The sequence below is a fragment of the Lontra canadensis genome, unplaced genomic scaffold (genome assembly GCF_010015895.1).
Source record: "Lontra canadensis isolate GAN:19392208 unplaced genomic scaffold, GSC_riverotter_1.0 scaffold324, whole genome shotgun sequence".
Classification (NCBI taxonomy): Eukaryota; Metazoa; Chordata; class Mammalia; order Carnivora; family Mustelidae; genus Lontra; species Lontra canadensis.
The window spans coordinates 21-144,199 of NW_022631318.1; the positions used below are offsets into that span (position 1 = coordinate 21).

Here is a 144,179-nt window from a genome sequence, read left to right on the forward strand (position 1 = left end):
TTCCTTCCTTCCTTCCTTCCTTCCTTCCTTCCTTCCTTTCTTTCTTTTTTTCATCTGTATGCCTGGAAGTGATGCTAGAACCACTTAAGATCCCATTCACCTAAGCATTTATTAAGCTGGGCTTTGAAGGTACAAGTAACCCTTGGCAACAAATATACTTTCTTCACTTAACACAGGGGAAAGTACTTAGTGCATGAATTTTCTGAGTCTCTGGCAGCGTGTAGTACTTGGATATGTTTTAATTTCATACAGCTTGAACTTGGCCTGCCAGAGACTACACAGAAGGATAAAAGTGGCAAATGAGAAAGCAAGGAGCCCTTAAATTAATTTGTTGGCTTTGACAGAAACAGCATGAGGTTTATGAGAAACATAGTTTGATAGGTAAATAGAACCATGTGCTGGTGGCCAAGGAAGCAAATATTACATGTAACATCAGTTGCAGTCATTTAAATCATGTTATTTTATAACAGCCCTATTTTTCTCTGCTTGCTGTTGCAGTATAGTTTATTAAAAAATTTTAGAAGGAAGCAAACTCATTCTGTTGCCTTTTTGTTTTCAGAGCCCAGAGATCTACTTATGAATAGTGGCAGTCCATAAATACGTGATTGGGTTGAGTGCCTTTTCACTCTCTGGAATGAATTCCTTTTAAATACAAACCAAGACTTCATGCACATGGTTTAAAAATCATTTTATCTTTTTGTTCAGGCTTAAAGAATTTCCTTATCTTTCTTTATTGCTATATTTTTTTTTGTCAAGCTTTTTTTTTTTTAAAGGAAATATGACTACAGCAGAGCTTATATATGAACTAACAGTAGACTTAAGTTCGTAGGTTCCTAATTAATGGTGTTTCATGATAACGCCTTGAAAAGTATAAAAGGGATTAGCTTTGAGGTATGATTGAAGTAGTGTGGTTTATCTGACCCAAGTGTCTTCTGTTCCTCTTTACAGGTAATGTTGAAATCAGGCACCAACATACTTTACTGGAGAACTACTGGCATCCTTATGGGTTCTAAGGCAGTCAAGCCGGTTTTGGTAAAAAATATCACAATTGAAGGTATTGCACAGCAATTTTTTTTAGTAGTCACATATCAGAATTTGGAGCTTGTTAAAACATTTATTAAATTGTTGGTTTGGGTGGCTCAGGGTTTATGGGGCAGGAATTAATACGTTAGGCATTGTACATGTCTAGAGATCCTGGTTTTAATTTTGGCAAGTTGACTGGCTTTTTTTTTTTTTTTTTGTACACTTAAACTAAATTAATTGAATCTGTGTGAAAAAGAAAGCATGATACAATTTCAGTGTCTCTACATAAAATAAAAGGATCCTTGTTAATAAAACACTATTCCTCATTCAAGAAATGTCTATTGTACCAGACATTGAGCCCGCCCAGGTCACTGTAAAAGCCACAGAAATAGAAATAAAATAAACTCTTTCTGTCTCCTGAACCTCTTTTGCCTCTCTGAACCAGCCAGGCATTTGCTGGCCCAGGAGAGCCGGCAATAAACCCTGGCAAGGTTCATTCTCAATTAGGGCTACTTTTAATTAAACCAGTCATTCTCCTTTATTAATGGCTTATATTTTACTACGTTCATACTGGTTCCTGTGACACTAACTCATTAGTCATAGGGACATCTGCTGGCAAAGGCTGGAATTACAAGCCAGAGGAAAAGGCCATTTGTGCCAGGGTCGGCTAGGTCAGAGGGAGCCGAGTTGTCTTTTGACTATTCAGTTTATAATTTTGTATACCTCTGTCACATCTCACCCTCTTGTTAAAGTGTTTGCTCTCCTTAGGATGTTTAATCTATCCCAGTGTTTTGCACACAGTAAATGCTTCCTTGGTGTTGCGTGGATGGGATAAAGGATCCTGGCTGACTACTACTGTTTCTCTCACTTCTGATAGAAGCAGCAAGAAGGCGCTGATGTGCGTGTTGTTGGTGGGTCCTCCCTCCCATGTTCTGTTTTTCATTACCACACAGGGGTGGCATACACGTCAGAATGCTTCCCGTGCAAGCCGGGCACATTTAGCAACAAACCAGGTTCGTTCAACTGCCAAGTCTGTCCCAGAAACACCTACTCTGAGAAAGGAGCCAAAGAATGCATAAAGTGTGATGAGCACTCCCAGTTTTCGGGTAAGACCAGGCTTTGCCAGCTTATGCTCTTTGTTCTTCTCTCTCTAAATTTATGTTTGTTGAGAGTGTAGTGTCTTTAGCCAGAAGTCACACACCAAATGGGGTGGGAAGAGTGTGTCAGAAACCAAGTGTTGAAGGGAATCAGTATTGAATGGAGAAAATACGACTTCTTCTTACCCCTTAGTGCGTGACTTTTCCATTTATCACTTTTTCTGTTCCACACTCCACAGGGATCTATTTCTCCCCGTGCTTTGGTTATATGTACATTAATCTAAAAAAAAAAATCATAGTGTAATTTTACATGATTGGTTGGCATAGACATGTGCTTGGAAAATTTCCATTTATTTCAAATTTACAATGTTCAGTGATAATGGAAAAAATCAATGTCTTATTGGAAAAAATTATGGTATGTTTCTTGTGTATTATGGGAACATTTGTTGCTCTAGGGTAAATAAAAATGCAGGCTTTTATTTTCCTGAGGCCTAGCTAGTTCTTCCTAAATTCATCTGGTGTAAGGTTATTTTAAATTTTTAGTTGTCTGGGTTTTTTTGTTTGTTCTGATTTTTTGCCTTTTTCGAGAGTCACAACATAAATGATTCATTTCTGAAATGCGTTTTTGTGTTGCAGAGGAAGGATCCAGCCAGTGTGTGGAGCGACCTCCCTGCACCACAAAAGACTATTTCCAGATCCATACTCCGTGTGATGAGGCAGGAAAGGTACAGGCTGTGTTCAGTCCACTGCATTCCCTGGTAATCCAACCTTCTTCCCAATTGGAGCAGCCTCCAGTTGGTTCCTGAGACACTTAAATGAGTTGATTTATAATGCATGTCTGTAAGTAGGACGGAGGAAGTCTAAGAATGTAGATTCTCAAGCTTGCTGCCCTGCTTTGATTTTACACTAGTACTTATTAGTGCTGTGGGCCTTTTATTTGCTCTAAGTCTGCTTTTTCATCTGTAAAATGGGGCTAATATCACGTCTTACTTCACAAAGCTGTACTGAGAACGTAAGACACCCTCCGGCTGCGGGTCCTGGTGTTGTGTCTGTCCTAGAGCGAGTGCCCCTAAAGGACTGCTATTTTAACACTAAATTTTTTAAAAGATTTTATTTATTTATTTGACACAGAGAGAGAGAGACACAGTGAGAGAGGGAACACAAACAGGGAGAGGGAGAAGCAGGCTTCCCACTGAGCAGGGTGTGGGGCTTGATCCCAGGACCCTGGGATCAGGCACGATCTGAGCCAAAAGCAGATGCTTAATGACTGAGCCACCCAGGCGCCTCGACACCTAATATATTTTTTTTTTTTTCAAAAATAATTGGATCAGGAGGAGCGCAGCCCTAAAATGTGTACTGTGACTCACAGGATGGAAATATCCTGAAACTTCTCTTTAATTATTTGTTTCCTCAGTCGGTTTGATCAGTAAGAGCCATGCAGCCATAGGCAAATTCAGTTATGGCCGATGACGTTGTAATTGCGTTTAGAAAATGCAGAGTAATTACCATACAGATGGCACTTTGCCAGAGGAAAAATGCACACACGAACCCTGCGGTTGATGTGGCATTTTCTGTCTTACAGTGAGCCTGTAAAGTGTATGTCAGTAGAGAAACTGAGATTCAAGTGGCTGCCAGGGCATCCGAGGTGCCCAGCCGGTTAAGCCCTGCACTCGGGTTTCTCCTCAGGTCATGATCTCAGGGTTGTGATCGAGCCCCAGCGCCCGACTCTGTGCTCCGAGCAGTTTGCTTCAGGTTCTTTCCCCCCTCCCCCTTTCCCTCTCTGCTCACGCTCTTCCTTTCTGTCTCTTTCTCTCAAAGGAATAAATAAAATCTTTAAAAAAGTAGCTGGAATGCAGCACTCCCTCCTTGCGTTTACATCTTTTATATCATGGCATTTAATTTCTTGACCTAGTTTGGAGATATATGTACATGTCAGTATTGCTTTTCTTTTCTTAATTTTGTATCCTTAAGTTCTAAGCTGTACTTTTTATATTTGTGTGATTATTAATCTCATCTTTAGTCCTCAAATTATTTTTAGGAATTGTCTTTTGAGTACTTAAGACCAAGCTCATTCTAGTATTTGCAGGAGAGCCATTACTTACTCAGAATAATTCTACTTAGAATAATTCAGAGGAAGGACAGTTTAAATTAGTGGAAAATTTTAATAATTAGAAGTATATGTATTATTTTTAATAAGAACAGTAACTCAAACAGTCATTAAATTAGAAGGAGTTTTGAAGTAAGATCTCAATGGTCCTATAATAATGGCCAAGGAAGGATTATTTCCATTTAGAAAATACATGTGGAGAGCCACTAAGATGAGTTACAGTTCTTTACCTAAACGTTTTTTAGTTAAACTTGTCTTATTAATAAGTAGGGCAAATTGAATTTGTTTTATTCTCTATACTAATCACTAATTGAGCATCACTGAAGCTTAAATCAATGAGATCTAATATACAAATGGTTCTTGTCTTTGCTGTGGTGAAAATATTCAAAAGTCCTATTTTTATTTTGTCCGTAAGTAGTTTATTACATCAGTGAGTAGTGTGATAAAATGTAGTTGACCTGGGCCTAAAGGGAGTAAAACCATGCATTAAATGTAGAATGTACAGAATACACACACAGGCGCACGCGTGTGCGCGCACACACACACACACACACCTGTGTACACGTAAGCACCCACAGGCATTTTGTGTTCACATGTACACACAAACTACATTTTCCTATTGAGTCTAGGTGAACTCTGAACACGTTCTCAGTATAGAACACATTGCACTTGATCTCCATCAACTCAGTGATTCTTTAAAAAGTGATTTAAGACTTTTTTCAAGAGAGATGTGTCTAGCTTCAGGAGTTAAAAAAAAAAACAATAGAAGCTTAATTAACTGATACAGTAGAGAAATGTAGATTATAGATGGGAATTTTAATCTTTTTTCTATTTCTGTTGGTTTCAACCTTTTCATGTGTTCTGGTTTCCTCTTTTAAAAAGATATTTTATTCTTGCTTGGCCCAGCCTGATGATTTGCTGGTGGCTTAGTGATGTTTTCAGGTCATTCTATGACTGTGGCTCCTTTTGTCCTGTCATTCTCTCTTTGATGTTATTTTCCCCTTGCTTGGACAGCATCCTCAAGGGAAGCAACTACTGAGGTTGACAGACTTTGAACATAATCATGTATATGCCACAGGACTGGTACAGGTTTCTCTGTTCATTTGAAGCTCAGGTATTTGATTGCTTCCCCTCCTATAGGGAACATTTTTCAGAAGTATTTTAATTAGTAACGGAAACCCTTCTAATCCTGGTTGAGAGACTTTCATTAACATCATGAAAATTGCGGTGTTTCTGCTCACTCATTCATTTATTCAGTGAGTCTTCCTTGAGCACTGGTTATGTTACAGAGTGCTGGGTGATGAGGGCAGAACCAAGGAGAGGCAGAAGAAGGCAACTGTCTTCATGGAGGGTAGAGCGGTAGTTGCCAATTTTTTGTTTGCAGCAGACGCCCCTGGTGGTTCCTGTCCTCAGTTTTCTGTTTCAGTAGATCTGGGGCAGGGCCTGAAAATTGATATTGCTCAGAAGTTCCCAGGTAATTCTGATTCTGCTGCTCTAGGATCTCACCAATTTGAGAACAAGTGGTCTGGATTTCAGAGGAAGAGATGGTCTGTCAAAAGAAAAGAAATTATTTCCAGCTCTAGATTAGTGCCACAGCAGAGAAGTCTCAAGTTTTATGGGGATTGGACCCAGTCTGGGAAGGCTTCAGAACTGTATGAACTCTTGGCCAAGGTGTGGAAGAAGAGCTTTTCTGGGAAAGGAGCAGGATGGTGATGATCTGATGTGGGAAGGAGCATGGTAGAGCTGAAGAGCTAGTAGGGTCTGAGTGTGACTGGACTGTGGGGGGGTCGAGGGGGTGGCATTAGCTGCATCTAATGACACAGACTCATGCTAGAATGGGGAGGTTTTGTAGTGGTGAGTCACCTTGAAATTTTTGAGTATGTTTTCAAAATGTTCAGAGCCCACTTTCTACATAAAATGAGATACACTCATATGGATGCATACACATGCACAGATTCAGTGCTTGACATTTGAGCTAAAAATATCTTGACCTCGGGGAGCCTGGGTGGCTCAGTCAGTTAAGCATCTGCCTTTAGCTGAAGTCATGATGCCACAGTCCTGGGATTGAGCTCTGCATTGGGCTCCTTGTTCAGCGAGGGAGTCTGCTTCTCCCTCTGCCTGTCGTTCCCCCTGCTTTTAAAATCTTAAACTTTTAAATTTTAATTTATGCTCTTAAAATCTTTAAAAAATTTTGACCTCGTTAATGGCCACGTAGTCATCAAGAGAAGGCATCTTTTGATGTTAGCACCATATTTGATAGAGCCTCTCATGATCTCCGTACAGCTAAGATAGAGAACTGTGGACTAAATGATATGGTTAAGAGGATATATGTCTAATTGAGAAACTATATGTAAAATATTTGACTTAATAAATGGATATATCAGTGAGGAATGTAGTTGATATTAACTAGTAGTATAGTTGGTATCATGTATTTGTTACAAGAATATAAATTCAATAACATAATTATGCATATCCTAAGTCATACCATGAAGAATATGAGGACACATGAGTACAATCAATATTTGATTTAAAAATCCTCACCTTGCTTGAGGATATTGGGAATAAGTATGTTAAATTGTACAGCAATAATGCTGGGGAGAATGACAGAAGTAAAATTTAGAGACCCCAATGTGCTAGCACATTGAGCTCAAATTAGGGAAGTCAACATTTATTTTCGTCAAAGTGTCAGGTATAGAAGAATTCAGAAAAGAGAAAACATTAACTTGACAAAAACATTTTGAAGAGAATCTAAGCTTTAGAACCTGGCTTACCAAGTAAAACAATACAACAGAGATTTATTTATTTATTTATTTATTTTAAAAGATTTTATTTATTTGACAGAGAGAGATCACAAGTAGGCAGAGAGAGAGAGAGAGAGAGAGAGAGAGAGAAGCAGGCTCCCTACTGAGCAGAGAGCCCAATGTGGGGCTCGATCCCAGGACCCCCAAGATCATGACCTGAGCCGAAAGCAGAGGCTTTAACCCACTGAGCCACCAAGGCGCCCCAATGCAACAGACATTTAAAGAGGGAAAAAACCTCCCAAGAGTACAAAGGATACTTATCTTTAATTAAGAGGGTTCAAGGCTAAAAAACAAGTTGCTCATTTGTTTATCATATCCACAAAGGTTGTCTTAGATCTGCTTGCGGAAGTTAGAGGGATAAGGCAGTTTTGTCAGGGCATCTGCCACGTATAGACAAGGCTTAAGCTTTTATTTATTTTGGGTACAAGAACTCCATAGAAGTAGTAACATTCATACATACATACATACATACATTTATCTATCTATCTATCTGTCTTTTATCTCAGGGAGAAAAGTAATTCCCTCTCCTGCCCTGACTGTGGACAAATAAAAATTATTATTTTTATTATTATGTTCAATTAGCCAGCATATAGTACATCATTAGTTTTTGATGCAGTGTTCATCGATTCATTAGTTGCATATAACACCCAGTGCTCATCCCAACACGCGCCCTCCTTAATACCCATCGCCTTGTTACCCGTCTCCCCAGCCCCCAACCATTCTTCCAGGGGTGTGGGATACTCTGGTCCAACAGCTTCATTCACCAGCTGAGCCCTACGGCTGGGCTGCCAGACTCTGTTAACTCCTTATTCCTGTCAGTGTCACACAAATCAGTTCCTAAAGGGGAAAAGATGGTGTCGGTTACCACAGTAAAAAGAGACTGATTCTGTGCTGGTTCACAGAACTTGCCTACTCTTAAAAAACATGAATAGATCTGCCAAAGTTGTCTTGATGCTGGGAATTCCCACAGAATTTTTGGCACGCCTCTCCTGATATTTTCAGAGTGGTCATAGGTTTGCTAGTGTTTTGGTATCAGATCACTGTTGCAGATACAGTTCTTGTAAAGATGACCAGGATCTCAGCTTCCTGTAGACAGAAACACATTCTTAATCACTTAAAAAAAAAAAAAAATCTGTAAGCTTAATAGAGTACCCGGAACACAGAAGGTAATGAAGCATCTTTTGAATAAATTAATGAATGAGAAAGTTAGTGAGTGAATGTAAACATATTTAGAGAATTGTGTTTTGTCCTTCGCAGAAGGCTTGAGAAAATTTTGACAAACTGGGCAGAATTTAGAGAAGAGAGACCAGGATATTAAACTATTTGATATGAAATATGGTTGAAGTTGCTGGTAATTTGTTTTCAGGTTGGGGAAAAGACCACAGGATGGAAGAATTTGGATCATATTTCTTACATGTTCTACTTGTCCCAAAGAGATTTGATCTCTTCTCTGTGAATATCCATGACATTTCATATTTCTCTTCAAACTGATGATGGTGACCATAATTATGGAAATAGTAGTGACGGTATCAGTAGCAGAATCATCTGTCACTTACGTAATTGTGTGCACCCTCACTGTGTGTGTGCTTGTGTATGCAGACATGGCCTCTAATTCTTTTTTTCAATAGCTGTGCAATTTAGACATTATTATACCCAGTTTTTAGACGAGAGAACTGAGGCTTAATGAGGTTAAGTAATTTCTGGAAGTTTATAGGTAGCCACAGCCAGTAATCTTAAGACTGGAATTCTAACCCTAATTGTGTCTGCTTCCAAATCCAGTGCTTTTGCGTCTTCTTCACATATTTTCTTTTTTTATATTCTAGCACTTTGTGAACCCATCTTGTCACTATTAGACTGGAACCTCCTCAGAGCAAATTGTCTTGTTAATATTTAAATTCCCCACAGTGTTTTCTTCTATACAAAATAGGTGCTTAATAAGAACTTCCTAAGTAGTAAGCTGAAGCATTTGATAGGAAATCACAGAAAAGAGGAAGCAGACTTTTCTGTATTATTCCATAAGGGAGAATTTGGGTGAAATTTTAGAAGGTAAATTCCATTGGTGCATAATGATGTTCAAACAAGCAGAGCTGCCCACTTCTGGAACAGAATGTTTTGTCAAAGAGCAAACTTGCAGCCAAGGCTAGAAGGGTGCCTGCCAGGGCAGGATGTTCTAGAAGGAAGCCTGGAGAGGGGACATTTGACTATACAACTTAGTCATCCCTGAGGCTAGGAAATTGATGGAATATGTCTAGTACTTTCTTTGTCCTTTAATGAACTTCACTATTACAAGTTATTCCAAATGTTCAATGTCTCTTATGCAGTACTTGTGAATTACATAGCAAAGTTAAGGTGTAGGGGACATTAAAAAGTCGGGTATAGGGGCACACTGGGTATAGTGGGTTAAGCCTCTGCCTTTTGCTCAGGTCATGATCTCAGGGTCCTGGGATCGAGTCCCACATCGGGCTCTCTGCTCAGTAGGGAGCCTGCTTCTCTCTCTCTCTCTCTCTCTCTCTCTCTCTCTCTGCCTACTTGTGATCTCTCTCTCTCTGTGTCAAATAAATAAAATCTTAAAAAGAAAAAAGTCAGGTATAAAGGGATACAGCTCTTAGAACTGCCTTTCTTGATACGCAGTTTAAGTAAGTCAAATATAATTGGGAACTGTTTCTGAATTAGGATGATGGGGAAAGACCATCGCATTTCTCAGTGATTAGGGAGTTCAAATTTGTAGAAATTAAAATTTCATGATAGTCTTCTTTAAATTATTTTTAAAAACAGCTTTATTGAGATTGAATTGTCATATTAGACACTGTATCCTTTTAAAGCCTCTGTTCAGTGTTTTCAATATTTTTGCCTCCATCTAATGTTAGAATATTTCCTTGCCTAAGGCCCTGGCTACAGTCTCCAGGATAATGTTCCATCCCCACACTGTCTTCCACATAGAGGAAGAAGAGGGGCTTTGATGCATTTAGAGAGGGAACAAGGATGTAACCACAAGGGAAAAGAGAAAACAGTAGAACCTTCATAGAAAAGGAATTCAAGTAGATGCTGATACATAGACGGCTGAGCAGAGGAGAGTCTTAGAGCGCATTGGACGTTGAGCATCAGTTTGAAGGAGGCAATGGATGCAACTTGGCAGAATGGTGTGGGCCGTCAAAGAGACAGATCATGAGGGCCCAGTGTCTCGTTTCTGGAAAAGATCAAGGATTGGAAAAGGCAGGAAGGCAAGCAATAGCCCACCTGGTTGGGAACATACAAGTCAGAACATTATAGAGTGCAAGGTGGCAGGCTGGAGTGGCAGTTGGTAGACTTGTAAAGCACATGTCATTTGACTCTGATTAATTCAGCCAGTCTACAAATGTGTAGGGACATTTCAAGGAAGAAAGCTGGCAGCCATGGACAGATATATTCTCAAAATTTGTCTAAATTTTAGTCTTCTCAGTCCTGTATTTTTTTTTTGACATGAGAATTGATACCTACATGTGTTTCTTTAAAATATATTTTATTCATGCTTAATATAAAATACTCGGATACTATAGGTTTTCTCTAATCTTACTCGCAATCTGATAGATTTTGCTATATTAGGGCTTTTTGGTTTCATAAAATATTTCATTATTTTATCTCGACTTGCCAAAGAATGAGTTGATTGTCGGTTTTTCACCTGCACTATGAGCCATCTGGTGTTAAGTATCATTTATATTATTATCTTTCCCCAGCCAGCTCCACCTGATAGCATCTGTCCCCAGTAGAAAGAGAGGCATAGACTCAACCTTCCATGTGAAGCAAGAAGTCACGTAAATGCAACTTTTACTCTAGAGCTTTGAAATTTGGCTTCTCACTGTTTAAATATTTAAAGGTGGTGCACATTTTCTAATTTTTAAACATTTACTGTGCTTGGATTCAGAATCATGTGATCAGCTGACTTGTCAAAAATATATTTCCTTATTTTACTCTTTTTACCCTAACTGAACTGACCCTTCTTGAGTGTTACGTCACTCTTTATGAGTTTTGCCTAATTCTTGGGCAAGTTGTTCAACAACTCTCAGCCACAACTTCCTCATTTATAAACTTGAGGACAATAGTAACGACTTCCCACAGTGGTGGAGAGGCACGCAAGGCGTGCCCCCAGGATCAGTGCGTGTGCTCAGCCTCAACGCCACCCCCACTCCCATGCGGGAACTGCCTATTTTCAACAGTGCAATAGCTCACACCTAATACAATGTGATTTTAATTCGTGTCAAAATAAATCAACAAATTTGTGACTTCAGTGGGTCGGAAACTTGTTCTTTCTACTTGCTAAACTGGATTTTTAGAAAGACAATCCCCCAGATATAATAATGTTTTATTTGCTTAGATTCTCTGAGTTTTGTACACCCTTTTTCAGAGGAATTGAGAACCCCTTATGGATACAGGCTCTAGGTAATTTTTTTTTTTTTAAGCTGTTGAGGAAGCCTCAGCAGGAGTGGCATCATTTTACAGATGGGTAGAGAGGCAGTTGGGTGCAGTGACTGGTTGAACTGTATCATGATGTGGGCCATAAAATGAATGTAGATAGAGAGTTATAAAAGGAAAAATATGTTATTTATAATTGTTGAGACATCTACCTTTTAAGCCATTTCCTTAATCATCCTTCTTCAGATAAGGTAATTTGCTCTTCCATAAGAGAATACTTGAGAATAAAATTGAGTGGTCTAAAGGGTGTGCTATATTTAATTTCCTATTAACTGAAAATAGCTATAAAGAACTGCCTTTAATTTTGTTTCTCCATCTTCAGTATTAGACTTATTATTGCAAGTTGTTTTAAAGGAGAAAACATTCTTTCATTAGATTATACGCCTAGTGAAGGAACTGGAGTCTTGTTTTAAAAACTATAGTTATGAAGTTGTTTTTCCCTTTGCATTTAAAATAACTTCTTATTTTTACTGAGCATATTGATTTTGTTTGTGAAATGGCTAAACCATTTAATTTTTCTGTTTTCACAAAGAGAGTAATTTTATAATTGCAACTTTCTGGATTTGGCTGAGTTATAGTGATCTTGTGTATTTTGTGTCACATAGGGGTGTGTGTATGTGTGAGAGAGAATGAGAAGATAAGGTTTAAAAGACTTCTGTCTTTTAAAGTAGAGGTTGTCTTAATTCTGATGGTAGAAGCATCTGCAACAGGGCCCAGAATTAGAAGTACTTTAGCTATGGTTCTTGTGATTTAACATCAGGTTATTGGAAAAGATTCAGAGAGCAACCACATGTATTTGTGAAATGCAGGATTGAAATGTGAAGCTAGACATTGTCTTTTTAAAAACGTACACCTTTTCTTTTGCGATCAGATTGTGCTAGGCATGGTGATAGGTGCTGAGGGTGAGGGAGAGGAAGAGAGTACTGAAGGTCTCCAAACGGAAAAGGCAGTCTGCCCAGAAGCCTATGTCATTAAGGAATAAAGTGCGTGGGTGGCTGTGAGAATGAGGGTTATAATCCCGTATCTATACTTCGAAGTGGAATTCGATGATGATGAATGTGCTGATAGATGCTGTAAGGCCCACCTGTAGCTCATAGTAAAAACATGTGGACATGTGGAAGTAACGGCCATTCTCCCAACCAAAGCTTTTTTCTTTTTATCTCATTCTGTTACTAATGGTTTAGATTCTTTTCACCTGGCCCTTCTGTTCTTTCACTATTTGACTTTTCCTAGGCTTTCTGTTTAATGTTTTTATTACGGAAAAGTTAAAGCAAATAAAGCATCTTATATGACCTGCAAGCTTTTTTTCCCCCTGCAGACGCAAATTATGTACAAGTGGATAGAGCCCAAAATCTGCCGGGAGGATCTCACAGATGCTATTAGGTTGCCCCCTTCTGGAGAGAAGAAGGACTGTCCCCCTTGCAACCCTGGATTTTATAACAATGGATCATCATCTTGCCATCCCTGCCCTCCTGGAACATTTTCGGATGGAACAAAGGGTAGGATACCAGTTGGACCTTTAGTAAAATAATCTTGCTGGACTATTGTGACATTGTTCTTCATTGCTTTTACATAAGACTTATTTATAAAACATACTTATCTCACAGAGACTGAAGAAGAGTTGAGAAATATAATGAATTGTGAGGTGGCAGTGCCTTCTTTAACATACCACAAGGATGGTTTTTTCTAGGCATTTTGTATAATACGTGTAATACCCTCTTCACTGGATGACTCACTCTGCCTTTGAATGTTGATAAAAAAATTCCACCATAGGGAGGCCTGGGTGGGCTCACTTTGTTAAGCATCTGCCTTTGGCTCAGGTCATGATCTCAAGGTCCTGGGATCGAGTCCAGCATCGGGCTCCTTGCTCAGCAGGGAATCTGCTTCTCCCTCTCCCTCTGCCCAACCTGGCTCCTCCCTCCCCCACTCATGCTCTCCCTCTCTCTCTCAAATAAATAAAATCTTAAAATAAAATCTCAAATAAATAAATAAAATAAAATCTCAAATAAATAAAATCTTAAAATAAAATCTTAAAAAACCATTCCACCATATTAAGTGTTAAGGATAGGCACTCTTTTTCCAGTGAGTGGTATGGATAAGGATAAGCACTCTTTTTCCAGTGATATATTTATACAAGTATAAATTATAACCTCTTCTAATTCAGCTTTGGAATCATAAATTACATTTTGTACTATAGTAATAGCAAAAAATTACTTGTCTTGAACATATGGCAGTGAAGAGAGTCTCTTAATTTTTCAGGGTGTACAGTTGAGAAAATGTTAGTGCTTATCAAATAATATAGAAAGCACTGCAGAGTTTGTTTTAATTTTGATAGACAAAAATTACAATGTATTTCAGTTGTGGTCATCTCTCTTGAATATAGCCAGGCTATCTGCTTACTACCCAGAGCCTTTGGTAGATAGCACAAGAGGGACTTAAGAGTCTGATTAACTTGGTTTTGAATCCACATAAAACAGGCAGCCATTAGTGTGATTAATCCAAGTTCCTTAAATCTTTTGAACCTCAGTTTTCCCACCCTTAAAATTGTGAGTAATAATATTTAGCTCATATTCTTTGAACAGGTTATGTAAAAATGTGTATAAAGTACTCTGGTGTCCAGAAGTGTTTGCTCAGTGAACATTTCTAAGGACATGATTAATGCAAGTGTGTTGGATAAATTCGGAAAGGGTTGGACAGGATCCTTCCATTTCATTGTTGCACATATTAATTTAAATCAGGCTTATTGATAAACATGACTCTCAACTCCCAGTATCATTTTTCAACGTAGCCAATATTTTGTATTTCAAGTAATCAGTCCATAATTAAATGGTACTCTGTTAAGTTTAATAACCAATAGGAAGGCTGAAATAGTTCCTTGTTCATGAGGTAGAGGGAACTGATCTTAAGAGCACATACAAGAGAACTAGTTTCAGGTTACCCTTCTTGTGCAGGGTGATTGATATTAGCAGTTACTCTCAGAAATGAAGGAAAAAAATAATTTTAAAATATTTTATATTGATCCTTTTCCTTTTTCATGTTAATCAAGTGTATATGGGTAAACTATATCCAGAAATATTTTTCTTTCCAGATTATTTTAGAAAAAGTTATTAATTCTTAAGAGAATTGATGCTCTACTATCTCTCCTTCCTGCATTCCTCTCTGCTAATTAAAGTTTAGTAGTATTTAGAACGGAGGAAGAGGAAGATGTCCAAATGCAATTTAACTGTAATTATCTCCTTCACCTGTTTCTCATAGAATGTAGGCCGTGTCCAGCAGGAATGGAGCCTGCGCTTGGGTTTGAATATAAATGGTGGAATGTCCTTCCTGGCAACATGAAAACTTCCTGCTTTAATGTTGGGAATTCAAAGTGCGATGGAATGAATGGTGAGTTCAGAATCGGCCTCCTGGACATATTGGGTCATAGACACTCTTGGGCCCAGCTCTCTGAAAACATACCAAATGTGGGTATGTGGAACTTCATTCTTGTCCATTGGCTTACTTGTCTGCCTTCCAGCCCTCACACGGAAATGGTGAATGGGGTGTCACAACCAGTTGACTTCTCTGTAACAGTATGAACTATTTTGCATTTTTTTGGAGTCAGCTTTGAAGTAGATATTCAGGCTCACCATTGATGGTTATAAATGTATTTAGAGTAGCTCACCAAGGGATGTAATGAAATCCATGTCACTTGCCATTTCGAAGAACAGGATGACAGCATTTCTGCCAGCATTGAGTCTGGCTCAGGACTGAGCTGTGTTGAGAGGTGAGGTCAACTCTAAGTCCCCTTCCCTGTGAAATCTATGATTGTGTGTAAAAAATATATGTAAGCCCCACTTATTGAAAACTTGAAAATGTGACAGAGTTTTATGAGATTGTGGCTGAATTTTATTTGTTCCAATATTTTAAGACCCGAGAGAGGCTAGCACTTAGTTTTCTGCAATATTTTCTGGTTGAATGAATGACAGTATCTATACGTGTATTTTTTTTAAAAGATTTTATTTATTTATTTACAGACAGAGATCATGAGTAGGCACAGAGGCAGGCAGAGAGAGAGAGTGGGGGAAGCAGGCTCCCCACCGAGCAGAGAGCCCGATATGGGGCTCGATCCCAGGACCCTGAGATCATGACCTGAGCTGAAGGCAGAGGCTTAACCCACTGAGCCACCCCGGAGCCCCTATACATGTATTTTTAAACTTAATGCTAGGAGTAGCTATTCACAAATACTAGGGTTTTATACCAAAATGCATCCTTTTACTTTCATCATCTCCTTAGCAATTTTAATGAGCCCACTTTTTCTCCACATTACATTTTGTTGTTTTAAAAAATTCTTTTAAATTGCTTCTGTTTTAAGTCAGTACCTATCTGAAATAAATATACTTGGGATGTAGGAAGTGAGGTGAACACATGAAAACGAAGATTGAAAAAATAGTAGGTCCTTGAATACTTCCACTTCTAGGAAGTTATCCTAAGGGAGAAGAAGAAAAAATACAGTAGTAATTACTTGACCATGAGGGTTTATGTTCCTAAAAGATCCCATGATTGAATTCTAAGTTGAAGAAGTTAAGACTTATGGAGGGAAAATAAGATTGGGAAGGCCAGGGAATTGAAAGAACTCATGAAAGCATCGATTGTTTGTGTGTGTGTGTGTGTGTGTGTGTGTGTGTGTGTTTATTCACTTACTAGTAAAGATTATCTGGAACTTTTACTTGATCTTTTGGAGAACTTGGTCTAACTCTCATGATAATACTCAATGGTAGCCACTTGCTTCCTCCCTTACCTAGAGGCTAAAATGTACATTTTTGATAATTTTCAGAAATGTTTAATTATTAATTTGAAAAATAGACATCTCTTCACTATTAGTATGTGATATTAGAATAACAAATAGTCATGTGAAAAATATAACACAAAAATGAAGATAAAAGGTGATGTGTATTTTTATGCCTGGACAGTTCAGCTTTGAGAGGAATAGCATGACAAGAATGGGGACCAAAGTGAGAGGCCCAGGAACAGCCTGTGTCATGAGGGGATCACCCAGTCATCGGTTCAAGTGGATGTGCTTTGGCTAAATTGACTGTGTGACTTGGAGTACTTGGACATTCATGTCTTCTCAGTCTGAATTGTACATAGTTGCAGACCAGATACACAGAAGTACATCTTCATATATTGCAAGTTTGCCTTAAAGTTACCCATAGTTGGAGAGAAGTTACTGTTTATGCATGAAGATGTTCAGTGAGCATTATCTGTAATCACAGAAATTGAAATAGTCTAAGTATCCAGCAAAAGATTATGTTTATGAAAGTTATGCTGTACTGATAGAAGAAATATTATGCAAACATTTAAAATGGCAGTCACCTGGAAAACAATTTGACAGTGTTTCAAGAATTTTGAATGTTCTTCTTCAACCCATTTATTCCATTTCTGGGAATTTATACCTGGGTAACAATGTAAAGGTGTAAAGAAAGAAATTATGGAAAAATATGTTAACTTTAGTGCTAATTAAGAGGAAATAAACTAGATTTTCAACAATGGGATTTGATTAAATTAAATTATGTAATCATGGAACCTATTGTTAAATCATTAAAATCGGATGTAGTAAGGATTTTTAATGGGAAAATGTTTTCAAAATAATACTAATGAGAAAAATCAGAAGATAGTGCTAAATAAAAAAAACAGAAAATAGAGTATCCGTTAAAATCTAAGGTATGTTAAAGTGTGCACTAAAAAAAGATGGAAAAGAAATACATTGAAATGTTAAGAGGCTCTCACTTGGAAGTGGGAAGTTACAGGGAAGTATGAATTGCTTCATATTTTTTTGTTTAGTTTTGCCATATTTAACAAATATTCCTCCTTGATTCACATTGCTTTCCAAATCACCATAACAGCACCAAACACTGGTTTAAAAATATATCTATTTTACCTAGTAATTCTTTCACCGAGATTCTTTTCTAAAAAAATACAGAAAAACTTTACCAAAAATAAGTTTATTATTACAGTATCATTTATAGCACTTAAAAGGTAAAAACAAACCGAATGGTTAAATTGAGTGTGTGGTCAAAGGAGGTAAGTCCGTTAGTGTGATTGGTAAATTATGGATATTAATTATATCCATCTACATGATAAACTATTAATTCAGTCATGAATATGTTGGTGAAGTATTTATGCATAAAAATGCTTATGCAATAATGTTAACATATAAAACCGTGACACTAAATGTTATCAGCAACACAATCTCAAAGATGTAAAAACCTATGCATCCCAAGGTAATGAAAGGAAACTACTCAAAATATAAGCAGTGGTTTTATTCTGGGTGATGGAGTTAAAAGTAAGTGTAGTCTTCATCTTAAAATTTTTCTGTGGTTTCAAAATTTTATAATTTATAATATGATTTCTGAAAACAAATAAATAATGGTACATGGGAGATATTTCTCCTTTCCTCATTTAATGTGGCCATTTCAGCCTATGGTATGTTGATTATTTCTATGCAGAGGACAGACCTCCCATCACCTTCTACGTGCAGCTCTGTCTCCCCATTCTCTTGTCAATTGTTAGCATAGGTTTCTTCTTAGATGCTACTGACCCTCAGAGAGGGGAGACCCAGCCTTGTCTTCCTAACCCTAGTGCTTCTCATGGCTCTTGGCAGTCCATGAAGGCCTCTCGAGTGAGTAAGTGAATGAATGCAGAATAGTAGTTGTAAATTAGGGACCAGCAATACAGCAAACTATAAGAAAGAACTCTGGACCCCAAATCTTCTTCTTTAAGTAATTTGAAATTTCTAGTTTCTGTTGGTTATCTGAGGACTAAGATTTTCCATTTCAGTTTATTGGAAAAGATAAAGACTATATATTTTCATTTAAAAAAAGCTGAATTTAGAAAACTGCTATTAGTTTTCCCTTAAATAGCTTCTGTGCAAAAATATGCATTACTTGATTCTTCCTGAGGAATTATATGGAATGTCTTTATTGATATTAGGAGTCTGCCTCTGCATGCAATTTACAATTGCAGTGTAAACATAGGGAATTCTTTTGGAGTATTTCTAACTTTGGAGGGGATGAGGCAAGATAGTAGAAGCCTAGGGGATCTCATTTCATCTGATCCCTTGAATTTAGCTAGATATCTATCAAATCATTTTGAAAACCTATGAATTCAATCTGAGATATAAGAAAAGAATTGCTGGAATTCTACAAATAGAAAAGTAACCACTTTTTGCAAGGCAGGAGGAGCAGAGACATGAATCTGAGGTGATGTATTGGAAGATAAACCATGGGTTAGGGTAGGAGGGAGGGAGCCTCTAAAAGCCAGCTCCTGGAAAGTAATATAGCCCCAGTGTGCAAAATTGGAACTTTTATAATTCTGCTCCAGGGAGAGACAGTCCTGCCTGAAAGGTGCTCAGGTCATGAAGCTGGGCAAAGTCCTAGGTGGGACAGTGTGGTCTCAGGGTCCCTGAGGTCACAGAAAGAATGGGGGTGTCTGAGCTGACAAAGTTCCTAAGCACTGGAGCGGGGAAACTGGCTATGGTCAGCAAGCCTGCAAGTGGGCTTTCAGCTCTGTTTTCCATAAACCACAAACCATGGCAACAGGGTGCCCTGCAAAGGACAGAACGTGGCAACCTCCTCCTTCCCCCAGGCAGGGTACAAGGGTGCAGAATGATCCAACAACAGCTCTCCCTGTGGGGCTCTGCTCCCTCCCCTCTCTCCTCCCTCTCTGGTCCCCTGAGGAAAGGTGAAGGTGTGAGATACAGTCTTCTTTGGAGTTTGGCACACACAAGAGTGAAGACTGATATTCCCTGAGGGTTTACTAAAGAAGAGGGGCCCCAATCTTTCAGCTCCAGGGCTGGTGATCAGGACACTGCCATTTTTTTTTTTTCTGACTTTTTTTTTTTTTTCTGACTTGCAATTTATTCAGAAGAAAACAACACAGAAGGTAAGGAATTACCCACTGATAAATGGCATGCCATTATCAAGCACATGGAATTGACCCCCAAATGGATTATTCATTTTATAATATTTTTTTCTTTGCAGATTATTAAAAAAAAAAAAAGGCACTGCCATTTTTATTTTCATTTTCTAAAGCGGGGCAGAAAGCCTTCAGAGAACAAAAGCCACATAGAGCACCCAGAGCAGCTTACACTGACCCTGGCTCCCTGGCAAGGGTCGGTGTAACTTCACTCAGGCAAAGACATCTGAGAATCAGTGCAGTAGGCCCCTCCCCCAGAAGACCAGCTGGAACATCAGGAGAATGCAAAGTTTACCGAGCACAAAGAACTCCAAAACTCCAGTGCTAGGGGAAAATAGTATGTAGAATTTGAGGGGTTTTTTTCTCATGATTCTTTTATCTTTCAGTTTAGAATTTTCCTTTTTGTCTCTTTTTCCTTTTCAGCTAGTTTCTTATTTTATCAACTCTTTGTTTTTCAGTCTTTTTTAAACTTTTGCTTTTACATTTAAAAATATGTTCTTCATTTTTGGCTTCCTTTCACTGTATTCAATTTTATTTTTGTATATATATATATATATATGTTTTGTTTTCTTTACAATTTTAGGATTTAGTGTCTTCTAACAAACAGACCAAAATATACTTACGACCAAGTGGATTACCTGTTTTGTCCACCTGGGAGATTATATTCTCTCCTTTTACCCCCTCCCCTTTTTTTTCCCTTTTCTTTTTTGGTTTCTGATCTCTTCAGATTTGTCTAGTGTGTAGTTTGCTTGGGTCATGGTTGATACTTTTGATTTTATTCTCTTGTTCATCCATTCTTCTCTGAGCAAAATGACTAGAAGGAGGAATTCACAAGAAAAGAAAGAACCAGAGGTAATACTCTCTGCCACAGATCTAATCAATATGGATATAAGTAAAATGCCAGAGCTGGAATTCAGGATAATGATTATAAAGATACTAGGTGGGCTTGAACAAAACAGAAAAGACACTAGAGAATCTCTTAGTGCAGAAATAAAATCTAATCAAGCCAAAATTAAAAATGCTTTAATTGAGATGCCATCTAAAATGGATGCTCTAACAGGTAGGGTAAATGAGGCAGAAGAGAGTCAGTGACATAGAAGACAAGATGATGGAAAGAAAGGAAGCCGAGGAAAAGAGAGAAAAACAACTAATGGACCATGAGGTGAGGATTTGAGAAATCAGTAATACCATAATGCAAAATAATATTAAAATTACTGGTGTCCCAGGGTAAGAAGAAAGAGAGCGGGATAGAAGGTATATTTGAGCAAATCATAGCTGAGAATTTCCCTAATCTGGGGAAGGAAACAGGCATTCAAGTCTGGGAGGTAGAGAGAACCCATTCCTTAAAATCAATAAAAATAGATCAACACCCCAGCATATAATAGAGAAGCTTGCAAATTTCAGAGGTAAAGAGAAAATCCTGAAAGCAGCTCAAGAGAACTCTTTAACCTACAGGGGGAGGAACATTAAACTGACAGCAGATCTATCCACAGAGACCTGGAAGACCAGAAAGGGTTGGCATGTTATATTCAGGTTACTAAATGAGAAAAACATGCAGCCAAGAATACTTTATCCAGCATATCCATTCTGAATGGAAGGAGAGGTAGAGAGTTTCCAGGACAAACAGAAGCTAAAAGACTCTGTGATCACTAAACCAGCCCTGCAAGAAATATTATAGGGGATCCTGTAAGTGAAGAGAGAGTCCATAAGTAATACAGACCAGAAAGAAACAGAGACAACCTACAGAAATGGCGTCTTTACAGGTAATACAATGGCACTAAACTCTTACCTTTCAATAGTTAACTCTGAATGTACTGGGCTAAATGCCCTAATCAAAAGACACAGGGTATCAGGTAGATAAAAAAGCAAGACCCATCCATATGCTGTCTGCAAGAGACTCATTTTAGACCTGAAGACACTTACAGATTGAAAGTGAGGCGGGGAGGGGAAATATTTATCATGCTAATGGACATCAAAGGAAAGCTGGGGTAGCAGTCCTTAAATCATTCAAATTAGATTTCAAACCAAAGACAATAGTAAGGAATGAAGAAGGACACTATATTATACTTAAAGGGTCTATCCAACAAGATCTAACAATTATAAATATTTATGTTCCTAACTTGGGAGCAGCCAATTATATAAACTGATTAATAACAGAATTAAACACATTGATAATAATACAATAATAGGGGACTTCAACACCCTACTCACTATAATGGACAGATCCTCTAAGTAGAAGATCAACACGGAGTTATTTCTAACTTTGAATATAAACACTAATAGTCTTTTTAATTTTTTTACCCTATTTAAAAATATTGTTGGAAATCAATGGGATTTTTACTGATAAAGATACCTTTTCTCATTTCCAGGTTGGGAGGTGGCTGGAGATCATATCCAGAGTGGAGCTGGAGGTTCAGATAATGATTACCTGATCTTAAACTTGCATATCCCAGGATTTAAGTAAGGAAAACCAATTCTGATTCCCTTCTGTAAGAATCCTCATGCCTGTTTCCCTGTAGAAATAGATGCAGTAGGACTGCTTTCATACAATATACTTATGTTTTGATGGACTTAGCAAATATCGAACTGTTGTAGGATAATGTATTACATTTAAGAATATCTGAGAATTGGTGATTGAGAAACTGTAACCATTAGTTGTATGTTTAGATGAAGCTGAAAGTTTTTAACAATAATTCTATCCAAATGTTACAATAACCATGATTATTGGATGCTTAGTGAAGAAGTTTTTGCCCAAGTTGTTGTTTGTGGGAGTATTTTTTGGTTTATAAATTTATTTTTTCTCAGTTTTATCTGTAAAGTAGTATGCTATAACTGTTCAAATCCTTTTTTGCTTTAGTTCTCCATGTTGACATTTCCCAATAGGCATATTTTGCTTGCTTTAGGATGGATGGTAATAGTTAAATCAGGAGATTCAAGCATATTACCATCATTGGTAAGCTCCTTACTGGGATGGTCTGGGGACACAGAGATGGAGCAAGGAAGAAGTGGCTGTGGGAAGCCATTGATTAGGGGAAGAGAAGAGCATTGCTTTCAGCTTAATGAAGAAAGTGACTTAGTTTTGTGTCATACTGTATTTAGATGTCTGTTTTTAATTTGTCTGTCAAATTATAATTTTAATCTGTCAAATAGGCCACCAACGTCTATGACTGGAGCCATGGGTTCTGAACTGGGAAGAATAACATTTGTCTTTGAGACCCTCTGTTCGGCTGACTGTGTTCTATACTTCATGGTGGTAAGTGAAAGAGAGGCTTTCAAAGGCAGGTTTCTAAGCTTGGCATTTTCTTTCAAGTGCCAATTCATTCATGCAAGTTGGGATAAGAATCCCATTTTTCTTCCCATTCTTAGGTCCTTGCAGAAAGTTAAAAAATATCTAAAGAAGTCACTAAGAAATGTCAGTGCAGCCCACAAAGAAAGCTTGTGTTCCTCATGGGGAGGACTGAGCAAGGGGGCTCGGGTGATTGATGCAAGTCAGGGGATAGTAATCTGGTAAAAATTCCTTCATAAAGATATGCCATCATCACAGTGAAAACTGTCCTCTAATAACCATTCTGTAGTTCAAATCACTAGGAAGGAAAAACCTCTATAAGGAAACTATTCACTGTTAAATTAATAAATGTAGACAAAAGACTTACTATGTGCATGTCATACTTCTGCCCAATTTTTTCTAGATGGCCTATACATTTCAACTCTTAGCTTGAGAAAAGTAGCAACAAAAAATTTATTAAGATCTTTTATGGGTATTACAATGTTGTTGGCTAAGATTTTAACACTGTAAGTAGTGACTTCAAAGACATTGTTTTTGCTTTTCTCCCAAGTCTTTTAGTAGCTAGTTAGCAGTCTATTAACAGTTTCCTCTGTGACATACAAATTAGATGAAGATTTTTTTTTTAAAGATTTTATTTATTTATTTGACAGAGAGAGACACAGCGAGAGAGGGAACACAAGCAGGGGGAGTGGGAGACAGAGAGGGAGAAGCAGGCTCCCCGCTGAGCAGAGAGCCCGACGCGGGGCTCGATCCCAGGACCTTGGCATCATGACCTGAGCCAAAGGCAGACGCTTAACCGACTGAGCCACTCAGGCGCCCCATAGATGAAGATTTTAATATCTGTAATTACTGCCAGCTTAAGGGAAGGCAGGCTGTTTTCTTCTAAAAAAAAAAAAAAAAAAAAGGACTTTGTCGTAGTAAAAGAAGATCATGAATAATCTTCAACACATCCATTTACTTTTTTTTTATAAGATTTTATTCATTTATTTGACAGAGATCACAAGTAGGCAGAAAGGCAGGCAGAGAGAGAGAGAGAGAAGGAAGCAGGCTCCCCACTGAGCAGAGAGCCCGACAAGGGGCTCATCCCAGGACCCTGGGACCATGACCTGAGCCGAAGACAGAGGCCTTAACCCACTGAGCCACCCGGACACCCCAAAACATCCATCTGATACACTACAAATAAGCAATAATTCAATTCCCAGCTCTGCCTCCATATTTCTTTAATCTGTTCATTCTTTTTCACCGTCAGTGCCTTTACTGAGGTCCTGACTCCCACTCTTTCTCGGTAGCCATCTGTATTCTTTTTCTCTCCATTCTCTCATATATGCTACTGTCAAAATGTTCTTTATAAGCATCAAAACAGTAATGGAGACCTCTACAACGAATCTGCCTTCTTCCCCTTGCTGGTTGGTTACTGCCTATGGCAGTGGCGATTAAAGTATGGTCTCTGGACCAGCATCACCTGGGAATTTGTTAGAAACATAGATTTCTCAGCCCCCTCCTGGTCTTAATGAGAAGCTCTGGCGATGGGCCCGGATATCTGTGTTCTAGCCAGCCACAAGGGTGGTTCTAACATCAACAAAGGTTTGAGTGCCAATAGCCTCTGAATACACTTAAAATTTCTTAGCATGGCTTGGTTTGGGTTTTTGTCCTCTTTGCCCAGCTTCTTTTTACCAAGTTGACCATTACTACTCACACCTCTTTAGACATCCTGAATTTGTTAGAGGGCCGCTCTGTACTTCAGTTCTCATACTTGGCACTCTGAGCCAGAATGGCTCTCTTCCTTTTGCTCCTTTGTCTGGTAAACTCCCACACATTATTCAAGGGGTGCTCAAACTTCACCTCTTCTGGGAAGCTTTCTCTTAGTCCTTTAAGTGAAATTAGCCGTTCTCTCCAGTGTGCTCCAAAAACTCCTTGAGAAAACTCTGTTTTAACTATGTGACTGTATTGATGTTTTGTCTCTCTCACTTGACCAAACAATCCTGAGGGTAGGAATCATAGCTATTTATTTTTGTAAATCAATCTTAGAGTTTTTAGCTCATTGCAGAATCTGTTTTCTTTCCTCTCTGTTTGATTCGGTTTTCTCACAGGATGTTTTGTGGTGTCAATTAAATAGTGTATAGAAATGCTCTCAAAACCATGCAGGTTTTCAAAACCTTTTACAAAGGTAGGATGGCATTATTTGTGGTAATGCAATAAATTTCATTTATTATTGGAATAAACATGTAGAAAGATGATGTTTTAACAGAGAACTGTCTGTGTATTCTGAGCTCCTTTTAGGAAGCGGCATGTATGGTGGTTTGGTCATTTGGTAACGTGGAGAATTCTGTAATGTATGACAAGCACATTCTGTTATTTCTGTCTGTGGTGTGAACTCAAGACACATCTCTCTACAGCATATTTGATTACTTTATAATGTTTGACTCCTATGTTTATATCATAGAAAGAAACAGACATATCTTGAGCTCATGCCACCATATGGTCAACATCCCAGATAATGTAACAGAAGCCCATCCGAATTTCTAAGTCATCTAGTAGGGTTTCTGTAGGGACCACTAATTAGAAAATTCAAGGCTGGCTTTGATTTTCACTTCAAATTAATTAGTTGTATATTACATTATTTGGTTGACTTACTATATTTGTTTTCTAATCATCTTAATGACAACATATTGGTTAGAATGTTACACATTTGTAGGATATTCTAAATATTGAATTTAGCTAAGGAAATCAGAAATAAAATATTTACACATATTCCTTTGGAATTCAAGTTTAAGCAGCAGAAGATGATTCTTTGGACTTAAAATAACATTCTGGTTAATAAATACTTGGAGAAGCCTAGAAGTTGCAAGTGTAGTTCAAGGGAAACTTAGAACTCCTGTGTAAGAGCTGCCTAGCAGAATCTCTCAAGGAAAAAGGCAAACATGGTAAGCCTTGCTCTTCTGTGAGCAGCTTAGACGTTTACTGTGAGAAATTGGAGGAATTTGTTTTCCCTTTGAAGTGTCTTTCTTTCTTTCTTTTTATATATTTTTTTATAAAGGTTTGTTTTTTTTTTTCTTTTTTTAGATTTTATTTATTTATTTGACAGACAGAGATCACAAGTAGGCAGAGAGGCAGGCAGAGAGAGAGGAAGGGAAGCAGGCTCCCTGCTGAGCAGAGAGCCCGATGATGGGGGCTTAATCCCACGACCCTGGGATCATGACCTGAGCTGAAGGCAGAGGCTTTAACCCACTGAGCCACCCAGGTGCCCCATTTTTCTTTTTATATTTTATTTATTTATTTGACTGAGAGAGAACACAAACAGGGGAAATAGAAAACAGAGAGGCTTCCTCTCTCACCCACAGAGCAGGGAGCCCGATGTGGGACTTGATCTCAGGACCCCAGGATCATGACCTGAGCTGAAGGCAGACACTTTACAGATTGAGCCACCCAGGCGCTCTGGAAGTGTATTTCCTAAGCTAGAGTCACCTGCACACAGACACATGCGCGTGCGCGCATACACACACACCCTTAAATGTACTACAATTTGAGACTTCTTTCAGGTTATATTGACAATGTGTTTGAAAAATTGTAATTACTAAGCTGGTAAGTGCTTGCGTAGACTTGGAGGGAGGTTTTGAGAGTTCTAGGGTGACGTGCTCTGCAGATAAATATTCATTGACCCTCCAGGGGTTTTTGTAAAGACATATTTGTAATGTATACACATGTATATTAATCCTGAGTTTGTGCTTTTTTTTGTTTATATTTTCTACTATATATTAGGATATTAATAGAAAAAGTACCAATGTGGTGGAATCATGGGGTGGAACCAAAGAAAAGCAAGCTTATACCCACATCATATTCAAGAATGCAACATTTACATTTACATGGGCATTCCAGAGAACGAATCAAGGTCAAGATGTAAGTTCCAAGCACTTTTTTTTTTTTTTTTCAATGCAAAGATCATGCTCCCGATGGAAATTTGTACAAAATGATCACCTATCTCTCCTGGAGGAAAAGATTTAGTTTTCTATTGATATGGGATCAATCATTTGGTTATGGAGAGGATTTGTATTAAAATGGTTTGAGAGCAAGAACGTATGAAATTGAATAACACAACGTATCCTTTGAATTGTTCTACACTAAACAGATATATTTGCTGAAAGCTTAAGAGAAAGAAAATCTGACTGCAGTTATTAAAAGGTGTCTTTAAGGCTTTCTAAAACTTTGAGAAGGCTGGTGACTGTCTTCCTCTTTTTCTGAATGGTCTGACATTTGTCCTGGAGCCATTAACTGGTGTTGGTTTATTATTTCATTGTAGTGATGTCGCCTTTTATAGCCTGGAGAGTGTGTATGTACACATGATTGGGTTTACACACAGAATTACTTATTTTCTTTTACTTTCCCTGCTAGAGTAGACCTTAATTCTCCCCTAAGTTCGTTCCATTGTATGTTTTGATAGTAACAAGACTTACTTTTGTGGATCTCCATAGATGTGACCTTCCCAAGGTGAAAACAAGGTAAACCACTTAAAGCTGTGGTGACAAATGCAGAACATTTTCTCTTTTCTCTTTGGGCTTTCCCTGGGGAACCCATTCCCAGATGTTATTTGACTCTGATTGTTGATGGGTGTTTGGGTTACCATCACGTGGGGCATGAACATGCTGTGGAATGTTTCCTCATCTTGTTGTTGTCCCTCCCCCAGACAAAAGACATTAATAGTCTAGGGTAGCTCTGTTCTCTACTGATAGAGTGGTGCCACTGCCTGGTGAGAACTAGATCTTGATTGACCCAATGTTACAAGAAGAAAAAGTATAGTTAGACCCAGGGATTTGTTCTCTACTCTGCAACCCTTCACTAGAAATCCATATATAGGTCAGGGAAAGTAGTGGAGAGAGAGAGAGAAAGTCCCAAAGGTATGGTGTGATGGCATCATGGTCAGTGTTTGGTGAGGACCAGAGTCCTAGTCTTTCAAGGCTAACCCCTCTTCAAAAGCTTTACCACTTGCTACCCTGCAAACATCCTATTGTATCATTACAGTTAGGCTTATCTCTGAATAAACCATCATGGGAGATAAAGTTGTTCCTGTGTTAAACCATACCAGTTCTTCCAGATGTAAAGCCTATAAACATGCCTGATCTTGCGGTGATTGTGGATAACCTCCTGGAACTCCATTACTATGGAGATTAGCTCCTAGTGTTAAGATTTAAGATTTTTTTTTTTTTAAAGAACCAAGAAGAAGTAATTTTAATCCACTATCGATTATAAACTGCTAGTCTGGAACACTCTGCTTAGCTATTTTGGTGATACCCACACAAAACGATCTGGTTGTACAATTAAGCCCCAAGGCAGAAGTCATTACTTTCTGCTCTCTTTTTAGAATAGACGGTTCATCAATGACATGGTGAAGATTTATTCTATCACTGCCACTAACGCAGTTGATGGGGTGGCGTCCTCATGCCGTGCCTGTGCCCTCGGTTCTGAACAGTCGGGCTCATCGTGTGTCCCCTGCCCCCCAGGCCACTACATTGAGAAAGAAACCAACCAGTGCAAGGAGTGTCCACCTGACACCTACCTGTCCATACATCAGGTCTATGGCAAGGAGGCTTGTATCCCATGTGGGCCTGGGAGTAGAAGCACTCAGGTGAGTGTGTGTTTCTCTTATTCCCAGGAAAACTTTAATAGAGATACTCATAAGATCCCCTTAATATTTCTCCAGGAACTATGTTGTAATTCTATTTAGAAATGGCCTTTTCATTCTTCTTGTTTTCTCTCCTCTTAGATTTATGCAGCACGTGAACATGTCTTATGTGCCATGAAAGCCCTAGTTCCTGGGGGCATCAGATATTAAGAAAAGCACTCCAATAATAATGGTCTCCAAAAATATTAAAATTAGATTTTTGTGTATTCTGTTAGGGAAGAGCAAGTAAACTCCCTCTGTGGATTGGCCATAGGATTATGGGGAGAGCAGCAAGTATATCTTAGAGTATTTTAAGGGCAAAGGTTGATGTTATATTATGGGTGAAGGAGAAAGTAGTTTTACTGTCTCTTAAAACTGGCATAACAGGGACTTTTGGCTATTTATTAAAATACCTTTTTCCAAGAAACTGGTCTTAGAATAACTTTGCTCTTACTTTAAAAAATGCTGATTTTTCTGTACTCTGCCTTGGAAAATCTAATTATTTTTTCGAAATTCTCTATATTCATGTGATAAACCATAACTAAGACAAAAAAAAGGAAAATATTTTTAAACATAGAACTGTTTTTGAAACACATTTTTCATAGCAGCTAATATTTTGTTTTCTACTATATATTTTTTTTTGTTTCTTAATCTTTAATCAAAGGACCACTCAGTTTGCTATAGTGACTGCTTTTTCCACCACGATAAAGAAAATCAGAGTTTGCACTATGACTTCAGCAACCTCAGCAGCGTGGGCTCATTGATGAATGGACCCAGCTTTACCTCCAAAGGAACCAAATATTTCCACTTCTTCAATATTAGTTTATGTGGGCATGAGGTGAGTTCTGGCTGTCAAAATGAGATAGAGCTGTATTTCAGCTCTGATTGAGTTGATATTTTCTGTGTGGATGCCTCAATAAAATCTCTACAGAAACTAACAACCAAATGTCAGAAACTGAGCTGTGATTGCTTAAATCCTGCGTTGCCTCTTAGCATGTTGGCAGCTTTCTCCAGCAGGGCCAGCCTTGTCTGCCTCTCTGTCCATCAGAGCACTTATTCCCCAGCCCCTGGAACCCCAGAGATAATGATCTTCATTATGAAATGCTGTGCCAGATTTTATGCAAAGAAAATAAAAAGAGATCTGATGACCACAGATGTTTTCAGGCAAAGGGATCTATAAATTTTACATGGTGTGGTGTTTGTCCTGTTCTGATTTCACAGGGAGTGATCTAAAGCACTCAGCCAGTTAGTTACTCAGTTCATTGAATAAATAAATGCATATTAAATATGTGTTTTGCTAAATATTGAGTGAAGCGGTGAATGAGATTCTTTACATTACATATTACATTTCTTTTTGTCCTTATGCCTCTGTTACCACTGTCTTGCCTTCCCTCTATCCCCTCTTCTTTTCTGTCCTCTTTCTCTTCCTTTCTTTTCTATTCTAATTCCTTTCCTTTTGTTGCTGTTTTCCCCTTTCTTTCCTCAATAGTTTCTCTCTGATCTTTTCCATTGTTTTCCTCTTCTCAGTTTCAACAATTTAAGCTTAGTAACAATATATTGTACCTGTATTGTTGTGAGAAGGCTTAGTGGAGGAAGAAACTTTTAAGTTCAGACTGCTAGCTGCATGAAGAAAGATAAGTCGACATTCCTTTCTTTGGGCCCATGTGTGCTCACCCTACAGCTAAGACTAATAAAATCATCTTCCTTTTTCCCTTTATACTGTCCTACATAGAAATTATAAAGCTATAGTTGTTTGTAGTGGGACTATAGTATATTTAAACAGTCTTCCAATTTTTATAGATTACATATTCCAACTGAGTGAATGATTCAAAAAGTAAACTCCTGTATTCCCTTCACCTTCCTCTGTAGTTGAGTAGTTACATGTCATTGAGTGTGAGTAGCTGAATGAAGGCACTTGTAGTGACCAACTATTAAGAATTTAGATGGTGTCCTAAATTTTGCTGCAATAGGACTTTTAGGCTTTCTTCTTCAGACTTCATATTACCTTTTTGCCACAACAGACCAATAAAGGAGAAGGAAGAGCATGTCTTTTTCTTTGACATTAAAACCTTCACCAAGAGTTATCTGGTCTCTTTGAACACATTGTTATCCTTTGAATTGATGGTTTCATGGGTGACTTTTAGTTGCTTAAGTTAGATGGCTTTCATCCAGCACAAATGATGCTTGTAGTTGGAAGAGCAGTGCAGTCTTGAATTTCTATATTCATTGTAATTTAAATGACTCAACCCTGGTTAAACATTGGAATTCCTCAAGAGCTTTAAAAAAAAAAAAATGCCAGTGCCTGGGCCCCATACCATACCAATTAAAGCAGAATGTCTGCAGTGAGGAGAGAGCCACTGCTCTACGAGGGTCATGAGCTCTCTGAGATCTAATGTAAGGACTGACTCTTCCACACACATACACATACACAAAGAGGTTTCTCTTTATGACTTTATTTTCCTAGGGGAAGAAGATGGCTCTCTGTACCAACAATATAACAGACTTCACAGTAAAGGAAATAGTGGCGGGGTCCGATGATTATACGAATTTGGTAGGAGCCTATGTATGCCAGTCAACTATTATTCCTTCTGAAAGTAAGGGTTTCCGAGCAGCCTTATCATCACAGTCCATCATTCTGGCAGATACATTTCTAGGTAAGCTTCATTTGGTTCCTGTATGTATGCATGCAGTTATTCTAAAATTACAGTACTGGTAATTTGTCATTGTGTTGGTATTTGCCATAGATGATGACGGCCTCAGGTAATTCTAAATCATCACTTTGTAACATGGTTGCAAAGCCCCTGAAGTTGAGATCTATTGGTCAATCTAAGTGAGTGCAAGCATCTCCTGAATTTATGCATAATTTTTTTTGAGAGTCTATGCTTTTCATCAAATTCTCCAGGAGCTTAAGAAGCAGAATAAGATTAGAAACCAAAACTATAAACAAAAGCACAGCAAACAAATATTTTATAAACCTAAATCATAATATCCACCACCAGTTTTCATAAGTAAGTTGGTGACACTTAGTAAAGGTGAATGTGGGGAGCTTTATTCCCCGTCTGTCTTTCCTGTCTTTGTAGACTAGAAGGCATAAGAAAGTTTTAAGAATGACCACTTAGTGATTTTTATGGATCGAGTTCATTAGAACCTCTGGGATGGTGATATAACAGTATAACAATTTAACAAGCTTCTTGTGATTCTAATGTACAGCAGAGTTGAGAACCATTGCTATCAACTCCAGAGGAATTTAGCTTTAATTTTCAGCACCGTGGTCAGTTACCGAGTCAGCTGGAGAGGTTGCTGTTACTGCTTGCATTTTGGCTCTGTGGTCATTTTGTCTCCAAGGGATGGGAGAAGTGCCTGACTTTTAGATTAAACAAAATTTGGAGTTGCTTTCTGGAAGTTATTGGGTACAAAAATTTTTTGTTTTCTCAGGTGTGTCTATACTGAGTGAAAAGCTGTATTAACAAAACAGCCCAGCTCTTACAATACAACTCATTAGAAGCTGAGAATTTTAATAATGTTAGGATGTTGAAGTGTTAGAGCTGGAAGGGGCTTTAGAGATCATCTCAATTATTTCATGCATTTTACAGATTTAGGACATAAGGCCCAGGGATGTGAAGTGACTTGAGCAAAATTACAGAGCTATAGAGTAGATTCTTTTCTTTTTTTTCTTAGAGTTTGGAATGGTACTTTATCTTACTGTGAATGCATAGATTTAATACAATATTTCTGGTCAAATGACAGTATCCAAGTAAAGCTGGTTTCTATTCAGATACACAGAGACTAAATAAATCTCATTCTTCCATATTGCTTAACAGCTTCTTTTTTATTGTCATCTAGGAGTGACCGTTGAAACGACATTGCAAAATATTAATATAAAAGAAGAAATGTTCCCAGTTCCCTCTAGCCAAATACCAGATGTGCATTTCTTTTATAAGTAAGTGAAGATGCTGCTTCCCTTGACTATTTTAATCAAGAGTATCTTGGTACCTAGAATAGTAGCTTATTATACTTAATAGATACTCAATGATTAGTTCTTAAATAGAAGTCTTAGTGTAAAGCAGGAAACATGAACTATTTTGAAAATGTTATATAAGTTCTGATATGTATAATATATATCTTTTTTCTGATTATATTTTTTCTATATTTCTACTTTATATCTATTTCTTGTACATATACTTTATATGTAGATATATTTTTTCTTATAAATTGGGCGATAAAGAGACTCTACTTCCTTGTCCAGGCAGTATTTGTAATTCAGACATTTCAATATTAGCCAAAGTAGACACAACCTCTCTTCCCTTTGAAAAATTTTTGTGATTATGACTTTGATTATAATTATGGTGACTTGCCTAAACACCTTGATGATAGCTTATTACTTTACCTGAGGAAATAGTCAATTTTTCCTAGGCAGTGAAAGCAAATGAGCTCAGTTTGTATTAAAATTTTTAATTAGTGAACTTGGACACATTTTTCTTATTCATTGTTGCACAGAGTGTGGGAGCAGTTACACACAGGTTATTTATGTCTTGGTGATCTGTGTTGTGTCTATTCTGTAAAATGCCGTTTGCCCTGCAATAGGTCTTCTACGACTACGACATCTTGTGTCAATGGCCGGTCAACTGCTGTGAAAATGAGGTGCAATCCTACTAAACCAGGAGCAGGAGTGATTTCAGTCCCCAGGTATTCTTACTTCTATGTGGTCAATTTCACATTTGTATTTATTGTGAGGCAGCAAAACTCTCCAGAATCCTACTATTTTAAGACATATCCTCTAGGAATGCAAAGCAGGAAGAATGGAAGAATATGTAGGTTTTTGTTGTGGGGATATGCTGAGCATCTCTTAAGAGGAATAGGTCTTCACCAATTTCAGTACTTCCCCGTCTCCTCAAGGCCGTATTCTCCTCCTGTTTGCCTAAGTGTCTGTTTGTCTTGAAAATTATTTAACTAATTATATAATTATTGTGTTTGTATCCTCGTATTAATTCATAGTGGTTAGTCCTAATTTCCCTAAGAGCTGCTTTATACATAACCTGTCTGATAGTACTTCATCAGTGAACTACCTGGGTGGTCTAGACGGAAGTAATCTACCCTCCCAATCATAGCTTCTTTCTCCGTAAGGGGTGGGGGGCACAGTAGATAATTTGTATGCTCCATTTCCAGCTCCTTCGTTTTCTGATGAATGGCGGCAGAATGACCGAGGTAGAGTCTCATTTGTAGAATACACAATACAATTCATTTAATTTACTGGCACTGAGAGAACAGCTCTCCACAGTCTCAGTCTGACTAATACAGTTTACCTGGATGGGAGCTCTAGAAGAGAACGAGCAATTTCATAGACTCAGAACTCTCAGCTTACCTAACTGTTTTCATGGCATGAGTGCCATTTAGATGGCTGCTGATTTTCATTCTTTGCACTTATTTATTGTTCCGTATATAGATTATTTCTAATCTCTGTGTGGGATTAAGGTACCTTTGGAGCACAGTTTGACTTGCAGGTTTTTCTCCATCAAGCTAGTGAAAATGTATATTTTAAAAAAGAAAATGGTTGACTTAATTTTGTTTTTGATAGTTTCACCATAACCCATGAGAGATTTGAAGCTCTTCTGCTCATGTCACCGCAGTATTGGAAATCAGTGGTCTTAAGTGTTATGGCAAATGCTTGATATCTTAAAAAGATTAGCAGTGCTAACAATATTGTGGGTTTACTTTGGGACATAAAGGTACACTAGTATTCATCTCGCACCAGCTGTGTTTCTCTGTCTGATGGATCTGGAAATTAATTTTTCTTTTCACCTTTTCAAGGTGAGAGAAGTATATGATGAAAGGAGAACACAATGAAAGGTAATAGGTGTCAAGTGAAAGAGACAGGGGGAGTCTGATGTCCAAGAGCCTCACGTGGCAGAGGGTCCTTGAGACAGCATCCAGGCTGGAGTCAGGGCAGCAAACCACACTTTGTTTAGGAGAAGGTGTGGTTAGAGTGGCTTTAATTATTCGGCAATATCCCACCATAGAGCTTTGAGTTCAGACGCTGCTTTTGTTTATGGTAGTACCTCTAAGGTCCTGTTTTTGGACTTAGCAACTAGCCACCCCGAATCTGGCCTCAGGAAGTCTCTCTGATGGCTTCCAAGCAGATAATATGACTGAAGGTCAGGTCTGTCCTTTATTTTTTTTGTTTAAAAATTTATTTGACAGAGAGAGAGAGAGATCATAAGTAGGCAGAGAGGCGGGCAGAGAGAGAGGAGGAAGCAGGCTCCCTGGTGAGCAGAGACCCCAATTCAGGGCTTGATCCCAGGACCCTGAGACGATGACCTGAGTTGAAGGCAGAGGCTTAACCCACTGAGCCACCCAGATGCCCCCAGGTCTGTCCTTTAAGAAAGTATCTCACTCTCCCAACGTGGGTTCTGATGTTTTAAGGTAATAATAATAATAAAAAAAGTCTCATGTTGTTAAATGATACTATTTAGAAACTTGGGGTTTTTTTGCCTTGTGAGAAGAGGAAAAGTTAAGTTTTTCCTTTGACCTCTAGCAGTTTTTTCTCTTCACAGAATTTAGTTGTCTTTGCCAGGGTTTCTCAAGATACTCTGTGGCAGAATACCTTGGGGTGTCTATTTTAAAAATCAATTTCTAGATCTTTCCTGAAACCAAAACAATCTCTTGAGTGTTGAGCATAGGAATATTTTTTAAAATACAAGGCAATTCTTAGGTGCCTGGCTGGTTCAGTTGGTAGAGCATATGACTCCTGATCTCAGGGTTGTGGGTTCAAGCCCCACGTTGGGGGTAGAGATTACTTTAAAATATTATTTAAAAAACAAGGCAATTCTGTGCAGATAAAAATTTTGGAACTACTGATCTTAATCCACATTTTGGTACTTTGGTGATTAGGCTTGCTTTTTTCTGAGATAAATCCTCAAACTTTGCTCTGCGTTTTAGTTTTCTGAAAAGCTCATTTAAAATGTCTTGGTCTATAGGGTAGTCCTTCACCCATATTTGGTAAAACTTTATATGTAATTATGATGCACATTGAGGTTTGAGGACCACTGCTCTAGGGAACAGCCGGAACCCCACAGCCTAATGAGCTAACCTTCTGTTCTTACTTGAATCAGTTCCCTGTGAAGGCACAAGGGGGAGCCCTGGCATCAGCATATGAAAAACAGCAGCTTGTTCTGAAAGAGAGTTTTTTTAGCTTTGGGGCTGAATAAAGATTTCCTACTAACAGTGAGGAAATGTTAACAGAGCCAGGTTTCTCCGGCTACTTTTGAAGAGGATTTACTTTGCAATTTGGGAGAGCTGGGGGTGGGGAGCTTTAAGATCTCCAGAAGAGGGAGGAAGGTGCTAACCGGGCACTTGGCTTGAAAAAAGTCTCACATGCTGTGACCAAAAAGTCTCAGAAGGCAGACTTTGGCAGTTTGGAAGGGATGCCACCCCCGGGAATTCTCCTGTCTTGGCCAACAATCTTGGCAAAGCAGGCAAAGGAGACTGGAGTAGTAGTGATGTTGGTTGGGGCTCTGAAGCTTGTGACCTAAGAAAATGCCATAAGACCCTTAGTCTTGGGAAAATGAGAAGGTCTTAACAGAGCGTGGGCAGGCAGGAGGAAAGGGACAATGTGTGTTCTCTGTATCTCGTAGGAAATTTAGAGGGAATAGCAAATTATCAGGGCCGCCTACTAACCTGCAGTTGGAAAACTGCATCCTGTCTGTGTTTGGTCTGGCAAATGCAGTTGGTTTCTAATTTCACAAAATGTCTGGGGGGGTGTGTGAGACATTTTAGATAAAAACTTAACAGCATGGTATCTGTGGTGGAAGAAATCTGAGAGCCAGAGTGAGTGGACTTTTGGGGATTTCCTGGTGGAGTTTGCATCTTGGCCAGCGAACAAATTTCTAACATATTAGAGTGCTGATAGCCCTAAATAGGTCGCCCTCCAGCCTCTGCCTAAGAAACTTTTCAAACCTCCAGTCATGATCCTAGGTTGTTAGGAAAATCGAAGATTCACCTTTCAATAGGAAAAATTTAGAACTAAATAAACATTGTGTCCTAAGTGTTCTTTCAAATGCATAAGAAATTTCTGTGAATGGAAAGGTTAAAAAAGCATTATTAGAAAGTGGGCAAAAGGAGTCATCTTCACTCTGATGAGAGACCTGCATCAGACGCATTTGCTTGACGCAGTAGGGAACACTGAGGACCCTGGGTATACAGCTGTGGTGGCACAGTCAAGACAGAAGGATGTCCTGGCTGTGTCGATAATTCTTTTCTTCCCGTCATGTGTTCATCTTGCCATTTTGTCCCTCCAGTTTCTCATAGGTAGAGATTTACAAAGAAGCGCACTAAGCCCAGAGGCAAATATCACATTTATCCGGGGATAACTCAATTGGTCTGCAAGTTATTGGTGCTTTGTTTAACATGAGTCATTCTTCCTCCAACGAGGTGGTCTTTAGTAATGATATGATTTAGAGGAAAATCATCATCCTCTCTTTCTCTCTGTCTCGATTTATGTAACTATATTTAACTGCTTGGAGAGTTTATGAATCAGTCTAAAATTGTTTTTGCCAAAACCTCCTTCAGAATCCAAATTCATCTTTATCATAAGGGTAGCCTTGGGCTCAGAGAGTCCAGCTAGTGAGTGGTTCCGGGCCAAATGGAGAGGGGCTACTGATCATTAAAAGGAAAGAAAAAAAAAAAAGAGTTTAGCTTCTGAGAATGTTGTATCTCACAAAACGGATGCTTCGGAGGTCTGTCGTGATAGCATTCACAGGCGGAACATGCCAGAGCTTTATTCCACAGGCTCTGATTTAGAATTTGCTCTGTCAAAGTTACCGGACCTGCAGGACACTTGTGTTTTCTTTGGTGTTTGGGAGAGGTCTCTTGCAGCCAAAAGTCTATCCATTTTAAGGGGGTAAGAGGCAAAGGATAATGATTGGTTAAGTGGGTTCTTTGTTTTCTTTTTTCCTCTGAACCACTTATGGACAGATAATAGATATCTAAATTGGTACAAGTTAAGTTTAAAAGGCAGTGGAATTTAAAACATAAAAGCCAAGTATGTTCTTAGAACAAGGAAAAGTGAGGAGGCATATAAAAGCTCTATGAGCATAAGTAAAAACCCATTATGATCAAGAAATGGAAAAATTGAATACAGAATTGTTAAAGTTATACAGTTCAAGCACTAATGAGTAATCATAGGACATGACATAAAAAGATTATAAAACAGTCAAAAAGTTTAAGGATCCATTTTGAAATAAGGATGATAAAACTCTGACAGGTTTTGCAGACCTGTAGATAAGAGGGTCTGGGGAGTGTTAGCTAATGTAGTTTGTATAGGTCTTGATCGGGTTCTGGCTTTTGGTAATTAACCTAGGAGAGAATCTGCAAAAAGGGAGGTTTTTGCAGGACACTGGTAGAATTTTAGATCCCTGGATCAAAGAGGTATGGATCAGAAATCTTATGTTCAAACTCAGTCATAAGTGGTTGATACTCTTCAGCCTCAGGGCAAAACTGTAGCAAGATCCAAAGCCATTTTATGGATCCCACACAGGAAGGCTCTCTGTCCACTGGCATTCTCACCTGAGAAAGGCTGAACTTCTCAGAAGCCAAAGCCAAGGGGTTACCAGCAGCTGGTTAGAGAGGATCACCCATGCCAGAGGATGCCAGTCTCTGAACTCCAAGATTGGGAAACCCCAGGAAACCCAGAAAAGCCTTGCACGAAAGAAGCTGAGTTAACAACCGTGCTCTGACACCAAATGAGAAAGTTTGAGGCACTTGAAACTATGGACTTTCCCCCGAGTCTCTTGAGACCGACTCCAGAAGGGTCAGAACCCTACTGACAATGTACCTTATTTGAATAAGGTTTAGGCAAAAACAAGATTACATTGTTTTATCAACTATCCCAACAATTAACAATTGATTAGGTATAGGGTTGTAGTAGTTCATAAGAAAATAAGATTATTGTCCATGAATTTTTAGTATGAACCAAGGAGATCCTGTCTTAGATAAGATGATTCATATAAAGGAAGACACTAATAACTCGTAGTTCTGTCCGCTTCCCCCCCAGAATATGTATCCCATTTTAGAATCCAAGATAGAACTTACTTAACTTAAAAAGAACTTACTTTAAAAAAGATTGATCGGAATTTGCACGTTACCAGTGCTATCCTGATGGGAAAGGCAAGCCCAGAAACAAAATAAGGAAACTGGAAAGTCTTCCTTATTTAAGAGTAAAACCATATTATGGTGCACCTGGTTTTCCTTGTCGATGGTGGTTTCTGTACCTAGAATTCATGGCCTATGGTGACAGGGGTGTGACCCTACAGGGGTCATCCTGTGGAATTCTAGTCTTCTGTGCTCCAACTGTCAGTGATTCACATACTGCTCTTCAAACACTTACTTGCTGGTTTCTATGGTGATCTTGTAGTAGACCAAAAATTTAAAAAGAGAAGCTCAGTTAGTGACACCTTTGAAAAGCCAGTGTGGGGAGGATGGAGATGATGGTGACCCAGGTCATCAAAGGGAAAGAGTTTCACATATTTGGCGATAAAGCATTTGTCTATCTTACTACACGCTTTTTTATTCTTAGTAGAAGAAAATCTTTTTGTGTTTTTTTTCTCTTGCATTTTTTTTTTCTATTTTCATTTTCCATGTAAGCACTATTGAAACGAGTACTGCTTCCTACACCCTTGTCACTTCATAGGGAAGGCCTGATTCAAACTGTGAAACTTGGGTTTATAACAAAGAATCAAATTTGGATGTTCCACATTTTAACTGATTCGTTGGGTTGAAAGAATTAAAGAATTGATTCTAAACTAAACTACTTTTAACCTAAGAGCAGATTTTAAGAAGTAAATTCTCCCAGGGAAAGGCAGTGAATCATTGTAGTATTTTGACACTTACTGGCAGCTCTGTAAGTTACATCAATGTCTTGATATTTTCCCCCTGGTTTCTGTAGTTCTACCAGTTATTGAGAAAGTGATGTGCATTGTTAATAGTCTTTTATATTTTGCAGTACTTGAAACTTTCCCAAATTGTTCTCTTATTTTGTCCTTTATAACCACCCTATGAAGGCAGTGAAACAGACATTTCGCTTCCGCTAAATTATAAATATGAAACAGTGCGGGGGGAGGGACTAAGTCACTGGTGGAAAAAAACACAAATCACTTGCAAGTCCAGCCAGAATTGTAACCTGAGTTTTCTCGCCAGAGGTTTTTGCAACTTTAATTAATTTTCCCCCTTTTCTTTATTTATTGAGGTTGTTTTTTTTTTTTTTCCTCAAACTTTACTGGACTTACTCTTTTATTTTCCCAAGATAAACAGCCCTCACTGCCCTTGAAAATGTGCCTGTGTTGGAAAGATAAAATAATTTGGGAAGGAGAGACTTCAGCAGGAAATTATATTGGGTAATTTATGCTAAATGATCAAAAAGTTAATTACCTTTAAAATTTCAATTCATTGTTGTACAAATAATTGTGTTCTTGAAGAACTTTTCTTTCTTTCTTTTTTTAAAGATTTTATTTATTTATTTGACAGAGATCACTAGTAGGCAGAATGGCAGGCAGAGATGGGTGGGGGCAAGCAGGCTCCCCACTGAGCAGAGAGCCCAGAACCCTGGGATCATGACCTGAGCCGAACGCAGAGGCTTTAAACCACTGAGCCACCCAGGTGCCCCTTGAAGAACTTTTCTAATTGGTTGCCCGATTTTTTTTTTCAAAAATGCAGTTTTGAGTTGGTTTTCCTGATGTGGAAGGTGGGAAATAGTGATAATTTTTTTAAGTGGCATGATTTTCATCTATTGTACTTACCTTTTAAAAAAAAGACCTTTTTGTTTCTTGGTCTGAAAATACTTTACTGGCTTTTACAAACAGAAATCAAGGGAGGTAACAGTTAAGCTACTTTTCCTAAGAGCTCCCATTCATCGCTGTTCTCAGCTTGAAAGTACTGGACCTCTGTTTCTGAGTACATTACACAGAGCTGTGCTTTTCTTTACATCCCACGCATGATTACTTCGTTTATAGCATACTACAGGCATTTCGACATTTAGAAGGATAATCCTATAAAAATGTAGACAATTTTTAGGCAGGCAGATTTTTCTTTCAGTGTTCATATTGTAGGATGACCTTAGAATATATACTAAGCGTATGAAATTTTACTTTGTTGCTAGACCAAAAATTACAGTTTTAGACTGCATATCATCACAAAGTCATCTGAAGTTAAAAGTTAAGAAGGGGTGTGTTGGGGTTCTCCCTTTTATTGTGTGTCTGTCTTTTTGCCCCACATGTGTTAGGACACCTGTACGTGGCAGCAGCCCAGGTGTGAAGGTTTCCAGGGCAGTGCTGTGTATGTACACAGCTTAAGGGAAGTCTACTACACATATGAACGGAACACGATTCCCCTAGCTTTAACGAAGTCATGAACAAAACAGCCATTCCCTCCAGAACCTTTCCACATAACTTCTTGCTTCAATGAATAAGGATCCTGTACACAGTAATAGCAGTTTAATTTTTGAGCCATGCTGTGTTTATCTGTCCCTAAAATGAAAGAAGCAAGTTGACATAATAGACCCACGTACCACAGAGCAGTTTCAAAAGGTCTCTATTCAGGCCCCACCTGGTGGTTGGTTCTCTGCCATCTTGCACCTGTGTGTAAGCCCCATCTGTGGTCACTGAGTGGTGATGGTCATTACCTCTTGAAAGACGTCTTCGTCAGACTGAAGAAACCCAGGTTTGCACAGTCATTTGCACCACTGAGATTTGTGTGGACCTGATAGTTGTTTTGTTTGCTTTTATACTTTAGGCAATTTTGTTTTCAACAATCACCCCCACCCCCCTGCTGCCCTCACCCTCTAGACCACGATCCTGTTCATTATTCTGTTCTTGGAGCCCGTTGCCTAAGTACGTCACCTTTTTTTTTTTTTTTTAAGATTTTGTTTATTTATTTGACAGACAGAGATCACAAGTAGACAGATAGGCAGGCAGAGAGAGAGAGGGAAGCAGGCTCCTCGCTGAGCAGAGAGCCCGATGCAATGCGGGGCTCAATCCCAGGACCCTGAGATCATGACCTGAGCTGAAGGCGGAGGCTTTAACCCATTGAGCCACCAGGCACCCCCTAAGTACGTCACCTTAAAAAGAAATGACACCTCCCTTCTCCCACCTGGTTCCTGCCTGTATGCCTAGCGCCCACTCACTGCCCTGCTCCTGAAGCTGTTATGGTAATGACCAGCTTGTACTTCCCTTACAATTCATCTACCACTTCATCCCTCAGCAGGCATCCCCTTGCTTTCTTCTTTTCTCTTCTGGCTAAATCTTACTGAATATTCGATATTTGTTCTAGGCACCCCTTCCATCAAGAGGTCTTCCCAGAGCTCTTTTTATTTTGTTGTCATTATCTCTATCTGTCCTCTACATCTTTAAAAAATAACTTTATAGGGATACGATTCTCATGCTATACACTTGGCTCACTTAAAACAGATAAGCCACTGGTTATTAGCATATTCATAGATAGGTACAACCATCAGCACAGTCATTTTTGAGAGCTCTTCTTCACCTTAAAAAGAAACCTTATACACTTTAGCTATCACCTTAGCTCTCTTTCAAGCCCCAAGCAACCACTAACCTACTGTTTTTATAGATTATCTTATTCTGAAGTTTCATAAAAATAACATCATTTATTTTTTTTAAAGATGTTATTTATTTGACAGAGAAAAAGAGAGCACAAGTAGGGGGAATTGCAAGCAGAGGGAGAGGGAGACGCAGGTTCCCAGCTCAGTAGGGAGTTCGATCCCAGGACCCTGAGATCATGACCTGAGCTGAAGGAACACACTTGAATGACTGAGACACCAGGTAGCCCAATAACATCATTTAATATATAGAGTCTATATTCTATATATTAGAAGAAGAATCTATATATTAGTAGAAGATTTATGTTTTATGTATTAGTAGAAGATTGGCTTCTTCTACTTAGTGTATTTTCAAGGTTCATCCAATTTGGGGCATGGATCAGTTCTGCGTTCCTTTTTATGACCTAGTAATACTCCACCGAATGTTATAGCACATAGTGTTTGTCTGTTCATCTGCTCGTGGACCTTGGAGTTGTCTCTACCTTTTGGCTCTCATGAGTAATGCTCATATGGACATTCATGTACAAGTTTGTGTGTGGACATATGTTTTTCTTTCTCTTGGATTTTTATCTAGAAATGGAATTACTGGATCACGTGGCAACTCATTTTGATGATCTGAGGAACTACCAGCTTGTTGCAAAACAGCTACACCTTTTCCATTCCCATTAGCAATGTTTGAAGTTTCTAATTTCTTGACATGTTTGCAACTCTTGTGATCATCTGTCTTTTTGTTCTAGCCATCCTAGTAGGTATGAAGTTGTGGCTTCATTTCCTTTTAGTTTCTTGTTTGTGGATTTTCTCAGCACCCATACATTGCTTTCCAGTATGCAGTGAGCACTTAAATGTTTCTTGGACTTGATTGAATGTGTAAGAACTGTCACTTCATTTTTTTATTTCAGCAAGTGCCCAGCAGGCACCTGTGATGGATGCTCATTCTATTTTCTGTGGGAGAGTGCTGAAGCTTGCCCTCTGTGCACAGAGCATGACTTCCATGAGATTGAGGGAGCCTGTAAGAGAGGAGTTCAGGTAAGGGACAAATCCATCTAAGCAGAGCTGTGTGATTGAAGAGAAATTGATGAGTTTGGTGTCACTTAAATCACAGAAACTCAGGTTCAAAACTGTGGCTAAAGCTTATAGTTAAATTAATGTCTCATTGGTATGCATTTAAAATCAAGTTTTGTTACCACCAATAAGGTTACCACCATCAGTGTGTTACACTGCATGTATTTCTCTTGTCATTAATTTTTTTCAAAACCATGATTTTTAGTTACTGACAGATACTCTATTATATATATTTTGGGATTTAATAAATCCCCTGTTGGACATTTGAGAGAAAATTTGAGAAGTCTTTTTGTAAACAACTGTAATGAACATCTCTGTTGGGAATGTGATGATTTCCTTAGATTTTATTATGAGAAAAAGATTAATTGGATCTAAGGAGATGGACATTTTTAAGGTTCTTGATACATATTACTAACATGCTTTGGTGGTATCCTTTTGCACTTCTGGGAGTAGTGTCTGAGAGTGCTTAGGTCACTGTACAAGCTTTGAGGAGTGCTGTGTGAAAAAACACAAACTTTTCTTCCTTCAAGATGTCTTCCTATTTGAACCTCTCTGAATTCTATTGAAACGACAAGAAAAAAAACACAAATGATAATAAATCATTGCTAGTGGTGGTAACCATAGTGGGGAATTGGCATCAGAGAATCAGATTCTGATGGGATTTTGGAAAACTGGGATAAAGTTGGAGTAGGCCTGACGTTCAGGTCTCCTGGAGTGGGAAGCGTGCTGGAAGGCTGGTGGCAAGAAGGGATCAGAGAGGGACTGCTGTTCTTTCCAGGAAAGTCTGGAGGAGCATATTATTGGCAGGTCAGAGGGCAGGAGTACAAGAAGAAGTCAGAATGCCCTACCTCATCTCCTGCATTCAGAGTATTAGCAGTAGCCTTTACGTCTGGGGGAAAAACACAGAGAGCCGTTCTCTACATAGGGATTTTTCAAGCTTTACATAGGGATTTTTCAAACTTTAATGACATTGAACCCATAGTAAGAAATACATTGCACAGAAAAGCTAATACACAGACTCCAACTCAGACACATAGCAATATGCCTAAAAATGAAGTGAAATTTCCTGGAACAATACTTATTTTTGTATTTGATAATAAAGTCTAAGCATAAATGTAATATAAAATGTGTTGTCATGAAATAATTGAATATAAAACAGGAAAGGTTCCCAATCTACAACAAGTAAAGAAAAATTAGGAATGTTTTATTTCATTCATCAAGTGTGCATCTTGTGCACAGATGAGCCAGTTTCTTGTTAACATTCTTAGTGGATCAAGGATGAAAAATCTTGGCTTACCAAAAAATGGTTTCTTTTTAGTCCTCATAATACTAATGATACACATTTTATGTCTCACAGTGGAAAGTCTTCTTGATCGTTTCTCTAAAATGATGATACCCTTATCATTTTTTAAGGAATAAATGAGAAACGGATGCATTCCCTTCTTTGACCATCATTTTAACTCAAGGGCTTTGAAAAGTCAGGTGATCTTTTATGTAAACATTCTCTAATATTCACCATTTCTCTTCTGGAAAGCAATGATAAGAACATTAAGACCACGGGGTTGCAATAATCTCTTTAATTTAACTCTCTTTATTGCCAAAATTCTGTTCAGCATGTTTTAAGAATGTTTGGAACAGATAGTTAGAAGGTGATTCTTTTTAAATATTTGCTTTTGCCTTCAAGATATCTTTAGGAACACTTTGCTGTGTTTGTCATATTGAAATACATAATTTCCCTCCTATAGTTCTAAATTTATCTTGAGAAATAAGTAAGTCAACATTTCTGTTATACTTAGATATGGATTTTGAAAATATTTGCCAAATGAGATCAGGCTTCAGTTAGAAAAATAGAAATGTTATTCCGAAGCTCATGTACCTTGCTTAGTGTGCTCAGTCGCAACAGCAAAACAAATGGGTACGACCCGGTAAGTGAGTGTTTATGTCCAGCCTCTGAATAAAAGATTTCAAAAAGTCTGCTCTTTTTAAATTTTTTTTATTTTTTTATTTTTTTTAAAGATTTTTATTTAATTATTTGACAGACAAAGATCACAAGTAGGCAGAGAGGCAGGCAGGGGGTGGGGGCGAAGCAGGATCCCTGCCCAGCAGGGAGCCCGATGTGAGGCTCGATCCCAGGACCCTGAGATCATGACTTGAGCTGAAGGCAGAGGCTTTAACCCACTGAGCTACCCAGGTGCCCCCAAAAGTCTGCTGTTTAGTGAGTTTTATGTTGCACAAATGACAGCTTTCACTGTTTTCCATCACAGTAGACCCTCCCCCCTTTTCCCCTGGGGGATATGTGCCAAGACGCCCAGTGAATGAATGCCTGAAACCACAGATAGTCCCGAGGACTACGTATACTTTGTTTTTCCTTTTACGTACGTATACACGTACCTAGGATGAAGTTTAATGTCTAAATCAGGCACAGTAAGAGATAAACAACTGATAATAAAAGAGAACAATTATAACAATATACAGTAATAAAAGTTATGTGAATGTGCTCTTTCTCTCAAAATATCTTCTTGTCCTGCGCTCACCCTCATGATGACGTGAGATGGTGAAATGCTGTGCGATGAGATCCAGTGAGGGCAGTGATGTAGGCACGTGACAGAGCATGAGGCTGCTGTGGACTTTCTGATGATAAATCAGAAAGATCATGTGCTTCCTACCTGAACCCACAGAAAGTCAAACTGCAGATAAGGGGGGGACTGCAGTAGGTTCAGGAACAAGGGTAGATTTTTTTTGGATGCCCGAAGCCTCATGGGAGAGAAAAATACAGTGATTGCAAAATATCGCTAATGTGTATTATTTAATTTTTTAACAATTTCCCTGTGTTTCCTGCTCTATACTCTATACAGGTTTTCTCTCTGTCTTGACTAAGAGTATATTTTCCCAATTCTGTAAATGTATCTAATCCAGGTGTGTATGAAGTTAAGTTTACACATTACAACAAGTCCTCCACAGAGAGGTTTGTAAACTAAGAGAGTGGCACAACTTGTGGGGAAAGTGTTCTTATCAACTTGGAACTTAGAAATCTATACCAGGTTCTCAGTGTGTGTAGTAAGCATTACTTCTAAATGTCACCCAGTCATGCAGATTTGAAGAGATACTGTGTTATCACTGAGAGGGATATTTTTAAGTTTATCATCAAGTTTATCTCACCCTGTTTGCAAAATATCCCAGCATGCTGGAAGAAGACAATTTTCAGCTGCAGAGTCAGCCATTTTCTCCTTTGCTAATGACGTGCGACTGGATGAAGCAATAAGGCATTCTAATTAATAATTAGGGAATGACTGAGAAATTTGGTCAATAGCTTGCTCTTTTTTTTTTCCCTGAACAATTTGGGAGCTTATGGAAAAGTTAAGTACTCTGAGTTTACAAGTACCTTTTTAATCCAAAGTTTTAACATTTTGTTTATGACTGCCATTAGACATTAGAGCTTTGCCAATTTTACCGCTATTGCACACTTGATAAAACTATGTAATGTATTGCACAGTCTTTTTTTTTTTTTTAAGATTTTATTTATTTACTTGACAGAGGGAGAAACAGCAAGAGAGGGAATACAGGCAGGGGAACTGGGAGAAGGAGAAGCAGGCTTCCTGCTGAGCAGGGTGCTGGGCTCGATCCCAGGAATCTGGGATCAGGACTTGAGCCGAAGACAGACAGACGCTTAACAGACTGAGCCACCCAGGTGCCCCTGCAGGGTCTTTTTTTTTGTTAGAATGCGCTTCACATGAAGCCAACATGTGCTGACTAGAGTTAACGTTTTTCTCTCTGTTGTCCTTGTTTACACTTAGAGATGTAGCATTTGTATTTGAACATGCCCCTCAATTCTCATCTCATTCTTATAAAAATAATGTGACCCATTTTAAAAGTGTTTTTTACATTAAATTTAATGAAAATGTTAGAGTTGTCATGCAGTAAAAAAATTTTAATTACTAATGACTTTTCTAAAAAACCTGAGAATTCTTATCCAAAACTTGGTTGAAACTTTTCCTTAAAGTAAATACTATTCTCCTGTACTTCATGTTTAATTATAGAAATATGTGTGCTTGTACAGGAAAATTACACATTAGGGTGTTATTCTTTTGTTAGGATATCATTATTATTATTATTTTAAACATTTTATTTATTTATTTGACAGAAAGAGAGCAAGCACAAGCAGGGGGAGAGGCAGGCAGAGGGAGAGGGAGAAGCAGTCTCCCAGCTGATCAAGTAGCCCAACGCAGGACTCAATCCCAGGACCCCAGGATCATAACGGAGCCAAAGCAGATGCTTAACTGACTTGAGCCACACAGGCAACCCCTGTTAGGATATTATTAAAGTGACCATCAGACACTAGAAAATTTAATTAGATACAATGATCAAAAAATTGAGTCTTCCATGTCCTTTAATGTCCCTGGATATAATCATCACAAAAATTACTACTGGTCATTATATTTGTTGAACTATAAAAGCATGCACCGTCCTTTAATTTTTTTTTTAATTTTTAAAGATTTTATTTATTTATTTGACAGACAGAGATCACAAGTAGTCAGAGAGGCAGGCAGAGAGAGAGGAGGAAGCAGGCTCCCCGTCGAGCAGAGAGACCAACACGGGGCTCGATCCCAGGACTCCGGGACCACGACCCGTGCCAAAGGCAGAGGCCCCAACCCACTGAGCCACCCAGCCACCACCAGTCCTTTAATTTTTGTTTCTGGTTAGTGTTATTTGATTTATTTATCTGAAAAAAAAATCATTAAAATTGGGGCACCTGGATGGCTCAGTGGGTTAAGCCTCTGCCTTCGGCTCAGGTCATGATCTCAGGGTCCTGGGCTCTCTGCTCAGCGGGGAGCTGGCTTCCCTACCCCCCTCTCTCTGCCTGCCTTTCTGCCTACTTGTGAGCTCTCTCTTTCCATCGAATAAATAAATTCTTTAAAAAATCATTAATATTCAGTATATTGATTTTATTATTCCCTATTTAGTTGCAACTTGCAGTTCGGAAAAACATTGTTCTAACAACACTGAATCATCTGGTTTGGGAGGATAAAAATAAGGACCTACTGTGGGCAGTAATGACCCAGAATAATGTGGGGAAAATAAGGGTGCAGTCTATGTGCCTGCCCCCCTGCCTCTTACCCAAGCCTGCTCATCATGGTGTGCCTGTGTGTCCTGGGTCCAGAGTTTGCTCTTCTTCTCAGGGGAGATGCTTGGTGGGGGAAATGGACCTACAGCATGGGTGGGTGATACCTATTCCCCTTAACTATATTAAACAACCTAAGCTTTCAATTAAAAACATGACTAAGAAGTCAGGAATCGGGCACCTGAGTGGCTCAGATGGTTGGGCGTCTGCCTTTGGCTTTGGTCATGATCCTAAAGGTCCTGGGATTGAGCCCCACATCAGGCTCCCTGCTTGGCAAAGAGTCTGCTTCTACCTCTTTTTCTCCCCACTGCTCGCCCTGCTTGTGCTCTCTTACTCTCTCTGTCAAATAAATAAATAAAATCTTAAAAAAAAAAAAAGTCAGGGATCATAAGAAATTTGAGCAAACAAGCTCAAATGGTACGTCCAGACATACCTTTTTATTCAACCTCCTCAGATGGACCAAGCCTCGTGATCTAGCAATTCATGTTTTTTATTTGGTTTTGTTGTGTTTTTGTTTGTTATTCCCTTTTTCATTCTCTTCTCTATCTCTTTCTTCTCTTTCTGGAGCTTCTTCTGTTAGATGCATGCCAAGAAATCCTCTATGTGTACTATGAATAAGGGGCAGAACCCTTCTCCTTCTGAATCTCATTTCACATGTCATCTATGTGTGTGTGTGTTTTTAAAGGAAACCTTGTATGTATGGAATGAACCTAAATGGTGCATTAAAGGAGTTTCTTTGCCTGAGAAAAAGTTGTCAACCTGCGAAACAGTTGACTTCTGGCTGAAAGTGGGAGCAGGTGTGGGAGCATTCACCGCGGTTTTGCTGGTGGCTCTAACTTGCTACTTCTGGAAAAAGAATCAGAAGTAAGTAACTTCATTGGAGTGACCATGTAAGAACTGAAGGATCTCTTTTGTTGTGAAAATGTTAGACCTAATTGTTGTTACATCCAATAGTTTTTCTCAGAAAGATAAGAAACTGCTCCTATGAAGGAGTTACAGGAAAGACCTTTAAGAAAGGGAACAGGAATGATCATTATTCTGCTAATAGATGATAGAACATTAGAGGTGATTGGATTAGACCTATTTGTTACAAAATAGAGAAAAATGGAGGCTCTGGGTTATTCAAGTAAATGGGAGCAGAGCTGAGATGAGAGGTCAGGTTTTCTCTCTGCCTGTATTTTTCTTTTCATGACAATGTTGTGTCTTCTTGCCCTGATGTTTCTTTTTCAGTTTCTTGTGAGACAACTAAGTATGTAGGCAAATGCAATCTGTATTTACTCCAGAACTTCAGGAATCTAGGGTTGAATATTGAGCCTATTTCCTGAATATATATTGATCTGTTATGAGATTTGACTCTTCTAAAATGATTATATATCAGCGGGGCTCTGAAAGTTCTGTATTGTCGTATCACAAGGCCATTATAATATCCAAGGTGGTGAATTGAAAGGAATGAGGTATGTACAGAAACAAGAAAGACCAGATCACTGACCTCAGTGGTATTCTTATTCTTATGAACTAAACTTTGAAAAATCATATAGTGCCCAAGCTTCCAAATATTGATATATTAAGAAAACGCATTCAGACTTCACGGTTTCTCTTCGTTTTTAAAAAGTTCTTCATAATTGAAGAATTTAATCAATGTACAATAATTGATAGAGCTAACTATACTGCCATGATTCTCTGAAATCCTGGAAGAGATTTGTGTGTCGATGGTAGATAAATGGGAGCTCATAGTGCTTTGGCTATAAGTAGAGACATTGCTTAGTAGAGTAACTTTACCACAAGAGCATTTAACAAGGTGGTGTATGACCACCTAAATTGGTATTAATTTATATTAAACAGCCACTTTATTTGTTTACTATCACTTAGACTGGAGTACAAATATTCCAAATTGGTGATGACAACTAACTCAAAAGAATGTGAACTCCCAGCGGCAGACAGTTGTGCTATCATGGAAGGAGAAGACAATGAGGAAGAAGTTGTCTATTCCAATAAACAGTCACTACTGGGAAAACTTAAATCCTTGGCAACAAAGGTGAGAGCAAAATTTTAACCTGTATTACTGTTCATTTACTAACAAAGGGCCATCGTAACCTAAGAGTAACTTTCATACAACCCTGTCATTAAGTCTTTCTCTCCATGGATACGTATCCAACAGAAATATTCTTAGAAGTACACAAGGATATTGGGGAGTGAGCACTGTGTATTGTGTAATACTGATGAATCACAGACCTGTACCCCTGAAACAAATAATACATTATATGTTAATAATAAAAAAAAGAAATTACACAAGGATATACATTTAAGATTATTCACTGCAGCATTGTTCCCCCTCCCTGTTAACAGAGTCAAAACAACCTTATACACCATGAAAAAGGAGTTGATAAGAAATTTCCACGTAGCAAAATGATGGAGTCCTGTGTGACTAGGCAACTAGTAGAAATGGACATATGTATGTCCATAGGTCCAAAAGAAATAAAAACAACACAAAGACTATTAATATCTATTAAAGATCAATTTATGTTAGTCTTTGCAAAGCAGACTATAAACAATGGCTGCTTTGGGGGAGGCTTGAACCAATGGGAGTCTTTAGTTTTTGAAGTGGTACATTTTTATGATATTTGAATTTTCACAAAGATAATGTGTTGTTTTCTAATATTAAAAATTTTAGGTTAAAAAAGATCTTATCCACTCATTCTTTTTGTTTGTTTGTTTTATTTTGTATTTTATTTTGTAACATGTTTTTTTCACATAGAAAAAGTAAAATTATATAAACTGTTGAGGTATTAAAGGTACCTTATCAGATGCCATCATGTTTGTCAGCTTTGAAATGATTACAGTATCCAAACAGATTAACACTAAGCCTAAAATATTATTTGTAAACATATTTTGTTGACATTCTTTACCATTGACTTAAAAGATGAGAAATTACCAGTGTACCTACACGTAGCTTTAAAAATAGAATGAAACAGAAGAAAAGATGTGTTTCAAATGATTTTCAGCAGGCAGGACAGGTAACAAAAGATTACATTTATTGAGAATGTTTCAGTCACTATTTCCTTTTACTCTCCTAATTTAAGCACATAAATATATTATAAAGGATGATTTAAAACAAAATGAATAAGCCATATTCCCCTTCTAATGGTGATTTAACTTTGTTAGTTTTCACTGTCGTACTTTAGGAAGGAGGTTTTTGCTACGGAATAACAAATGTATAGCTAGTGTTAAGAACTGAAGATTTCACCCAACTTGCAAGGTAACAAATGAGCCTGCCACTCTTTCATGGACAATTTAGGAGGCACAAGACTCCTGGTCAGAGAAAAAGCACTCAATGCTCCCAGTGGACACACTAGCCAGGGTATTAGCATTCGTACCAGTTCCCCAAACCCCACTTTGCTCGGGGCTCTGTGAACAGGAACAGATGACACACACACACAGTGGCTTGCATTACAGGAAAGGAACTCTAGGCTTTGGGAACCCGACTTTTTTTGAACAGGCAGTAATCATGCCAGTCCTTTTCTGCAAAGAGAGATATTACTGTTACTATACTAGACAGTGTGTGTGTTCATTGCTTCAGAGGGAGACTCCATTTCCTGCCAGATGCTCTGGAAAAATATAATTCCTTGAGCTTCTAAGGCTGCTTTTTATACAAAGATCCTTAAAAAGATGGTCTTAAACAGAGGGAAATCACTGTCCTGCTCATAAGATCTACAGAAATGCGAAGAACCATGGAGAATTATCTCCCCAACATATCCAAACCTTATTTCTACACCATCTTGGCTCCTGGTAAATTTTCCCGTCAGTACAGCATGCTATCCACCATTCTGTTTAATCTGTTTGACTGAGGCTGGGCTCAAATCTGGCCAATTTACTGCATACATCATTTAAATAAAGCTACTACCATTAGGACACCAAACAGCAAGATGAGATGAACCTGAATTATTGACTTCAAATATAGCCCCAGGCTCCCAGATCCAACTAGCTGAATAAATCCCATAAACCATGAGGGTCCACCTTAGAAAGCTAGGCAGCTTTAAGTCCCAGTATTGACCTTTCTACTCAGCCTGAGACCTTTGCATTGGCACTGAGATCTTTCCTCTGTAAGATTCATGTGGAAGAGGGTCAAAGGTATTTTCAAAAATTTGCAGAACCCAACATATCTCCCACTTTTGTATACATGGCCATGGTACGGGAACTTAGTGAACAGGATGATGGCATTCCAGATACCCAAAAGAGATGAGTGACTGCACAGACTTCCTCTTGACCCTTAAGGGTAAAGTTGAGGGCAATTACATCGTCCATAATAATGTTTGAACCATGAGTTGATGTTGACCTAAATGTCATCAGAGGCTGAGGTGGTGGCATGTCATATTCTAGCTAACTCAGAGACAATTTTTTTACCATCTTTTCTGATTAAATAACTGCCTATAGGATGAATAGGAATAACACCAGTTACCCCTTCAGAGATCTCTGAATAACCAACAGTAGTCTCATTTTGAAAATCCTTGCAGTTGTCTAAATGTTGATGATATGTTGGGGCTATTTTCATGAATAGTTGAATTATGACCACTTATGACCCCTCGTAGGGTACAAGTTAATGACTGGCTTCTACATAAGAAGTACAGTCCTGAAGGTGCACAGGGTGCCTTTGGAAAGAAAGTCTTACGGTTGTTGGAAACACCAAGTGGGACCTGCATTAGTTAGGCAATACAGTCTGATGGTGCCTGCAGCCCCCTTGCTGACTCATAAACCTTAGGGTTCCCAATTCACTTCACATACTTGTGTCTCTTCTTTGTTTTTGAGAGGCTGCTTAAGGACTGTCAGTCCAACTTCTCTTGTTGGTCTATGCTGGAAACTGGGTGGTGCTTGTTCACTCCATGGAAGGACTGAGCAGAGGCAATGGGAATGTTGGTGTTGATGTTGTTATTCGGGGCAGAAGGTGGGGTCATTTCCTGCTGTTTCTTATAGATTTCTCAGTAAGTTTAAAGGGACTTCTATCTGATGGGTATGGTGGACCTAGTCTTTGACTAAGTTTAAAGTACTTGCAGCAGTTTGAGAAAGGAACACTAATGCACTATCCTTCATAGAAGGTGACAGGGAGACTCTGAAAAACAAATTATCATTAATATCCCTCCATCCTTCATACCTCTCAGGGTCTAAGGTATCTGCCCTCTAGGAACCTCATTATCAGACTGCATTGTTGATCTTCTTCCACTGCCAAAAATAAGTTTTCCCCATTTTAGCTAAAACTTCATCTTATTTCTCCTTATCCCTTATTGGAACCTAGACCTCTGCTCCAGAACATTCAAGTGCAAGAGGGACAAAGGCATTTAAAAAAACTTATGATGGAGACAAAATAGGTCTTCTACCTTTGTATGGGCTATGGTAGGAGGTCTTGATGAGCTGTATAGTCAACCAAGTGGTTGTTATCCTTTTGATCTAGAATCATGACATTTCAATAAAACAATATAGGTGGCTACATTAGGATTGTATTTGAATCTCCTAGACTACCTTCTGGCAGAGCTACCACCTGACATTCTAGGGGTTGCTTAAGTAAAAAGGACACCTCATGTCCATGAGTGGACAGGGTAGAATCCTGGGTTTTAAATAAATGTATATAACCTTATATAGGTGCATATAACCTTAACCATTTTACCGATAATTATACATGACACAGCCAAGAGGAGATGATCCCTTTCTGGGGACAAGCATGTTTAGTAACTGAACGACCTTATTAACTATGTGGACCAGGAGGAAGTAGCGGGGAGATAGAGTCAGAAATGTTTTTGATTCAATTTTGAAAAGGCCCTGGTTGTGCTCAATGATACCTTTCAACAGTATGAGGTGTGAAGATCCATTGAACACCTCTATGGTCAGCCCATTTTCAGGTAACTTTTGTGATATAAAGGGCACCATTGTTAGACTGAAAACAATCCTTAAAGTCACAAACACTAAAAAGGTTTTTTTCAAGGGCCATAATGGTGTGGCTCGAGTTAGCAGATCTGACTGGAACAGCAACCCCATAATGTGAACAGGTGTCAAAAGAGGTAAGGCGCAACTGATACCCCAAAGAAGTGATCAGAGGTGTGACCATCACTTTGCTATGGAAAAACTTGTCAGTTCTGGGCCTGAATGCTGAGTCTTGCATGCTTGGTAAACTCTGCATCTGCAAAAGAGTCCTTTACTTTATGCCCAGTGTGGGATGGCAGATTCATTGCTATGGCAGGCAGAATGATGGGTCCATGCAGCATTGTGGCAGTCTGTCCTATGCAATCTCTATTGTGTGCTTAATTCTCTTTGATCTTTTCAGATCACGAGTCCTTAATGCAAGTATCTACATGAGTGACCCAGATGATTTGATCAGCTGAGATTTGTTTCTGGAATTTGTTTGCACAGAGAGGAGTAAATTTGATGTGTTAAGTCTATAGTTTTCCAAGTGGCAGACCAAATAGTGTATTGACGCTTGGTGATAGCTCAAGAGTTAGTGGTGATCTAATAAGATTTATCAAGATAAGTACTGGCCACAGCTATGAGAATGGCTGTGGGTTCAGCCCACTAGACCAAACAATTTTGTAGGTTTTCAGTTATGTATACTTGGTGCTGAGATAGGACAGCTATAGCTGCTGGTGGACACCCACTGGGTTTCCACTTTTGCAAACCATCAGTGAATCAGGCCCAGACATAAGGTAGAACGTAGATAAACCAAGGACTAGAGCCAGTGGGTTCATTTTTGGAGGTAGAGTAAGAGACAGAGTTGCCCCAAAGGGGTATGCTGCCAGTTTTTCATGTGAGATTGAGATGCTGCTGGGCAGGACCAGCCATATTCTTGAATATACCACTTATATTTGATAAGTGAGACTTATTAGGTCTTTGCCACCTTGCTGACCCACCGTCAGTGTGACCATCGGGCTATAGACTCACAAGATGTGCACAGGAATGGCTTTCAGTTTTGACAAAAACTCAGTTATAAGCTCATAGCTGCTTTTCAGAAGGGCTATACCTGGTAGCCATATCAAGGTAATGAATCTAAAATCCCCAAAGATGCCTCTGGGGCAGGCTCCTTTCCATTGCTGAAGTCTTTGTCAGAATCAGCAATCACTGAGAATTCTGTCCCAAATTGGTCGTTAGGGCTGTGAGGCCACAAAGGTGGAGAGCATGATTCAGCTTGCTGAAGACCAGGTAGCCTGTTCAAGTGAGTCCATGCTGTCTCCAGTAGCAGAGCGTCTAAATAAGTGCTGGACTGTTCCTGCATGACTAGCCAATAGAGTTAGCATTGCAAATCTGGTCACATCGTCTCAAGAAACTTTACTTACATAGCAGTTTCCTGATTTTTGGTGGTGGTGGGGGGTGTTATCAGCCACCTTTGTTGGCAGAAGTCTGACAAAAAGAGGCAATGCTGTTGAGACTGAGACTTTTGACTTGATACTGACATTGTATCATTTATGTCATGACATATTTCGGCACTGGCAAGTAGAGACACTTGTGTGTAATCCTGACACAGACATTTGTTGCAAATGGCGGAGGAATTAGGAGCCCTTGCAATGCCCTGCTATCTCTCCTTTCCATGGGACTGCTCTTGACCAGGGGAATCACTGCTGGTACTTAGGAGAGGAGGATGTGTATGCATGTACCATCAATTCCTTCTAGATTTCTGGATGTAGAAGCAACAACAGTAGCTTCTTGGATAGTCCTGCAGAACTCATCACACAAGGTCCCATTATCTTAGCTCCCCTGATGAGAACCTTCTTAACCCCCATTAATGGAATTCACATGTTCCTCTCCTGTCACAGGTTCTGGTAGGATGGTCGTAAATGTTTGAATCCTTCCCCTCCTCAAGGCTCCCTAACTGATGTAGATGGTTGTGCCTGGCCTTCAGTCCCTCTTGGTGTCAGAAAAACTAATCATCTTTCTCCATAAAGCAGCCAAGGTCAAGAGAGACGAGGAGGAAGAGGTTAAGGGTGCAGAGAGAAAGACAGTTTCTGTGACAATAGCAAGCAAAAGCATTTTCTTTTGTTTTTCAGCAACGCTGCTCAAGCAAACTTCCAGTGTTTTGGTCCACCTAAAATCCTATGTTGCGTGGCAAGGTTATCATTCCTGACATCATCTATTTCAGTGTTAGGACTTCTTCTTGTCCCAGTCCCAGCCGGATTGATTTCAGACTGACACTGGAAGTGTTTTGTCTTTTATTGATTTAGGCCTGACTTGCATATTGGAGCCTTTTTTAAAATAAGGGAATCTACCTTATTTCTTGTTCCATTTTCATAAATCTAAATTATTGCCTTGTTTTAAAATAAAGGATAGGGGAAGCTTCTAGGGTGGGGCTGATCATATTAACTTATTAAGATTCCTTTGGGTCAGTTTCTCATTCTCCAGTGACCTTCCACATAGTAACCCAATCTGGGGTACTAAGAGCCCCATTGCTTGTCAGTCCCTCCCTAGACTTCCTGTGGGGATTTTCTACTGATTTTCAGGGAAATCTGCTAAAGAAGGCCAAAGCTCTGTTACTGCCATGGGGACCAACTACAAAATCTCTGAGACCTTTTACTGTCCTCTTTGAACACATCCAAAGTTGGCATGATAGAGCACAAGAGGTGTTTAGCACAAGGATGGCCCAGCTCTTGCCATTCTTAATAATCATTGACTCCTGCCACATCATCTCCAAAGAGAATCTGCCAAAATATAACAGTTCACCTAGTTTCTGGCCGTAAGTGGTTTCTGTTTTTTCTTTAAGGGTCATTGTTGGTGCATGTCTCTGTAACCTCTTGTGAAAGGGGGTGAAACCTTTTCCCATCAGGGTGTATTTTAGTACTACTTGTTCCCAAGGAGCACACCTGCAATTGATGGCCTGATTGGTGAGGAAGTCCCCAGTGGAGGATTAACAGCATCCAGGCTACCGTTCAGGCAGCCGAACCATGAACTCTTGGAACCACTTCCCAGCATTCAGCCTACAACCACCTCCCCGGTTCCTTCCAGGCAGTGAAATGGAGAACTTTAATTGCCTTGTTGATCAAACAGTTTGGTCACCATGTTCGTTGCTAAGTCTCATGGACTTTGCTCAAATCTTACTAAACAATGTGTGAGGCTGTCATACTTATTCTACTAAAAAGACACCTGTCAATTTTCCATCCTCATCAGCAAAACAGCGAGGAACTACAATGGTTATGAAATTGCACTATATTTGCTAGCCAACAAATCAGCCTGCATACTTTTATGGACATTTTGAAGAAAGGAGTCTCCTGGGTCAGAAATAAAACAAGTCTATTATTCATAGCAGTAGCAGTGGCCAACATGAATGCTTATTTTGTTTCCTCAGGCCCCATCTCCCACAGAGTGAGGTGGCCTAGGTGATACACAGTGTGTTATGTTGCAGAAATGAGCGCTTAGCTTGGGGAATCTGAATCTTTTCTAACAGTCAGGAAGCATGTCTGCCATTGGCTCTGCAGGGGGAGACAATATCAGGGCTGCAAGCAAACTTTTCTTGTGTTCTTCCAAGGCTTTTTGTAAAATATCAACAGCTTTGAGAAGATTGTGTATCATGAAGGGCAATTAATGTCTTCCTCAGAAGACTTGCAGAAACACGAGAGACCCATGGAGAATGATCTCCCATCGTCAGTATACTTAGACCTCTCTTGCCTGATTTGATCTTGTGATTCCCTCTTTGTGAGGGCATTGTCTTGTAATGGAGGAAGCATTCAGGCCCCAGGAAAGATTTTGAGGAAAAGTGATTATCTTTATTTATTTGACAGAGAGCCAGAGAGAGCACAAGCAGGGGAAGGGGAGGGGCAGAGGGAGGTGGAGAAGGAGAAGCAGGCTTCCCACCAAGCAAGGAGCCCGATGTGGGACTCGAACCCAGAACCCTGGGATCATGGCCTGAGCGGAAGGCAGACGCTTAACCAGCTGAGCCACCCAGGCTCCCCAGGAATTACAAGTATTAATAAACTATAAAGTGTTTCCTCCTCTTGCAGTACCTCCTTCATTGTTATTTTATAACCATAAAATTGAAAGCTTGAAAGATTCCTGAAAACAGTCACAGGAAGCATGGTGGAGGATAAAGTTTTTCTTCCTGAGAAGGTTGAGTACACCTCTTTTTGTTCTGAATAGCAATTTTAATTGCCATAATAATTTAAAAAATCATTTCAATGAAAATTTAAAATGCTATGGAAAAACTGAAAGAACTGTGCCACGGTACAGCCACATACCCACCACCTAAATTTTACTCTATTTGATTTATTACCTATCTTTCTAAATCTCTATCTCTCTATTCATTTACCAATAAATTTTTTTTGATGCATTTCAAAGTAAACTGCGGGATTCAATACATTTCACAACTAAACACTGCAGGATACGTATAATTGATGAGAGAATTCAATATTTTCAGTTTTTTCTAAGGGATAATGTTCACATAGAGTGAAATGCCCACATAACAAGTATGCAATCTGATGAACCCTTGGGAAGTGCATATTCTTGTGTCACCCCAAATCCTATCAAAAAATAGAATATTAACCTCATCCCTGGAAGAGGACTCATGTACTTTTGCATGAAACTGATCCTCATCTTCACCCCCTAGAGGAAACTGCTGTAGTGATTTTTTTAAACAGTAGATTTGTTTTGTCTGTTTTAGAACTTCATATAACTGTAATTACACAGTATAGAGTATTTTGTGTAAGTTTCCTTTCACTCAGAAAAACATTTTTGAGATGTATCTACCCTGTGTTAATTGGTGGTAGATTCCTTTTTATTCAGGATTAGTATTCTATTGTATGGATTTGCCAAAATTTTTTACCGTTCTCCTCTTGATGAATACTTGGGCTATTTCCAATATGTAGCTATGACTAAATCTGCTACTAATATCATTAGACAAGTCTTACTGTGTCTCCTATTTAAAAAATGTGTTGTGCCTGGCTCTGTGGAGTGAAAATGGTTGTAAAATTTCTTAACTGTTATGTCATTTAAGATCTGGCTTATCTTATATATATGTTTATTCCTGTCCTAAAGTCAAATCTTATTTGGTATTTTCCTCCCAATACACTGGATGTGTCAGATTTTTTTTACGGGTTTACTTTTCTTGGCTTTTCTCAGCGACTATAAAAATGTGTCTTCAGGGTTTTTTTTTTTGTTTTGTTTTTTGTTTTTTTGTTCGTCCCATCATCACTCATGAGATACTATCTGATAGACATCCTGCCTGGGTTTGGTGCTTTGTCAAATTAGATGCTGTTTCTTATGTCAGAAATATCTGGTTTATTAGTATACGACACATGAACATCATTCACAGACACATACCATTATCCAGTGTGATGAGAACATTACACAGGGTCCCTTAAAGTACAGAGAAGGGAGTGCAATAAGGCTGTGACAGGGAAGGAGAAGCTTCTGGGGGAAGTTGGTTTTTAAATAAATTCTTGAATTTAGAACTCAGAAAAATCATTTGTATGGCATTTTTATGTCATACTTTAGTAAACTGATATCTAGAGAGGTTCCCTTCTTTGTCTAAGAGAAGGTTAGGTAGAAATTAAAAACCCATCTCCTGAGTTTCAATCCGGTGTTCTCCCTTCTGAAATGTGGCATTTCAGTACATTTGCATAAGCAGTAACAGCCTACCATGTACTAGGCCTGGAGCCATGTTTTGGAAATTTTAAAAATGAGTAAGATACAGTTCTTGTCATCTATAAGCCTCAGTTAGTGGTGTTAAGTACACACACACACACACACACACACACACACGTGTAAGTACATGTATATCCCACCTTCTCAATAATAGGAGCAAAACCCCATGTGAACAAAGAGGACACAACATCTAAAGCCCTAGGATGCTAATAACATGATTTTATAGAGTGTTTTCAGTGTTTTTTCAAATCACAGCTTTAGGATCACCAACAGGCCTCTTCCCCTTCTCCCCTCTGGAACATATTGAATCAAATCTTCTCAAGGAAAGATCATAAAAATCTCAGATTTCCTTTCTAGTTTATTCCTGGTACCCTAATGCTCTTTCCCACAATACAATGTAAGCTCCTTGAGGACAGACAGTTTGTGTCCTCAAGTTTAGTCCTGTTCCTGCAGTGCCTTGGGGCTTAATAAACACTGGAATTATCAACGGTTATTTCAATAAAATGCCATCTGGTCAACACGAGACTCCAGGCAAACTTCTTCAGAGCGAGAGAATGAGTGAGTGAGAGCACGGAGGAGATGTGAGGTCTGCCCTCCTGCAGGCACATTATCTCAGCGCAGGCAAGGGAAAGTGAGATGGTGGTGTTCACATGACGTTTTTCACATCCTCCTTTCCCTGTAGCCCGAAAGCTTGTCTGAAGTCTTGGATTTCTCCACTCAAATGAGAGAAAGCACAAAAGTTGCCTTATTTTTTTCTGACAGGTACTCAGGCTTTACTCACTTTTATTTTCTCATTTCACTTCTCTACTTCAGACACACATTGGTTTGCACCTAGGATTGGCCCCACTCCTATTTCCTTTATTTTAAAATACTCCTAGTTCTCTTCATTGTTATTCTCTTTGAAAGCATAGTCCCCCCACTCCATTCCAGCAGACTCCAGAAAGTTCTTCCTGACTTTCACAGTGCAACATTGAGAGAAATCTCTTAATTCTCTTTTTCCCCATTAAAGAAGTACTGATTTTAACAGGCTGCGTTTTGAATGTAATATGCAACAAAAGTCAGCAATGATATATCTGAGTTAAATTTTTGATTTATTATCTAAGATGACTTGTTTTTAATCTTTAGAAGGTATATACCCAACAGATTTTCCTAAAACATGTCAACAAACCCAAAGGATCTTGTGTCTTACTGCTGTTCTCCTTATTTATTTCTGCTATCCTTCTTACTATGTATTCTATGCATCTTGTGAATATATAGTTTCTGTCAGTTCTCTTGTCCAAAATTCATATGGCAAGGTCATCTGTTTCAGCACCCAGGTCAGATATCCCCTTAGGAAGGGTCTGGTCACAGTGGTTTCTTCGCTAAAATATTTTTTTGTGAAGCTGTATTTTTTGGTTATCTATTGAGATCATGTGTTTGCCTCTATTTTTGAATTGTCTGTCTTATTTCTTGGCCATCAAAAGCATCTTTCAGGGTAAGGATGCTATCTGTTTTATATCTGCCACTCTCCTTTAAATGTAAAATCCTAATCACAACGGGCAGGTATGTAGATTGAAATGATTTCCAGAACTTTCCTTTTGGACCCATAAGATCCTAAAATCTTAGTGGAATTTGAATGAGTTGATTTTGCTTCAATGTTTTTTTCTTCATAGGAAAAAGAAGACCATTTCGAATCTGTTCAACTGAAATCCTCAAGATCCCCGAATATATGAAAAGACAGTGCTGTAGCCTTCAGACTAATGAACACAGAAACCTGATCTCTAGTTCTACAGGACTGTAGCTTAGATCCTGTCTTCATATCCAGCACGTTGGTGATCTCACAGAGGGCCATGCCGCTGAAAAGGGAAGGAGGTTGAAACGTTTGATTGCCTTATCACATGTTCAAGTATTTTGCCAAAAATACAAAAGCAAATGGCTTGGGTCTCAACGGAAGATGAAACTCAACTCAGGAAGAGATTAATCTGTAAATAGACATAACTGAAAACCGAGGTTAAGCCCACCAGCGCACTGCTGATGCATGCCATATAATTAATGGGTAACTTTTATTCTTTATAACTTCTACATAAAAAGTGTGCTTTGGAGGGCAGATATGAGCATATGCATTGTGATTCTATTTATGTCTTTTCTTTGTTTATAGTTTGGGGGAAGATTTGAAAAATTTTAAGGTATAGTTTTTTTCCCATTATTTATTTTCCTGACCTTAAAACATCTTTTCTATTAAAAAATGGTGAACAAAGACAATAAATTTTTCATTTTTCCATAGGGTCTTTCTTGATTTCAGAAGCCTAAGTAAGCAGTAACCTTTCAGGAAGAATAAACATGTAAACATGTGTTTGGGTTATCTAAACTTATATTTGCCTTTGGAATTTCATCCTTGTTGGAACTGGTAAGAAGGGCTTGACTGAAAGACTTGAAGGAATATTAAAAAAAAAAAAGGCAAAGAGAAGCCAGACTTTCCATTAAAACAAATAAGCTGATGGTATTATGGAAATCAAATGGTTTAAGACCATTTATATAATGCTGGAAGTATAATTTCAAATGAGTGAGAAGTCTTGTTTATCAGATGACATGCAAAACCATGAAGAAGAAAGTGGGATGGCTTGTGTATAAAGACACATAACTGTGCAAAGGTATTAGGATAATTTCATGGTTCACAGAAAATGGCAGTGGGACACTGGCCCTATATCAAGCATCAAAGTTACATGGTTATTTTTCTGCTAAGACATTGAGGATCATGACTTCCATAGAAGTTTTTCTTTTTGAGTAAATAAGGAAGGAACTCAATTTTGGGAAACTGCATTTAATTGTATTTATAATAAGAATGTGGTTGTACCATAAGTAATTAGGAAATACGTGTTGTTCTTACTCAAAATTGATCCAGGTAATTGTGATACTTCCTCTGATGGATGGGTTACAAGAATTAGCACGACTTGAATATTATCTGTTGAAAGAAGTTTGAATGAAGTTGGCTCTGACTAATTGTGTGTAAACCTTTATTGTTTTAGAACTGGGAAAGAGGGGAGTTTACTGACCACTGATGATCTAAGGTGCTCTGGTTTGTTTTCAATAAACAGTAATCTTTGTAGATCTTAATCTAGAATTTTTTTAAAAAGACTGGTGATTGCCTGAGAGGCAGGCCATAGGGGCAGGGTTTGTGTAAGATTTGCCCCAAGCCTTTCAAGGAAGTATGACTTGTAACTTTTGATTCAGCAGGTGATGTCTTTATTTTGGTGGAAAGTGGGAGAAAAATAAATAATTGCAGTTACTCGACTGGTAGGTGAAACCCTGAACCATCCTGTTATCGTTGGATGAATGTTCGTTTTTGTGTACATCTTTGCCGTGGGATTCATCAGTATAGGTGAGGTTGCCGTGATTTTGTTGTTTGTCGTGAAATTCAGGAAGGACGTCACTTAGCATCAACCTTTTTCACATTCAGTTTCTTAAATCTTGCTTTTTAATAAGAAATTATTTTGGCATTGCTCACATTTATCCTGGTAACTGTGCTGATGAACCTTTCCCATCTTGATCAAAATTTAAACAGAAGAATGACAATACATGGGAGATGCTTCTTTTCAGAGGAGCCCTGGCAAAGGTGTCCAGGCTGGACAGAGCTAGGAGGTTCCACATAGTCACTTGTCACCTCTCTTCATCTTCAGCTGTGTTCCATGTGTATGTACCAAGCCATAGAGATAATTGGGATTTGCTCCCAGGTAGCTTCTTTCTTCTCCTGTCACCAGACTAAAATCTCTGACATGTCAAAAAATGCCTTAAATTTTAATGAACTCTCTGAAAATGTAGTTTGTATTGAAGAATTTATTTTATTTCTAATTTTAGATATATAAAATAGATTTTGTCAGCTCAGTCCCATCTTTGGAAAGGAGCTGCCTTTCCCCCTTTGGATCCCAGTGATCTGTCATTTTATTCCAAGCACTGAGGGAGTATGAAAGAAATAATATCATGAGGAGAATATTCAGACCAATCTTGGCTATAAAATTCACTGTAATTTTATGTCTTGCCTTTGTGGAGCTTAGTGGAATGTTGAAGTCATAAACAAATTAATCATGTTTCTGTGACTTTTAATAGACATTTGTTGTTTTTTTCCCCTCATAAATGGTAGGAGAAGTTCTAGATTATTTTTCTAAAAGGCACAGGTTTTGAAGCCTTAAATACTACATTAAGCCCACTCTCGTCTATAATATCTCCTAGCACTCTGTCAAAACATATTTAAATCGCTTCTCCACTGGATGAGACAATGTCTTCTATGGGTAAATTACATCATGCCATTTAACAATGTTGAGCAATTTGATATGTGTCCACTTGATTTAAAAGACTGAATTTTATTCCTGTTGACTTTTCCCCTTTTTGGTTACTAGTAAATCAAGTCCTTTCCAGGATTAAAAATGTTTCATAGTATTTTTGTGTAGAGTTTTGTGATTATTTTCTTCCCAAGGAGAAAAGGTGGTTTAAAGGGTGATGTGGAGGAATTGCTTGGCTCCAGTCATTTATGAACTGGAGTCTCTAGGTTCCCAGGTGATGGGTCATGATTGACTGATTCTTCAAGACAGATTGGGACAACTGTCTTTTGACATCTATTAGTAGAACTACTTCATGTGGCTCTTGGTGATTCCTAATGAAAGGTTTATGTGCAGATCATTTCTCTCTTCCTCATGAAAGTAAATTTCCTGGAAGTTGGAGTGGGAAGATGACTTCACTGGCAAGTTTAAAGTCAGTGTATTGCTCACATTTATCTTTTTTAAATAGAAGATATGTAGAGTAGGTCTTCCTCTTGAGAGAAAATATCCTCACATATCTTATCATAACGATGGATGTTAGCTCGATTTACAGGACGAAGTCCTAAATTCAGGTTGCCCTAAAGATGTCCCATGGTGAGTAAACTTTAAAACAACAACAAAAAAAGAACCCCCAAATCAAAAAAAAAAAAAACAGCAAAAAAACAAAAACAAAAACAAAACAAAAAAACAACCCAACATCTGATGCATTCATTGAATGTTAAATGGATTTCACCCTCACATTGACTGGCTAGAGATGACACTCTTGCTGGATTTTATTTCTTTTAGCTTAACATTTTCAGATGAGTTCCTTTTAGGATCATAAATGAAGGAAGTAAAGCTTGAAGATGGGGACAAATATTTGAAAACTGGTAACACTATTGTAGTGGATATTGATATTACCATCTCAATTGATACTACTATTGTAGTTGTCTAGATCAGAGAGACCAGCAAACTTATGCTGTAAAGGACCAAGTAGTAAATATTTTCAGCCTTGCAGGGCATGTGGTCTCTTTTGCAAGTCTGTAGTATGAAAGCAGTCACAGACAATAATGTAAACCAATGGGCGTGGCTACATGCCAATAAAATTTTATTTATATACATGGAAATTTGAGTGTCATTTAAATTTCACTTGTCATGACATATTCTTCTTTGATTCTTTCCTCAACTATTGCAAAATGTGGAAGCATTCTTGGTTCACAGGCCTTCTGAAGATGGTGCTGGACTAGGATTTGGCCTGCGAGCTGTGGTTTGGTGACCATTAGTTTTAATCACCGCCACCCACAAACAAAATGATGCAGAAGAATCTGATTTGGCCTGTTAGGTGCTTAGCACCTCAAAAAGTTTCTCAAGTCTCTAGAGATGTGCAGGAAGGAAATAACCCATCACGCTCCCTTGATGATGTAATCACCTACACAAAGGCACTGCGTTTCTCTTGTAGTTTTGGGACTCAGTTCTAGATATTGACTAGCAAATGATAAAGCTAGAGTATGTGAGTAGGTTCAAATTCAACCAGCAAGATTGATTTACACACCTTTTCTTATTGGGATTTGTGTAATAGTTATTGCTAAGATAAGTGGATTTGGAGATACTACTCAGTCTTACATATAGATCCGTTTAAAGTAACCGTACTATCCCCAAGTAGGGGCTGTTGATGTATACAAGTAGTTTCAGCATAAAATCTTGAATCCCAGCTTGAATCTTGACCAGAGAGGCTCACCTGATCCATCTGCCTGCGTCCAGGCAAGCACACACCTCCATCCACACAAGTTTACCAAATCCTATTTTAAGACCTACTGAGCTACAAAAGACGGGATTCCTTTAATGATGGTGGCTCGAGAAATGGACCTCTAATTTCCTTGAATAAAATGTCCCAGTTCAGCTTTTAATCTGTTGGAATTTTCATCTTATTAATGAGTCTTAGAAGAAGAGCTCTAAAATAGCTTGTGGATATCGGTAGATTCTGTGTGGAGCGGAGCAATTCTTCCTTTATCTCAGATGGCTGCTTTCAGATTACATTGTTTGGGTGAAGTAAAAGAGTTAAACCAGTGGGAGTTCTATAAACCTCAACTTTGTGTCACAAGGCAGGGGCGATCATGGCCTTCTTCACAGGTTTGGACCTTTGTTATTAGAGCTATGGCCGTTAGAATCCACACTGCCATTCCATGTTCCTGGCACCTCACTTTTCTTGGCTTCTCCAGGCTTATAGCGAAGAGCTCTGGGACCTGAAACTATCGTGATGGCTAAGTGAGGAAAGCAGGGGCTAGCCCAGGGAAAGTGGAGGAGAAGGTTGTAAAAGTGCACTGTCTGAATCACATTCTTTATCAGCTTCTTTCTTAATCTGTCCCTTGTGTGGTCTGCCAACCAGCTTGCCCCACAACTTGAAAACGGGGACTTTTTTATATTACCATGATGAATCTGAGTGGGCAAGAGGATCTAGTAGTATTTAAACTGGAGAGGACCCAGAGCGCTTCAGGGACTGTAAACACTCTGAATGCCAACGGTTGTCACCCATAGCATTAGGTTCTGATATGTTAATAAGTAGGGCAGATCGTCCTGCTTGACCTCCTGAAACTCAGGAACAGTTTGCAAAGAAGGATCGGCTCAACCAGTTTTATATTCTGGAAGGATGAAATGTTCTTACCAGAGTTAAAAAAAAAAAAAATCAAAACCTATTTGTTCGAAATAGCTTATGTAAAAATTGTTTTACAGTTGCTGTTTTTCCATACATACTCTGAATGTTTTTCCAAAAAATTATTTCTAGAGATCACATGTTAAGTCAGGCTCTTTCCAATAGGAAACAAGGCTTAGGGCAAAGAAGGAGAGAATGATGAGAACTGTCAGTTACTCTGTGTCCAGTGTGCAGGCGGAGTGTGAAAGGTACAGTGGCCCGTAGGTCAAAACCCTCCTCCCCAGTCCAGTGTTCTCAAGATTCACCCATGTCCTCATTGCCTTGTTTAAGAAGATCCATGATCAGTTTGATTGTTTTAGGCATCAGCTGTGTCTCTGAACCACCCATCTGACACGGCCTTCCTCCAGCTGTCACATCCCATCAATGGATTATGTTTATTCTCCCTCCCATCAGCCTGGCCTCAGTCTTTACCTTGAACAGATGCTCATTTGGGTTGCACGTATCTGGCACTCCCACCACTGTTCCCCACAGCAGGATGCTCTTCTGCCATTTACTGCCTTGAATCTACTATCCAGTCCTCTCCACCCACTCCCCCCAGTACAGGTTCTTCCTTGAATATGAGTTTCAGAGACTGATTTGCACTGCTGTCTTTGAGCATCTGATGACTTCTGGATGGATTGGTTCCATTGCTGATCCAAATGCATTCAGAAGGAAGGAGAGAATTTCAAACATCTGACTCCTCATTTTATGTCCTCCAAGCCCACTCCTGTTGGCTGTGTGCCATTGCTCATAATTTCTAAATTTTTTTAAAAATAACATTGGTACGTCCTAATGAACCAGGCCCTGATTATTGAGCCTGTGTGCTCTTTTTTTTTTTTTTAATTTGAAAGACAGAGATCACAAGTAGGCAGAGAGACAGGCAGAGGGAGAGGAAGGGAAGCAGGCTCCCTGCTGAGCAGAGAGCCCCATGCGGGGCTCGATCCCAGGACCCTGGGATCATGACCTGAGCCGAGGCAGAGGCTTTAACCCACTGAGCCACCCAGGTGCCCCCCGTGTGCCCTTTCTATCCTTGATTTCCTCCTCCTTCCTCTCACTGTTTTCCTCAGTCACACTTCTTCCATTAGCATCATTTCCTGTCTTTATGGTCCTTAAAGGCAGGAACTACATGACATCTTCTCTCTGCCATGGGCTGAAGAGTAAACCCCCCACCCCGCAAAGGATAGATCTACATCCTAACCCCTGGAACCTGGGAATGTTTTTTTATTTGGAAAAAAAGACCTTTGCAGATATGAACAATTTAAGGCTCTTATGATGAGATTATCCTGGACTATCCAGGTGGGCCCCAAATGCAGTGACAACTATTGTTATCAGAAGCACACAGAGGGGAAGCTAGACACACAGGAGGTGATGTGAAGATGGAGCCACAGACCTGAGTGATGGGGCCACAAGCCAAGGAAGCTGACAACCCCGGAAGCTACAAGAGGCATGGGACGGATTCTCCCCTAGAACTTCGGTGGGGGACAGTGCTGCCAACACTCTGATTTTGGACTTCTGGTCTCCAGAACTGTAAGAGAATAACTTTTCTGTTACTTTAAGTGATCCCATTTGTGGTAGGTTGTTAAATCAGCCACAGGACATGAGTATGTTCTCTAGTCATGGTACATGGTGCAGGACCTGGCAGGAAGATGAGTTCTTAGTGAATTTTCCGACATTGATAAACTATTTGTGACTGAAGGATTTAAAAGGGGAAGTAGGAAAGTGTGGGTACAAAATGAGCCAGTTTTACTTTATCCACACTTTCCCTGTTCATTCCTGCATTGAGCTTTGTAAAATATCCAAGTTTAGTGACAAGCATGTCACTAAACATGAATGGGGACTTCAGAAACGCCCTGGATGATAACATATCCTGCATTTTATTGCCCCATTTAGCTCTCATTGGTGAGGGTGTTTTTCCAATGGGTTGACAAGATGCTCTCCCAGCCTCCTTCCTAGTAACTTCCTGGTTAGTTTAGAATAGTTGTATTAGAATAGTTTCCCATCTTTATGCTTTTGAAAATGAGAGCTATCGCGCCTTTCCTGGCAGGCCACAGTGCCTGCATTCAGAATGCAAGAAACCTCTCCTGACTGTATCAGAGGCTGATTTGGGCAAATTCTGGGCTGCGGTACGGATGTGGCTTAAAGAACCCCATACGTTTTGTCATCTGGCCACTGACATTGCCGGAGAGCTGTGGTATCATCAGTGAAATTCTGACCTTTGTGATCTCCAAAGTCCAGATTTGCTCAGAACTGTCTAGAAGGGTTACAGCTTGTGTTCAGAGCACACGTAAGTGTAAAGAGAAGCACAATAGAAAATTACAGCTGACATTAAAAGTAGAAATAATCTAAAGTCAACATATTATTCCAATTTCTTAGAGTGACTAAAAAAGAATAAGCCATTATCCACCATGCTGGAAAACCTTGAAGGTTTTATTCTCAGTATTTTTACATTAATACAGATGCTTTTTATCTTGTGCTGAGAAAAACGATCTGTTACACATAATGTAACTTTAATATACAACATAGAAACTCATCCTAAATTAGTTACAACAAGGACCTACAAAAAACTTCATAGGAAAAAAGTTACCTAATATTGCCACCATATTTTTGTTTAGACGGACCCTGTCAGACCGTGTCACCAATGCTCAGCTCTGTAAACAATGGTTATTTCCATGTCCCGGGGAATCGTTAATAATAGGGGCGCTAAAATCAGCCTAAAAAGTTCTAGCACATCACTATATACTGTACAGTCCTCAAAAATAATTTATCGTACTGTTTCTAAAAAAAGGTACTAGGGTTCTTTTGCTCTGTTTCCATATTCCGGAGCTGCACGCGAGCACTTTTGTCTAACAGTCTAAAAACACGAGAACTGAACTGGAATTCACAATCACAGAGATGAGGTGGTGGAGTCGAGAACTTCTCGCCCATTGCACACCGTGGGGACATAGGTGCTGGCAGAAGCTGGAAAACAAAACAGGTCAGAAAATTCGGTGTTAGTCAAGTGAGACACGTAGGTGATGGAACGGATGATCCCAGAACCTTGTTAAAATTGAGTTCAAAAACCCATTTTTAATTTAACTTTGGAAAAAGATAAGTGATTTAATGCTGTAGTAGGCCAACCTTCTAAATGTGTTGTGCTCAAAATTCGTTTGTACCTGGCGCCTACCTCCGTTAATGTCATCCCTCTTGGAGAGTTCATAAGCATCATCATTGTTGAAAGGAGTCGCTTATGGATTTAAAATTAGCTCTGTTAAGCTATACATTGGTTAAGATAGAATGTACAAAACTGAGAGTTCACTGCAAATTTCTTAAAGATTGTTAACTTAATTATGGCCCTTTTTTTTAAGATTTTATTTATTTGGCAGAGAGAGAGATCACAAGTAAGCAAAGAGGCAGGCAGAGGGAGAAGCAGGCTCCCTGCTGAGCAGAGAGCCCGATGTGGGACTCGATCCCAGGACCCCGATATCATGACCTGAGCTAAAGGCAGAGGCTTAACCCACTGAGCCACCCAGGTGCCCCAGTTAGTTACAGTTTTAGGACCTCAATTATATTTGCTCTCTCTGGGTAGTCTCACGAGTCATCTGTGAACTCCACTGCCTTACAGAATGGTTTGATGCATTTTCATTGCTCAAGTGGATAACCTCTGTGAACACTCCAGCAAGGGCTGGGGTGCTGAGAACTGAGATTCTTAACAATTTTCAGAAGGGTTGACGTTCCAAAGGCCTGAGGCTCTTGTTAATGATAATAGTGATGACAGTGTCAGGGTATGAGTATAACACGGGTGTTTATATTCATTTGGTATATGGCATTTAGTTTTCCTCAATGCAAGGCATATCTTATGTTACTTTAAAGGTTTTGTTTTTATGAGAAATCTACATACAGCTTTGTCTTTTTACTGAATTAGAACAACAACAACAACAAAGGCAAGGAGCCCCATTCTTCCTGGGCTGTGCAACTATGTAGCCAAGAGAATCAGAGATGACTTACATTTCCTTTCAGAGCTGTTCATGTTGCATCCCTTGGCCTGTCCATGATGATATGCTTTGCAGAGAAGGAACTGATCCTCTTGGCTACCTGACCAAAGCCCAGGTCAAACTGATGTCAGCTATCCCATTCTTTAAGTACATCACTTGGTTAATAATCATATAAGCTCATTTCCTGCTGAAGTATTGTGCCTGATAGTGGAAATATTCTTGCCCCATAAAATGACATTTTTCCATATGATTTTCTTTAAACACAAAGGAGAAACTAATTATAAATGTTGAGATCATATGCTCAATCACCAATCTGGGGCACTGACGTCTTTCAGCAGGCTCCCACCAGGGAGCCTACAACTCCTCAATTTTGCATTGATTACTCTGCTAGGTGTGTAAGAAAAGCCATAAAGACAAGTCTCTGGGATTGTCTGAGGTTAAGCAGAGTCCAGTGACACGCTAACTCTTGGAGATATTGTTCCTTCGATCATTTGTAGGATCAGGTTCAATTTTCTTTACAATATGATCCCACTAAAAATGTACAACTTTGGGAGAAAACATGTCACAAGCTCCCTTTCTGTAGTGAAGAACACAGTGGGTGCTAGACAAATACTAGAAGGAAAAGGATGATGATGATAATTTCAAATGTGAGGGTTTTCCTTTACTCCTTGTGAAGTTTCTTCCTACTTATGTAACCCTCGCTTCATGAAAGCTAGGGAAGGCAAGAGAAAGAACAAGGGGAGGTGATGTCCAACCATCATTGGGTAGAAACGTGGGAGGCCTGCCAGACTCCTCCGTAGGTGGCTCTGCCTGCATTTTCACAGTCAGGTGACCAAAGGGTAACTCTTGAGCCCCGAACCTGTCCCCCTTTTAGTCTTCCTTTCTTCAGTGAATGGTCTCACTCTCCAGCCAGTGACCTGAGCCAGAAGTCTAACAGTTATACTTCCTTCCTTTCTGGTCCTTCCTCCCATGTCAAACCAGTCATGTGCCCCAGTCAACTCACTCCCCACATCCGTCCACCTTTCTGTGCCTCCACCACCTTGGGCCAAGCCACCATCATGTGGCTCCTGGGACAGTTGTGCCGCTGGCGTCTCTGTTTTCACACTTGCTGCCCTGCCACACATTCTCCATACGGCAGTGAGAGTTTATTTTGAAATGTCAGTCATTGCCCTGGGCTCCTCTGATGATCCCCTTTGTGCTCTCCTTCCTCCATATGACACATCTCTGGGTGTGTCAGATCGTGCCTCTATCTCTCTGCATTTGTTTCATTCTGTGATTTCTTCCCTCACTTTTTTTGTGTTTGTCTCTAGCATGGAAAATCCCAGCGATGGCAGGCCTTGGCAGTAGCCACCGCCTCTGCCAGGAATGTTTTTCCCTCTCCCCATCATGTGTCTGGCTTCTTCTTGTCATCTGCATCTGAAATAATGCCTTCTGAAAAAGGCTATCATCAGGCCACGTAATTTAAAGAGCTGACCAGTTATTCTCTGCCACATTACCTAATTTCAAAGCAGATTTTTTTTCTGGCCTATTTTTGTTGTTGTTATTGTTGTTGTTGTTGTTAGTGTCTTAAGTCTATGAATACTCTTGACTAGAAAATATGCTAGGCTCTGTCTTTTTCATTATTTCATCCCAATTGCTGGTCATGGAATAGATCCTCTACAAATATTCTCTGAATGACCATATAAATGGCTGCATTTCAAAGAACAGAAGTTTCAAGAAGGAAATAATTTTTCTACCTGAAGAAATGACCAGGAGATAGGAGGCACATGGGCAGCCTTCTTTTGGGACAGGTAGGCCTTTTTGCTTCTCCAACCACACTGTGACATTGACCACCCCCTACCCCTGCAGGGATTGCTGGTTCAGGCTGTATACATCCTGTGTACATCCATGTGGCAAGCATGATGCCTTGGACATTCTGACTAAACTCTTCATCTTTTCCAGGATCAAGTTTTATTATTTCTGTGCCCATTTTTTATTTTCTGAGCTTGACGAGGAATCCTAGGTCATGGGGGGCGGGGTACGTGTAGGAGAACCAGGGACTGATACGCTCATGCCTGTCTGTGTTCATCTTGGATCAGTCTAATAACCTTCCTGTCGGCACTTTGGAAACCTACTGTGATATTCCCACGCTATTCTGGAGCTCAGTGTCATGCTGTTCTTAAGTTCAAGCTTACGATTTTTCTTGCTTACTGCATTCTAAATGTCTAAAAAATTCAGTGTATCTTGACTAGGTGGGTAGGAAGGACAGGGGCTACAGAGGTGGTTATGTGGAAAATCCCAAGTTATAGTTTCACATCAGGTTCCCCTGCACCTCCCCCCTGCCCCCACATTGATACCATTATGGGAATCTGAAGAAGAACTTCAACTCACCTGCCTGCATCACAGGGACATTGAAGGGAATGCCCTATGTTAGAGCATCCAAATTCTTTGCAAAGAAGATAAAACTCACAGCAATGGCAGGCCTTGATAATACACATCGCATGAACTCAAGGTTGTCTTACCGGGAATAACGACAGTGAAACCCACCCCCACCCAGACTCTTTCTGTAGTCACTTCTTCCCCAACCACTTTTCAGTGTATTGAAGGGAGTGGTAACTCGTGTTTTTCTGCTTCTCTTTTAGTGTTTCATCTGCAGCTTCTGCCAGCGCCTTTTATTTTATTATGTAAAAAATATCCTCATTTTTGTCCATGCTGCTGAATATAGTAGAGGAAATTACTGTTTTATGAGTTTACTATCTCAATTACTTCGCCTTTCATAAATATTTTACATACGCCTCTCGTCTTAGCCCATCTGTTATTCCCCAAGGTAGTGAAATCTGGGGGAGAGAAGAGTACTATCATTTCCATGTGTGTGTTTGTGATGAGCTTTTGCTATTATTCTAATGAAATTCTCATGAGGTTTTTAATGGTGTAAGTTTAGCCCATTTTCCTAAGTGCGGTTAAGCAAATTTCTATAATCCTACTTTCTGTCAGAAACAAGAGGTATGGTGGCTTATTTTGGGCTTTGTCAGGGGTGGGGGGGAGAGTGGGGGGTGAGCAGCAGTTGTTAGTCATTCCAGGCTAAAGTGGTGTAATGCAAAATGAAAACAGAAGATTGTGGAAAAGGACCCAGTAAGTTCCACCATTGATCACAAAAGGGCGATTCACACCCATCAGAAGGCAGATTTCACTTCACACACTTTGGGGAGGCATTGGAAATCAATGCAGCCAAGTGGCAGCTTTGTCTCGCACTGTGAAATCCATTTCTTCTCCACCTGTCATGCACAGGCTGGCCAGGCTGTGGAGAAAAGGACCCCGTTTTTTTCAGGGACCTGAACCCTCAGTCAATGCTAAACATATTTATTTAATAGATTCTTACGGATGCCAAGTCTGTTAGTCATTTGAGTGGCTGAGACTTGATTCCTGAGTGTGTTCCTCTAACTGTGTAATACAGCAGACTTGGGAAAAAAGGAAAACAAACATTTAAACAGAACAGACATTCTACTTTGTTCCCATCTGTTCTATTTCCTTGCTCCTGGTAACCCCAAATAATTTTTCCCGGCATGTCTGCTTGTTGAGATATTTTAATGCTATGGTCATGGAATTCAGTTTCCAACAGCTGTTTGTTGCTTTGTCCTCTTGCTTTGTTATCGAACCTGTTTTCTTACTCATCACCTTAATTTTATTTGGGCTGGGGCCCTGAGGTCCCATTCCAGGTGTTCTTCTGCTGATTAATACAGGTTATCTGCGCCAATGGGGACACCACTGGCCACTGTTTTGGTAGCCTTGCTATGTCAGATTTCACAGTGGAAGTTATTAAGAAATGAGGCTAAGATTCTCTAGGTAATGGTCTTAAATTGTTAAAGATAGATTTCAGAGGAAATCATATTCATGATGATGTGGGATAAAAATCTACAGATCCAAGATCTAATTTCCAAATGTGGAGTTGGAGCTTATGAATGCAAAGCCTTCCTCATTCAGTGACTTATTTCTTGTGAGACAAGATTCATGGAAAGAAAATATGGCAGGCACTTTTTTATAACCCAAAATACAGCATAATTACCTTATCAACAGAAATTCCACTCGGTCTCTGACTAAACACCCCAGTCCACTGTGGCCAAGATATACTGTCATGCTTTCTTTCCTTTTTTAAAAAAATATTTTTATTTATTTATTTTTCAAGTAGATTCAACACCCAGCCTGGGGCTCGAACTCGTGACCCCCAAATTAAGAATCACATGCTCTATCGACTGAGCCAGCCAGGCACCCCTGTCATGCTTTCTTTCCAGTCACGTTCTGTTACTCTCTTCCTCCCTGAAGGCGTATGAAAGTGGAAGTGCAATAAATAACTTGAAAATGGAAGGACTTAATAATTTTTTGGTGCTATTCTAGTTTGCATTCCTTTGGCTTCCCCTTAGTTGCCCAACATCTCTGGGTTTTTTGTTTGTTTGTTTGTTTTGTTTTTCCCAACATCTCTGGGTTTTTCCTCTTTCTTACCCAAGGAACGGAAGCCCCTTCACGCTGAGGCTCAAACAGCTGCTAAGAGATGTATGTGCTACTTTGTCTAGGGATCAATCAGGCCACCAGTGTCCAGCACTAATAAAATAATGTCAGGCCCTGGATGGCTCAGTCGGTTGGACCACTGCCTTCGGCTCAGGTCATGATCCCAGCATCCTGGGATGGAGACCCACATGGGGCTCCTTGCTCGCCAGGGAGCCTGCTTCTCTCTCTGCCTCTGCCTGCCACTCTGCCTGTTTGTGCTCTCTCTCTCTTCCTCTCTGACAAATAAATAAATAAAATCTTAAAAAAAAAATTAAAATAATGTCAGGCATTCATCCTCCCTTCTAGGGCAGCTCATCTTGTCAGCTTCACCTTCAAACTACACACAGCATCTGGACACTTGACTAGCTTCCATCGCTGCCGCCCTGACGGGAACCACAGACATCTGGACTCAGCCATAGCTTCCTCAGTTACGTCTCTGCTTGCTCCCCGTCCTCTGTCCTGCCTACAAGCCAAAGTGCAGAGGGCAATGAATGCTTTTACAGCTGGGTCATTCTGTACCCTTGAAGCATGTTTCCCAGTTCTTTCAGAAAACAAGTGATTTCTAAGGTCCTCCTGCTCTGGCCCCTCTCTGTCCTCCTCTCCTCTTATTTTCATCCTTGGTCATTTCCCTCTCGGACTTTCTGTTGTTCTTCCAGCTGTGGACTTTTGCATTTCCCCAGATACGGACAGGGCTCCCCTGTCCCCTTCTCATCATGCATCTGGTCAAATGGTGCCTTATCGGAGAGGCTTTCTTTGGCCACTGTATAGAAAAGGGGAACCGTGTGTCCCCAGGTGGTTGTATTTGTCCTTGCTTCATGTTATTTTCTCCCTGTCACTTATCAAAACCTGACTTATTATGTATTCTCGGTTTGGCTATTTTTTTCTTTACATTCCCAGTGCCTAGAGCTGAGCCTCAACCCAAAAGCTTCTTGAATGAAGGAGTAAATTATCCTTCAAATTGATCACAGTTACCTCCTAAGAGTCCCTCTCCCAAAGCCTCTGACATTATTCTAGGTAGGGAAGATGTTAAAAAATTTTTTTCTATATATAGGCATTTTCCCATTCTGAGGATATAGATATTTCCATTTATGAATGTTCTCCTGTGAATTTCACTTACTGGAAGGAAAAATAGTACAGAATAAATTTGCTTGCTTCAAGGAGTTGACCGTCTGAAGTCAGTGTATGGGCAGTATTTGACTATATGCATATTTCCTTTTTAATTTAACACAGCTACATAGTTGTGAACATTGTACCATGTCCCCAAAGGTGTTAATAGATTTGGGGTTACATGGAAATGCATGTGACTTTTGGCATCTCTGGTTAAGGGGCTTTCTTTGGGGTACTGAGTTTCTGTTATATTCAATGACACAGGACAGAAGGGAACTGTACAGTGTCATTTAATGCAAGAAAGTGAGGCTTAAAAAAAACCAAAAACAAATGATGCGGGGCACCTAGGTGGCTCTGTGGTTGAACTGACTGCCTTTGGGTCAGGTCATGATCCCAGGGCCTTGCGATCGAGCCCTGCATCAGGTTCCTTGCTCAGTGGAGAGCCTGCTTCTCCTTCTCCCATTGCCAGCCGCTCCCCTGTTTGTATCCTCTCTCTTTCTCTCTCTGTCAAGTAAATAAATAAAATCTTTTAAAAAATAAAAACCGCAAAATAAATGATGCTTACTTTTAAACTATATTTAAATGAGAGAAATTTTATCATGGACATGAACATTTAGCCAGTCACCATTAATGACATTGTTTTGTCTTCACCAAAGCACGTTTTCTGGGCAGCTTTGTGGCTAGCCCCTTGAGAATAGCACACGTTCCCTTTGCACAGCCTGGGTGCGGGGTCACCGGGGTCTCTGATGGACATGATTTATGCCATTGAACTCCCTGGAATGGGCTTTTGAGAGGAATACATGTTTGCACCTTTGCCGGTAGAACAAGATGCTGTCATGTGTGGCACTGAAGAGAAGGCTTCTAATTTAAAAAAGAAATCACTGAACTTGCAGATGCTAAAGTTCTCGCTGTCAGAATCATCTCTGAGATGCATTTGGTAACTGAGCTGAGGCAGAAAATCCAGAGAGGCAGAATAGCCGCATAACTGCTTTCGAGAATTTTATCTGTGACTTCACTTATCAAATTCCTTAAAGTGTCTAACAGAGAGGGCTCTGGTTTTCCCATCCCGAAATGTGGTTAGCATTCTCTTCCAGCCCGAGTCCCTTTGGTCACTGTCATTAAAGAAGGTAGGCTATATTTGCTTAGGGGAAAACCTAGTGAAATAGTAGAGGTAAAGAGAAAATGACTTAGGGGTTGCAAAAAGGCAATTGTGAGACAAACACAATGGAAATGTTAGGTAGAAGAAAGGGGGAGTGTGAACATCTGTTCCCTGATACATGCAGGGTTACTTGTGAGAGTCAGGGCCCCCCTCTACTCCCGCCCTGGGAGGATGGAATGAGGTTCTCAGGCATCTTGTGACTTTCCCCTCCAAAGGGAAACTGGATTGACCTCTCTCTGATGTGGATGCACTAGGTCTATTCTGCTTGGAAGCAGCAGATGGCTTAGCTTGCTGAAAACTCTTGGCTCTTCCTGGATTGGCCAGCAGGATTTATGTTTATAATATACTTATGCCTGTGGCAGAAAAGACCATCAATTCCGTCTGTGTCGCCAAATAACTTGCTAATTTTCCTGGCTGGTCTAGTACATAGTGTCATTGTGGGACTCCCTCGACTGTCAAGTGCAGGCATATTATGCTCATTTTCTGGGCTTGCGCTGTTGAGAAGGAACTTGGACGTGATGTGCCTTTTTTTTTTTTCTTGTATAAAGTCATATTCAGACTTGCGTAATGGCTTACCCCTTTTAACTGGGGTATCTTCAAAGGCCTGGCCATTGACAAATGCCCAGTCTGATCCTCATGGGCTTGCTTTCAGTTGCTGTAGTTCTGTGGGAAGTTAGAGTGTGAGTCTGGAAGACTGTTCACTTGATCTTTTTATACCACTGCTCCTTCTAACGTGAAAATCCTTTGTAATAAAGAGTGATTCTGTTAATGAAGCCATTTGCACTTCACCACCTAGACAAGTGACTTTCTGAATAAGGTTTTGGCAGAAGAAATCAATCTCCATATGCCTGCGGCTCCTCCGGGACCCAAATCTGAACATGATTAGTTAGCAGAACCCTCTTGACTGTTCTTAATGATAATGGCGTGCATATCTCTGAATGATCACCACGAGCAGGAGAAACACACATCCCCACGGGACCAAGTCTGGATACAGAATGGCTCGGAAGACAATTGGACACACTCCTGTTTCTTCCCTCTCCCTCCCCAGTCTGCGCTGATTAGAACTCGTATTAGTGTCCACAAGATTCCGACCTGCACGGAGGCCCTAGGGTTTTCTGCTGCATAACCTCATGCGTACACCCAGCTTGTGTCCTTCGTGATTAGGCAGCTCTCCTTACACTTGCAGCTTACGTTCTTGATTGCCTGTCTTTGGGAACCAGCTCTGGGAAGCCCTTGTGCTTCTGAAGCTGAACAAAGATGGTCTCCTCCTTCTCATTCAGATACGAAGAATGTTTGCTTGTGTGTGGGGGTATATGAGCAGCATTACAAGTATGAGTTGAAGATTTTACGGTCTTTGAGTTAAGTGTTATTTGAGGGAGTATTCCCAGTTTCACTAAATGTCTTCTGTGTGGACAGGTACTTCTGTACTAGAAATGCGTTCTCTGGAGGATTCCAGAGAGAGATGGGGAAATCGTAGCTGCACGGGGCTGTGGCACGAGACAGAAGACGGGAGTTCAGAACACCTGGCCCCCTCTGAACCCACTGCCTGCTCCCTCCATGAGGGTCCTCTCCGAGGCTCTCCCTGGCCCGCACTGATAATAGTGGATGAAGCAGGCAGCATAGTTAAGGCCGAGGCTCTCAAAATATGTCCCTTGGGCCACTTCCATTGAACCAGCTGGAGTATCTGTTACAAACCAGATTGCTTTTGACCCAGACCATATGACTCAGCATATCTCTAGGTGGGGCCTGGGAACTTCATTCAAAAGAGGATTTTTTGTTTTGGTTTGGTTTGGTTTGGTTTTTGTCCTTTTGGTTCACAGATATTGGGAGCCATTGGCCTAGTGGTGTACTTACTAGAGAAAAATGAATGTTACCTTCATTTTTATTATTTTGACTCCCACTGCATATATGGTTAATCAGATACAACTAAAATTGTTCTTTTTGGCACTTAGCGGGATGTAAACATTTCACAGACCATGAGTTTTCCAAGATGTCCCTAAACATGTCCTTTTGTCCATGCCTGCCTCTAAGTTTGGTCATGCTTTTCCATCTTTTTGGAGCAACTGCTCAGCTTTAAAATCCAATACTAGTACTTTGTCTGCTCTCAGCCACCTTAGCTGCTGTCAGGTGGCTCACCCAGGCTCCTACATGAGGTGGCATTTCCTACTCTTGCCCGAGAATTAAGTGGGAATGAATTTGGCCGCACCTTCTGGCCTGGGTAACTTCTTGGCGTTAACAGGATTGCTTGTGTCTCATCTTTGTGATTTCTGATAAAACTGCAGTACTGGGGGAAGGCTTGGGCGAATGTGTCATAATAAAAATGGCCATGAATTATTTCAGAGGTGGGGGCGTCTATGCCCCTTCCCTCAAATTTGGGCAGGCTTTTTGTCATCCTCTCTAGGATTGCACGTGGCAAGTCGTCCTGCCAAGCTGTGAAGTCTGAGATCATAGTGACTGTGGGCCTCCAGCTCAGCTCAGTCTCTGCTGAAACCACAGAAGGACCTGGTCCAGGCCTCACAAGAGCAGATGAACTGCTCAGCCAAGCCCTGTCTGCATTCTGGGCCCACCAAATCCTAAGATGATAAAAGCGTTATATTGTTTTATTTTCATTTGTATTTTTTTTAAAGGTTATTGTTTTGAAGTCACAAAGCTTGGGGGAAGTATGCTATGTGGGAATAGTTACCTACATGTATGTATGGGTTGTGGGGTAACCTTGATGCTGCACTAACATATTCTCATCAACACATAGAGTTGTTGGTTTTCCATCTGGAGGGATTAAATTAGAAAACCAGCAACAATATTGGTAATAATAACTCAATACAGTAAAATGCCTGCATAATACTTAGCAGAACATAAATTACATGCCAACTAAGTAAAACATATGCTTTGCCTAATGAACTCGGAGCAATTTAAGGATATTTCTTGATTTACAAAACCGTGTACTTCCTGGCATTTAGGAAGGAAATGAATATAAATTGAGCTGATTATTTAATGGAGGAAACAGGCACTGAGAATTAAACCGGTTGCTTTAACTGTCATCATAGTGGGTCAGTAACATGTCCATCCATAAACTAGGTCCCAGAGACAAGTGTCTTTCAAACTTCTTTGGCTGCAATTCATAGTAATAAACATTTTACCTGGACCTTGTATACATATATCACCTCTGGAGCAAATTTCATGAAATACTACTTATCCTTATTACATATAATGAACTCTGATATATTTAATTTTTTTCTTCTGAAAACTGCTGACCAAACATGCTGCATAAATTTCACAACCCATTAATGGGTCCTATACTACAGTAAGGACAACACTTGTCTAGATACTGAGTTTCATGGGACCAGGGCATGTGTCCTCTTTACCACTATGTACACAGGTGCTTAGATATTTCTGTTGTGTAGAAGGTACTCAAGCATTTAATGAATGAGGGAATTCCATGAGTGACTGTATTTCCAATTTCTTAAAATGGGTAAGATATTAATCACAAGTCAGGAAACCCAGTTTTGATTCTTGAATCATTGTATATCTTTGAGAAGTACCTCCTATATTTTCTCATCTGTGAATCAGAAATTGTAATGTCTAGTACTCATGGGATAAAATGAGCCCACAAGTAAAACTATTTTGATTGAAAGATAAAGAATTACAAATAATGGATTAATGTATTTGTTACATATATACTTTGAAATGCCCAGAGGTATCACATGAAAAATTCTTCACCTTAATATTTTAATACCACTTTATTAATATAAATTAGAGAAAGACTATTTTTAAAAATGAGGTCTTTTCTGAAGAAAAAAATTTACTTAAAATTTCATTGCGTGAAAAAATTGTTCTAAAATGTTGGGCTGGGTAGATGCTGACTTTGAAGAATTAACTGGGCCGCTGAGAGATTAGCATTCTGAGCAAAAGATTAAGCAGATCCATTGTGGTCAACAGAAGTTACTTTTGTGTAAATGGATATTTTTGAAATTCTGAAGAGAGACTTGGTTGGGTCAAGTGCCCTTGTTATTCCTGGAGGAATTTGTTAATTCCTATATACATATCAGGAAATGCTGCCATTTCAAAATTACTGAGGTCTGCATGTATCCATGTCTGTGGAAGATTTAAGGAGTTTGTTATATTGTTTGAATAACAACTAGGAACTCTGAGCTCAGAGAACAAGATGACTTTTTCTCGGAAGTATATCTTGCTGCCCAGCCTAGGGGAACTTTCCTATTTTTCTTCCGGTAAAGCCTACCATGGACCTAAGTTCCCGGGAAATCTCCCAGCTTGCAGTTTGAGTCAAGTGGCACCATCCGGTGGTTTGACACACTGCCTTTGAAATCAGAGAAACTGACTCTCAATTCCGGTTCTGCCACTTTCAATATGTGGGATGCCGGTTTCTTGATATTTGGCATTGTGCGCATTAAATAAGATATGGCACAGGTGCACACGTGTGTATAACCTTGAGCACCATACCCAGCAGATAGAAAATACTCAACGAATGACAGTCCCTGTTCCCCGCTCTTATCATTGTTGTTCTTTGTTATTGCCAGTTCTTTCTTGTCTGGACTCGCTAGCTGTTAAGAGTCGGGCTCTAGAAAAGAGATTTGTTTGCTCAAGAAGTAAGCAGGTTTCTCTAAGGTCCAGGGAAAATCGTTTTACAAGTTGTACCATGTCCTGGGACTCAACCATGGGGACGCCTGGTAATGGCATCTGGAAAGACAGTCACATCCCTGTCTCCACCCGGGAGTGGTAGATACAAACGGTGCATCCTGGAAAGCTGCCTTTCAGCCAGCAGCCTTGCCTGTGTTTGCTGGGGGAAGGGCAGCCTTGTTACAGTTCATACTTTGTTGCTGAATCTGGGGCACTAATGTGATTGCTCACTCTGTGGTGCTGAGCTATTTTGAAGCATCCTTTCCCATCGACTCGAGGCAAAAACGGTGAAGTAGTCATTTGTCTCTGTCACTCCAGTCTTCCTTCCCCCTCCTGTGGTTTCGCCCCTCCTCCTCCCTCCCCTTCCGTCAGTGAATTTCTCAGGCTTTGTACCACAGAGAAGCTGAAAATGGCTTAAAAGCCTGTCCCTTTTAGGTTCCTTGAGCCCAAGAATTACGTGAGTGATTCACAAAGAGGAGTGTTCAGATATTTGCAGGTCAGCAGGGGAAACCACCGTGAATTGGGCGGGGTTCCTCTGCTGTCCTGCACTTGACACTGCTTCTTAGCTGGCCCTCGACCAAAAACCATCATGTCACTGAAGCAGGAGGCAGATGTACTCCAGCATTTTTCAAGGTGTGTTCTGTGGGAACACATTAGCTGGTTTAAATGTCGTCGACTACATCTAAGAAACAGTAAATCACAGCTAAACAGGCTGCGTGGCTGTACAGTTTCTTAAGACAAACACTTCATGTTCAAGGAGGTGCTTTGAACTTCCAAAGCGGTATTCAGGATGTACCATTTTCCGTCTTACTCAGTCATCTTCCCTTTTTAATTTCTCATGAAGCACCTTCATCATCTCGGTGACACAGAACATCCTTTACAGAGCACCAGTCTAATTCAACTCTCCAGACCCGTGAGTAAAGTAGGACTGCAAATGGTAAAGTGAGGTGCTCGAGGTTACCCCCCGACCTGGTCACAGAGTCAGGACTAAGGAGTAAGTTCTCAGACTCCATAGTATGGCCAGACACCCTAACTGTCCCTGTGAATTTAATGTTTGTCTTCCCTGCTGGACCGCGTGCCCTACCAAAAGAGGCGCTTTGACTCGTCCACTCCCCTCCGTATCCCTAGCACCTAGTACGGCCCCTGACTTGTGGGGTTGAGTCAGGACTTACGAAAATGGAATTGAGATTGTTCATGGGGATGGCCCTTTGTTGTCCCTGCCTGACTATGTCCTTGGCGTCCCCTCTGAGCCTGTTGTCTGTTCCAGCGCTAGTCACGGACGGGTCAGCACCGAGTTCCGTACTTACACTGAGAATACGTGGTCCCAGTTCCGCTGACGCTGAACCTGTTGAGGTGCAGTCTGTGTGTGACCACATTCTTCTGCGGCTGGAACAGGATGATGTGCACCTTGGGTGCGAACAGGCAGCCCAGGACCACAAAGCCACTGAGGCTGACGGAGATGCACATGGTTGTTGTCTGCACCTACAAGAAAGGGTTGTCTCGTTAAATGTCTGGCTGCCAATTCAATCATGTGGCTACTAAAAAGAACACTGAGAAAAGACCAAACTAAAAAAGGAAACAAAAACAAAAAAACCAAATCATCCACAGTTCTGTTGTTAGTATAACCAAACCAATATAATAATTAAATGGGATCTTCTGGGCTTGGGATGTTCATGGAAACGTCACTGAAGATTTGTAAGCAAACACATTTGTGTCGGGTGTTCCTGAATGCTTGCCAAGACTCTACCTGGATTTTCTTGTTTTGTTTGTTTTCTTCTTTATATTTGTAGAATGACATTTCTGCAGAACCCCCTAAGTCAGAATCCTGAATAGTAAAATATCAATATTCAGTGATGAACTGACCAGGTTGCTGATGGTTTCAGTCGATCAATCAAGTTGGCTTGTTTAAGATTTACTATAATCATGAACAAATTGGGGTATTTTACACTTTCCTTCATCTCTCTTTTTTTGCTGGGAATTCTGCCTATCAGCCATTGGTTTCCCTACTCAAAATCAGGGAACATCGTCAACTTTCTTCTGGGGTCTCCATCTTTAGTTATTTCATTGGCACCTCTCTGAAATTTTGATACATCTGGTACTCCCTGTTCAATCATTTTGTTCTTTAGGCTTCCATACACCTGTTTTTGACAGAGGAATTTCTGTTGCTTCCTCTTTGCCTCCCCTGAAAGTACAACTCAGAACTAGGTTTTATCATCTTTTTTTCATTTGTTGACTTTCACTCTTCATCTTCACTGATCTCATCAACTGTCCTAACTTCAGCTCCCATACATTTTCTGGAAAATCCTAAATTAGCTTCTATATATTTTATTGCTTTCAGTACTGAAAACAGAAATTAATTATTTCTTGTTTCAGTTTCTACTCAGAGTAGCTGTAAATCCTAGAGTAATTTTAGATTTCTTTGTCCTCTTTCTCCAGACAATGCTATTACTAGATAGCATAATCTCTCATGCCCTAAAGTGTCCTACCTTCTTCCCTGATCAAAGAAAGCTGAAGACTGAACAATTAACTGGAGAAGCCACATAACGTTAGAAGGCTGCATTCTGTTTGTGACTAAAAAAAATTCATGTTATACTTGTAGCGTAATTCTTCAGACTCTGGGTTTACTTTATATGCTAAAAGCACAATCTGTCCTCTCTATTTTAAACCTCTTGTCCCTTTTAACTGTCCTACTTGGCCCCCACATTGCAGGCTCCTTTCCCTTTTGCTAACTGCTCAGAAAAGAGTCAACTATCTCATTCCACAACGTAAGAAACTTGATAAATCATAACAGTGTTATTTATAGCAAGTCCAATTTTCAGCGTAATTTGTTTTTATTTTTACATAGATAAACAGTATCAGGACTGTATTCTTCCTTTAGAGCTCTACCCTTCCCTCCTCAGCCTTGACTATGGAGCTGACAGGAGAGATATCAGATATTATAATGAAGGCAAGGCACATTGCGATGTGCCAGTTTTCAAGGAAACCTTTTCTAAAAACATGCCTTTAATGTTGAAACTTCCCGCACTTGAAGACATTACAAGGAGAGGAGAGGCTTTTAGGAGGAAGATGTATTGGAAACGTTGTGCTGTGAGTTGTAGGCCCTTCCTCCCTGAAGGAAGAAGGTTGAGCTTATCTCCTTGCTATGAAGACCTAGAGAGGAGAGCTCCCTTATGGCCTTTCACAGAAGGTTTAAGGTTTTCCTTGCGGGAGGAGGATGCCCTGGCTTGGAGCCTGATTCCTGTCTCGGAAATCTAGAAGGTGAGAAAAGGCTAATTACTTTCTTGGCACAGCTTGCTACTGTACAGAGACTGTCCTTTACTGTAAGAATTTATCAGAACAAAAGATATGTGAGTCCCATGCATGGGCAAGATGGGCCACACTAAAAAGAGCCATCATGGGTAGTCTTGGGCTCGTGTGGAGGAGTTTGGAGTCCTTCCTAGAAAGAGGCCAATGGCAGGGTATAGCTGGGTGCCCTGGGACTGAGCACAGAGCCCCAAGGGACTACTTAAGGTAGGATTTGCCAGCCAGCTCACTCAAGGACTAGCCGGAGAAAAGAAAGCAGCTGGAAATTTCTGAATATTGCATGAAAAACAACCCTTAATCACCATCAGGTATCCTAAGAACCTGTGTTTAGAAAACACTGCAGAGATCACAAAACCATCCAGTTATGTAAGAATTTTCTAGCGTCTTCCTTATTTTTCACCAGGGCTGAGAGGGAAACAACTGGTGGACTGGGGAGTGTGAACAAGGGGAAAAGAAAAGTCAGGGAGTGCAGGCTCTCTGCCGGAGGCGGGCCAGACTTTGGGAGAAAATGAGGATTGATGTTAAGTCAAGGTATGGTTTTGATAATTACACAGGACCAGGCATTTTAATTTCCTAATAGAGGCTATTTTCCCCTGAAAATGACTGTAGAACCATCTCATCTAAGAGCACATACTCATGGGCTTGCCAGGGTTGTAAGCATTTTCATTCATTGTTCTCTCCCCAGCACCAGAAATGGGCCTCACCTGTGGTGAATGCACTGGGATTTTCTTCCAGGGGTGGGGACTTATTACTCTCACCAAATACTAAAGAGGCAAGGGGCAGCAGAACTAAAGATGCATGTTGATCATAGTTTATACAGCATATTACTTAACTTTTCTTACAGAATCCAAGTAGTAGCCTCATAAATTCACGTGTCCAGTTCCTTTAATAAGTCACACCACTGCAAATTTGTCTTGATCTATAATTCTTCATGGTGCTCTGCTCTCACCTTCCTCAAACTCCCAGCACCACTGGACATGGTTAATTACTTCCTTCTTTTTGGCTTCCTAGACAGACTTCCCTCACTGAAAGTTCCTCGTCTTCGTTTTCTTGTTGGCTTTTTCACTTCTCCTTGAACTTCGAGTGCTGGAATGTCCCAGACCTCAGTTTGGATTGTCTTTTCTTCACCATCTCTTTGAGTTTACTTAAGTACCTCCTCTGTTCATGTAGTTCAAATATTTATTACTAGTTCCAACCTGTCTTCTCGGCCTCCGGACATAGATTCATTTGCTATCTTGGCATATTGTCTTGGACATGTAGCAGGCATATTGGGATTAATAGGTGAGCAAAACTGATCCCTTCCTCCAAGGGTCTCCCCTTGAGTAAGTGACATCAAATCCCCGCCAAGTGTGTAAGCCCCAAACCTGGGAGTCATGCTTGATTTGGCCTTTTCTCTTACACCCACTCATCCAGTCCAGGAAGTTCCGTTCGTTCCTTTGGAAGACAATTCTCCATCATCACTGTCTGTGCAGTGGTCACGTGACCCACTTTGCACAGCCCATGGGGAGTGGAGCTCAAGGAACCAGAGCCAAAGCTGACCCTCCGGCTATCACTATTGCTTTCAGTCATAAAGTCTTAAAGTCCGCGTCAACAAAACTGTGGCAAGCTAACGCGTTACCTTATAAGTAGAGTTAAATCTCAGATGATACAGTCTTTGACAGTTTTGGCAATGAGGTCAGAATGGCTTTTTCAAAGAGGAAGTCTGAGGGCCTTAGGGGCTGAATTAACAAAATTTGAGAGAAGTACAAGAGAATCAGTAGAAAAGTGTTGACCAAATTCTATGGCCAACGAGGCAGTAATAGTGCTCCCCTTATTCCCTATTAATGAATGAGGTGGATCTGGGGAAGGGCTGAGGGCTAAGTGACCGGAAGTGGGTTCAGATAGAGCGGCGGGATCAGTGCTGTAATTGTTGCTAACTCTCCCCTAGGATATGGGGTGGATTTCCTCCCTAATCTTTTTTTTTTTTTTTAAGATTTTATTTATTTATTTGACAGAGATCACAAGTAGGAAGGGAAGCAGGCTCCCTGCCCAGCAGAGAGCCCAACGCGGAGCTTGATCCCAGGACCCTGGGATCATGACCTGAGCTGAGGGCAGAGGCTTTAACCCACTGAGCCACCCAGGCGCCCCGGTCTCTCAGTTTTTTGCAGCAGAACCTGGCAGCAAAAAAGGAGCTTTGCCTGTCTGCAGGATTTCTCGGAGACAGAAAAATGCTCTGGAAAACCACAGATGAGGCACTGATTAGTATTTGGGTTCTTACTGACTTGGATTGGATTTAAAATGCTGACAGAGGGGCTGCATTCCAGAATGAAAGTGACACAAAGAAATCTAGATAAATTCTTGGGGTTGGCTGCGGCACTGGAAAACTTCCCCAGCCCTTTGGCTAAAACCAGGCGAGACTCTGAGAGATGTTATCACGATGAGACAGCAAATGCCCCGGATTAAGATAGACTTCTTTTAAAAAGTCACTGCTGCTCAAGTCAAGGCTGAGTTAGCCTAAGTGCACAAACCATGTGCCCCAGGCAGAAAGCTATCTCCTTTTGGCTTCTGAGTCAGGGAGTTCCCAAAGTTGAAATGAAGTGACAATAATGATGGTCTTGCTGTGCTGTCTAGGGTTTGGGGGGTTCAGAGACACTGGACCTTTGTTCTACTGAGCTAAGAGTAGCTGCTGCATGCTTAAAATTGAAAGCTTATGTTCTTTACTCACTAGTGTGGAGCCACTCTTTCCCTCTGCTTCTGATGCCTCCTTCACCCACCACCCTGATTTTAACTGCTTTAAGGAGAAGGATACTCAGGTTTGTCTCTCTCTCTCTCAAAGAAGTAAATAGTTAAAATAAAACCTATGATGAACACACTATCAACATTTTAGATAAGAACAGAATCAATAACAGAGCTGTGGTAGGACAGAAATAATGTTTGGGTGCAGTATTTTTTGAAATAAAAATGAATGCTAAAAACCTATGATGGGGGTGCCTGGGTGGCTCAGTCAGTTAAGCATCTGACTCTTGGTTTTGGTTCAGGTCATGTTCTCAGGGTCCTGAGATTGAGCCCTATGTCAGGCTCCGTGCTCAGTGGGGAGTCTGCTTAAGATTTTGTTCCTTTCCCTCTACCCGCCTCCCACCGCTCACATGCATTCTTTGTCTCTCAAATAAAGAAGTCAATAGTTAAAGTAAACCCTATGATGAACACACTACCAACATTTTAGATAAGGACGGAATCAATAACAGATCTGTGGCAGGACATAATCAGTCTTAAGGCAGATACTGATCCTGTGTTGAGGACTGTTTGTACAAGGATCAGCTAGCCCCCTTTATATTGCCTAGTGAAAACTGGGGCCTGGGGCACATCCCTAAATGCTGCGCTCTGGCTACAGCTGTGGCTGTGGGTAGTAAAGTCCTTTGTCTCTGAATCGGCAGTCCCATGTCTTCTGCCAGCATCCCTGAAGCCTCACAGTCTAACCTGGTAGATTGCAAGATGGGTAAAAACCCAAGGCAGTTCTTGACAGGTTCCGTCTCCATTGTTAATATTGTACCATGTGATGGGAACACCCACCGCAGCCACCTAACCTGTCTCCCCACTCCCGCCTTTACCTTTAAGTCTGTGTCTTCAGCAACTTGATATTTTTTGTTCTTTTTTGTATAGAATGTGAGATCATACAATGTGAGATTATCAAACTCATCTGCTTAAAATCTTCCAATGGTTTCTTTTTCCATATAGATGAAATCTAAACTTTTTTGCTCTGGCCTGTAAAGTCCTACATGATTTAGCTTCCCTGCCCACCTCGCAGAGAAAATCACTCTTCCATCTATTCATTAAACTATAGCCATAAATACCTTGCTTTTCCAAGACTTTTTTTTTTTTTTTGGCGTGGGGGTGTTCATCCTTGCTGTTTCTTTTGAGTAGCACATAGAATCCCCATTGCTAACTCCTTCCCGTCCTTCAGCAGAGTATTATGAAGTAGGCACTAGCAGGGGTGGCAGACAGATTTTGAAAGACTTTGAGATTTGATATATTTCTTTTAAATCTTCAAAATAGTCAACATGGGAAAACTAGAATGCCTTTGTGAGTATTTGAACCTTGTCAAAATTCCAGTCGCCTCCAGAGGCTCTGCTTACCATGGGGAAAGTGCCCACCGGTGCCACACCCTGTAAAATCCATCATCTTGAGACGCAGAGTATGGTCCTTTGTCCAGCAGCATCTCCACTACCTGAGAGCTTACCAGAAACTCAGAATCTTGACCTGCCTCATTTCTTACTGGATCAGAATCTTTTTTTTAGCCAGGTACGCGAGTGAGCTGTGTACATTGAAGCTTTAGGAACACTGCAGTGACATCACCCTTTTTCTGCCATCACAGCCCTTGAAGCACTGCATGAATTACCTTGCATTTTCATGGGTTCGTTATTTCCTCTCCATCCCTATCCTCCCCTCACTCTCACTAGCCTGTAAGTTATAAATGTTATAAAAGGTATGTTTGTGTTGATAGCTCTATCTCCAAGGCCCATAATAAGTACTCAAATATTTTGGAAAGACTTGAATGAACAGAACATTCCATAATTACTATTAAATCCTTTATGGATGATTTTCCCCCAAACATGACCTAGCTTTTATTTGTATCACTTCAACTGTGATTGGATCCCTGATGACTCAGTGTTTGATTTTTATGCTATCTTGTGGTACAGAAGGAGATGGCCTGGATATTTCTCAAAGATGTTTGAATTTTTGGATTCTTACCTCAAGTTCTTGCTTGCTAGGTCTTGGATGCTTTTATAGTTTCAACTAGTTTTGCTTGTTCTAGACTCCATTCTTTCAAACTCATCTGCCATATTAAGGATAGAGAAATTTGGGGTATAATATGAAAGGCATGGATTTGCATTGGAAAAACTTGTCCTACTATTTCTTACCTGTGCCACAGGGGAAGTTAATTATCCTCTGAGTTTGTTTACTCACAGGGATACTAACATTTGCCTTTCGGGGTGCTAATGAGGATAAGTGAACTTACATATGCAGAGTATCTAGCATAAGGTTGAGGGTTGATCAGTACAAGTTCCTATCTTTCCCTCTTACTTGTCATCATGTCACTTTTTGCCTGAGCCAACAACCAACCAATGAAAATAAAAATTTAAAAATAGCAGGACCTCAGAGCCCTTACTCATTATTTAAATGAATTCCTCTGCCTGTTAAAAATCTCACCAAGTGGCCAATTTCCATTAGTTTCTCACTAGACTCCTCCTCCGAACCCATTTTCTACTTGAGTAAGACCAGTATTCCTGTGTTCTGCTTGGTTCATTCCTGTCTTGCCTCAAGAATATTCCCTATATGCCTTATATTCTCTAAGCTCTGTAACTGCACTTTCCTACCAAGGTACAGTGCGAACTCCCTTCTCTTGAAGGAGTATTCCTGGAAAGACCATTCTTACTGATCCAACTCTTTTTTCAAACCAGTAGGCATTTAAGAGCTTGTTTCACCAATTTAATTATAAATTCTCCTGTGTTAATCTTGAATTCTTTCATGCTTGTTAATTTTTTTCCCATCTGGGATATGAGCTTTTTGAAGACTAGAGTAGTGCTTTATATTTATTTATAATTCACAAGGGGTGGCAACGTACTGAGTCATAGACCTTGTTGACTGTTTGATGGCCAAACTCCTACTGGCTGCCTGTAAATATTTGGCTGAGTACTTTTCTAATGCTGTTCATTCTATCTGAAACACCTGGTCTCCCTCTGGGACATTTTAAATCTCATTCTTGTATTGGAATTTCTAGAACAGTGGTCTCAAGTTCAAGTGCTTATAGGTTCATGCATATGCCTAAGTGAAGGGAGCCAGTTGTAAGCATTCCAGGATTGGTAGCTGTGTGCTCTGTCTAGAGGCATAAACACCAAGGTCTGGCTCAATGTTGCATGCAGGAATTTGAGTCCGTTAAGAGAAACCAAGAAGGGGTACCTTGGTGGCTCAGTGGGTTAAGCCTCTGCCTTTGGCTCAGGTCATGATCTCAGGGTCCTGGGATTGAGCCCCACATTGGGCGCTCTGCTCAGCGGGGAGCCTGCTTCCCGTCCCCCCCACTGCCTGCCTCTCTGCCTACTTGTGATCTCTGTCTGTTAAATAAATAAAAATAAAATATTAAAGGAACCAGCTTTTAAAAAAAAGAGAGAGAAAAAACAAGAATTTGAATATTTGTATAAAATTCCTCAGTTTTCTAATTTTGACAAATATTTCAAAGAATTTCAAAACAGCACATGCCGACCTAAAGACATCTGTGAGACAATAAGAGCATGTAATTCACTAGGGCCGTGGTTTTCAGGCTTGGCTGAAAATTACTCCCTTGGGGAGCTTTGAAAAATCCAGTTGTCCGGGCCACAGCCCAGGCCAATTAAATGAGAATCTTTGGGACCATGTTCCAGGTACCAATACTTTTTTTTCCAAAGCTACTCCATTGATTCAATGTACAGTCGAATTTGAAAACCAATGTGTTGGAGTCTCCATTCTATCTTCTTATTTCTTTTGCAAATTTAGGATTGGAATTATTTGCAATTATTTGCCTCAGATGATTTCAGTGTGATTGGGTGCCTTAATTAGCTTGGACCCGAAAATGCTCTGCAACCTCTGCCCATTTGCTTTAGGCCACATGGTAAAACTTCTGGTATTGTCCGCTAATTCCTTTGAGTCCGTTGATCTCTTATATTGCTATCCTGTGATAGGAAAAAAGTCATTTTTTTTTTGTCTTTTAGAAATAAACATTAATTCATTCAATAAAATTAAATTTTCATAATGCTATTTGTTTATTCTCAGTAGTATCATCTGCTCTTTTTTCTTGGTAGTTTTTTGGAGAATGAGTAGTTTCAAATCACATATCCAGGGTTAAATAATTAATATAGTAATTGGTTCATAGTCTCCATACCCTAAATCATGTCTGCTGAAGATAGCTTCCTAAGAATTTAAGTCCTTCCAGATCTGTAGGAGTGGCTGTGAATGTGTAGACAAAGGATGGAGATGGCAGCATTAAAATGCATTAGCTCTAGCTGTCCATCTTAATCCCCACACTCTCTCGGTTCTAAACCCCTTGTGGCTCATGTGATATGACCTTTGATTTTGCTGATTCAGTTCTGATATTTTCTCTACTGTCACATTTTCCAACTTTTTTTTACAGTGGTCGTAGCATGCCTGACCATTACCCCAACCCTGAACTTAAGTTATTTTCCTTGTTCTTCCTTTAGTTTAGTCTGTATTTTGAACATGGTTGCGAATCATTTAAAAGACAAGCAACATTGAGCTTTGCGAGTCTCTTGAGGCCATATTTTAAATAGCTTTGTCTTCTTTTTGAGCTGCAATATTCAAGATTTCGGTAATACAGGAATTGCTGGCAAACAGAAGATTTGGGGACGGTTACAGCCTGCAGCAGTACTTTACTTTGTGAAATTATGAGGTAACAAGGAAACGTTTTGCCTCTGGAAAACTTTACGGCAACTTAAGAAATATGGAGACTAAAACCAGTTGCCTCAAGAGAAAAAAATTCTTAAACTCACTCCTTAGAAGATACTAAAATCAGAAATATATGCAAAAGTAACTGATGGATGGTTTCAACAATTTGAGAAATTATGGTAGAATGACAAACTGTTTCTTTCAGAAGAGAAGAATTATATTGATGCCCAGAAATTTGAACTATGCATTGCTAGAGGCTTTATGAATAATGGCTTCATTAGGTTCCTTGAACTTATGCATTAATATATATATATATATATTTTAAAGATTTTATTTATTTATTTGACAGAGATCACAAGTAGGCAGAGAGGCAGGCAGAGAGAGAGGTGGAGGCAGGCTCCCTGCTGAGCAGAGAGCCCGATGCGGGGCTCGATCCCAGGACCCTGGGATCATGACCTGAGCCGAAGGCAGAGGCTTAACCCACTGAGCCATCCAGGCACCCCTGCAGTAATATTTTTAACTAGTTCAAGGAATATGCAGCATACACCTACAGAAACTAAAACTGTATAACAAGTGTAACAAATTAACATTATGTTTTAATCTGTTTTAGAGAAGTAATGATGCTTATTTGAAGCTTGAGTCACAGTGTTTAGATCTGATATTGGCTTAATGTTGAAAGTCTCTTTTAATTTATGGATTAATCTGTGGCAGCCAGGTCCTCTTTCATCTTACTTGAAGTATTCTCACCAGGTTCTTAGTGGTTTAATTCTTACCATCTGGTGAATCACTTTCTAAATGTAATTAAAAGTTTTAGGTGGGTGCGTGTATTAGATTTTTCTCCTACTAGATTACAAATTGCTTAAATGACCATGTCATTTACATTTATTTTCCTTTCTGTGACTAGCACAGTGCTTTGTGTATTATACTCACTAATTAAGTGCTTTTAAAATATATTGGATTGATTTCCATATATAATATGGTTCATCATGGCATTTGCAGTTACCAACCTAATAAATGAGATGAAATAGGTCTATTTCAAATCCTACATAGCAAAATATTGGCAGGATAAGGGAAGAAGGAAAAGAAGAAACCATTCAAAGACTTACTCTGTAATCACTTGATGTCACATAAAATATTGGGAGGAAGGCCAGCCAAATGATGCACGTGGTGTACATGGTAAAACCGATGAACTTAGCTTCGTTGAAATTTTCTGGGCACTTCCGAGTTTTGAAGGCGTACACAGTGCATAAGATCACCAGGATGACATCGTAGGTCAGCGAGATCAACATGCTGGAATCTCTGACATTGCATTTTAAGATGACTGTTTCCCGCTTCTCTGGGAGAGTATACCGCCTGGTGCCTGGAGCCTCCAGGATCAGCCACACAGACACCACCACAATTTGCACCAGTATCAGACCCAGGCAGATGAAAACCTGAGAACTAGGGCTGATGAATTTCGGCCTCTGAGCGCCATTCTTTACCCCATCAAAGATGCGGGCAATGCAGTTTGTCTTGGTCAGCAGGGCTGAGTAACAGATAGCGAAGGATGTTCCTAGCCCTAGTCGGCGCAGCGCACAGATGACTGGGGATGGCTTTGCGATGAAGAAGAAGGTCATGCAATAGGACAGACTGACCCCAAACAACAGGATGTAACAGAGCTCCCGGCCTGAGGCTTTGACCAAGGGCGTATTGTTGTGCTTGATAAAAACAGTCACGACTATGCAGGTACACATGAAACCCAGGCAAGCGATGGTCACCGGACCAATGGCCCAGGCGTCTTCCCACTTGATGTAGTCCTCGGGAAGATTATAGCAGCCAGACAGGTCTGCAGTGGGCCACTGCCCGAGGCCACAGTCGATGCAGGTAAACTCATCAGCCAAGTATTCGTAGGGCTCACAGGGGATGCAGATCCAGCAGCAGACATCCCCTGGTTGCATGTTCTTCATTTCATTGGGGGCACAGGGGTCACTGCACTGGGAAGTGGGGACTGAGCTCCGGGACCAGTGGATAGCGTCAACATCCAGGGATAAGGTTTCTGCCCAGTGACCGACCTTCAGGTAGGAGTACTTGCCACCCACATACTGGAAATTGAACACGTTGTACCGTCCCATTCCGTCTCCAAAAGTGTCGAACTTGACAATGCTATCCGCACCTTTATTTGGATTGAATGGAGCTGTGACATGTAAAGTAAAAGGGGAAAAAAAAAAAAAAAGAACATTGTTTAGACATTGAAGGAGAGATCAATGACTTGATGCCCCGCTTCTAGCAAAACTGAAAAAACAGTGAACAGGGATTCCAAGGCTGAAATAATTGACTACCATGGAGTTTACACATTAAAAGCTACTAGAGTACTCATGTATTTATGAATTCATTCATTTCACATTTCCAAGTGCCTCCTGTGTGCCAAATGCTCGGGAAAATCCCAAGCACAATACAGCGCCTGCCTTCAAAGGAGCTGATTATGTAACAGAGGAACTGGCTAACACGTAGTTGGAGTCTCTGCCGTGTGTAAATATTCATTCCCTTAAAGATTTCACCGTAGGAACCGGGCACAACTTTGTGTCTCATCCTTATTACGTATTTATGGTGTATAGACAACAAAGTGTTAGATGTTTTCATGAAAATAGAGAATTAATACGAAGAATTTTCCTCTCTCAAAATGAAGAAAAAGCTTTTCATTACAAATGTACAGTATGCTGCCTTTTTAAACTGTTTTTTAAAACAAGTATGATTGACATACAATGTTATGTTCATTTCAGGTCTATACCATAAGGATGCAACAGTCCTGTACATTACTCAGCGCTCACCACAATAAGTATAGTCACCATCTGTCATCATACAACATTATTATGATATTATTGACTGAATTCCCTATGCTATAATTTACATCTCCATGAATTAGTCACTTTACAGGGCAAGTTGGTACTTCTTAATCCCATTCGGTACCTTTAATGCCTATCCCTCACTCATCTCCCCTCTGCAACCACCATTTTGTTCTCTGTATTTAAGAGTCTGGTTTTTGCTTTTTAAAATTTGGTTTGCTTTTTAGATTCTACATACAAGTAAAATCATATAGTATTTGTCTTTTTTCTGTCTGACTTATTTCACTTAGCATAATGACTTTGAGGTCATCCGTGTGGTCACAAATGGTAAAATCTAGTTTCTTTTTTTTAATGGCTGAGTAATATTTCATTGTGGTACACATGGTAAAACCAGTGAACCCCACACTCCACATCTTTCTTATCCATTCATCTGTCAGTGGACACTTGGGTTGCTTCCATATCCTGGCTACTGTAAATAAAGCTGCAATAAACACTATCTTTTCGAATTAGTGTTTTTTTTCCCTCTGGGTAAATATTCAAGTAGTGGAATTACTGGATCATATAGTATTTCTCTTTGTAATTTTTAAAGGAATCTCCATAATGTTTTCTACAGTGGCTGCCTATGGTCTGCTTTTAAACAGTTCAGGTGACTTAGAAGGGAAAAAATGGTAACCCACCCACAATCCTTTAACCCTAATATTTTCATATTTGGGGGCATATTATGCTCTATGTAGCATGTTTATATTCTCATAAACATACGTGGCCTGGATACCTTAAAGGCACCAACAGTATATGGAAGCTAGGTGACAGTGCATTAAAGTTTGTTCTTGACGATACAGTGTTCAGAGCCCTTTCCCTGTCTCACAGCTTGCTGCAAGGATTCAAGAAGAGCAGCTCTCCGAGCATTTATGTTTCCTCTCATCCAGCTGTTTGTTCATCATGTTTCTCTTGCCAGTGTCTGGGCCACCCTGACCATCCATTTTTATGCTACCTGCTTTGGTCTGTGTGCTTACTATTTCACATTGTCCATCTTTATGCTTTCAGTGGGTGTAGAAGAAGAACGTTGCTGGTATCTACTGGTGCACAGGCAGACTCTACTAGTTAGACTAGGCTTGTCTGTGTGAATAAGTAGACCCAAAATTGTTCAGTGGCTCAAAAACAGGGACGTTTATTTCTCCCTCATGAGATCTGGGTTGGTGGGTGTTTCTCCACCACAGGGTGATTTGGGAGCCCAGGTTCCTTTTGTCTTGAGGCTGTGCCAATTTGCAGGGTCTCCTCTTCATCGGCATCCATCCAGTGGAAGGAGGGAATGTGAAGCAGGTGTCCCTGCTTCTTAAAAGGGTAAACCTGGAAGTGCATCTGTTTCCATTCACATCTCATTCAGTAGAAATGAGTTTTCCAGGGCCACACTCATGTCAAGAGGGGCTGAGAAATATAGCTTAGCTAATGTGTGCAGCTAGAACCCTGCCATGCAACGAGAAAATGGAATTTGGAAGACACTGTGTCCTTACTCTGCAGGGGTTTTCTGTCTTTGTTGTCTTCTTCCTGAACTCCATTCCACCTTCTCTGGGGTTCACGTTGTTCCAGCCAGTGGGCAAACGTCTTACCCTTCTTGGGTGAGATACTTTATGAAGGAGAAGGGTCCCTCATTGACTTACTTGGGTCCTTGGTGAAAGGAGACTTGACAATTTACCAAGTAGCCCTCTCCTGCTTAGGGCTCATAGATGCCCTTGGTGGCCTACATTGGGTGGTTTACCATGATGTTTCAGATCACATATAAAATCTGTTAGCAAGTGTAGTCCAATATGCCAAATTTATTCCTCATTTATGATTTTTTTTTTCCCTTAATGATTTTGTTATCTTAGTTGCAATTCAACTGTTTTCTTTTTTTCTCTTTTTGGTTTTTGGATTTTTTTTTTACATTTCAACTTTACTAACTAATCTTTACCTAGCTTTCTGTCACATTCCACAACCCCATCACATATGCCTATGTGTGTCTATATTCTAGCTGTGAAGTGGCTTTGAGCTCATAGTGGTATGAGGGATGTGGTATGAGGGCACAGTTTGGGATTTAGATGACTTGTATGTGATTCTCATCTCTGTCCTTTAATAGTTAGCCAGATTAATCTTTCTGACTCTGTTTTTTTAATCTGCAAATTATAAATGAAAATTATAAATAAAGTAATATAAAAATATAAAATGAACATTTTCTACTTATTTTTAGCACTTGCCAGATACGAAACTATATGATAATTAAGTCTATTGTATTTGTTTTTTCTCTTCATCTCTTTCTACAGTGGTATAATCTTTTTGCCATTGATACAACTTTCGACTATGCTTTAATATCTGTCAGGATGAGTATATAATAGGAGTTGAAACAACTTCTTACTATAATTTTAGGAGTAGGAATCAGTATCAGAATTCTTACATTACATAACACTAACCTTGTTTGGTCTATCACTAAAGTTTTAGGGACTCCTTTCATATGTTACTCCATTTATGTTTAATATTTTAACACATTTTACATCAAGTGTAATAACTTCAGATGTGTTATTAATTTGTTTACTCTCAGCTATGCAATCAATCTCCACCAATGTTCAACTGATATCAGATTATTCTGTAAAAGATTTGTGAAATGAACGTGTTTTACATTCTTAATTTAAATTCTTTGTTATTTTTTTCAAAGATTTTATTTATTTATTTGACAGATAGAGATCACAAGTAAGCAGAGAGGCAGGCAGAGAGAGAGGGAGAAGCAGACTCCCCACTGAGCAGGGGCTTGATCCCAGGATCAAGGGATCATGAACCTGAGCCGAAGGCAGCCGCTTAATGACTTGAGCCATCCAGGAGCCCCAAATTCTTCATTATTTTAACAAATATTTTAAAGTTTCTTAAGAGTAATGTATTTGATAGATGATAAAAAATGCTTGCTTTGTCTTTTCTGAGCTGGAAAGTGTTATGGATAAGACTGTTGAACTGTAAGCTAACAGTATAAGCCCTAGAAATAGAAAACATTCCTTTGACAAATCTTTTCCGGAAATGATCTAAGGTCATCAACTGGATATTGGGGGAGACTGGCTAGTTGAGGTTAACAGAATAAATAACACATCTGAGGTTCTTGCATTTGATGTAAAACATGTTAAAATATTCAAGGTTTCACTTATTTGTGATATATGAAAGGAGTCTTTCAAATTTTTAATGATTTGTTAAGCATAAAATAAAGAAACTGAGTTTGATGTTAACATAAGAATTTTGATAGTGCTTCCTACTTCTGAGGCTAAGCTAATAACATTTCAATTCCCACATTTTTTCTTGTTGGAAAATGTTGACCATTAATACATTTTTAAAAGATCATAGATAAAGACTTTAGCTCTTGCTTTTGCAGAATGTTGCCATTATTCTCATGAGACTATTTTAAAGCTGAGGGGCAGAATATATTTAGATTTTCATCAGTTTTTTTCCTCTCTACTTTTTTATTTTGAAAAATTTCAAACCTACCAAAATGGTAAAAGAAAATTATAGGGGACACTACAGTATTGGGATCACCTAGAATTAACTAATTGTTAATAGTTTGTCATATTTATTTTATCTGTCTCTATTTATTTTTTGCTAATATATTTGCTATTAAAATTCTTTAAAAGTGAAATACCTATACTGAAGTATGTATAGAGCAGGAGTTGGCAAGCTCTAGCCCATGGGCTACATTCTGCCTCTTACCTATTTTGTAAATAAAGTTTTATTAGAACATATCATGCTCATTTGTTAAGCCATATTATCTATGGCTGTTTTCCCACTACACCAGTAGAGATGAATAGTTGTACTTAAGATTGTATGGCCCCCAAATATTTACTATATGATACATTTCATCAAAATCATATAAACTTTTGTTTTATAAAAAATTGGCACATTCCATATCAAAATATATAGAGCAAAAGGAACCCATACACAGCAATTTGGAGCATACAATTTGGTAGTAAAGTTAAATACTCATGTATCTGTTTTTTTTATACATGTTTTTTATACATGTACCCTAGAGAAATTCTTGTACATGTGTACCAGAGACATGTAGATGAATGGTGTGAGTACTGTGTATAAGGGAAACACAAGTGGAAACAACTTCAGTTTCCAAAAAATTGGCACCAAAAAAATATTTTGTGTATTATTCACAGTATCATATTGTTATGAAATAAAACTAATGGTAGCAATGGGGACAAAGATGGATGTATTTTAGAAACAATATTGTGTGAGAAGACAATATGACTCTACTTTTATAAACTTCTGAGATGAACCAAACTCAATATACCATTTGGGGATACATACAGAAGTGATAAACTTTTAAGAAAAAGCAAATGAATGATAAAGACCAGATTCAGGATAATGCATATCGGATGAGAAGGACGTATATAGAAGGATGGGCCCGGGAAGAGCGCAGAGATGGTTACCCATTATCTTCTGCTTCTTGTTCAGATGAAGTGTTTCCTGTGAATAATTATTTTAGTGTTGTACTTCATAAACTGAACTAAGTATGTTCTTTGTATGGCTTAACATTTCATAATAAAAATATTTAAAATATTAAAATGCGAGAATATGCTCTTCCAGACACAATAAGATGTATTAATTAATCTTGTCATTCTAGGGGACTAATGTTGCCAGTGTTTATTTTTCCTGATTAGCACATTTGGGGGCTGAGCGTGTAGTTACAATCAATTGCTCTTGTCGATATAATGAATTACTAGGAGATTTGCTAAGATATAACAGAAAATATAAATAATTTATATATATTAATTACAATCAGGGAAAGAACCACTCTATTTAAATGACATCAAACAATAAAAAACTTCAGGATACATTTAACAAACTATGTGAAGGTGCAATTTACTTTCTATCCATTTTGGATCTAACCTCAAGAACTGTTAGCTAATAAGTTTATGTTGCTTTAAGTGACTAAATTTGTGATAATTTGTTCCAAAGGCAATAGAAAACTAATATGCACATTAAAACTATGTCACATGTGTGCACCTATTCTGCTAATGAGGCTCTAGAGAAGCCTCATTACACACTGCTAGTGGGTAGGTAAATTGGTCTGTCCCCAACAGAGGGCAACTTGACATAGATTTTCAAAATTATAAATGAATTTCACCCAGCATCTCCAATTTGTGGAATGTATCCTATATACATATTTGCATTTGTGTCAAATGATGTTTTCAATGTTTTATTTATTTCAGAACTTTATAATAGAAGAATACTGGAAATGATCAATAATGAGAAAACTGAATACTGTATAGCTATGAAAAGAAAAGAGGAGTCGTTCTGGGTGTCTCATGTTATGGAGATATAACAAATATAAAAATGACACCATTAGAAGTAAACAAAAGCAGTACATATACTATAATATTTAATATGCAATCTTTATGTAAATGGAAAAAGAGAAGAATCTATTCCTTTCTTTATTATATGCAAAGGAACTCCAGAAGGATGTTCAAGAAAGTGGTTACCAATGGGCACAGAATCAGAAAAGAACAGTTGTATGACAAAGATGGGAAGGAAATTTTTATTCAATTCTTTCATAGACTTTTTTGAGGCATGTGAATATGTTACCTATTCAAAATATAATAAAAAAAGGAAAACAGAAATTGCCGATCAGTTTTACATTTGAGTGAACTTCTAACCTGAGAGCGACTTAGACAAGTAGAACAAAGAAACGTGAAGTCCACAGAGACAGCACAAGGAGCAAGGCAAACGCTTTAAAGCAGGAACGTGCTCTGAGAGACAAGAAAAGGGTGCAGCATCTTCTTAAAAAGGAATAATCAGAGAACAGTCATGAGCTTCTGGAAAAGAAACAGCAGAACTAGAAACTTAATACAAGGATGAAAGGTACATTTGAGAAAACTCAAGTTTTGACAAAAATGCTGAGAAGGAAAGCAGGAAAAACAGGAAAACTAGTGACTACTCTGTGGAATTTCAACATTCAATCAACGAGAGTTCCAGAAAGAGAGAGAGAAAATGGAGTGAGGACATTATCAAAAGAGTCAAAGTGAATATCTGTGGAGAAAGGATGTGGCTGGAAAAGAGAAAAGCAAGAGACAGTTGTTCTTTCTCATAAGCTAATTGAATTCATGTAAAAATTATGTGCATGTATTATGATAAAAATAAAACTATAAAGTTAAAAAAGCATGATAAATAATTGAGCAAGGTCACGCACAACAGCTTGCAAAGTAACTTACGGAAATGATATTTTGCAAATATAGTAACAAGTGCTTGATAAAGAGGGTGGTGGACAAATAGTACTTCTGGTGAAATTGTGTTTTTTAATACCTGTGTACCTGGTACTAAATTTGTCCAATATACCGCAAGGTATGGTCTAATGTCTAAATCATTTGAATGCAGAAAATACATGCAAAACACTTTACATAAATGCATCATGAATTCTGAACCCTCAGCTGGAGCGTTAGCTTGGAATGAAAGGTTGCCGAGTCTATACTCCAGCGACAAAGCCTGAAAGGAGAACCTAGAAGAAAAAGATGAGCCGTGTCTGTCAAATTTCCACAAAAGAGAATAATCCCATTTCTGAGGTTATTCCACACATGCCCAGTCTGGGGAGTGCGGGGGCAGGGAGGAAAACCAGGCTCTTCCTCAGGTGCTGCTGGAGTCACTCCAATGACAGAGCCTGGAAGCTCTAGGCTATTGATCTCATTGCCTTTTTGACGCATTTAGAGTTGCCTCTGAGTCAAATGGCTCACCTGGGAAATAAAATCCAGTGAACCAGAATCGTGGAGATCAGTTGTACGTGTCTTTGGAGTGAGGAGACTCCGGGGAGTTGCCTGTTTCTAAAGTTGAATTTCACCAAGGGAGCAAACATCATTAGAAATCCATTTGTTGTTGCAATAGTGTGAAAGAACCCAAATGAGAGGATGGAAAAGGAACTCGAAGGATGGCAGAATTTTTTTGTGGAAAGATTTGTAACCTCCAAAACCCAATTTCAAGTCCTTTCACTATCTGCCTCCTCAAAATCAGGTCCCAACTTTTCAGAAGAAGGCTGATGTGGCCCGAAGTCAGGAGAATGACTTCTTAGTTCAGCTCATTATCCAATTAGTTTTGACCTCAGTTTTTAATGGATTTATTTGAGAAGTTTAGTGCCAACGTGACCAGCTCTCCTAAGGCCCATTTGGTAGAGATGAGGGGAGCCCATGCCTTAAAAATATCGTAGGTCAATGGCAGGAGACAATTAAATCAGTTCTTTATTTTTGCCTCTCAGACAGAAGTCCAATTAAGGTAAGACAATAATGTGGCTCTTAACAGGCTTTCAGTAATGGGAATATTACTGCCACGGCCTCGGTTCACATTCATAAATACTAATGAAGATTGTAAAAGCTACTAACGGCAATACGGCTCCAAGTTACAACATTTTCCAGCCAGGCAATCACTGAGGTTTCAGTGGACTAATCTTATGAATTGGAATAAAGACATAAATGAAAGGACAGAAAATGGCATCTCCCTTGAAAGACCTTATTGGAGGTCAAGAGGTAAAGAAACCAAAATCCTTTGGCTAGAGCAAACAATCATTTACAAACATCATGCAGCAGAGAGATAGGAAATAGGAAATAGAAAGAATCCTTGGTATCAGTAATTAATTTCCCTACCGATTAGGAAGAAAATTGTGGATGCATTTCTCATGGTTATTTATCAACGGAACCTAGCTGCTGGGGCAAAGCACCATCTAGATGTCTAAGGTGGTCAGTCTCACATAGGAAAAATGCTTAGTAAGTACCTATAGTCCATAGCGAAAGGGAGTGTTCGAGAGAAGCTATTGAAAGAACATCAGGTTTTCTTGCGAGGTGGGTATTAATGACTTTGGAAAAGGACTCTCTTAAGTTGTCCTGAAAAGTTAGTATGGCTTATGCTTCTAATGCTTTATTACATATTATCCTGGTTTTCCTATATCTATTCCACATATTACTGCTGAATTTTTCAGCCCTCAAAACAGCTCAGCAAGGACCAATGTGCTCTTAGATAGGAGTGGAGAATGGGGAGGAAAGGCACAATGAGTCAAAATTAGTAAGATGCCAGTCTCTTTCTCTCCCAGTTCAGGGGTCAGGCTCAGGGTCAGCCTTTGCTTACTTGGTTTACTTCAGCTAGAAGTCTCAGGGTGGCCGCTGAATCTTTGGTTAGGGATCCTCTTTAATGGGAAATAGTGCTATTATCCTATTGTTTTCTACCCGTTCCCACTCCCACTGCCCCTGTTACATAATGTATGGGCTTTTCTCACAGACTCTGTGATGAATATTTAGACTTTCTAAAACCTTTAAACAGACTGTATATATAGAAAAATTACAAAAATAAGTGAATTATTACAATGTGAACATATGCATGTATTATCACAGTTGTTAAGAAATAGAGCATTACCCATCCCCTCGTTCCTGTTCCTTCTCCCCAAAGGGTGCCACCATCATACATTTTAGTACAAGGAACTAGTTTTGCCTGATGTTAAACTTTATACCAATGTCATCATAAAGTATATATTGTTTTGTAACATTTTTTGCTCAAAATTAAGTTTGGTGAGATTCATTCAAGCAGTAGTCAGAAGCTATAGTATTTTGTTATATGAGTTTCTTTAGCCATGCTTCTGTGGAGGGGCATTCCTTCCCCCCCCCTTTTCATGACATCTTGAGCTTATATAAATAATGCTGTATCTTTGACTGGGTTGATCCAGAAGCAAATCCCAAGACTAGATTTGAGTTCAAAAGTTGATGTGGGAGCTTGCAGGGGAGTAGAAAAGTAAGGTGTGGACAGGAAAAAAATATCTCACAGAGTGTTTCACTGAGTGCCGGTGGGTCTCGTTCTCACTGGGGTCCTCATGAACAACTAGGTGAACAACTAGTCACCTCAGTTCTCACTGATGTGGGAAACCACATCAATTAGGAGTAGAGACCCAGCACCCCAGCTTACCCACCAGCTTGGGGAGCACAACTCTTGTTTGTCATTGGTGATAGCTTTTCCAGGGATGGTGGCTTCATGGCACTTTCAACCTGCTCTAGCTACAGGTGACCTGTGACCAGGAAAGCTCCTGGCAGCACTGCAGATGCTTCTACATGGAAGCCACTGTCTTAGATGAGGTTAGTGAGTGTGAAGGTGATGTGGGCAAGTCACTGAGAGCATCCCCCATGTGCTGCTATCACTAGTTCTATACACATGGCATTTGTCATATGTGTGTGGGAACAAGTGTGTGTATGTACATACATGAACAGAGTGGTGGGGTGTGTGTGTGGGTACAAGTGTATACACATACATGTATGTATACAGTGGTGAAGTATATGTGTACAAGCCCATTTAAGTATGTATACATATGTAGTAGGACAGTGTGTGTATATATGTACACAGTAATAAAGTGTGTGTGTGAGGGTATAAGTGTATATACATGTTTATGTATATGGTGATGAAGTGTGTGTACAAGGGCATATATGTATGGATATGTACACAGCTGTAAAGTGTGCATGTGGGGGGGCACAAGTGTATTATTATGTATATGTGCACAGTAGTGAATGTGTACGAGTACATATATGTATGAATATGTACATAGTACTAAAGTGCATGTATGTGTACAAGTGTGTATATATGTACTCAGTAGTGATGGGTGTGTGTACAAGTGTATATAGGTATGTACATGTACACAGAAGTGAATGTGGGAGAGGTATAAAGTACATATGTGTGTGTGTATACAGTGGTGACAAGTGGTATACAAGTGCCTATATGAATGGGTATGCATATGATAGCGAAGCGTGTGTGTGCAGGGCTTATCTGTATGGGTATTTACATAGCAGTGAAGTGTGTGTGTGTGTAAAAGTGTGTAAATGTATGAATAAGCATAAAGTCCTGAAAGAGCTACGTATTTGAGCTCCGGTAGCTTCACTTCCCTGATGTCGCTGACTTTGAATTTGAGCCGTGCAGGTGGAAGTGTAGTGACGTCTTGGACATCGTGTCATCAGGATCTCCTGCTGCGCTGATACAGTGTCCTGTACGTTTAGCTTTAAGGGAATCGAGTATAACAAATTAGAGGAGTAGCTGTTTCATGTCCATCTCTTTCCTCAATCTTAAGCCCCTTGACAATGTGTCGTTCATCTCTGTTCCCTGGTCACCTGAGGCAATGCTGGGCACATAGTAGGTCTTTACTAATTGTTTCCAAAACTGATGAGTACATTTATTAGACTGAAGAGCATCATCTTAGGAACTTAAAAGACACTTCGATTTCTGAATGAAATACTAATCTTAAGGAAATGGGCCTTTGCCTCTTTGTTTTGATGATTTATTCTATCACTTTGCCACCACACTTAAAAAACATGGGTCTAGGTTGTAGTTTCCCAGTCAGGGGTGATTTTGCCCCCAGATAATATTTGACAACATCTGAAGAGATTTTTGGTTGAGGTCTCAGGCCTGGTGCTGCCACTGGCCCCAGAGGGGGTAGAGGCCTCCTTGGGGGTAAGTGTGGGGGCTACCTAGTCTATGGTGCACAGAACACACTGCCACGGCCAATGTTATCCAGCCATTAATGTCACCGCTACCAAGACAGAGAAATACTCATCAAGGATAATACATGTTGGGATTTCTAGAGATTATCTGATAATGGCTCACTTCTTTATGGACTGAAAACCCTCACACCAGATTGATTCTTTATGGTGTTACAATATGGAGTTTCCTATTACCTGGGGTTTTTTTCTCCCTGCAGACAGTTCCAGCTTACAGGCTCCCTTCAATTCTCCTTCAAAGTCCTCTCCTTTCCACACACAATGAGAGCTGTGCTGAGCGTTCTCCCCACCTCTACCAGAGACCCCATTTCACAGGGATCTCCTTGGTTTTCCTTTCCTCCCCTTTTGAACAACTAGTCACCTCAGCTGGATGTGTCCTGGCCATCAATCCTGTCCTAGGAGAGATGGCAGCTCTTTCACATAGCTGGGGTAGGTGGCCCACGCTCTTTGGAGCAGACTCACAACATATAGAATAGATGTTAGTGGGGAGAACTAAGGTGGGACTTCTCTCCGATTTAATGGGATGTCCCTTGCACAAACCAAAGCACCCAAGAACACTGGTGATTTGCAACCTTCACCAAAGGTTTTCAATTTGGGGGAAAGACATTGTGAATTCTGACGACAAATTTAATCTGTCCTCATGTTTTTTAACTACGTGACTACATCAAGTAGTAGAGCATAGATTTAAAAAAAAAGAAGAAAACAGGGGGAAAAGTCTTTCCCCTAAAGCAGATGGAAGTACATATCCATCCATGGCTTTACGAAGAGAAGGCTTGTGTTCTCTGTTGGTTTGCCCTGCATCACTCCTCCCCTGCAATGCCACAGATTCGGATGTGGCAGAATTCAGTGCAGTGTGATAGGGACAGAAGGTGAAAATGGCTGAGAAAATCCCATTCAGAGGAGTTCGAGGATTTCAGTAGTGCCAACTAAAAAAAAAAAAAAAAGCCAACTTGAAAAATGTGAGCAGAGCTAATATACTGAAGAACATAGTCACAGTAAGCATGCTTAATAAATCCAACTTTCCATTTTTAAGCAAACAACATACTACTTTCTATGAAAAGCAGAAATTATATTCTTCAAGGGTGAACTTTCCAAAGATAAGCTCAGCAGCTTAGCACGAAGTAACTGAAATTTTCTACGGGGGAAGCAAATTAATTTCTCTTCTCCTGTCTTATGCATGCATGGACATGCGTGTGACTCTCTGTGTGGTATCATGTGAAGAGAATACAAGGGAAAATAAATGACTTCTCCCAGCATGCAAGTCTATTGTTGGCCTGTCATGTTTTTCCTAAGCTGCTTTAGCATACATAGCTTGTCTTCTGTCTGCACAGAGAGGGGCTGCATTTTTGAACTACAAGACTTCAAATAACCTTGTCAGGTCATCAAGCACATCCCTATACTGCTGAAAAAAATTCCAAACTCACATCTTCCTGAAAGGGTTTCCATTCCATTGGAAATAATTAATGTGGCAAATCTGAAAATAGTAACTTCTCTTCACTTTGTGCCATAATTTCTATTTTGAATTATTATAAAAGTAAGGATGATAAGGGTATCATAAATCTGGCTATTTTGTTCCTTCATAGAAAATACTTCTAGAAAGCGACCAACCTTAGAAATAATTTTAGCTCATACAAATCTCATTGCCATTCCTCCAATTATTCATAAGGTAGAAAAAACTGGGTGGTAGATAAACATATTCCTTTAAACATAACCATTACATATATCAGATAAAATTATTATATACTAGTATATAATATATATATTATATGACAAATAGATATACTTATATATTAATATATTAATTCTATATTACATATGCTATATAATTGTTATGCTTAAGGAATATATTATTATTCTATCACCAAATTAACTTTATCTATTACAAAATCATATACATATTTTTTCTTGCTTATGTTCCCATGCTTCCCATACAGTGTTTTTTTTTTTGTTTTTTTTTTAAGATTTTATTTATTTATTTGACAGAGCTCACAAGTAGGCAGAGAAGCAGGCAGAGAGAGAGGAGGATGCAGGCTCCCCGCTGAGCAGAGAGCCCGATGCGGGGCTCGATCTCAGGATCCTGGGATCATGACCTGAGCCAAAGGCAGAGGCTCTAACCCACTGAGCCACCCAAGCGCCCCTCCATACAGTGTTTTTATTGAAAAGCCAGGGGATAAGGCACTGTTCACACCTAGGAGTTTATCTAAAGTCATCCTTGAAATCACTGGAGAGGATGAGGGTATTTTTATATCAGTGTCCAAGCAGGTGAAGTGTCCAAGCCACATGAAGTAGACAAAAGAACCTTGGGGATCTTCTACTGCCTTTTTCTCTTCCTCTTTTTTATTCAGCATTCCTTCTTGTTCCCAATACCCAAGGTTCCCATGTAGACCTAAGCAAAACCAATTCCCATTGAAGTTCTAAATTCTGTTGATGTTAAGCCTTTCAGGGATATTCTTATTGAAAGAGATTGTCAAAGGACAGTGCTCACGGAGAGTGGAATCTGCTCTTTCAGGGGAGAAAGAAGTTTGGCCAGAAGGTTTGGCCAGAAGGTTTGTTCAACTTTTCTAAAATAATACCATTTGGGGAAAGGGGAACACTTTTGTTCTTGGCTCATCTTTTAGCACCAGCCCTTAGAAAAGGGAATTTCTCCTCCTTAATTTCCATCCTTTCCCATAATATTTTTTCTCCTCCATGGAGAACAATGACAGTATCACCATAACTAAAAGAGACAGGCAGATGGTCTTCTATCTCCAATAACCTACTGATGGAGGGGCAAACCTCACCTCCGTGTTCATGTCCACCACACATGGCCAGTTTCCAGGGTGCACAGAAGGGGTGGCACTTGCCTGGTGGTGCCCCCACCAGAGAGCCCCCAGCTCTCTGTGCCACCTGTGACAGGACAGGCGGGGAGAAAGACTTGCCATTTGCTACTCATACAAATGGATATTTGGGTTAGTAAGCTTGGAATCTGCTCTAAGATCCAGCCCCTTCGAAAGGGCTTGTGGGAAACCAGAGCCTTTTTTTGCTCTCAGGCTTTTGCCCAGTGTTCTAGCCATAATATCAGAAAAGTCTTCTATGAAGGAGGATGTAGGGAGAGGAGATTGGGTACTGGTTTAGTTATTAACAAAAACTGAAATTAGTTTCCTCTTGGTGATCCATCATTATGTGTTTAGAACCCAGGAGAAGAAAAAGAGAAAGAGGATTTGGCAAAAAATCCCATCCTAATGCTCTGAACTCCGCCCCCATCCACCGGCCCCACCACAGAGCTAACCATCTGTTTTCCATGTTAGTTCTAACCTATAATGTCTTAAAGAAAAGGGCAGAAAGCAGGAAAGAGAGGGAAATGAATCTCAGTCAAAAAATAATCCAGGGCGACTGGGTGGCTCTGTGGTTAAGCATCTGCCTTCAACTCAGGTCGTAATCCCAGTGTCCTGGGATTGAGTCCTGCTTCAGGCTCCCTGCTGAGTGGGGAGCCTGCTTCTCTCTTCCTACTCCCCCTGCTTGTGCTCTCTTTCTGTCAAATAAATAAATAAATAAATAACTTAAAAAAAAAAAAAAAGAATCTAACAGCAGCATCAAACGTTTGTTTCCTTTCAAATTGGAGCTACCGGGCAGGTGTACAGAGCTGGGCAAGAAAAGGCAGGAACAGAGCAGAAAAAAAGAGAGAGAGAGAAAAAGAAGAAACTGAGAGGAGGATGGGGAGGGTGATGTGATGATGAGTTCTGGCTGATTCATCTTTACCCTGAAACTGGATATTGATCCTTGTTTTCATCCTAGTTCTGGTTCTCATGACCATATGCATAATATGAATAGCAGCTTCAGTGATGTCTGCTATATAAAGAGAGCTCTATCAGAGGAGGCCATTAATATTCCTGTGGACTGTTGTGATAGGCTCCTAGCTGATTTTCTGTATCCAGTCTCTTGCCTTTGTGTTTCTGGTTCCTCTTAAAATGTCTTTAAAGTACCACAACCACCAAAATCTCATCACACCACTGCATGAAGGGCTAAATTGCTTTCCTGCTGCATCTAGCAAAAGTGACTGAATTTTGTTGTTTGTTTGTTCTTTTTAGGGTAAATATAAATGTCCAAAGAAAAAAAAAAGTTCTGCGATTAAATAAACTGGATTAACATAGCTAAATGAGTTTCATTTCTGAAGGTAGCATTTAGCCCTTCTAGCATCTAATTCGTGAGTCAGTCTGCTTTGAAAGTCATCCAGAAATTGATAGGATGTGTAGCCTTTCCCAACGTTTCTGACTGCCCAATTTTATTTTAATGTGTTCACTTTACTAAAGGAGCCTACCATCTTATGTACAGTGTGTCTTGGAACGATACCTCACAGAATCAAGCATGGCTGTGAATTCCGGAGTCCTGCAACATTGCCCCCACCCTCTGCCACCGTATCCTTCTTGCCCTGTCCCTTCAGAAACCACAAGGAAACCTCACTGCCCGCTTCCTCTTCGCCCATGTGTACGCTGTACTTTTCCACCGGTAGAGGTTCACTCAAATCATTCCCTGTGCTTCCTATGCCCTTTCTTCCCTGGAATGCCTGCCAAGTTGTCCACGCTCCTGAAGGCCAGCACAGATACTGCATCTCCTGCCGTTTGCTGCCTCCAGGCTGAAAGCATCATTCCTCTTTGTCATCCCGTGTATATCATGTTCCTTTTCCTTGGTGCTCACCACCTGTCTCTCACATTATAATTTTTTTTTTCTGTATCTGTCTTCCACTTTTGTATTTTATTATCACTAAGTCATGAGCCCCTCAAAGGCAGAAGCCAAACCTTACCATCTTTCACATAGGAATTATAACCTTGCATCTATAGGCTAAGTCCAGCCTGAAGAATGTCTTATTTGTCCTCTGTTGTATTTCCAAAATATCTGAAGTAGTGTCTTTTATTAAAACATTGAGATAAAAAGTGTAGATTTATTTTTTGAAACACAGGAAGATGTGGTGACCCTGGGCCTTTGTGGAGCAAGAGAGGCTGTTGGCAGGAATTCCAGGCTGTCTGCTTCCTCCCGGTGCTGACCAGCCCGCTGATGATGTACTTGTCTTTCCACCCCAGCGATTGTGTCTAATACAGAATAGGTTCTTGAGAAAACAGGTGTTTTAAGCCAAGTGTAATTACCTCACTAAATTTCAAGGGACAGGGGAAAAAAAAAATCCCACTAGTTAGAAAGAAAATTACAGATTTTAAAATTTGATTTTCTTTTCGAAATGAGCAGAGGGAAAATGAATTAAGGAGGCTGCTGGTGGAAAATGCAAATACACCAGAGATGCTTGGCCATCAGTGAACACTCTTTCTGGGGTCTCAGAGCCCGTGTGTTCACCTCCAGCAGAGTATGTTTCACCCTCACTAATTTGTTTCCTTGCTTGGATGGAAAGCATGTTCCGGGCTGGGCTGTGACATGCATCACTTTTCCTGCAGTCTAATCGACTGCTTGCATTGGAATCTGTCTCATCACTTACTGGTCACGTCACTGGGGTGTGTTTAGTCCAGTGTCCAGCACACAGAGAATGTCCCATGACTCCTGGCTTAATTAAGAGAGCACCCTCTGGTAGGCAGTTGATAACTGTTTGTTGAATGAATACATAAGCGAGTGCACCAGTGTGCACCGTTGTGAAGCCACTGTGTGGTCAGCCAGCTGGTTTTTACCTCAGTTAAATGGCTTAGGTCTGTTCAAAGCATCATCACAGGAACCTCAGCACATATACCCATGTAGAATACAAGAGGTAATGAAGAAATGTCAGACTTTGTCTGTAGGACCTAATGTTGGCTATGGAAGTGAGGAAAAAAGAACCCCAGACTTTGTCTCTCTGCACATTTAGGGATGTTTTTGCTGGAGGGGGGCCACTGGAGGGTGTTGAGAGGGCAAGGTACTGGAAGGCTGGAAGCGTTTGCTTTGGGGGAGTCTATTTTGGTCTGTAGACGTGCCTGCTTTCCTTCCCTGTTTTTTTCTCTCGGAGAACCTATACAATTTTGATGACCGGGATTTTGTCTTACTAATTGTGATCACCTTAGTACCTAGCGCTTAACAAATGTGTGCTGGGGCAATGGATAAAGGAATCAGAAAAAGAATGAACAATATAAGGCAGAAAGCAAGGAACCTCCCCAAACATCAGCTGATACGTTGATGAAACTCGTGTACAAACACGTAAGGTAAGAGTATATTATTGCACGGTGCAGTGAGTATGGTCTTGCCATTCTGAAGGGCCCTGGTATATTTGGGGCTAGTACTTGAAGGCTTTTGCGTGAAAACTGAAAATTGACTATCTGCTTGTGAAAACTACTTAACGCATACTACTTGCTGAATTTATTTGGAAAAGCCTATTTCAGGTATTCTTTCCTGTTATTTATTGTAAAACAATGACTTTGAAACAAGGTAATACCTTCTCGCCTGTCTTCTGTAGAGCCCTGAGGCGGGTATCCTGCCGGAAGTCAGTGCGGCCCCGCCCTGCTGCGCACGCAGCTCGCTTCGCGGCGGCCATGACAGGCCCCGCTCGCTGCTCTCTGTCAGAAAACTCGCCACACTCGAGTTTTGACCTCCAAGTCTTCTTACCCACAAGATTCACACCCTTTCCCTATGTTGTGAGGCAGACACCTTCTCCGCATCAAAACTTACCCACAGAAAGAAGTGTAAGTATCGGGGTATGGAGACCGGGGTATAAATTTAAGTCACTGTGAGAACCTGCTCGCAGGTTTATTTGGTAAAACTCTGCAGTCGTATTGTGGAAAATGAAAGCTTTGTTCTAGTTAACGGAATTGAATACGGCCCTCTGGGACCAGGTAATTGTTGGAAGGGTGGGAAGAATGCATTCGACAGCAGCGGGGAATCTTTGTCATCCCCGGGTCACCTGGAACCGGGCGGAGGTCATCCTCACATCTTCTCCTCCTAGTTCGATTTCATGTGGATTTCAGGGTACGTTCTGTGGAGTGTGGAATGGGCAGGATTTTTCTTCTTTCCTTTTTTTTTTTTTTTTTTTTTTTGGCCTTTGTTTCGGTTTTTACTATTTTCGTGGTAGCGAGGGCTTTCTATTTCACAGCTAATGACAGAGGACTCTGGAAGGAGGCGGAGACAGTGTGTGATTCAGGCATTCACGGGTTAGAACATTATACATCTTGGATCAAAGGCGTCTGAGGAACTGCTCCGCCGAAATTCCACTTTGAGGCCAGTCCATTCTTCGCTCGCTGATCATAGACCTGCTATGCGTCCGCGCCCCTGGGCCTGCTGGGCAGCGTGGCATTAGTTTCCACTCAGCCTCTCCAGCCCTGATTGTTGCCGCCACAATGGTCAGGGTTCTATACTTTTCTTCAAACTGTTTCAAAATTGTCCCTGGAGCATTTCTTTTGTTGGCTTTCGGGTGTGTGATTGTCCTTCTTGAATGCGCGATGTGGTAACTCATTCGAAACACAAGCCATAACATTTTTAAGGTAGCAATTGGAATGAAAATAAAGCCCTTTATTTCAAAGCTTCTCTTGATAATGTATGATTAGAGAAGGAAGAAATTTGCAAAAACTTTGTTGCAAGAATAGAGGGGAAAGGTGAAAAACTGATTTCCCCTCCCTTAAAGTTGCTGCTTCCCACACATGCATAAAGACATACAAACAATGACAGCTATTACTTTCTTTTTCATTTTCATCCTGTGAATTCAGGGAATGGCACAGGCATCTCTGGCTGTGATAATTGCCATGTAAAGTGAAGTGTTCTTTCTAGCAGAGGAGTTGGGAGCTGTGGGAGCGGGCTCCGCAGGCATCCATTTCACCAATGGACAGGTCTTACAGAGAGGAGTTCCGGGTCGGGTGCTTCAGGTCACCTTGTGATGGCGGGGGAACAGCCTCAGCCTTCTTTGCCCAGTGCCCTTCGGAGGTCTGATCAATGAGATAGGGATTCGGTGGCTGGAAGAGAAGCTTTTGGTTCACAGTGTACATCTGCCTGCCTAGGAAGTTGACCCACATTATACAGCACTGCTGGATCAGAACTTCCTCTTTTATTGCTGGTCGTAGTAATTAGTTTTTGGACTTTTAGGTGCTGCTGGGAAGTGACTACAGCTGCTGGCGTCTGCTGGGTATTGAGCCATTTGGCGTGCATGCATCTTCTTTTGCTGAATAATAAATACCCTTGCTCTACTCCACTGGATACCTTCTTGACACTTCCTTATAATCATACAAGGAAGGAATCTTACACTATTGAGTATTTGAGTATCTATTTGAGTAATGCTTTGTATCCAGCTTTGTGTTTTACGTACATCACCTCATTTAATTTAACCTGACAAAGTAGGTCCTAAATGACGTTTGGCAGATGTGGGGACTGAGCATGAAAGGGGTTGTGTCACAGGACTACTAAATGAAAGTCTCAGAAGCAAAGCCAGGGTGCATGAATCCAGTGCTTGGTTTCTAACTATGGCCAATCCTATCCTACTCTGAGTCCTGGATCCCCCCAGTCTGATTTACATATCTGTTCATGGTACTTCCATAAGCACTGAGTGTATCTGTCATAGTCATTTTCACACACTGCTTTGGTTGTCTTGAAGGCAGAAACCATGTCTTATTCATTCTCAATGTTTAGCACAGTAGGAGGCACATAATAAGCATTTCAGGGATTGTTCACTAAATGAATGATGAGGAATGATAATGAATGATGAGGCTTAATAAATGAACATGCTCACAGTATGATTTGAGGATTTCTATAAATGGGTCATTTGAGGAAGAATTCATTTTTTTGCTGTCCCCATAGAAAGCAGTGATCCAGACTGGAAAGAATGCCCTGGTCGGCAATATGAGATAACGCCCAAGGAGACGTGCCTAGGGGACATGTTATGGGAATGGCTTGCATGTGTACTTCAGCAGTTCCAGACTCCCTTTCTGGCTCTAGGCTGCTTACCAGATAGTTCCTTTTGTGGTATCAGTGTCTTGGATAAATTTAGCATAATTGCTGTGAGCATCTCATTATTGATAACTTTTGAAACCATGTTTGTGAGTTCTGATTATGAATAATTTAAAAATTGCCATCTTTTCAATTAGGGTGAAGGAAGAGGTTAAGAAAGATTAGGTTAGAAGGTTAAAAGGTTAGAAGGCCTCAGATTCTCTTCATCTTCCCAGATTCACCACATAGGAATTTTCTTATGTTCAATAACAACTCCATGAGGTGAGTTCCCTTACTATTCCATTTTTTAAAGCAGCTCAGAAAAGACTGTGTTGTACTTCCAGAGATTTTTCAGCCTGGGAAATGATTTCCCAGACCTCATCTGAGAAATATCCTCTGCCCCACAATTCCTTCTGCACACTGCAACAGGAAAAATCTTCCTAAAATCACATTTGCTAGGTCTAAACCTTAATAGTTCAAAGTCTTTAGCTGGAGAACTGATGCTTTTGACAGTGTGATTCTTTTACCTCCCTAACAAGTGCTTAACTACTACTCTCTTATACCCCTTCCATCTCCCCAATACTTGTCCCCTCCATTCCCCTCCCCAGACCATCCTCTCAAGCTCTATGCTCCATGAGAACCAAACAATTTTCTATTTGCTGAAAAATCCATGTTATTTGCCTATGTTCCTTTGCATCTTTCATACACTTTGCATGGGTCCATCTTTACTAATTCTTATTTATGGCTCAAGATATGTATAATTTTTTGCTAACCTCCTGAAGTTAGAATAAATGATGCTCTTTTGGGGCGCCTGGGTGGCTCAGTGGGTTGAGGCCTCTGCCTTTGGCTTGGGTCATGATCCCAGGGTCCTGGGATCGAGCCCCGCATCAGGCTCTCTGCTCGGCAGGGAGCCTGCTTCCTCCTCTCTCTGCGTGCCTCTGCCTGCTTGTGATTTCTGTCTGTCGAATAAATAAATAAAATCTTTAAAAAAAAATGACACTCTTTTATATCCTTTTAGTATATGATTCTAACCTCAACTCATTCATTTATCTAGCACCTAGGCTAAAAGCATCAAAAACATACCCATGATCCTTGTCTCCATAGAGGCTGTTCTAGTGAGCTACAAACAAATAAAGTAACTTCAAATTGTGCTAAGTGCCATGCCAAAAACTAAGAGAAGGTAATGGTATGGTGAACAATGAGTCATGGCGGTTGGGAGGATTCTTTAGATAGGGTGATCGAGGCAGGCTTCTTTAAGGAAGCACTATTTCAGCGGAGCTTTAAGATAAGAAGCAACTAGGCATTTGAGGCTCTAGAGGAAGAATATTCTACCCTGAAGGAGCAGAAAAGAGAGTATCTAAGGTTGGAATGTTCTTGGGAGTAATTGATGGACAGAGAGAGACAGTCAGTGTCATTCATGCGTAGAAGATAAGGGAAAAGTGGTGCAAGATAGAAAGTTGAAGAGAGCAAATAGGGTATTGGATCCTAGGAGGGTCATAGGGACTCTGGTAATGTGTTTAGATTTTATTCTGTCATCAATGAAAAGTGTTCGGAGAATATTATGATTAGGTTTACACTTTTTTTTTTGTAAGATTTATTTATTTATTTGACAACAGAGATCACAAGTAAGCAGAGAGGCCGGCAGAAAGAGAGAGGAAGGGAAGCAGGCTCCCCGCCGAGCAGAGAGCCTGATGCGGGGCTCCATCCCAGGACCCTGAGACCATGACCTGAGCCGAAGGTGGAGGCTTGACCCACTGAGCCACTCAGTCACCCCTAGATTTACACTTTTAACAGCTCACTCTGATTACTATGTGGAAAAGGAACTCCAAGAACCTAAGAATGAAGACAAGGAAAACCAATAAAGAAAGAAATAAGAGATGAAGATGAATGGCTTGGAAGAGGAGTACAGATAATAAGAAGTGGTCAGAGTTAGGATATATCTTTTGAAGTGGTGCTCATGCACTGAACATTAGGAGTGAGGAAAAGAGAGCCCATCTTTGATCGACTCTAGGTTTTTATTTAATGGATAGATAATGGTGCCATTAACTGAGAACAATCGGTAGAGGAGCAGGCGTGATTTTTCTGGGGATGGGGAGTGAGAGGAGAAGTGAAAATAAAGAGCTCTGAAATGGATAGGTAAAACTTGAGATTATTTTAGATATCCAAGAGGAGATGTCAGTGAAATCATTAAATATATAAATCTAGATACCAGCAGAAAGATTAGGAATAGAGAAAAGACATTTGTGAATCACCATTACATGGCTGATGCTCCATATTAGGGACTTGATCAGATAACTACAAAGAGGATTGGTAGGATGGGGGCCCTGGGGCAGCCCAGCATTTAGAGTTTGGACACAGGCAGGGGAGAAGAAAGCATGTCAAGGAGATTGAGAGAGAAAGGCCGGTGAACAAGGAGAAAGGGGGCATGGGATCGTGGAGTCATAGAATAGTGTTGTGAACAGGAATGGAAGCCATAGAAGCCTAAAGAGGAATGGATAACGTGGTGAATGGTTCATTGTGTCCAAAGTGGATTCGCTTTGTCACATTGCATTATAATCTCCTCTTTATTCCCATGTATTCTCCAAGAGATTCTGAGTTCCTAAAGGTAGAGACTGACACCTTTCCTACCTGGCTCATAAGTCCAGGACCTGACACATAGTAGGTGATTCATAAGTATGATCTGAATGGATAAATGAATACCAAAGCCTAACAGGATGACAGCTGAACTCTGATGAGGCTTAGCAATTCTGGGAAATATCTGCTGCTCCTTGCACTGACCTCCAGCCTGAGTCATATTTTAATTTTCTGTAATAGTTAACATAAAAAGTGATCAGAAACAGGACCCAAACAGTGTATTGAATAATATTCATTAAAAAATGATGGACAGCATGACAGAGTATACTATCCAGGAGGGAGCTGAGAAGAATGAGCTGTATTTTGAGTTAATTTTATATTCATAAATAAGATTGGAATCATAGCTCTGCTTTGATTCACCTCATTGAAAGTGAAAGGGGAGAATGGAGTATTTCCCCACAGGAAATCTAAAACTTAATATAGCATAGATGGTAATGGCCTATTGCTTCACTTTCAATAATGTATCATTTTATAATTTAATAACAGTTCTAAGGAGATACATTAGAAGGGACACATAAAGCATTTAGGGTTCCTTGGAGAAAGCTATTCATAATTTTGAAATTACTGTGATAATTGTTGGATAATGAGGGAGCTTAAAGCCCTATCTGATCTACATCTTGACGAGCTTCATTTCCTCTGAGCTCTACCTATATTCTTAAATTGGAGAAAAGATTTTTTTCTTTCTAATTTACTGTTCTCAGAACACCTGTTTTTCCCTCTGAGAACTTCATCCTGTTTCTAAATATTGGAATAATTCAGGATTCTGTTCTGTGTCTTTTTAACTTTCTCTCTATATCTTTTCCCTAAGTGATTTTTACCTATTTCCTGTCAGTTTAAATATGCCAACAATTCCCAAATTTATCTCTAATTAGGAAAAGGGCTCTGAAAAACAGATCATCAAGACCTACTGCTTCCCAGGCTGTATTTTCTTGAAAGTAAGAATAGCTGTCTGTTTTATCCATCAGCATGTCAGAAAGCACTTGACACTTGGTAAGCTTTAAGAAACATTTGTCGAAAAGCCGTAGTAAGGATGTGATGCGGCAGCATACTGTTCTTGGTTTGCCCAGTTAATTACTGACAGCTTCTGCCTTTGCTAGAGTGTCCATCTGCCAAATCCTGCTTCTCATTCAATGCTCAATTTAAATGCTGCCTTCTGTACGAATCAGTCAGCTAGACCTGACTTAGCTCTCTTCTAGATACTGCTGAAACTTTACCTTCCCTTTTATTTTTAAGGTGAGTCTAACTGACATAGCATTATATTAGTTTCAGGTGTATAATGTCCTGATTCCATATTTGTATGTATGGCACCATGATCACCACAGTAAATCCAGTTAGCACCCGTATCTGACCTTTCTTCTGGTACTAAGCCATAGATGAATTAATGCATGAATAAAAAATTGGAATCATGTCAATGCTGAACATATTTGTGACAAAAACCTAAGTCTTTCTCCTCCCTGCCCCCGTCCGGGATCTTTACACTATACTGGATCATTTCAACCTTTTCTTTTGTTCTCTAGCATGAGTTGGCAGGTGGTACAGACTGAAAGGGAAAGTTTCTATTTGTGAGGAGATTTGACTACCTCTGAGGAGAGAAACATTTTATCCTGATTCGCCCAGGACAGTTCCTGGTCTGTGCCTGTTGTTCTGATGTAATTATTTATAGTGCTCGCTTTTACTCTGAGCGGAGCCTGTGGTAAATGATAAGTCGATGTTCACTCAACTTAAAAGGGTGTAGGAAAGCACAGCCCTTGACAAATTTCAAAGTACTCTGTGTTCAGGGAAGAAGAGAGAGAGAGAGAGAGAGAATAGTAATATGGAATTGTGTAATAATTTCCCCAGAATCTGCATTTGCATATGATGATGAAAACTTGTTTGTCTTTATTTCCTTTTACATAAGGCGGGGCTGTTTATTTTCTTGGGATCAATTTTGCTTACTATAAACTGTAATCTTATACTTGGATGGGGAACACAGCTCAAAATCAAACATAACAACCAAAGGTTATCTCTATGGGGTGTTAAAAAAAGTTGTCACAGGAGACCATTGGCATTTGGATACAGCTTAGAGATGTCGCACAGCAGAGTTCCTGTATCCATCTCAGCTCCCTAATTGGTTTTATCCTCATGAGATTGCTAAAGTATTTTCATGATACCAGGGCCAGCTCCTAAAAGTATATTCATGTTCTGTCCAGCAGATGGTGTGTTTGCAGCAAATTGCTCTTTTCTCCATCCTCCCCCGCCCCTACCCCTAAGAACTTAACCACTAGGTTTCTGCCAGAACCTGCTGTATTCAGGGTGACATAAGATGCTGTTAAAATAAAATATAAAGGTTAGAGAAAGATCAGTAAGAAGTCCTAAATTGAACATAGATTTCAAAAAATCTCCTCTAAAAGAGTCTAGAAATTAATAGTCCATAATATGATGAAAAACCCCAGCTGACATCAAAGGAACCTCTTGCCTTCTTTTTAAATAATTCTGTTTAATGCATAATTCACTGAGCCCATGAAACATTCTGGGAAACTTCTGGATGGATATCAGCCTTTTAATTCAAAATTATGCACTCTGGGAAATGGCTGGCACTGAAGGTGGCAAGCCTACTAGGTAATTTACACCAGCAATCAAACTGCAATTACCAAGGAGATTAAAATGTGACTTTGAACAGCCTAACTCCACACTCAGGGCTAGTAGCTGTTTGGTAAACACTGCAAGGGAGCCTGTAATTAAAAATTCTGACCCTCTTCAAGCTTTCTTTAGGGTGCCACTATGAAATCTGAAGGGAAAGGGGAGAAATGCAAGTTTCATTTTAAGCAGTCTTGGAAGGGTGGCTTACATCTTCAAGATGGTGCATTTCTTCTGGTATTGTCTATCCCATCCGTTACTAGTTGCTTTTGAAGTTGATGTTACCTTTGTTTTTTAAGAATAACTTGAAAGTTTTTCAAATCTGGAGACGACTATAGGGGGGTGAGAACATTCAGATGGCAGCAGCAACACTGTCATATAATTTGAGGTACTGACTCCAAGTCATGGGCTTTATAAAGAAATGGTGTCATCTGTGAATGCCTTTTGATTATGCTTATATGGTTTATAGTCTATTTTCCCCTGAGGAGCTTTAAAAAGCCACCTGGTCTGGCTGTGTAGGGAAGCCCAAGGTGGAGGGCTAGGCAAAATGATGTGGTGCGGAAGATGATCTTAGACTTTCTCCTCCCTCCCTGGTGCCTGTTCCTGGAGACCCCATCTCTAAGTGCATTTCTTTAGGATCTTGCCCTCAACAGCACGTGTGCTCAACCAGGGTTCTAGCTGAGAAAAATGTCATGTCTCTTGGGAGGTCGTGAATTGGCAAGGTATTTTCCTCCCTAGAGGGGTGAAGTAAACACGATGAGATGGCTGGCCACTGGGACGTGTCCGCGTACATCCCACCTAATGTCTGAAGCTCTAATAGGGACCAAGGTGTGTCCTGTTCACCAACAGCACATCTGTGTGGCATTATACACTTTCAGGGCTAAACTGATGCTTTGTTAATATCTTTGATTTCGGCCAAGCCAACAGGCTACACGGACCTCAATGAATGGTCAGTGTTAACAATGTTTTAAAAATGAGGTTGATTAGAATTCAATTAGTGTTATCTGAACCCTGAGATAAGTAACTGATTAAATGATGAGGATATATAGGCCTCCTTTTAAAGACATTTAACTCTGCATCCTTGTAGGGACTTGACTCTACGCAGATTGAGAGATTAAGATATTTTGGATGATGCCCAAGATGTCTCATTTCTAAGGACCCATGAAGCTGGAAGAGCGTTCAGAGACTCTCAGAAACATAATTAATTACCGAGTTAGGCCCTTAGAGACAGGAACTGCTTCAAGCCCGATATGGACCTTTTATCTAGTTAATTAGTTTTATGGGGAGAGTTTTGCACATTTAGCAGATGAGTATAGATTTTATTACTTGAAACAATACAATTTATTTTTATGTTGTACTTTTAAATTGGGGGGGAAAGGAAAATAATCTTGGAACTCTGAAATAACTCCAGAAGTTCTGATAATAATGAGGCTCACTATGATTAGGCTTCATTCTCTCAATCAAATTGTATCTCCAAGGAAAATAAAAATTTAAGTATAATGTCCTCTAAATACACCAATTTATTCAAGATAAGGGGCTTTTGATGTTACTCAGTTTAGTTGTTCACTATGCAAAGCAAACTGATTCTCAATACATGAATGAGCGAGGCTCCAAAAAAGTGTGCATAAATCCTTTTGGTCCTAAATCCAAAGTGACGGAGGGAAGTTTATACACAATCACATCGTTTTCACTAAACATCTGAAGTAGTAAAATAGATATATTATTATAATAATAGATATATTATTCTCTTTCTAAATGGATTAATTCTTACACTTGAAAAATATGCCAGGAGGCTATTGCCCTTGAGGTTCCCCGCAGATGCTGTGAGGGATTTCTCAGCAGCTGTATTCCCCATCACAAATGTGATGCCCACTTTGATTCTGTTTAGAATTCAAACAGGCTTTAAAACCCCGAGTCACCTGTGGCTAGGAACAAGTTTCAACAGTAATGCTTTTAAGGTGAGTCAATTTCAAGTTCTTGATTATAATTCTAACAGACTTTGGAATTAACACAAAGTGAACAGGCATCAGAGGTAAATACCAGTTCTGTAGCCACCCACTCCAAAGTTGACCATCTTTTCTCGGTTTCTTTTTTTTCTCCTGATGTACAAATGTATCAAAACAAGTTCATAAGTTTGTGCCAAGTTTTGAGTCACACTCTGTCACTGAGAATCTGTGGGACTCTCCCAAGCTTAACCTCACATGTGCTTTGCAAAATTGGTCACTTTTCTCCACTGAAAAAGAATTATTTCAGCTTCTATTCTTTTACAATCATATGTATCTTCTTATCAGTACCTTGAATCATTCTCACTACTTTTTAACCTTTCAAAATAGTGTAATTTCCATACAAACAGTTCAAATGAACAAGCTGCACTGGTTGTGGACACAGTGACCACAGCCGATGGCTTGCACCCTCATTTGCTTGGGGTAGAGTGGGTACAATTTTTTTTTCTAAAAAACCCCAAGTTTGCTAGTCAGAGTAAAAACTAGTAAGTTTAAAGTCAGTAAGTAGAGCCTGGGTGGCTCAGTCGGTTAAGCGTCTGCCTTTGGCTCCGGTCATGATCCCAGGGTTCTGGGGATCAAGTCCCGCATTGGGCTCCCTGCTCAGTGGGAAGCCTGCTTCTCCCTCTCCTTCTGCCACTCTGCTTGTTTGTGCTCTCTCTCTCTCTGACAAATAAATAAATAAAATCTTAAAAAAAAACACAAAACAACAAAGTAAGTAGAGAGGCTTGTATTATGTAATATTTTATATATATATATATATATGAGATATCAACAGATAATTATATACCTATTATGTAAACTTTCTATTACATAGATAGAAATATGCCTTTGATTTATTCCTCCAGTAAATGAGTATAAGGGATGGAAGTGGGGGAAGGGAAGGAAAGCGGGCTATCTGATGGCTATCAGGGTTCCCAACACCTCCTGAGTTCAATGATAATGACTCTCAATTTTATCTGTTTTAAGTATATTTTTAATAGTGTTTAAAAAATAATTATGCTAATATTTTTAAAGAGCTCAAAAACTTTGGCTAAGTAATCTTGAAGGTTCCTTCCCATTTTGCCCAAATGATCCACTTTGTGAGCTCTTTGGAAACGGCTCCAGGTATGGGGTCAGATGAGTATGAGGTAGCGTCAAGGTTTAAGGCTATTTGCCACGGAGGCATCAGATTGGTAAAAGTGTCATCCAAATTGCTGAATCTCTACTCATCTATCTTCACTGGTCCCTGGATGTGATACTTCCTGGTGGGTGAGTGGGGACACTGCAGGAAGGAAAAATCAAATACTAAGGACAGAGAAACAAAACAGTTCATGGAGTACTTTAATTCTTTTTATTAGTTCTTTTAGGAACAGGCTAAAAGTGGCTTAAAGTTCGAAAAGTTCATTCTTTATATTAGCAATCTGAAAAAGAATTTGAAAAGACATAAAGCTAAATGGTTTTTCCTGGCCCTTCAGCAAATTTATTGTTGTCCCTTATCATGAACTTCTCCTCTAACGATGGCTTATGAAGCTGTTGGATGGCACCTCATGTGCTATAAACAAAAATTTATGGTTGAAATCAGTTGCTGTCAGTTCCTGCCCTCCTTTCCCTGCTTCTTACCTGATATTCCCCTTATGGTGAAAACCACACGAAAGTAGATGTTCTGGGCCATTTTATTGTGAGATCCAAACAAACAGGAACAATGACACACTGGCCAGTATCGATTAAAGATGCTCCCACAGGACAAGAAACAGAACTGACTACATGAAATTTTGATGAAGTGGGAAAATTGACCCATTGTTTTAGTGGTACTAAAAAATTAAACAAACAAACAAACAAACCTGTTCTATGGTGATTTTATGAAACCAGATAGGAACTTATTCCAGTGGGTGTATTTGTAATGTGGGGAGGGTGTGTGTGTGTGAGAGAGAAATTAGTATTTTAATTAAATTTTTCTTAAAAAAAAAAAAAGAAGGTTCCTTTAAGAAGAGTTTATTCTTTGATCTTTGACATAACTGAGGTGCAGAGAGCTTGGGTAACTTGCTCAAGGCTTCAGGCCTAGTTAATGACACAACCTGGGGTGAACCTACATTCCCTGAATCTTTGTTCAGTGCCACAATACTTGGTTTTATGCAAATTACCTTCAATTAGAGTTAGATTGGCTCAGGAAAGAAGACATCTCCAAATATAAAGAGGGAATATTTTCAGATAATATATTATGTGAGTGGTTTCCAATTTGGAAGAATCAGGTAAGATTACCTTGTCATTTTTGGTCAAGTAGAACCAGAATATGAAACTGCTGAGGAAAAAGAATACATCAACATCGTTTTTCTTCATAATAAAAGCAGTAAGTAATCATGAATTTCTAGCAAAATGCCATTTTATTTTCATTTCACTTTATACCCATGTTATTCTGGAGAACAAAATTTGTGCTTGCCAGGTTATCAAATGTAGATAATGACCGCAATCACATAATGGGTCTCATTGTTTTTTTCTTAAGCACTGTTAAGCAGAAGTTTCTAGCCTCTTGATCTTTTGACAAGGGATGAGACTGAGTAAACCACTACAGGCCAGAATCTGTGCAATTATTTCCTAAAAGAGAAAAATCCAAGGTCATCACAAACCAAAAAACGGGAGCTCCCAACCTCGGCTGAGAAGGTACTGGCTCTAGTTTTGGGATCTTTAACATGCCTTGCATATTAAACTTATACAAATATTCACCTGATTTTAAAATGAATTATCTTTTAAGTTCCTCTCAAGAGGCCTTTCTTGAACTACTCCTTTCCCTCCTTTCACTCTGTAAGTGGAAACTGCATTACTTCCAACAATGATTAATAAGCACAGTTTGCAAATGTTATAAAAATCAAATGAAATGTTATATGTACGTGTATATTTTTAAATGTGAAGTACCAAACAAGTGATTTTATTGCCCTAATACTTTGTTATAGCGCTTTAGGCATCCTGTCTCATATTAATTGTTTCAGGATATATCCTTGTCTCTCCCAGAAGATTAGCAGTGAGGGTAATGAGCATATCTTTTTCTTTGTCTTCTCTCCAGTCTCTAACATAAGAAAGATGCTTCATTAATTGTTGCAGAAATGACTTAATAGTTTGATCAATGAAGCCCATACATGATGGTCCTATCATTAATAATAAATATTATGGGCATAGAAGTACGCCACTTTGCATCAACTGTTATGCACAGGAAGTGCAAGAGGCCAAAACAACTTGTGGATTACCTGTTGTTGCCCACTTAGATTAGGGGTTCTGTGCTGTGGGGAAGATAGGAGTACAGAGAGAAGAATATCCTAATATCATACCAATATTTGGAGCTAAGCAAACATCACTCAAGTGATTTTTTTTTTCTTTGTGTGGGTAGGATCAACAATGGTATGGTAGGAATCCTGGATGGAGAGTGTAGAAATTTCTACAGAATCACACAGTGATTTTGGTAAATTCTTTTGTCCAGTCTTGAGGTGGAGTATAAAAATTACCACTGAATATGAAAAGTAAATTCATCGGTGCCTAGCTGCTTACATACGACAGACAGAACTGATTGGGGTTCTAGTTGAGTACCTTGGAAATTTTAACAAAAAGCTTACTCTTCAGAAATTAAAATGTCTCAGATTCCTCAGTATTTGTAGAAGATACGTATTAGGATGTCAGCACTGACAGGCTTTCTTTATTAGCTTTTTCAATGTGTAACCATAGTTTTAAAATGTGCCCTATTCTAAATCTTTGCTATTGCTCCTGTCACTTCTCTTGTGGAGCTTCCAGTGGCTTCTAACCTAACTCAGGGTAAAAACTGAAGTCCTTACAAGGTCCTCCAAGTTCTGGACTCCACCATGTCCCTAACCTTACTTCCTCCACCTCATACATGCGAAGTCCCTCCGGCCACCTTGGTTCTTTGGTTCCCCTCAAACACATCAAGTAGGCTCTCCTACTAACTCAGGTCTCCTTATTCCCTTCCTGGGTATGTTCTTTCCAATATTTCCACATGGCCTGTACCCTTACTTCCTTTAGTTCTCTGATCATATGTCAAATTGTCGGTTTTCCCTGACCATCTTATATAAAACAGTAACACCCTACCTGCCCCCATTTTCCCAACACACTTACATGGGACTCTCTGGTTTACTTGCCTTGCTTTGTATTTCTCTGTGGCATGAGACATGCTATGGATTTACTAGCTTATTTATGGAACAGAAGCTCTGCGAGGGGAGGGGCCTTCTTAGGTTTCACTGCTTAATTCCTAGGGTCTAGGGCTGGGATGATGTATATAAAGTCAGCAATAAATACTGAATGACTACAGGAAATTGACCTGGTTATTCAAAGTCCATTTCTAATCCTGTTTCTTTCAGGAAGTCTTCCTAGTGTGAGTGGAATGTGGATTACCATCCTCTTTAACTACATCCAGAAATTTTAATTTTCCCAGAAGCAGAACACTTTAGTCATATGGAAGATAAGGGCAAAAATACCCTATCTGCTAGTTCTATTTGGCAAGCAACAGATCTGTCATGTTTCTAAAATATTAACAGATGAGTCTTGGAGGGTCTATGTGATTTGCCCCAAGCCCCAGAACCATGCAGTGGCAAATCTAGAATGAAGATGAATTTTTGTTCTGCTTAGTGTCAATATTCTGTCAAGGCTCCAACAACAAATATAATCAGACTGGTTTTTGCCTTCAGTAACATTTTTCTGCTTTGTTAGACAGGTATCGTTACCTGCCTATTACACTGGAAGTTGAGGGGATATATCACTGGATAATGATCAAAGGACATGAATTCCAATCCAGGAGGGGTCCTTTTTCTTTGACCTTGGGCAAGTGACCACTTGTTCCGTTGTCCATTTTCTCATCAAGAAAATAATAATAATAACATCTGCTCAGTTGAGTACAGAGGGTTGTGGCAAGGGTCTAGTGATAGTGAGTTTAAAAGTGTTTTTAAAATGATAAAGTGACCGTTGATCTACATCTATAATTATTATTAAGATTTTAGAATTCTGATTTTTTTGGCAGCGTTTTCATTTTAGCTTCTTGACTATGTGAGTTCTTGCGATGGCCCATCACACCTGAGGGACAGGAAAATAAACTCCGTGCCACATTGCGGCTTGAGATGCGGTAAACAGGGATGAGCCTGCACACTCAGGGAATTGTATTAATTAATTCAGTCCCTGGTCTAGTAGTTTAGATGGCTAAATTTAAACTGTAGATGCCAGCAAAGTGGAATGGTAAGCTCTTGTTTCCTTCTGTTGTCAATTAATTGATCTTACTTCACTTCTCTATTTGTCTGCCACAGTGTTTTAAAGGAAACGTGATATAATGTTCTGAAGAAAAATAAGACAAAGTATACCTTCCTTTTCCTTTTTTTGCATTATTTAGCTAGTGCATTAATTCAGCAGCAGAAGACCCTTGCCAGGCAAAATAATAGAAAAAGAGCTTAATAAATTTCCATACTGAAAAGGGAGGAATTGAGTGAGAGAGAGTCATGCACAGGGTAAAGTCAGAGGGAGAATTTAGGTAAGCAAAAGCAGTGAAGGAACCCATCTCTAGAAATTGGTGCTCTGGCTTTTCTTTTAGGAACATTTTATTTATATTTTTTCTGTTTAAAATATTTTTGGAGCTGACACAAAGTTCTTGATGAATATATAAATAACTATAGCATCCAAAGACTTGCTTTTGCTTATTAAGAAATGTTAAATTTTCTTTGTTTTCTATTTTTTAAAAAATTGAGATAATCAAGGTTTAGAGGTTTATTAGACCAGGAGCATAGACAGAGAAAATGTTTTAAGTACCCCCAAGAAGTGATACAGTGCTACCATATGATTATTGGTGACTGGATAGCCTACAAACAAAGCTTTGTGGTAGAAAATTCTTAAGAAGTTCTAATTTATGAAAGTATCAATGGTTTTTTAAAATTTTATTTACAAAGAAAACTTGATTTGTGATGTGTACTATAAAAAAATTACCACCATGACCCAACAACATGAACACAATGAGAAAAACTTAACGACTACACCAGACAAACCCACAAAATTATTAGGGTCATAGATCAAAATTCTGGAAGAGTTTCAGATCCACTATTTTCCCCCTTTCTTTTATTATTTTACTTTTAATTAAGTAAGAAGGCTTATAATTAGAATGAGAGAATGGAATGATGGATAATACGTAGTCTTAACGTTTAAGACACAGTGACCTATAGGCTGATAACTTTTCTTTTTTTTTTTTCAATTTGGTTCTTGGAAATAACAGTATGATACTGCATATATTGATCTACTACAGTTTGATGCTCTCTGAGGAAGAAGTGAAGTATATAATTGGAAGTCTTTGTTATGAGTCATTCTTTGTTGAAGATATCATTATGGCAGTTAATGAGAGTTAACAGTTTCCTTTTTGAATAATGAACATTTTGGTGCAGTTGTTTATTACTGCTGCAACTGCACATAGTAAGTTGAGCCAAATGATGATGGGACTATATCCTTGTTCTAGCTACAAACTTATTTTTTCTTCTTAGGAAGCAATAGTGGAAAACAATACATGATTAAGAAATAGACAGTTTTGGATTGTCTTTGGAAGCTACTTAGCTTTGCAAACTTGAGAAAGTCCTTTAAAGTCCTTTGAGCCTCAATTAAATCAATAAAATAGAGGGAATAATATCTGCTTACCTGACAGGACTTTTCTAAGAATTAATGAATGAAATATATAAAATGGTTATTGTTAGGATTGTAGTAATCAATAAATGCTACTTTCTTTTTCTTTTTTTCCCCTTCCTCATGTTAGAACTTCCTTCATTGGTTTTAGGTGAAGTTCAGGGTAAAGATGATAGGCTAGTGCCCATAAACAGTATGATTTTGGAAAAGTTTATACATTTTTATATAAGAGGACTAGAAATGTACTTTTTAGATTTAATCTAAAAAGCAGATCAATACTTCACTGTTTCAATTTAATCTTAGTTTCCAAAGGAGCTGTGAACCTTAATGCAGGTTAAACAGAAGTAAAACATTTGAAAATTTATGAACATGCCTGTGTGGCATGATCTCTTCACTTGGAAAATCTTTTTCTCCCTCCCTCCTTCTTGACAAATCTTACTCATACCCAGTGTTACATCTTTTAGGAAGTCTTTCCTAACTCCCTGCTCACTGCTGACCCCTCCTTTGTATGTCTATACTATGCTACTAGACCCTTTTAAGATGCCCAAGATAAATTGCTGGGCTGTAAAAGCTAGATTTTTGCATTGCCTGTACTAACTGTGCAGCTACTTGAGAAAGAACTTACTTACTCATTTTTTCTCATCTTTTGTAGGATCTAACACTAAATTGTACTGAATATTAAAGATTCTTTGAAAAGTGCACAAATCCTCTCCATATTTAATTTTTTTTTTCCCTTGCAGCACTAGGAATTCCTAATTCTGTTAGTGCTTTGGCATGAAAAATGAATTATGTAAGAAGTTTGCAGTGGTCAAATATGAGAACTAGCTAGCCAACGGAGTTCTTGTAGAGGTAGAGAGTATAGTCTTATCTCAAAAATGAATCTATGTAACCTAGACCAATGGCTCTCAAACAAATCTTCACTTGGGTTCTACACATGCTAAATTCATTCTACAACTGAAATAGAAATAATGAGGTTTTCTGAACTGGTTCACTACTTAAAGTCACATTCAATTGCCTAAATTTTTTTCTATGATATTTTAAAAACTTTTGTTAACTCATTGCATATCTGCTAGAAGGAATGAATGAATGGGCAAGTAGTCAGTTAATGGCCACTAGGAGACAAACATTCATAAAGGAATTATACTATACTCATCAGGATTCTTGGTTGTAAGAATGAAACCAGATGGCAGTCTTTAAAGAAAGTGACATAGGAAGCTCCTGAACTCTCCTTCTCCCATGGTCACACTAAATTTACACTTATACATGGAGCATTTCCCTCTAAAGAAATCCAGAAATCAGACGCCTGGGTGGCTCAGTTGGTTAAGCGGCTGCCTTCGGCTCAGGTCATGATCCCGGCGTCCTGGGATCGAGTCCCACATCGGGCTCCTTGCTCGGCAGGGAGCCTGCTTCTCCCTCTGCCTCTGCCTGCCTCTCTGTCTGCCTGTGCTCGCTCGCTCTCTCTCCCTCTGTCTCTGACAAATAAATTAAAAAAAAAAAAATAAAATAAAATCTTAAAAAAAAAAAAAAAAGAAATCCAGAAATCAGCTGAGCGATGTCTATACATTGGTTAAACAAAAAAATACTTCTATTGAAATGGATAGGAAAGGCTGAGATGCACTCTTACCATAAACTCCACCCCTTGCACAGCGTCACACAGTCAGGAAGGAACCCCCAACTTCAGCTTCTCCCAGAGGAGTAAAGGATTTGGACTCAGCATATAGCATCCCAACTTTGAAGACTTCCACCTGAGGAAAGGACCCCCCAAATGCCTACCTCTGAGAGCCAACAGGGCTTGTAACAACAAAATGCACAGTAAACAGAGAAGCTATTGTTAATGGACAGCTCTCACTATAGCTATTACTCCAGGGTTCAGGGCAGAAGGAGCAGACAGAAAACATCCATCACCTAGTTACTCCCTGGAAGAGGCCTAACTACATACAATAAATACATAAAAAATGCTAGAGAAAACATTAAAATTGATATCACACAAACACAGAGGACCATAAGAGTCTACTATGAACAGTTACATGCCAACAAACTGAATAACCTAGAAGAATTAAATAAATTCCTAGGAACATACAACCCAGACTGAATCATGAAGAAATAGAAAATCTGAGCAAACCCTTATTAGTAAGGAGATTGAATCCATAATCAGAAACCTCCCAACAAATAAAAGTCCATGACCAGATGGCTTCACTGGTGAATTCTACCAAACATTAAAAAAGAGTTAATACCATTATTCTTAATTTCTTCCCAAAAAAACCAGAAGAGGGAACACTTCCAAACTCATTTTATGAAGAACTACCTCAATAGCAAAATCAGACAAGGACACACAAGAAAAAAAATTGCAAGCCAATATTCCTGCCAGATGAACAGAGATGCAGAAATCTTCAAGATATTAGCAAACCAAACCCAATAGTAAATTAAAAGGATTCCACATCATGATCAAGTGGAATTTATTCCAAGGATGCAAGGATGCTTCAACATCTATAAATAAATCAATGTGTTATACCACATTAACAAAAGAAAGGATAAAAATCATACGGTCATCCTAATAGATACAAGAAAAAAAAGCATTTGACAAAATTCAACATCCTTTCATAATAAAAACGCCCAATAAACTGGGTATAGAGGCAAGTGCTTCAACGTAATAAAGTCCATATATAACAAGTCCATAGCAAACATCATACTCAATGGTGAAAAGTTGAAAGTTTTTCCTCTAAGATCAAGAAAAAGAGAATGATGGCTACCCTTTCTACTGTTATTCAACATAGTACTGGAAGTCCTATTCAGAGTAATTAGGAAAGAAAAGGAAGGAAAAGGGATCTAAGTTGGAAAGAAAGAAGTAAAACTGTCTCGATATGCAGAGGACATGATATTATATATAGAAAATCCTAAAAGTTCCACCAAAAAAACATAAAACTAATAAAAAAATTTTAGTAAAGTTACAGGATACAAAATCAGTATACAAAATTAGCTGTGTTCCCAAGCGCTAACAATGATCTATTAGCAAAGTTAAGAAAACAGTCCCATTTACAACAGCATCAAAAAGAATAAAATGCATAGAAATAAATTTAACCAAAGAGATAAAGAATCTGTAAACTAAAAACTATAAGATGTTCATGAAAGAAATGGAAAGATATTCTGTGCTCATGGATTAAAAGAATTAATATTCTTAAAATGTCCATACTACCCAAAGTAATCTACAAATACAGTGCAATCCCTATTAAAATTTGAATGGCATTTTTTCACAAAAATAGAAAAAAAAACTAAATTTGCCCAGAACCACACAAGATGCCAAATAGCCAAAGCGATGTTGAGAAAGAGGATCCAAAGCTGGAGGTATCACATTCTAATTTCAAATTGTATTACAAAGCTACAGTAATTAGAACACTGTGGTACTGTCATAAAATCAGACACATAGATCAGTGGAACAGAATAGAGAGCCCAGAAATAACCCAAGCATATATGGTTAATTAATTCATGGCAAAGGAAGCAAGAATATACAGTGGGAAAAGAATAATCTCTTCAATAAATGGAGTTGGGAAAACTGGACCTTTATTTTATACCATACATAAAAATCAAATTGAAATTAAAAAAGACTTGAATATAAGACCTGCTACCATAAAACTTCTAGGAAAAAACATAGGGAGTAAACTCCTTGGCCTCAGTCATGGTATGAGGTTTTTTAATTTGACACCAAAAACAAAGGCAGCGAAAGCAAAAATAAACAAGTGAAACTACATTGAATGAAAAGGTTTTTGCACAGCAAAGAAAACCATCAACAAAATGAAAAGGGAACCCATGGAATGGGAGAACTTTGCCAACTATCTGTGCCATAAAGGGTTAATATTTAACATATATTAAGAGCTCACACAACTCAATGGCAATAGACAGACAATCCAATTAAAAATGGGCAATGTAATGAATAAATATTTTTACAAAGAAGATATTAAAATAGCCAACTGGTACATGAAAAGATGTTCAGCATCTGTAATCATGAGGGAGATGCAAATCAAAACCACAAGAAGATGTAACCACATACCTGTTGGAATGACTGTCATTGAACAGACAAGAGGTAACAAGTGTCAGCAAGGATATAGAGAAAAGGTAATTCTTGTATGCTCTTGGTAGGAATGTAAACTGGTATATCTACTATGACAAACAATATGGAGGTTTCTCACAAAAAAAAAAAAAAGAAAAAACAAAACACAAACTACTGAATTATCCAGTCATCCCACTTCTAGGTATATTTCCAAGGGAAATGAAAACAGGATATTGAGAAGATTTCTACACTCCAACGTTCATTACAGCATTATTTACAATATCCAAGATATGTAAACAACCAAATTATCAACTGATGAAAGGATAAATAAGATGTATATGCTATTCAGCCATGAGAAAGAAAGAAATCCTGCCATTTGTGACAACGTAAATGACCTTACAAACATTATGCTAAATGAAGTAAGACAGAGAAAGACAAATATTGTATGATATCACTTACATGCAAACTCTAAAAAAGCTGAGCTCATAGAAACAATTAGAATGGTTGTTTACAAGGGGCAAGGGAATTGGGGGAGATTGGTCAAATATAAATTGTAGTTGCAAGATGAATAAGTTCTGGGGACCTAATGTACAGCATGGTGATTATAGTTAATAATATTATATGCTTGAAAATTGCTAGGAGAGTAGTTTTTAAATGTATTTACTACAAAAAAGTAATAGTAATTATGTGATGGGATGGAGATGTTAGCTAATGCTTTGGTGGTTATCATTCTTCAGTGAATAAATATCAAGTCAACACATTGTACCCCTTACACTTACAAAAGTTATGTCTTCATAGAAAGAGTCTGGAAATTTTCCTTCTGTTTCTATTTTTTGAAACAGCTTCAGGAGAATAGGTATAACTTCTTTGAATGTTTGGTAGAATTCTCCAGGGAATCCGTCAGGTCCTGGACTCCTGTTTTTGATCACTGCTTCAATCTCGTTACTAGATACTGGTCTATTCAGGTTGTCAATTTCTTCCTGATTCAGTTTTGGAAGTTTATAGGTTTCCAGGAACGCATCCGTTTCATCTAGGTTGCTTAACTTATTGGCATATAATTGTCGATAATAATTTCTGATGATTGTTTCTATTTCCTTGGTGTTAGTTTTGATCTCTCCCTTTTCCTTCATAATTTATTAATTTGGGTCCTCTCCCTTTTCTTTTGGATTAGTTTGGCCAATGGCTTATCGATCTTACTGATTCTTTCAAAAAACCAGCTTCTAGTTTCGTTGATGTGTTCCACTGTATCTCTAGTTTCTATCTCGTTGATCTCTGCTCTAATATTATTTCCCTTCTTGTTTGTGGGGTTGGCTTAATTTGTTGTTCATTCTCAAGTTCTTTAAGGTGTAAAGAGAGCTGGTGTATTCTGGACTTTTCAGGTTTTTTGAGGGAGGCTTGGATGGTTATGTATTTCTCCCTTAGGACTGCCTTTGCTGTATCCCATAGGTTTTGGACTGAAGTGTCTTCATTACCCTGATCCTAAAACCAGGCAAAGACCGCACCAAAAAGGAGAATTTCAAACCAATATCCCTGATGAATATGGATGCTAAGATTCTCAACAAGATCCTAGATAATAGGATCCAATAGTACATTAAAAAGATTATCCATCATGATCAGGTGGGATTTATCCATGAGATGCAAGGGTGGTTCAACATTTGCAAATCAATCAATGTGATAGAACAAATCAATAAGAGAAGAGAGAAGAACCACACGGTTCTCTCAACTGATGCAGAAAAAGCATTTGACAAGATACAGCATCCGTTCCTGATTAAAACAATTCAAAGTATAGAGGATAGAGTTGAGATTCCTCGACTTCATAAAATCTATCTATGAAAAACCCACAGCGAATATCATCCTCAATGGGGAAAAGCTGACAGCTTTCCCTTTGAGAACAGGAACATGACAAGGATGTCCACTCTCACCACTCTTGTTCAACATGGTACTAGAAATCCTAGCAACAGCAATCAGACGACAGAAAGAAATAAATATATTCAAATTGGCAATGAAGAAGTCAAAATCTCTTTACAGATGACATGATACTTCATATGGAAAACCCAAAAGACTCCACCCCTAAACTACTAGAACTCATACAGCAATTCAGTAATGTTGCAGGATACAAAATCAATGTATAGATATCAGTTGCTTTCTTATACGCTAACAATGAAAATATAGAAAGGGAGATGAGAGAATCAGTTCCATTTACCATAGCACCAAGAACCATAAGATAATTGGGAATAAACCTAACTAAAGAGGTAAAGGATCTGTACTCAAGGAACTACAGAACACTTCTGAAAGAAATTGAAGAAGACACAAAAATATGGAAGACCCTTCCATGCTCATGGATCGGAAGAATAAACATTGTTAAAATATCTATACTGCCTAGAGCAATCAATACTTTCAGTGCCATCTTGGTCAGAATTCCACTGGCATTTTTCAAAGAGCTGGAACAAACAATCCTAAAATTTGTATGGAACCAGAAGAGACGCCAAATTGCTAAGGAAATGTTGAAAAAGAAAAAGCCGGGGGGCATCACGTTGCCTGATTTCAAGCTTTACTACAAAACTGTGATCACCAAGACAGCATGGTACTGGCACAAAAATAGACACATAGACCAGTGGAATAGAGTAGAGAGCCCAGATATGGACCCTCAACTCTATGGTCAAATAATCTTGGACAAAAGAGGAAAAAATATACAGTGAAAAAAAAAAAAAACAGTCTCTTCAATAAATGGTGCTGGGAAAATTGGATAGCTACATGTAGAAGAATGAAACTGGATCATTCTCTTACACCATACAAAGATAAACTCGAAATGGATAAAAGACCTCAGCGTGAGGCATGAATCTGTCAAAATCCTAGAGGAGTACATAGACAGTAATCTCTTTGACATCAGCCACAGCAACTCCTTTCAAGATATGTCTCCAAAGGCAAATGAACTTTTGGAACTTCATCAAGATCAAAAGCTTCTGCACAGCAAAGGAAGCAGTCAACAAAACAAAGAGGCAACCCACAGAATGGGAGAAGACATTCGCAAATGACAGTATAGACAAAGGGCTGATATCCAAGATCTTTAAAGAACTCCTTAAACTCCAAACACACAAAACAGATAATCATGTCAAAAAATGGGCAGAAGACATGAACAGACATTTCTCCAAAGCAGATATACAAATGGCTAACAGACACATGAAAAAAATGTTCATCATCACTAGCCATCAGGGAGATTCAAATCAAAACCAATTAGAATGGCCAAAATTAACAAGACAGTAAACAGCAAGTGTAGGAGAGGAAGTGGAAAAAGGGGAATGCTCTTACACTGTTGGTGGGAATGCAAGTTGGTGCAGCCACTTTGGAAAACAGTGTGGAGATTCCTTAAAAAATTAAAAACAGAGCTTCCCTATGACCCTACAATTGCACTACTGGGTATATACCCCAAAGATACTGAGGTAGTGAAAAGAAGGGCCATCTGTATCCCAATGTTCATAGCAGCAGTGGGCACAGTTGCCAAACTGTGGAAAAAACCAAGATGCCCTTTAATGGACAAATGGATGAAGAAGATATGGTCCACAAATACAATGGAGTATTATGCCTCCATCAGGATGATACCCATCTTTTGTATCAACATGGACGGGACTGGAAGAGACTATGTTGAGTGAAATAAATCAAACAGAGAGTGCCAAGTATCATATGGTTTCACTTACTTGTGGAGCATAAGGAATAACATGGAGGACATTGGGAGATGGAGAGGAGAAGGGAGTTGAGGGAAATTGGAGTGGGAGATGAACCATGAAAGACTGGACTCTGAGAAACAAACTGAGGGTTTTGGAGGGGAGGGGTGAACCTGGTGGTCGGTATTATGGAGGGCACGTATTGCATGGAGCACTGGGTGTGGTGCATAAACAATGAATGCTGGAACATGGAAAAGAAATAAAATAAAATGGAAAAAAATTATCCAAAAAAAAGTTACATGTCAATTTTATCTCAGTAGAGCTGGAATAAAATTTTAAAAAATTAAAAAATAAAAGTATATTAATGGCCATAGAATATCTAATTATCTTTGGTTCAAGTTAGTATGTGTATGAACATAATTTTGTATTGGAGATATTATTTTGGAAATGTAATATGTAGTCAACTCTGTGCTAGTGAAATTGTTTATAATTTTTTTGACGGAATTAAGTTTTTGAATACTCCAAAATGCTACTGAGTACTGTAACTTCTGGGGACTCAGCCACCTTCTCAAATTCTAATTTATCCAAGACAGTGGGATAAATCCTTTTCACCATGATAGTTTTGGAATGAACTAGATACAAATGAATGCTTATACTACCCCAGGTATAATGCTAGAGGTTGGGAGAAAAAATGTGAAGGATGACTATGTAATCTTTCCTGGAGATATCATATAGAGTGACTAACAACAGTATGGACACTCATTGAACATTTAAAATAAGAGGGAGGTGAGAATGGTGACCTGGCGTTGAGTTCTTTAGCTTTCCTCCTCAGTGCCTGCTCCTCAGGATGCAACCTCACATCCTTAATCTCTAGAAGCTGTGCTCACTGCTCAGTGTTAGGAGGTTCCCTTAGGTTCCTAGGAAGGTTTACCAAACCCAATTCTGGGAAGGATCCCCCATAATCTCCTACTTCATTTGATGACAGTTTAATCTTTTAAACTCTGCACAGAAAAGTCTTTATTTAAGAATATGATTGCCATCATGAGCAGAAATTTTTTTCTGAATCTATCAGAAACACTTTATCTATTTTGGCTCTCTAGTGTTCTGTCAAAGATGAGTAGTAGCACAAAGGTAGATGAAGTAGAAAAACACGTGTTTCCCATTCAACTGAGATTAGAAACCTTGAAAGACTAGGTTATTGTGGGATAACACCAGGTGTCCCAAAGGTCAGGAACATAGGCTAAACTTATTTTTAAAATACATGTTAGCTATAGTGTTAGAAAAAGCTCAGAATATTTTCCTCAATCTCCAGACACCTTTGCAAATGATATTCCTATAAATATACCACAGTGTCCAAAAAGCCCAGAAACATCTAGAAGACAGCGTATTTATTGTACTTTTTTCTGGTTAGCAAGGTGGTAAAATTCACTTCTTTCATACTTCATGAGGGGTGATTACTTTTTTCTGCTTCGTAGATAGGATGGCTCTTCAAATGAATCATAAGGATTATTAAATAATAATAATAACAACAGCTGTATGATAAGAACAATAAGCAGCAGCAGCAGAAAGCTCAGGGCCAAGTGGAAAATGAGGCCTTCTAGAGACTCCTGTTCTCCACCGTGTGACCTTAAAATGAGAATCATTTCTCAAGCTTCTAAGACACCAAAGCACAGATGCATGGTGCATAAACAAATAAGTAACCACATTAGTGGTGTCCTTTGGGGGTTTAAATCTTATTCCTGTGACCCCAGGAAGCTGACCAGAAAGAAAAGGGAAGAAAGAAATACAGGATATTTATCTTTACATTTTGGAAATGCTTTTGATCAGCAGAGCTGGAACAAGTTTCTGTGCTTTTGTGGGAACTACAAATGTTCCAGGAGAGGAAGCAAGATCAAGAGCAGTTTGCTCTTTCAGGGACTTCAAAGCCCATTCATCTAAAGATGTGGCCATTACCATTTTGGCTTCCTCACTGTGCCTTGGATGGCCCTGTACTTTTCAAGAGGAGAGCCTTGCTGGTTTGGGGCCAGCTCAAACATATTCCTTGGAGTGCAGTGTTCCAGAAAATCTGCCCTTCCTGGCCTGTGTTCTGTGATTATAGTCTCAACCAGGAGTGATCCTTGGACATACTGGATGAGTCAGATGCAGAGGTGAGTGGGACAGAGAGGCTGGACTACTCATTTTCTGCCTCTGGTCCTCTTCTAGGTGTGGAGAATTGTAAACATAACAAGGCTGCACCATCCCCCCAGGCTCCAGGTCTCTGATCTCAGCAGTCTGCCTCCTTGCTGACACCAAGAGATGAGTGTACCTCACCTCAACACCCTCCACCTCCCCCCAAAAAAAGAAAAAAGAAAAAAACAAGCAACCAACCAAATAAGCAAGAACAACAAAAACTGTCATTGTTGTGTGTCCTATTATCAGTCCTATTAGGACCACAAGTCCAGCCTAAGAGTTGTCCCCTTCACTTGCAAGTCAAACCCTGGGAGATTTGTTCAGTGAGCTGGAAATTGCTTCTGGGCTTAACTTAAGATACATAATAATTTTCTAATTCAAAATGGAAACTTAGAACACAAAGACTAGGGCAAGACCCTAATACTGCAGGCCCCGATCATCCTGCTTCTATACTTGAGTGGCTCCAGGAAGCAGGGACTGCATTGCTCCTGTTCACTGCTGTGTCCCCAGGTGAAGTCTAATCACATCTGTGGAATGAATGACTATGTGAGGACCTTCACGTGACCTATTTCATTATGTGATCTTGGATATATTTCCTATTGTGCCAAGTTCTCAGTTTTTCCCTTCTTAAACATTCTAGCCCACCCACCCCAGCAAATCACACAGAAGAATGCTATGAGTGTTATTTCCAAGAGAATGCTTCCTCAAGAGTGGATGTGTCTTGGAGCACCCCTGGCATTATGTTCAGTAAGTGGGAGCTCTTCCTTTTTTCTTTTGAATTGGGTGTACTCCGGTTTCCACATCATTCTGACAGTTGAGTTCACTTTTATGTGGTTCAGTAAGTGAAGATAATAATACTGACATTCTGAATTTCCACCTCTGTCAATTGAGAGGTAGGGGCGAGTTCATCTTTGGGGAAGGCCTTTTGTCACTCTATGATTTTATTCTCCTCCACTTTCTGGAATTGGTCTCCAAATAAAAAGAGAGATTGCACTGTACTGTGAACACACAGCAGAGAGTGATATTGCATGTCTGTGGATGTTTAATATCCCTCTCTACTTCATCTCTTTCTAACTCACTTGGTAGTTTAACTTTCCTTTTACATGACTAGCACATGGAATTCATTCAAAGTCATTATGAAGAGTCAAATGTCAACAAACAATTCGCATTTAAATATTTCTTTCAGAATTCTGGATGATATGGTCCTTTCAGATGGAAATCACTTTACTAACAACAAAAAAGAGCTTTGAAAAAAATTTTTTAATATCCTAAGGTTCAGATTCTAAGGCTCAGTTTCCAAAGTGTGGGTGTTTTATGAACCACCTCAGCTCCAGCTAATTGGAGAAGTGGCCCAGGAGCATTAAAGGAATCATAAGAAAGAGCCCAGAAAGAAACATATTTCAAACTTAACTGGTTGACTGTCTTTCATTCCTTCAGTCAACATACCATTAAGTTCTAATATATGTCAGAAATGATGTTGGGTATTTGGCCTCAAAGACCTCAACATCCCAGGGTCCTTGGTGAAAGCAGCCCCAGACCCGATAACTGGATTTCAGTCTCTGCTCCTGCCACTAACCAGATGATGACCTTGGACAAATCACTGTGAGTTTTGGGGCTTCATCTGTAAAACAGGGATGGATAATAGAGCCAGAGCTATTGCTGTTAGGTTTTAAATTGATCTCAAATACAATGATAGGACATAATCAAAGGACAGTATTTAAGTAAATGCAAGCCATTCTAGAAGTCATATACTTTTCTTTGTTGAAATTCACTTGTTAGTGAACACAGTATATACATTAAATTTTTATAAAAAGAATATCATAAATCTATTGATTGTTTTTCTCATTCCTTATTCCTTCAGTAAACATTTATATAATGCCCACTCTATACCAGATGCTGTGTTGGATATTTGAGATCAGAGATGAAACATATGTCTCTGCCTTGAAAAAGTTCACAATGTAGTAGTGGAGACCGAGAAGGAAATATGAGTTTGGGTGTCAAGTGATATTCGTAACCAACAAATATTTACTGAGCACCCATTATGCTTGAGCTGTGTCAGTGAAAAAACTGGTAATGGTTTCTGTTTTCATGGTGTTTATATTCAAGTATGAAGATCAAACAGTGGAGAATAAACATAAAAATAAATGAGGTGGTATAAGAGAAAAGGGAAAAAAATCACTGTGTATAAAATAAGTAGAGCAGCTTAGAGAGAAATAGGGATGCCTGTGGTGGGGTAGGGGTGGAAGGATTGCCTGGTGGGTCTCAGAAAAGCTAACATTAAAGTAAAGGCCTGAAGGAAGTAAGGGAACTGACTAGCCACAGGGATATCTGGGGATTGGGCATTACAGATGGCTAGAGCTGCCAGTGGAAAGAACCCTGACTTTGGAAACAAGGATGGCTGGAGTGAAGGGAGACAGGGGGAATGAAAGGTCATGACAGGAGAGCAAGAAGGACAGGGAGGAGGTGGATCCAGGAAGACATCTGTAGGGCATTGCAAAGATTTTTTGACTTTTAGTTTTGGGTGAAATGGGGGAACTCTTTAAGGGTTTGTGAGTAGAGGGGTGACTTGCTCTGATTGAAGTTTTTTTTTTTTAATTTATTTTTTATTTTTATTTTTTATAAACATATAATATATTTTTATCCCCAGGGGTACAGGTCTGTGAATCGCCAGGTTTACACACTTCACAGCACTCACCCCAGCACATACCTTCCCCAATGTCCATAACCCCACCCCCCTCTCCCACCCCCCCTCCCCCCAGCAACCCTCAGTTTGTTTTATGAGACTATGAGTCACTTATGGTTTGTCTCCCTCCCAATCCCATCTTGTTTCATTTATTCTTCTCCTACCCCCTTAACCCCCCATGTTTCATCTCCACTTCCTCATATCAGGGAGATCATATGATAGTTGTTTTTCTCCGATTGACTTATTTCACTAAGCATGAAGTAGTTCCATCTAGTTCCTCTAGTTCCATCCACAATGTCGCAAATGGCAAGATTTCATTTCTTTTGAAATTTTAAAAGGGCATCCTGGCTGCTGTGGAGAGAATGGATTGTGGAGGCTGGGATGGAGAAGGGCCAGAGTGAATCAGTTAGGAGGCTGTTGTAGAACTGTAGCCTAGAGATGGCTTGATGGCTAGCACCAGGGTGGTAGCAATGGAGAACGAGTGAGTGAAGGTACTAGATAGGGTAGATGGGGACAGGATGAAAGGTTCTAGGTGGAGGAAACACATGTACATATTACATGTACATCTCATGTACAGTAGATACAAGGACAAAAGTAAAGGTATGATGTGCTTGGGGAACTGCAGATAGTCTTTATGGAAGGAAGGGTGAATGTAGGGTGCATAGCAAGAGGTAGATAGTGGTTAGATCCTATGACAGGAGAGCTCACTCTTCTGAAGAATGTTTTGCAAACTATAGTTCTGCAAAAATCTCTTTTTGTAAAAGGAGTACCAAACTGGGTTAACTCCAAGGATACTCATGTTGGCCAGTGCTGGAACTAGCTAGTAGGAACATACTGAGGAACCAAAGAGTATTTTAATTTATGTAGTTAAAATTCTCAGGAGGCTTAGCTTTTCCATCCTGTAATGAGTAGAGCCCTTAGGAAGCTGGCTGCAACTATCCCTTGTCAGAACAATCTTGGAGTAAATGTGCTAAGCACAAGCAGATGGCTGGAAGAGGACTTTTTCAACCCAGTTGAGCAAAGATTGTTGTTTACTATTGTACTTAGTCCATTGGGTCAATATTCAAATTAGAAAAACAGAGATACTATTTCAGAAAAAAAATGTAAAACAAAACCTACTTTTCAAGAGATAACTAGGTTAACCTTATTTTAAAAATATACATATTTAGCTCCTTTAGCATCTCAATGTCCTCTTCTCATAGTAAGGTACTTTCTGGTCCAATTCCCACATTACTAAGCATTGTGGCAGTGGGGGCTGCTCGAAGTTCCCTGTCTTCTCTGTAGTTTCCACCTGGTTTTCACCCTTCTTCTGTCTTCAGAGGTGGAGAATTATTGGTAATGTTGAACAAATTGAGAAGGCTAAAATAGCACTTTGTGGTCAAGTTTACAAAGCTGAACCAAATTGTAGAATCAAAGCCAGTAATTGAACAAGACAGACAAAAAGAAGATACTTTTGTTTCATTTATCCAAATAATGGCCTTATTTCTTCACTTTTCTTTGCCATTTAAGACTCAGTCTGGGAAATGAAGGAAAATATTTGGTTATATAAAATACCTTGCAAGGGCTCACTGAAATCTAAGAACTCCCTCTATGGTAGCTGCTGATGAGCAGATAGATTTGTATATTTGCATACTGAGGAGTGAGGGATGGACTAGAATAAAGATCAATAATAAACCCTAGGGTAGTGAGAAGTGGGTAGGGAGGCTGCTTATCTTACTTATCTGTAAGACTTAAGTGCATTGTAGATGGTATTTACAGATACCTGTGAAATTCATTTATATTTAGAGCAAAGATACTATTTTTTACTGATTCTGTGGTCCATTCTTATTTTTTGGATATGTCAGTGGAAACTGATCTGGAATTTTGAGATAAATGGTGATTTGATATTATATATAAAATATATATTTGTTATTTCTATATGAAATGCACTTGTGGGAATACAGGGCATAGAAAGAGTTTAATCTTTGCCACTTATAAACCATCATTCCAATGGTAAGAGACATCTCTAATAGATGAATAGGAGAAAATACTGACATAACTGATTTCTACTACTTTTGGCTCCCTCTCGGTGGAATGAGGAAAAGATATGCAAAATGCAGGCAGATAAATTTGTTCTTATTTTCAAGGCTGGTTTAGGAATTAGAATTTTGGAGTAGGAACCAATGGGCATAAGTCCTACCAGTGATTTTTTAGATCATATGACTGCCAAGTGATCCTATAGAGAAGATGTGAGAACTGCCACTTATTCCAATAACAGTTTGATTTGAGCATGCAAACTTTCATGTCTTGGGGGAGAAACCAATTGAAACAGACTGTGTAGATTTGAATGATGCCCTAATGGCATGGGAGATGATTATTAGCAATTTAGGCAAATGAAAGCATTTTATCATTGTAATATTTTCTGGCATCAAGTTTTTTTATGCTCTATAATATTACTTACCATTAATGATTTGGGGGTAAAGCTAAAATCCTCAGAACCAGCACTTTAATGTATCACATGTGCTTTCTTAGAGAATGCAAACCTAAAAATTTTGTGCTTTTTATGCTACTAATGCACTGAAATGCAATGCTATCTTTAGAAATACTTTACCATATTTAGAATCAAATGAAGAGGAAACAAAAGCCACCTCAAATACACCTTTGCCTATTCACTACTCTATTGGAATGACTTCCATCAGCCTTCAATTTGTTTATACTCAGGCTCACAGAAAAAGTT

General features: G+C 39.4%; 2 protein-coding genes across 3 annotated transcripts in view; one reads left to right on the top strand and one right to left on the bottom strand.

Annotated features, from left to right (window-relative positions):
- Positions 1-948: 948 nt before the first annotated feature.
- On the top strand, positions 949-61,965 carry LOC116862781 (UPF0577 protein KIAA1324-like). Of its 2 annotated transcripts, XM_032850176.1 has the most exons (17): positions 949-1,054; positions 1,977-2,129; positions 2,757-2,845; positions 12,796-12,976; positions 14,733-14,861; positions 21,800-21,890; positions 22,581-22,683; positions 26,476-26,613; positions 28,073-28,336; positions 29,037-29,210; positions 30,837-31,026; positions 32,216-32,312; positions 32,957-33,058; positions 42,875-43,001; positions 48,842-49,020; positions 50,026-50,191; positions 61,413-61,965. In XM_032850176.1, the coding sequence occupies exons 1-17, from the start codon at positions 952-954 to the stop codon at positions 61,470-61,472; spliced, it is 2,346 nt and encodes a 781-aa protein (XP_032706067.1). In that variant the 5' UTR covers positions 949-951; the 3' UTR covers positions 61,473-61,965. The 2 variants fall into 2 exon arrangements, with proteins under 2 accessions (XP_032706067.1, XP_032706068.1); XM_032850177.1 differs by lacking the exons at positions 949-1,054; positions 1,977-2,129 and adding an exon at positions 2,207-2,312.
- Positions 61,966-69,126: 7,161 nt separating this feature from the next.
- Positions 69,127-144,179, bottom strand: part of LOC116862780 (metabotropic glutamate receptor 3) — a 76,497-nt gene continuing 1,444 nt past the window's right edge. The window contains exons 2-4 of the mRNA XM_032850174.1: positions 93,936-95,002; positions 83,421-83,595; positions 69,127-69,678 (exon numbers count right to left, since the gene is read on the bottom strand). Of these exons, the coding sequence (XP_032706065.1) occupies positions 69,605-69,678; positions 83,421-83,595; positions 93,936-95,002 (1,316 nt within the window). The 3' untranslated portion in view covers positions 69,127-69,604. The remainder of the gene's footprint in view (positions 69,679-83,420; positions 83,596-93,935; positions 95,003-144,179) is intronic.

Coding starts and splice junctions, on each gene's coding strand:
- LOC116862781 (XM_032850176.1), top strand. CDS start 952: ATGTTGAAATCAGGCACCAACATACTTTACTGGAGAACTACTGGCATC. Junction 26,614..28,072: donor GAACGAATCAAGGTCAAGAT/GTAAGTTCCAAG, acceptor CTCTCTTTTTAG/AATAGACGGTTCATCAATGA. Junction 31,027..32,215: donor TCTGGCAGATACATTTCTAG/GTAAGCTTCATT, acceptor ATTGTCATCTAG/GAGTGACCGTTGAAACGACA.